The 144179-nt window shown below is 39.5% G+C and overlaps 1 protein-coding gene across 8 annotated transcripts; it reads left to right on the top strand.

The window, feature by feature from the left end:
* Positions 1 to 47060: 47060 nt before the first annotated feature.
* Positions 47061 to 123460, top strand: LNPK (lunapark, ER junction formation factor). Of its 8 annotated transcripts, none has more exons than XM_070731809.1 (13): positions 47061 to 47207; positions 61752 to 61843; positions 65076 to 65120; positions 67191 to 67378; positions 72008 to 72066; positions 81566 to 81606; positions 91645 to 91728; positions 91810 to 91861; positions 94700 to 94915; positions 101240 to 101345; positions 102940 to 103010; positions 109989 to 110159; positions 122533 to 123460. In XM_070731809.1, exons 2-13 carry the CDS (start codon positions 61817 to 61819, stop codon positions 122730 to 122732), a joined length of 1260 nt encoding a protein of 419 aa, XP_070587910.1. In that variant the 5' UTR covers positions 47061 to 47207; positions 61752 to 61816; the 3' UTR covers positions 122733 to 123460. The 8 variants fall into 8 exon arrangements, with proteins under 8 accessions (XP_070587910.1, XP_070587908.1, XP_070587907.1 ...); XM_070731807.1 differs by having other exon boundaries at positions 47066 to 47207; positions 65079 to 65120; XM_070731806.1 differs by having other exon boundaries at positions 47142 to 47421.
* Positions 123461 to 144179: the final 20719 nt, after the last annotated feature.

The raw sequence follows: 144179 nt of genomic DNA, 5'->3' as shown, positions 1-144179 counted from the left end.
TAAAGATATTGGTCCCACTCGATGGGAAAGATTTTAAAAAAAATCTACGCCCTTCAGTTTCTCTTGAGATGCTCTTACCCAGGCAGAGAAGCCAGCGATTCAAAACGCATAAACCAACCATCTCCAAAATCTCGAATGGAGAGGGGGGAAGGGAGGGTGAGGGTGTGTCCTGCCAGAAGGAAAACCACAAAACCTTAATTCCAAGCTCTGGTTCCAAACCAACTCCAGAGCCAAGGGTGGAAATATTCCTTCTTCTTCTTCTTCTTCTTCTTCTTCTTCTTCTTCTTCTTCTTCTTCTTCTTCTTCTTCTTCTTCTTCTTTTCTTCTTCCTTTTTCCTTCTTCTTCCTTTTTCCTTCTTCTTCTTCTTCTTCTTCTTTTCTTCTTCCTTCTTCCTTCTTCTTCTTCCTTTTTCCTTCTTCTTCTTCTTCTTCTTTTCTTCTTCCTTTTTTCTTCTTCTTCTTCTTCTTCTTCTTCTTCTTTTCTTCTTCCCTTTTCCTTCTTCTTCTCCTCCTCCTCCTCCTCCTCCTCCTCCTCCCCCTTTTTTCCTGCCAGATCTCCTTGAGAAATAGGAAGAGGAGATTTAAGGCTACCCAAAGAAATCCCTTATTTTAAAAGAACCCTGTTTTCCAAATCACCAGAAGGCAAGACAAGAAACAAGGGTTGGAAACTAACATCTTTTGAGTTCAAAGAAACCCAAAAAACCCCAAGGAAAACATATAGACTTTGTTCCTCTGCGAAGTAAATTTTTTGGTCTTGGTTAAATCAGTTGCCACCAAGGGAGCAGTGCTTTCTCTCTCTCTCTCTCTCTCTCTCTCTCTCTCTCTCTCTCTCTCTCTCTCTCTCTCCCTCTCTCTCTCTGGTTCTCTGTGAATTCTTTTTGAATCCACCTTTGCAAGTGATTCTGGATCACAACAATCCAGAGCACTGGTCCATAGGGATTCCCATCCTGTTTGGATTCTGAAAACTACCCTAAGCCGCCTTCCTTACCACTTGTGTGGATTTTGCTGGGAAAACCTAGGAAGAGTTGCTAAAACGTTTTTTTAAAAATCAAAGACGTCCCCCCACTTATTGTTTCATGGATGCTCTCTGTGTTAGCTAGAAGCTGAACTTGTTTTGAAAGAAAACTGCTGCTTTGTAGGTAGTTGCTAAAGCAGTGAGACTTCACCTCTGCTAAAGCACTTTCAAATGGATGTGGTGGGGGCCTATACCAGTGATGGTGAACTTTGGTGTGCATGTTGCCTCCCACCACCAGGCCTTCTGGAGGCCTGAAAAAGCCCATTTCCCAACTTCTGATGATCCGCTAGGCCCATTTTTTGCTCTCCTTAGGCTCCCTAAGTCAAAAATGCTCTCCTCCATACCCCTGGAGACTATTCAGAAGCTGAAAACGCCCTCCCAGAGCCTCCTGGACAGCCAAAAATCAGCTGGCTGGCATGCACATGCAAATTGGAGCTGAGCTAGGTAATGGTCTGAATGCCAGCAGATATGGTTCCGTGAGCCCCCTGTGGCACTCGTGCCATTGGTTCGCCATCATTGGCCTATAACCCTACCTCCAAATTCTGAACTGCAGTTGGAATTGTTCCCAAGAGACTTTGTATGATGTGGCTTCAGCTCCAATACTGATGGAATGGTTGAGAACCTTTGTCTTAAAAGCAGCTGTTTTGTTTAAAAAAGAATTCCTCACTTTTTATATGTGTAGGGAGCTCAGAAGTGACAGCACTCAAGGCCTCTAGAACGGGGCTTTCCAACCTCAGCAGCAGTGGCCTGGGGAATTATGGGAGTTGAAGTCCACACGTCGAAGGTCCCTGCTCTAGATCTGTTCCGGGTCTTCGGAGAGGGGCGCCATACAAGTCTAATAAATAATAATAAAAAATAGAAGGCCTGCCCTGTTCTCTCTGTCCTTCATAGGGTCACTTGACTTTTGCTTCTCATCTGCATTAGGCAGAGTGGAGAAAAAGTCCTACTTGTGTGAATGAAATCGGGAAGGAGAATTGCTATGCCAAGAGAAAGATGACTTGTGGGGATGAATACAATGTGGGACTGTCTTGAGGATTTCGGAAAAACATTTGGCTCCTGGGTTGGGTGACCTTTCTCAAGGTGGTGTCCCGTGTTTCTAAGAACACTGTTGTTCTCATTTATTAGGCTTGTAGCCCAAAGGCAGCAGCTGTTCCTATAGTCTGACTCTGTCAGTCTCTTCCCACTAAAGGTTGATTGGCCATCAGTCAGGGTTTAAAGGTAATCCTGAGCTAAAATTTTGAAAGAGCAACTTTTCATGATATGGAAGTGAACTCTGATTAGTTACTACATGCAAGTCAGAAATGCTGTGAATGAACTACTTCTGTGGGACTCCAGTTTGAAGAAACAATTTGAACTGGAAGTCTTGTTGAATTATTTGCTGCCTAAATTATGGTTTGGCAAATGGGTGTCCAGTATCCCAGTTTACTGTTCCAGTTTACTGCTGGGGATTCCTATCCTCACCACCACCCTCCTTCAGAATGTTATCTTGGCACTGCATAACCATTCGTTGGCTGCATTTCACCCAATGTAAGCCTTGGTTGGCTTAACAAGGATTCCACTGAAAAAACAAGACATTTAACAAACTTAGCCATAAACTACAGTTTGCAAATCTCAGTAGCTGGACATATCAGTATACTTTTGATGATTCTGAGACAGTTGATGTAACAAGGTATGGTTTATACTTACAAACTCTGGTTTTTTTTCTTGAAAGTTTTATTTTAACATTTCTGTCCTCTGACTTTCATTCAGTTAGTGGGAACCAGAATAGAAATAGAATAGAATAGAATAGAATAGAATAGGAGAAGAGCCTTCTCTGTGGTGGCCCCGACCCTCTGGAACCAGCTCCCCCCAGATATCAGAGTTGCCCCCACCCTCTTTGCCTTTCGCAAGCTCCTTAAAACCCACCTCTGTCGTCAGGCATGGGGGAATTGAAATTTTTCCCTCCCCCCTAGGCTTATAGAATTTATACATGGTATGCTTGTATGTATGATTGGTTCTTTAAGCGGGGTTTTTAAAGATTATTTTTAATATTAGATTTGTTTACATTGTCTTTTTTATTGTTGTTAGCCACCCCGAGTCTTCGGAGAGGGGCGGCATACAAATAAATAAATAAATAAACAAACAAATAAACAAACAAACAAACAAACAAACAAATAGAATTCTTTATTGGCCAAGTGTGATTGGACACACAAGGGATTTGTCTTTGGTGCATATGCTCTTAGTGTACATAAAAGAAAAGATACATTTGTCAAGAACGATGTGGTACAACACTTAATGATTGTCATAGGGTACAAATAATCAATCAGGAAACAATCAATATTAATATAAATTGTAATGATACAAGTGACAAGTTACAGTCATACAGTCATAAGTGAAAGGAGATGTGTGATAGGAACATGAGAAGAGTAATAGTAATAGTGATGCTAGCAGTGTATAGTAACAGTAAATTAGACCTCAGAATGTAGTGAATCACATGCATTTGTGATTAAAATCATGATTACGCTGCCGTAAGAAACCCCACCCCACCCCAACCTTGGATTAAAGAACAAACCATGCTTGAATTAACTATGGGAAAGCCCATAGCTTCTCTGATCCCAATCGCTTTGTGTCTGAACACAAGAATACTTTCTCCATGTGAAAACAAATCTGCATGGGGAGTCAGATAGATACTGAAGGAGAAACCCAGGACATTTGATGGACTTTTAAGCCAACCTGAGTCACCTTTAGAGGAAATGAGTGGCATTAAAAAGCAAATAAGTGAGTGAATGAATGAATGAATGAATTAGGAACGGGGGAGTTACTGGAACAATGCAGGTGGCCAATGAGGATCCCTGAAATAGTTTCAAGGATCTCACCAATTGGTTAGGTGGCTATTTTTTTTTTATTTCACTACTGTAGAAAAATATTGAGTTTATGGAAGAAAATAGAGATCCAGGAAAAACAGGGGGGCTGTTTTCTATATTGATATGTGTACAGTAATACAGAGCCAGAAAAATAAAGATCCAGGGGAAAAAAGGCAGTTTTCTTTACTGACATATGTGCCTGCTTCAATCACACAGGGAACAATTATTTTTATATGGTGTTTGTCCTATTTTTTTTCCTAAGATTGTAAACTGATTTTTAAAATGTATTATAGTGCAATCTTATCCCTGTCTTCCCCTTCCTCTTGCTATTCCCACTATCCATTGGGGCTTGTTCCTAGGTAAGTGGTTTGGGTCTTCCTCACCGTAGCCTTCTCTAAGTGAGTGAACGTGTACAACACTTTTCAGAGGCGGCTACATAGAAGGAAATCTTTTTTAAAAAAATGTAACGAATTCTCTTCATCCCCATCCAGTTGTTTCCCCCTTTAGTAGGTTCTCTGACTTGTGGAGAACCACTAAACCTGTCCTTCCATCCTTCCGAGGTGGGTAAAATGAGGACCCAGATTGTTGGGGGCAATAGGCTGATTCCGTAAACCGCTTAGAGAGGGCTGTAAAAGCACTGTGAAGCGGTATATAAGTGTAAGTGCTATTGCACTGAACTCAATGGGACTTCTGAGCAGTCTTTAATTCGGCCTTTCAAAACGAATACAAAAAACAGTACCATATTTCATATTGTTGTCTTGCTCAATAAAAGGTGCTGATGACATTGATGAGATTTTTTAAAAAAACAACAACAAAAACTCCGCTTTCTTTCATATTAATATGAAGGCAGAGAGGGAGACGGCAGATAGCAGAAGATTAAGTCTTTTGGTGGTAGATGGGTGGGTGGGAGGACATTCCCGGAGAACGGAAGACCTGGCAAAGAACGCACCTAACCAGGCAGGGGCTGTTCGTAGGATGTGACCGGTTCGAAACTCAGCGCTATTTTTGCCCCCACCCCCACCCCCACCCCCCCAAATTGGTGGAAATTCCGGGACGTTTTTGTTTGCCGGCGCTAAGCAGCTCAATTTCGCCCGAATCCGTAGCGCCTCGTCGCCGCTTCTCTGCTCTCGGCGCTTTTGCACTCTTGCAACTTCGGGCTCCACCCTCCGTATCCAACTGCAACTGCACGCTCCCGGACCGCTCGGTTGGAACAGGGATGGGTGACCCCCTCGGGGAGGGAAGGCGGAGGCCCTTTTCCTTATGCAACCCTTTGCCCGCCGAACTGTGCCCGTGCCACACGGCTGCTTCCCTCCCTCCCTTCCTCCCGGCTGCTGGCCACCAGATGGGCTGGGTTACAAATCCCATCAGGCCACGCACGCTCTGGGGTCCGAGGGTGGACACCGCAGTCCAGATTATCAGGAAAGCTGTCATGCGGGTCAGGGAAAGGTCCCAGCGGAGGGCCTCGGGGTGGGTGGGTGGGGAGTGTTACCTGACGCCTCAACTCCGGACTCAGAGACATAGGAGACAATGCGGAGAAGCAACCGCTCAGCCGATGGGCAAAGCTCCGGATGAGAGTCTACCACGACTCCACTCTGGTGCTTTTTTTGCCCCACGTACTCCTCTTCTTCTTTGGTCCGCTACTTTTCTCTAAACGCCCCCAACCCCCCTTACTCCGTCGCATAAACCAGCGCTTCAGGATGCCGCTCGCCAGGGTTTTCTGCTCTGAGATTTTGCAGCTCGGCGACCTAAAATGCGGAATCACAATTCGGGAAGAAGAAATAACCTCAGTTCACTCTGCTTTCCTCAAGGGCGATTTTGACAGGCCGGGCAAGACTCGCCCTTGGGAAGGAAGGAAGGAAGGAAGGAGGGAGGGAGGGAGGGAAGAAAGGGAAGAAAGAAAGAAAGAAAGAAAAAAGAAAGAAGGAAGGAAAGAAAGAAAGAAAAGGAAAAAAGGAAAGAAAGGGAAAGAAAGAGAAAGAAAGAAGGAAGGAAAGAAAGAAAGGGAAAAAAGAGAAAGAAGGAAGGAAGGAAGAAAGGAAGGAAAGAAAGAAAGAGAAAGAAAGAAAGAAAGAAAGAAAGAAAGAAAGAAAGAAAAAAACACAAACACACCACCTCCCGAATTGTTACCTGTAAAAATAGTGTAGCCGAACTGGCCGGTCTGTGCATGTCTTACCTTGGGAGGGAACAGTTAAGCGCCGCGTAGTTCGGCTTCCTATCAAATAGATACGTTGCAGAAGCGAGATTCAGGGTAGAAAACAAATACACACAAACAAGGATCCAATTTTTGTTACTACCGGTTCTATGGGCGTGGCTTGGCGGGCGTGGCGTGGTGTGGTGGGTGTAGCAGGGCAAGGCTACTGTAAAATTTCCATTCCACTCCCGATCAGCTGGGACTCTGGAGGCAGAGATTAGATGGGGCGGGGCCTGTCAGAGACGATATTTACCAGTTCTATTAATTACTCAAACTTTCGGCTACCGGTTCCCCAGAACTGCTGAATCCCACCTCTGACATCCACACAACACCCACCCACCTCCAGAGTGAGTAGGAATTTTCTGGCAGCGTTGTGGGCGCCAAGATTGGAGTTTCGTAGGAGAGACGCAACCGAGGGCTGTCAGCTCCACAAACTCATTGGCCGCTCAAAAGTCACATTTTGTAGTGTTGGCCTAGTAGGGTGATTCAGTCTAACATTTTGAGCGTTTTTGCGGTTCATTGAACCACAGACTCTTAAGCTAGGATAAAAATGTGTCTGACTGCTAAGAGGTCCAGTGTTCCGTGTGAGCACAGCTTCCTTTTTTTGGGAAAGCTGCTATTTTCTTAACCCTGTCCTCAGTGCAGTGGACGGTGAACAGACTAGTTTTGGATAGCCTGAATAGATTTTTAGAATGGTCCAACATTACCGCCGCCCCTTATCAATAGCAATAGCATTTAGACTTATATACAGCTTCGCAGTGCTTTACAGCCCTCTCAAAGCGGTCTACAGAGAGTAAGCATATTGCCCACAACAATCTGGGTCCTCATTTTACCGACATTGGAAGGATGGAAGGCTGAGTCAACTTTGAGCCTGGTGAGATTCGATCTGCCAAACTGCTGGCAGCCGGTGACCAACAGAAGTACCCTGCAAGTACTGCTCTCTAACCACTGCACCACCCGAGACTCTCCTTACTTAAACTTTGGGCCCGCGGGTGGGGAGAAGTATTTATAACGTCCATTGGGGTGGGGGGATTCGTTCATAGATTCATTCAATATGGGGGGGGGGTGTTATCGGTCTGTGTCCAAGAGCCTTCCATCCTTTTGAGGTGGGTAAAATGAGGACCCGGATTGTTGGGGGCAATAGGCTGACTCTGTAAACCGCTTAGAGAGGGCTCTCCCTCCCTCCCAAGCAACTCTGCTGAGACTAACTCCCCTTTTACCACCCTGCTATCCTTTAATTCGGGGTAGAATCGGGGCGATTGGATCGGGAGTGAAACCTAAAACTAGACCGAGAAGTACAGCATTTAAAACAACAACAACAACAACAACCAGTGGGAGCGGTACAATTAAAAGCCCAGAAATTCACCAGACCTTGGGTTCGTGTCTTAACGTTTTCCAACTTGATTGTCTATTTCCAGCGCTTAATGACTGAATTGATTGGGTCAGACTTCCTTCTAATGGTCTGGGGGGGGGGGGATATTGGCTTCCGCAAACTACCTTTACTTGCTGCAGCTTTTTTTGGGGGGGGGGGACGTGCCTGTTAACTTTGTTTCCACCTTTGTCGCTTTTTGCCCTTCTCCCCTCTCTCCCTCCCCCCCTCTCTCTCAACAGCAGAACTCAATTATAAGAGCTTTGATTACCACGATATATCTTTACGGGCCCTCCAAACGCGCAGATGTCAAGGGTAATCTCTTGAAAGAGGAAGCCAGGCAGAGCCATTCGCGAACGAGAGGCCTGACAGCTCTTTGATGGGGAAAATGATGCTCCCGCTAACTTGCCTGCCAAAGCTGGGACGGCACAGGAAAAAGGGGGGGGGGGGGGGGCAGAAGGACACCGCAGGACGATGACGTCATTCCTGCCTGGAGAAAGGCTGCGAGTGGGAAGAAGGGAGGGGGTCACAAGGTAGAGCTTGAAGCCCCTTTAGCAATAACAATAGCATATAATAATAATAATAATAATAATAATAATAATAATAATAATAATAATAATAATAATAATAATATTTGTATGCCGCCCCTCTCTGAAGATTCGGAGCGGCTCACAACATAATACACAATGTACAAATCCAATATTAAAAAACAGAATAAAACCCTTGTCATAAAAAATTAATCACACAATCCAAGCAAACCATACATAGATCATAGTAGCTAAGGGGCATATCAACTTCCCCATGCTTGGTGACATAGGTGGGTTTTTAGGAGATTGCAAAAGTCAAGGAAGGTGGGGGCAGTTCTAATCTCCGGGAGGGGGAGTTGATTCCAGAGGGCTGGGGCCACCACAGAGAAGGCTCTTCCCCTTGGTCCCGCCAGACGGCTGTCAAGCTGCCAGTCAGAATTTAGACAAATAAAACTCAGAGTCCTTTTTGTAAAAGTTCAAAAGTGAATTTATCAAAATCAGAACTAGAAGCATCGAAAGAAAAGAAAAGTCTGAGAAAATGGCGCGATACAAGCATATATCAAACCCCCCTTGGGACAATGCCCAATCCCCATTGTCCATAACCATCAGGTGGGATACATCTTGGCCCTCACGTCACTCTTCTGGAATTTTCCTCTAACAGTCTCCTCCTGGTACCTAGCAAAATGAAACCTAACTCTCCTCCTGTGCTCTTCCCTCCCACACCCTTATCTCTAACCCACCCCGTAACTATTAACAACCAAGCGAAAGAATGCGGCAGCATAAGCGAAGGCCAACTCTGTGGGACCTAATCGGTCACTGGGATTCGACCGATTTACACTTATATACCGCTTTACAGTTCTTTAGAGCAGTATTTTTCAACCAGTGTGCCGTGGCACACTAGTGTGCCGCGAGACATGGTCAGGTGTGCCGTGAAGCTCAGCAAGAGAGAGAAAGAGAGAGAGAGAAAGAAAGCAAGAGAGAGAGAAAAAGAAAGAAAGCAAGAGAGAGAGAAAGAGAAAGAAAGAGAGAGAGAGAAAGAAAGCAAGAGAGAAAGAGAGACAGGGAAGGAGGGAGAGATAGAAAGAGCAAAAAAGAGAGATGAAGGAAGACAGAAAGAGGGATGGAGAGAGAGAGAGGAAGGAAGGAAGGAAGAGAAAGAGGGAGAGTAATAAAGCGAAAGGAAGAGAGAGAAATTTTTTTGTCTAAACTTTGTTTAGCCCCCCCACTCCCTCTCCCGCTCAAGGTACCCCATTATTTTGTATATGTAAAAAATGTGCCACAGCTCAAAAAAGGTTGAAAATCACTGCTTTAGAGCCCACTCTAAGTGGTTTACAGAGAAAACCAAGGCTTTAGGATTCCCTTTCCCGACCCCCCCCACCCCCCCCAAGAGAGCCAGTTTGGTCAAGTGATGAAGGTAGCAGGTAGAAACTGGGAGACTGGAGTTCAAACTGGCTGGGTGACTGCACTGATGGTTGGTCTCAAGCCCAGCTCATTATACAGGGTGGCTATTGGGAGGAAATAAGGAGGAGGGAGTGGTGTTAGATATGGTTACCTCCTTGAGTGGTTTATAAAAACAAGAAAGGTGGGCTATAAATTAATTAAAGGCACAGAGATGGCGGTGGTGGCGAAGAGCAAAATCTGATCACAGAAGTGATTTTTAAGGTCTGGCCTAGCCTTTGCTCTTGCTATGCTTATCACTTAAAATAGGAAGAGCCAGCTCAGCTGGCTCTGGCCAGTTTCTAGTGGGTCATTGCCCTTTAAAACCTGTGTTCCAAAGTCTTTCCTGAGTATCCCCTTCTAATTTTCCCCCTGGTGGAAGTAAGCCTACTGAGATTTATTATGCCTGATGGATCGGGATTGGTGTCCCCATAGTCACAGGGCCCATCTAATTGAGTAGGGCTCATTTGGGATAATGAAGGCAGCCAAAGCATGGGCTTGAGTTGGTTTTCAGCTCCCTGATTCCAAACACCAAGCTTCCCACTTTTCAATTCACTGAGAAAGTTTGAATCAGTAGTTCTCAACCTGGGGGTTGTGACTCCTTTGGGGGGTTGAATGATCTTTTCACAGGGTTCGGCTAAGACCATGGGAGAAGACAAATTCCCCATGGTGTTAGGAACTAAAGCTTCTATTTTGGTGCCTTGGAACGTAATTTTTACAATCTGACCAATCAGGCGTTTACAGTGGGGGTGTCCCTCTGACCTTCCTGCCAATCAGCTTAAAGCTCTGTTGGGAGAATTGGGGCTAGACTTATGGTTGGGGGTCACCACAATATGAGGAATTGTATTAAAGGCATTGGAAAGGTTGAGAACCACCTGTATCTTGCTAAAAATGGTCTAAGGGGTGGGGGTGGGGGAGATCAGCCTATGTTTTCCTACAAAAACATGGTAAGGCCAGGCAGCCAAACTATTTTTTTTTCTGGAAATGCTGGAATGCAGATTCTATTCCTTAAAGCAGTGTTTCCCAACCTTGGCAACTTGAAGATATCTGGACTTCAACTCCCAGAATTCCCCAGCCAGCATTTGTTGGCTGGGGAATTCTGGGAGTTGAAGTCCAAATATCTCCAAGTTGCCAAGGTTGGGAATCACTGCCTTAAAGCACTCTGACCTTCCTCAAGTCTCCTGTGTGGGTTGGGCTTGCAAGCCTTATTATCAGAGCCAGCAGCAGGGACAAGGGCAGATGACACTGAGACACTTAGGATCTTTGTTCAGTGTCCGTGGACAGCAACTGCTGGGTGGAAATTGAATTGCCATGCAGGAACGTCATAATAATTGTCTCTCTCTCTCTCTCATGTGACATCCTTTCGATTCAACTGCTCACCTCCCTCACATAAATAATAATAGAGTTGTTTCTATTGTCTCAGCAGCTGAGATTCAGTTGTCTTGCTGAAGGAGGGCTATGGTACACAGACATCTGGGGTTGCTGATTTGGGGAAACCACAGGAAAATGGTACAATTGGTCTGGGCCACAGACTCATTTTAAATGACCAAATTAGACAAGCACATGCTTGTGATACCATTTCCACTGACTCTTGCACACCATCAAGAAGAACACAGGTGGTTTCCCCTCCACCTTCCAACTCTACACATTTTATTGTTTCTTTTCTACCTTCAAGTGAGAGGAAGCCTCAATGATATCCGAAGCAAAATACAATCCAGGATACTAGTAGCAATTCTGTTGCAGCTGCTCTCCCAGTCAACTGCAGGATGTTGTAAGGCAAGCTCTACCCCTTTAATGCCATAGAGTATGTTCAAAAGTGGCAGCACTTGCACTGGGATAATGTGATGTTGCTTTCATCATGAGCCACAAGGGGGCAGTGGTTAGAGTGCAGTATTGCAGGCTACCTTCTGCCGGCTGCCTGCAATTTGGCAGTTCGAATCTCACCAGGTTAATGGTTGACTCAAACTTTCATTCTTCCGAGGTAGGTAAAATGAGGACCCAGATTGTTGAAGGCTGACTCTGTAAAACTGCTTAAAGAAGGCTGTAAAAGCACTGTGAAGCAGTATATAAGTTTAAGTGCTATTGCTTTTTGGCATCATTTCCCTGTTTGACACTCCCTCCTGCCCGTATAAACTGTTTCCCTGAAATTTCTGTGTAACGTATTTCGACTTTGTCTAAAAAATGTTATCTCCTAGGAAGAGGAGCAGAGGTTGCCATTTTTTCTCATGCTTCTAGAAAAAACTGTGCCACAAAGTTATGGTGTCACCGAAAAGTAACTGAGCTGGAACACAAGAAAAAAGAGGATCGTGTCTCCTTTGAGTCTTCTTCCCTTTGCACATAACCTTGGGACGAAACTTGTTTTCTGGTATGTTGTATCCCCACGATGTTGATTTTTTATCAACCCTAGCTCGTACATGAGGCAGCCTGAACTTTTGTACTGGTCTTATTGTAATATTTTCTCCACTTTCCAACACATTCCAAGCATAACTTCAAGGGGTAGGAAATCTTACTGGGTATCGTCACCGAATATCCTGGAGAGAAATCAAATGATTGGCAGGGAGTTGGAATAGAAAGCAGAGAGGGCTTGGTACTGGGGACAAGCAATTCAATTGCAACACTTTTTCTTGGAAAAAAGTGACTAGTGTGTCAATTTAGTAGAGGAGGAAGGATTGAAATTCCTTGGCTTTGCTGAGAATCACTAGGCCTCCTTTGAAAACCTTGGAAGGCCCAGCCAGTTCTCAGAAAAAGCTATAATCTTCCAGGTCAAGGGAGCGAAAGCATTTTTTTTTCAAACTAAGAATGAAGTAGGCATATGTTAATTATTTTATTTGTATTTATTTATCAAATGTAGGCAACACCCATCTTCACTATTTATCAAAATTAGGCACCGCCCCTCACTATCACTGTGACAAAGGGTGGTTTATAGATAAAAAGGTTATGAAATCATAAAAAGACACAGTTAAAACAGAATTAAAACTAAATGACAAACAGATACAAGCAAGGATAAAAGGAACACAGTCAGGTCACCAACCACCCTTAAGGTTGCATGCCATTGTTTAATAACCGGGCAAGTTGGCAGAGTCAGATTTTCACACCTTTTCACACTGTACAATAAGTTTAATGTAATGATTGCAGTGCAATAAGTTTAATGAGTGATGTTTTAAAAATATTTCTTAAAGTAGTCTCCCCCAACTGATCTACTAATGTTATTTTACGTTTCACTAGTTTGGATTCAGGTAATGGAGGTGCCTTTTTAAATATAAAATGTCTAGCAGAATATTATGGAGATAAGAATGAGGATGGTGATAAATCAATGGTCACGTTCTATATTTATTAACATACCACTGGTTTCACAAGAACCATCTCAACTGCATTGTAGATGCACCAACACTCCGCAGTCTGCATTGGTTGCCGATCAATTTCCGGTCACATTTTAAAGTGTTGGTTGGTTATGACCTATAAAGCTCTTCATTGCATCGGACCAGAATATCTCCGAGACTGCCTTCTGCTGCCAGAATCCCAGCGACCTTCTCCGGGTCCCGTCAACAAAACAATGTCGGTTGGCGGGCCCCAGGGTAAGAGCCTTCTCTGTGGCAGCCCCGACTCTCTGGAACCAGCTTCCCCCAGAGATTAGAACTGCCCCTACCCTCCTTGCCTTTTGTAAACTCCTCAAAACCCACCTTTGTCGTCAGGCATGGGGGAATTTAGACATCTCCCCCGAGCCTCTACAATTTATGTATGGTATTTTTGTATGTATGTCTGCTTAATAATGGGGTTTTTAAAAATATTTTAAATTGTAAATTATTAGATTTGTTATGAATTGTTTTACTGTGTTGTGAGCCGCCCCGAGTCTACGGAGAGGGGCGGCATACAAATCTAATAAATAATAATAATAATAATAATAATAATAATAATAATAATAATAATAATAATAATAATAAAAGTCGACTAGTAGTAAATGCATAGTAGACAACTCGGCCCTTCAAAATCTGGAATTTTCTGCCTAGTGACACAGAGTTTCTTCTAGATTACAATATCATTGCTGTGTTTCCTTATAGCAGGAATGAAGACCAGCTTGATACAAATTCAGTGATGACTGGGTGATGTTCTCAAAAAGTTCTAAGTCACCAGGGTGAAATTGGCTTATGATGGCCATTATCCAGAATTAGATAAAACCCTTCTCTGTTCTGAACCTGGTCCACAACAGATTTTCAAATCACTTTGATTGACAAGCAACAAACATGTCCTTCAGTTCTGGTAAAAAATACTCAAGAGCTAGGCCTTCAGTGAGACATATTTTGTGAATATTATTTCGTTTGAAATCCAATACTGATTTGACTGTTTGCTTTATGCGTTTGTATTATTGCTTGCTTCTTTTATATTTATACTGTAGACACTTTACTGCATTTTATGGATGCGTGTAAATTGATGAGGGCTTTTTTCTTATTTTAAGGGTAAATAAGGGGAAGGTATGCTTACATAGTGCATATTTGACAGATGTGCCCCTTATTTTACAAATGTCCTTTGAAGTTGAATTTAAAAGGGAGAACAATTAGTGCTTAAATATTGCGTATGATTTGGAAAATGAAGACAAACTTTGTTTTCCAGGCCAGATGTTTAAAATCCCTCTCTAGAACTAAATTCTAAAAGACAGCCAAGAGGAAAGGTCAGATATTACATCCCAAAGCTAAATAAATGATATAGGAGTCATTTCATTAATGTAACTTGCTCAATCAAGTTGACCTTGACTCCAGTAACTTTGTGCAATATATTCATGCAGTTTTCTTGGTAGCAACACCTGTAGAAGTGGGCTCGTGCCTTTTCCAGGTGCTTCTTTGAGTAGTCTGTTTAACTCCAATTAAACTGCTGGGGTTTGAAGTAGAAGCCCTCTGGGATTTATTATAATTATCAGTCAGTTTGTCAGTCAGTTTGTATTTGCTTGAAATAAGCTGCATTGACTCTAAATGTATATGTACAAATTACCTCCTGGCGCAGTTATTTGCAGAGGGATTTATTATCCTCCAGGGAAAATACATTCTCTACCCAGCACCCAGTTCCTACTAGCATTGGAATCAATTGCTATCTTTACTTACAAATAGAAGAGGAGAAAGTGGTAAGAAAATGGAAGATTACTAGAATTCTCCCAATTAAATAGTGTCTAGCATTGTTCTTGTTGTAAAAATACGAGTGGCAAAAAAAGTTGTACCTTTGAAGACATTTTTATGGAAGGAGGCAGGCAGTGACCTTTTATCCTTTAAAATCTGTTATTTACAAGAGAGGTTGTTGACTCTCTAATTGCAATTTAGAAACCAGCATACAGTCTCATTTAATCTCTGACTATTTGCTACATTTCAGTTTCCGAACACATTTTCGTTTCCATAGGGATGTCTATACTTGCTGGAAGTTAATCCCAAGGTAGATTATATATGCAAAATTGAGGGAATTGGAGGGTCTAAATGCAAAAAGATTCCAAATATTGAAAAAAAATGGATGGATTAGCTAAAACAACCTTTCATTGCTTTATAATGCTAAATTGAACAGGATGGACCCAACAGGAGTGAAGAAAGAAAAATGATTAAAACTAGAATGCTCAGAGAGCCTGGCCAAGTTAGAAATAATGAAGCTGTGCTAGTTTGTCTGTTTAGAATAGAATAGAATAGAATAGAATTCTTTATTGGCCAAGTGTGATTAGACACACAAGGAATTTGTCTCTGGTGCATATGCTGTCAGTGTACATAAAAGAAAAGATACGTTTGTTAAGAATCATAAGATATAACCCTTAATGATTGTCGTAGGGTTCAAATAAGCAATCAGGAAACAATATTAATATAAATCATAAGGATACAAGCAACGAGTAACACGTTTATGTGTGTGTAAATGCACCCAAAGAGAATTCAAGAGAATTAGTTATGAGTGATACCACAGTTAAATGCACAGATATTTACTTCTAAATATAACTATATAGGTATGTGTCAAAATCATGCTGAAGTCAGTGTTTATGTAATTGTTAGATTATCAATGGGCTGTTTTTACTGTCAAGTGGGGTGGTCTGCTTAAAAGCCCACCCTGACAAAGAGAATAGAGTGAAAAGAAGGCAGGACTATGGGTCTGAGCCCTCTCACCCCTCTATTCACACATTAAAAACCACAGGAGTTGTAACTTAAAGGATGTTACCAATCCCTCCTTCATTCCTAATGATGCTTCTGTTTGTTGGTGGACCAGACTGTCAGCGGGGATGATCAAAAGCAAATTAATGAAGTAGAAGATGAAATGAAAGCTATTGAGCATCAAATAATCTCTACCTATTGTACGACTGTTTAACTTGTTAACCTCATACCAGGCAATCAATATTCTGAATTATTTCCCTGTTGGCAGCTTTAAAGAGAACATCCTGAAAAATTGATTAGTGTCAAAATTACAGCAGCTCTTTCCAAACCACACCAAAGCCTTTTATTTCTTTTACCAACAATCCAAATGGTCATTTCGTCCTCCACATACAATATTATCAACTTAGCTCTCAATGCAAAGTCTGGAATTTCTAGATACCCGGCTCAAAATCTTTTTCTCTGTACTTGCATATACAATACATATTGTCATCAATATAAATTCAATACTTCGATTTGCCTTATAGTGATCAAATTAGAATCTTCAGGGCCAACCAACTTTAAATATATATACAGTATATATATTGCATTGCTTCTAAACTACAATAGCCATGCCCAGCTATGAATCCAAAGGACATGTTTCGTTTCTTTGCATTTTGCCTTCTTCCTCCATACTTTTGCTTGAGGATAAATCTTCTTGAGATGGATGGACATTTGGTTGGAGGTTTGTAAGCATGCGTAGGTTACATACCTACGTAGGAGAGGTAGGTATCAACCCCACAGTGGTCTGCTTAGCAAGATGATGCTTTCCCCACTTCCACTGCAGAAAAAAACAATTACCGCCACCTCCATTGAGAACCTGTACACCATATGAGTCAAAAAGAGGGCCATGAAAATATTTAGTTTCCTCTTGCATCCTGGACATAAATTGTTTCAACTTCTACCCTCAAAACGATGCTATAGAGTGCTGCACACTAAGACAACTATACACAAGAACAGTTTTTCTCCAAACGCCATCATTCTGCTAAACAAATAATTCCCTCACCACTGTCAAACTATTCACTAAAGCTGCATTACTATTGCTATGAGTCTTCTCATAGTTCCTATCACCCAACTTCTCCCACTTATGATTGTATCACTTAACTTGTTGCTTGTATACTTATGATTTATATTAATATTGATTGTTTGCTGATTGTTTATTTGTACCCTATGACAATCATTAAGTGCTGTACCCTATGATTCTTGACAAATGAATCTTGTTTCTTTATATACACTGAGAGCATATGCACCAAAGACAAATTCCTTGTGTGTCCAATCATACTTTGCCAATAAAGAATTCTATTTTATTCTATTGTATTCATAGGATAATTATTACTAATTGTCCAGTATGAAGAGTCTTAGATAATTCTTCCTTGTTTCCAAATATTATGTATCCTATTTATATTTATTACATATCTTATTTGCATTTATGAGGGTACATATTGTATTTGCCTTTGTTATATATTGTATTTTTATTTACAACAGCTTATATTTTTAAGCTACTTTTAAATAATTGCTATCTTGAAAGACAATATATTAATAACTGAAATAAATAAACAGTTGGTAATAATAAGCATTATTCATTGAATAAGAAATAAGAAATGAAAGAATTCTTGTAATTAGAATCACATTAGAAAGGAGGAGAATAAGCAAGATTAGCACAAGGGTGATATGCATGTTATTTTAGAAGGAATTATAATATTTAAGAAAACCACTTTGGTGTGTAGTGCTTAGACTTACAGGGGCCCATGGTGGCCCGTGAACTGGTGGCCCATGAACTGGTTGCCCATGAACTGGATGCATCACATGCAGGCCATATCCACCCCAGCTCTCTAAAGGCAAAAAACATAGCGATACATCACATGATGCTACATGATGAGATTGAGTTTGACACCTGTGGTTAGAGCATCTGGCTAAAAACTGGGAGATGGTGAGTTCTAGTACCAGCTTAGTCACAAAGCCAGATGCCTGACCTTGGGCCCTCTTGCAGCTGTACGAAAGAGACAATAGCAAATCTCTTCTGAAAAACCTTCCAAGAAAACCTCAGAGACTTGTCCAGGTAATCTCCAAGAATTGGAAACAATTGAATGGAAGAAAAAAAACAAGTATTTAAATAAAAATACTATAATTTAAATATCAAGGCAATATCTCTAATGAGGAAGATTGTAACAAGGTGGCTTAAGTTGGATCTGCAGGGCAGATGCTTAATGTAAACGGGCAACTTCTAGGATTCTGTTCTCCAGCTTCATGACATTTCAAAATGTATGGGATACGATCGGGGTCTGTTGAGAGCTGTTTTATGACATATTTGGAGGGCATCAGTCTGTTTACCTGTGAAATAAAGAGCTGCTCTCTCTCAATTTTTATAATTGGTGTATAAGTAAAACATATGGTCATCCTTTCATTTTTACTTCATTTCAGTTTCTCATTGCTAAGCAACTTTTCCCCAACAATAGATTTTCTACAAAATAAACCAAAGCATTACAGAGCCATATTGATCACATAGAATGTTACATAAGCAGGGTGCTTCACACTCTGGTGTTAAAGTTAAACTGGCAAATAGGTGGCTCTCCAAATATTGCTGAATTATAGTTGTTAGCAATTAGCAATTAATTCAATTTTATTAATTGATTTAGATGCTGTTAGCTTCAGAGTGGCTGTAGGTAGCTCACTATATGACAAAGAGGGGGGAAATGTAATACAAAGAGACAAGGCCAACAAAAACAAATAGGATAAGAACAAAATAAAGAACAAGATGGCAAATCCAATGAACACCCCCACATTAGCAAAACTCAAAAGAAGTTCCAACCAGCTTAGCCCAGGAAGTACATGATCAACAGGAGCAACAACTACGAGGCTCCCTATCTAGGCACTGAGAATACTTGCATTCTCTATCCAAGAAGATAATTTCCTTACAAGGTTGTATATATTTTCTCATTGGATAATAAAAAGTAGGTAGCAGTTCATTGAAACAAATCTCAGAACACCTAATTTGCCTGTGTTGTTGTTCTTCAGAGAACTGGAGGAGGGGTCTTTCAAAAATGGAAGGTTTACTAAATATTAGTGTCAACCAATGTCAACATAATTTGGGGTCGGAGTTCTAACTAGAGCCCATTATATGGTCACCATTTGTTTAGCTTGCTTTAGTGCCTCTGCTGTTGTTTATGTTTTACACCGTTTTTAGGTATTCATTGGTTTTTATTTATTCCATTTATTTATTCAATTTATATATCTGCCTACCACAAATTCGTGACTCTGGGTGGCTAACAACAGTAAAAGAAATGATTAAAACATAACTGTACTGAATTCATGGAAGAAAACAGTGCAAGTGTTGCTTCTCACTGCCTAGAGTTGCTATTGGGCTACAAAAATCAAATCAGCATGCAAATAAACAAGAAAATAAGCTACAAAGCACATTCTGTTGGACCCATCAGATTTGTTGAACATGTTTTCACCTACTATAGTAGTCATTTCATTTAGTTGGAAAGTAATTAGGATTAGCAACAACAACATTTTAAATATTAGATTTGTTATATGCTGTTTTTATTATTGTTGTTAGCCGTCCCGAGTCTACGGAGAGGGGTGGCATACAAATCTAATAAATAAATAAATAAATAAATAAATAAATAAATAAATAAATAAATAAATAAATAAATAAATAAATAAATAAATAAATAAATAAATAAATAAATAAATAAATAAATAAATAAATAAATAAATAAATAAATAAATAAATAAATAAATAAATAAATAAATAAATAAACAAACAAACAAACAAACAAACAAACAAACAAACAAACAAACATACACACCAATAGCAATATAAAGGTTTTAGTCAAGAAACACATATATCAGCTGCTTTGGGATCTTTCAAGTTTGTAAATCCTGAAAAAGCATTAAATAACAGGAAGAGGGACAAAAACAGTTCAGTGACGATTAATACTCCTCCATGCTGCTGGAAGCCTTGCCAAATGCCACTCTATTGTATTACTATCGGTTTCCAGATTTGGAGAAGAAGAGGTGAAGGGATAGAAAGACCTCCAGGATCACCAATCAGTGACCTATGCACACATCTTCACTTCCAGGACAAAGAAAGGAAAAACATTGCTTAACATATGTGAAGAGCAACAAAACTGTCCCTGTAATTTGTCTAAAGGAAGGGTTGATAAGATGCTATGGCATGTTGACTTCAGCAAGAAAGAGGAGATTCCAAGAGCAGGCACACTCAATGACAGCACTTGTCCAACCCTCAGCTTTAGAAGAAATATTACAAAACTGCCTTGCAGGATTTCCTCTAGAGAAGGAGTTGAGCGTATGGGGTATAGGCAGAGATGGGCTGCTAAAGTGGAACGGTGATGTATGCTCGCCCTTGTGGCTCTGAATGCTAGTGGAGTCCAGCGCAATTCTGCTACTGCACCTGTGCAGGTAGCAGAATCACGTGAGGAGACGCAGGTGTGCCCGTGTTTCAGTGTGGTTTTTTGCTTCCACGCACCACTGTTCCACCTTAGCAGCCCACCTCTGGGTATAGGGATCTACAGATTCAAAGCCAGAAGGTATTTGGGGAATATCTGGGTACATGTATTGTATAGCCAATCTGCAATTGCTTAAATCGAAAGCACTTTTTCCCAGGGTTGTGCTGCAAGGGGTAGAGAAGGGAGATAAGTGTGTTTGTAGGTCCAAGAAGAAGAATGATTGTTGCAGTGGAAGATGTTAGTGGAATTTAATTCAATCTGCAATCTAAAAGAAATCTAAAAATTATTACGAACATGACTCATATGCATAAAAATAGAAATAAGCATAACAACACACTGATTAATATTTATATTTGTCAAGTTAAGCAGAAATATTTACAGGGAAACAAGCCTTCTTGTTTCTTCTATTATTCTAAATATGTGTTGGGATTACTGACTAGTTGAATCAATCTTAAATTTGAATAATACACTGTGTAAATTGAAGAAAGTATTATTGAGAGATCTTGAAGTAGAATAAATATAAAAAGAAGAAGGAAGAATACACCATTTCAAGAGTGAACAGGTTAAGAACAGCTGTAAACTATAAAACGACAAAACTTTTGATTCTATGATAATTGAACTTAAGGAATTTCATTGAAAGAAAGCTTCCTGTTTCCTACACCTTCCTGAGTTCCCTAAAATATGCCCCAGGACTGTCAGGATCCCTCCCAAACACTATAAAATGGACAGTAGACAGCTGCTGGGAGAGTAAAAAAATCCTTAACTGATTTGGCATTAATACCTTGGTTATGTGGCAACCCCCATTATCTTTTCTGATCTACTATAAACACTTGTTAACTTTCAAATCAGTACTAAGTGGAAATCTAAATCATTAGGGAATATTGTTTTTTTTCCAAGAAAACATTTTCTAATCTGAAAGAAATTAGATAAAAATAATCTGGCCATAAAATGGTGCAGAATGGAGTTTAAGATCCAGCCAGCTTATCATCTTCCAATATTCTCTCTTTCCCTCTAATAGCCATTCTTCAGAGAGAGGCAGCATACAAATCTAATTAACAACAACAACAACAACAACAACAACAACAACAACAATAATTCTGTAGTCATGGAAGAAGAACATTTTGTCCTTATCAATCAGTTCTAGAACTTTCGATCTTCTCTTTGCACACATGGAGACCTAAGTCCACTGATGTCTCTGGTCATTCTTTCTGCAGGATTTAAAACTGTTTGAGAAAACTCTCAACTGATCAAAATTGCTTGCCATAGAAAGTAGGTGGCCCTGCATCATATAGCCTTGTATGAAAAAAGAATAAATTGTCAAACACTAAAGGAGCATAGCATTATTGCCCCTTTATTTTCTATCACAAAAATAGCTCCTATATTTAAAATAAAAGGTATATTCTGCGTCACTAATCAAGAAGAAGCCCAAAGCCCCTCTACTCAGTTGGCTTAACGCTTAGTATCTTTCATCTTTTTTCTTATGGAGAAAATGGCTGTTAAATGATACAAGTTGTTTTAACATTTACATTTGTTTTTGATTAGCCTTTGTAACACTTTGATGCTCTCATGTATGGCTGATGTTTGTCCAAGAACTGCAAGTAAAATGACACTCTGAGTCATTCATGAAGAATTTATGGGAAAGATCATGATAAAAATAGTATCCCTGTTGAGTGGGCAGCTACTATAGATTTTATTGGTTTGCCAGAAATACATAGTTAAATTTATCTATAAAACCTGACTTTGATCTTGTTCTTCTGTTCCCCAGCCTTGAGCAAATAGACTGTTCCTGTATTCTACCTTCAGAAGTACTTGGTAAGGGGCTTGGGGGGTTTTCTTTGATGATGACTTCAACTAGACTTCATCAATCTGGCACCTTTCAGATATGTTGGGGGTGCAACTATCAGAAGTACCAACCAATGTGTCCAGCTAAAGACAATGGTGGTTAACAGATTTGGGAACCACAGGCCCAGTGTAGCTGGAGGGAACCATGTTGGAGAAGGCTAATACAAGCAATAGTTCTTCATTAGCATATATAATTAATTTTGCAATTGAGCCCGCTGCAGTAATTTGACATGATGTTATACGTTAATTTGACAGTTCATCTTTTCATATGGTTGGTGAATGGAAACCATTGTTCTACTTTTTTTTTTTTTAATTAGAATTTCTGTAAAAAAGAAACCTCCGCGTTTACACCATTCTACCATTGGTATACTTAACTCTTTCTCAAAATTGAAAACCCTAATTCCTTCTGTGGGGGAGGCTGGTGGTTTGAAAATGTGGTGGTTGTAGTAATAGTAGTAGTAGTAGTAGTAGTTGTTATTATTATTATTATTATTATTATTGTTGTTGTTGTTATTATTATTGTTATTAATAATAGTAACAATAACAACAAACAACAACAACCACAACAACCACCACCACCACCACAACAACAACAATAACAACAATAACAACAACAACAATAACAATAACAATGCTCCATGAATTCTGACTATACTATAATCGTGACTTTTAAAAAATTAACTTTTTCTTATGGTCATTCACTCTGGACAGTCAGAAGACTCTGATCCTGTTGGCCTGAAAGGCTTTTAAGACCTGGCTTTAGAATAGAAGGGAACAGAACAGAACAGAATTTTATTGGCCAAGTGTGATTGAACACACAAGGAATTTGTCTTGGTACATATGCTTTCAATGTACATTAAAAAATTATTCCTATGTTAGTCACTGAGAATCAGATTATTATTCAAGCATCTATATAAATAAAATAAAATAATAAAATAAATAAAATAAAAAAATCCAGTCTGTCCTCCCACATCATAGCACTGAATGTATACTTACAACTGCATTATTCATTTATTTCTCATCTTAATTTATATGGCTGTAAAATTACATATAAATAAGTTAAAAAAATAGAACAAGAATACATATAATTCATAGCCAAGATAAAAACAAAATCAACTTTGACAAATGAATACATGGGCTCTGCCATGCATCTGGATCCTAGGCCCAGTGAGAAAACTTTATTTTTTATATATAATTATATAAAAAAATTAATCATGCAGTTTTAGTAAGGGTAACAGATCTTTCGAGAACAATGTAGGGAAGATTTGGGGAGAGAAAAAAGCTATAATCAGAATGAAAAGGGACAACAATATCGATCCAAGTGCAGGCTAAATCTTCTTAGCATGAAATGCTATGTCATCAGCATTTTTACTTAAGCATTTCAAATCAACTGGATAATTGGGTTAGTTATTTTCCCCTTCCACTGTAGCTGGTGTCTTGCCTTTTAAATCAAGGCCTCCTTTATTATCTGAACTGACTCTGAATGGTTGAAATGGAGTGCACAGCTTCAGTAACAAAAATGTTCTTGCTGTTTTATGATTAGGGCTGTATGCTTTAATCAGTAGATTAATCAACTATAGCATTAGTTAATTAATCACTGGGGGGCAAATCTGAGTCGGTGTGGAAAAATGTTCATTGCTGAAGTCAAAGCTGTTGGGCAATCCGAGGACTTAAAAAAAGAGAGAAAATAATAGCTATCATTGATCTGTTGTGGTTCATTCCTTAAAAAATCTACACACATACGTACCCTCATTTATGTATGCGTTTCATATGTTTATGTGTATGTAGCTGAATCTATATCTATATATTATCTATCTAGTTACACACAAATCCATATTACAATGTCTCTTCGGCGCCTAAAACACGATTTGAGTATTGCCCATAAGATCATATGCTGCAATATCCTACCGGTCAATGACTACTTCAGCTTCAACCGCAATAACACAAGAGCACGAAACAGATTCAAACTTAATACGAACTGCTCCAAACTTGACTGTAAAAAATATGATTTCAACAATTGAGTTATCGAAGCGTGGAACACATTACCGGATTCAATTGTATCAACCCCTAACCCCCAACACTTCTCCCTTAGATTCTCCACGATTGACCTCTCCAGGTTCCTAAGAGGCCAGTAAGGGGCGTACATAAGTGCACTGGTGTGCCTTTCGTTCCCTGTACAATTGTCTTTCCTTTCTTTTACCTATCTTATATATTCTCTTCCTTTCATATATCCTCTCCTCCAAACTCACTTTCACCCTCTTTTATATTATCACATGTCTATTTTCTTCCTATGTATTTGTGTATTGGACAAATGAATGAATGAATGAATGAATAAATAAATAAATAAATAAATAAATAAATAAATAATGAATACATTTAACTGTTCATTATTTTAGAAAGCTGTACTGTGATTTTAGTAATATGAATTGTGTTTAATTCTTTATCTTACCCCACCATTTAAAAAGGAAGATCATAAATAACTACATTTTACTTATTCATTTATTGTAAGTAAATTTGTTGATTTTGTGTGTATGCAGAGAAAAGGGGGTTGGAGGGAGAACAAAAGTATATAGGGCCTTATGAAACATTTACAATTTCTATCCAAACCTGCTATTTGAAGCAACAAGCCCAGTCCAAAGCTTGATGAACCTGCCTTGAGAGCCTTCCTATGTTCCTCATTGCAGCATACTCATGTAGATGCAGAAGAGATTTCTGCTGGGATTTGCTGGAAACTCAGCTGAAATTTCAGTGCAAGTATCTTCAATTGATCTAGTGAAGTTCCCATGTAGGCCTTAGTGCTTCAAGCAGCTTCACAAAATGGCCTTGTGAATGCTTTGCAGAATCCTAAGAGTTCAGCAAAAATCAGTTAAAAATTCATTAGATATTTGCATATTTGAAACATCTATTTAAAGTTTTCCAAAAATCTGTACATATGAACCAGGCGTGGGTTCTGGATCCTTTTGCTGTGGTTCGCTCAACATCGTGCCATGTCCGTGCATGCGTTTTGCGCGCACACGCAGCAATTTTTTAAAAATAGCATGCACAGAAGCAAAATTCAAAATGGCGGCGCCCATGGAGACACCAACAGAACCGGCTCTGTGATGTCATCACTGAATTACTAGCGGTTCTAAAGAATCAGTTAGAACCTGCAGGAACCCAACTCTGATGTGAACAATCCATTATGTCCACCATATTAACTGCACATGCAATTATAACTACACTAATATGTCCAGAGATGTGAGCAAGATTAGATTGCACTTCCGCCTCATGCATAACTTTCTGCGATGTGACAATAGACAGAGTACTGATAATGTTATAATAATAAATATTTATGTAAAGATACATCTTTAAGTAGAAGAAATGGGGAGTGTTTTATAAATAAGAATCTAGAGCAATCCATGATCGTGGGCTGCATGCAGCCCCAGTCCACTAGTAATGCGCCCCACAAGATTGTGAAGTTTTAACATTACTATGATTTATATACATTAACTATATTATACGATATATATTATATGAGGATGGAGACAATTTCTCTTTACTCAGCGTGAGCCAGGAAAGTCAAAAGGATGGACATCTATGATTAGAGCAGTGAGTTATCTAAGTGTAATATTGAGTGTGCTAAGTATGGTACCAATCATCATAATCCCAGTAATAATCTTTTTAAAGAAATTATTTTAATTAACAGGAAGTAGAGTAAAATGAGTCACCAAGGATAAAACTGAATGAAACGCAAAAACAAACAACCCAGAGCACAAGGAAAGCCAAGCAAAAAACCAGAAAGTAAAAAATGTTATGTGACAGAAGAAATTCAATGAGCCCCAAGTTTTAAAACTGACCACGTGGAAACCTATTGATCAGATATTCCCCAACATTAATAAAAGTTCAATTTGTATTGTAGAAAGTGCATATATATTCAGGATTTTCAAAGCAGATACACAAAAGTAAATCAATTTCCTTGGCTGTACCTCACAACCAATAAATTTAAATTTATTGTCTACGGAGAGGGGCGGCATTTAGTTATTTAGTTATTTATTTATTTATTTATAAATAAGACATACAAATCTAAATAATAATAATAATAATAATAATAATAATAATAATAAATGTATTATTCTTCAATAGGTTCTAAATTTTCAAGATGTAATTTGATATCACACTTACATTTTTAATCTTATTTTTTTCTCCACTAGTCTCTTTTACAACTTGCCCCAAACACATTTTATTTATTAGTGTCCATTCAAACATACAGAGTTCAAAACCCAGCTATTGTTGCACATATTATTGAAACATTCAAAATATTTTATGAGTCTGTAGTTTTTAATGAAGGAAATCATCAGATGCATGACCAAAAGAAATATTAAATCCTTGTCAAGATACTAAGAGGAAGAGACAAAGCTTTCTACTGTAGTTGTATCCATAATCCTTTTTGAAATAACTCATTCAAATTCCACAATGCAATAGAATTACGAATAGAATCAAAATGGAAAAATCCCCCCTCTGTATAAAGTCATAATTTAGGTTTTAAAAGTAGAGATCTGACTAATCCTTTAAAATGTATACTTTCACAGCACTCTCTGTTTTAACGTATTTGAGAGCATTTCTCTTTTCCTTTTACAAAATCTTTCAAAACGTGGAGGCTTTAGGATTAGTATTTAATGCCAGAACATGGCCCTGCTGAGAATATAGAAATGTGGTACTTTGCTGGCAGGACCAATAATGGCTGGAGGTGCTGATCTTGCTGAAGCCCTGACACTAGCTAAGCTGATAACATTGAAAGTGATTAATGAATGATTGAAAATTCAATCACTGCAGCTCCAGGAAGAATCTCTTATTTAGAGGCTGTGGCAGAAAACTAGGCAGCTTGTAAATGAGCCTCTGATCATTGTATTGATAGGTACGCTACCGTTTTCCAAGGCTAGACAGAGAAGGAAAAAGTATAGGCCAAGCTTCAGTAAGTAGCAACCAAGCTAAGAAATATCTTTCTTACTGCGAACAGAATGCCTGTCACTGTTCACCTCTTCGTTTCTCAGGTCCAGCTTTTGCTAAGAATGTTATTGTCTTAATACCGACATTCTTCATCAGCCTGAAGTTACGGCCGAGAATCCTTCATAGGTTTTATGTGAAAGGTAAAATGGAGAGAGAAAGCTATGCTTTTATATGATGCCACATGAGAAATGTGGAAGGGATTGCAAATAAAGGTTAAACCAACTTACCATGGTCGGATCTCAAATAGCATTTAATTATTCGTACGTGCAAATTCATTTTCAGTATTGTATACCACCTGTAAATACATTTCCTTTCTTTCCTTCTAGAAAACAGGGACCGTAACGATTTTTTAAGCAAACAGTTCATTTGGCCCATAATTTTATTTTCAATTCCAATGACTTAGATAATTTTGGGGATGTTTTGGCCTCTGCAGGTAATGCTAAGTCCATCTATTGCAAATAAATGTTATAGATCTAATGAAGATAATTTCCAAGAAAATATATTTTGTAAGCAAATACATTTTGTTGGAAATTACCTTCACTGGATAACCTTCATCTTGATTTTAGAATCCTAAACCTAAAAATAATTATTTATCGGACATAAATAATTTTGTCAATAAAACTTAATACGAATATAAACTATTTTGATTTCAATACATTTAGCACCTCTTTCCTAGCCATGTCAGAATTGAAATATGCAAACCCTCATCCCACCATACTGTTTTCTTTCCAGTAATATTCATATTGCTATTTTATTTTTATCATTGTACTATTCAAAAAGTATGCTGAGAAGCAGGCAGGGAAGCATAATTTTCCCTGGTAATAAAAATTAACATATTAGGAACAAAGTTATTTCTCTTGCTGATGAATTAGTTTACCTCACAAAAGGTATGTATTTCTCAGATGTATAGTTAGAGTGGTTACAAATCAAGATTCTATCAATTTAATAGAACTAAGGAGATTGCATAAGCACACCATTGTGCCTACCGTCCCTGTCTTACTATCCTTTTGTACAAATTTACTTGCACCTACTTTGCTGTTGTTTATATTCATACCAATATCTGCTATCTTGTTTTTGTGGGTATTTTTCAATATACCTTCTGTTTCCAATACAATAAAGTTGCAAAATTTTGTTAGTAACAAACAAACGAATAAAATAAACCCAGGTTTGCATGCCAGATAAAGCAATGCAGTCCGTGCTCAACTTCTAACAGTCCCCTATGATAAAACATTCCAATAAAAAGAATGCTTATACATATAGAGAAAGAAACCTATCCCATCCCACCCCACCCCACCCCACCCTACCCTACCCTATTCTATTCTAAAGTTATTGTCAATAGATTCTTTTGTTTAGTTTTTATAATCTTCACTGATAATATTTATTACTGGGAAAACTGAAAACTTACACTATTTCCCCAAAGGATCCAGACAGATACAGTGATACCTCGTCTTACAAACGCCTCGTCATACAAACTTTTCGAGATACAAACCCGGGGTTTAAGACTTTTTTTGCCTCTTCTTACAAACTAAATTTTCACCTTACAAATCCACCGCCGCCGCTGGGATGCCCCCCCTCCAGACTTCTGTTGCCAGCAAAACACCCGTTTTTGTGCTGCTGGGATTTCCCTGAGGCTCCCCTCCATGGGAAACCCCACCTCCGGACTTCTGTGTTTTTGTGATGCTGCAGGGGAATCCCAGCAGCACAAAAACGGGCACTTCGGCTGGCAAAAGGGGTGACTTTTGGGCTTGCATGCATTAATCGCTTTTCCATTGATTCCTATGGGAAACATTATTTCGTCTTACAAACTTTTCACCTTAAGAACCTCATCCCGGAACCAATTAAGTTTGTAAGACAAGATATCACTGTATTTTGATACATGGGTGCATCAACTAAGTTCATTATATTTATGGTGTTTTGAAACAACATGGCTGCAGTAGAGGATTTAAATACATGACTGCCTGGCATGCTTGGATTAGCTCTGCTTGTTTGGAATCACTTCCTTCCCATGGCATAATTCTCATCTAATTCATTGTGAGTACTGTTCCATTAAGATAGAGGCAGACAATTATTTGGGGCCAGAGATTAAATTTTTTTCTTTTTAAAAAAATGTCTTTGGCTTCCAATGGTTGCAGCAATCATGGCAGACAATCTGTTTCTGACACTACAGGTACTCCTTATTTTATAACCACAACTGGGACAGGAATTTCAGTTGCTGAGTGATGCGGTTGTTAAGAGAAGCATCACACATGATCTGATTTTACAGCCATTTTATGCAAGCATTAAGCAGATTATGTGGTTGTTAAGTGAATCACACAGTTATTAAGCAAATTTGACTTTCCCTTGCTGGAAACCAGCTGGGAAAGTTGCAAAACATGATCATATAACCACAAGATGCTGCCACCATCATAAATGTGAGCCCACATGGCAATCACATGACCAAGAGGTGGTATAACCATTATAAATTTGAGGATAAGTCATAAGTAACTTTTTACGAGGCTGTCATAATTTTGATCTGTTGTTAAACGAATAGTTGTAAGTGAAGAATTACTTATAGAATGGGCTGGGAGGAAAGTTCAATCATCCATAATGCTTTTCAAACTGAATATAAGGGGTGTAATAGATACAATGAGCCTTTTCAAAAATTCTGGGTTTTTTCAAAAAATTTGAACTCCCTCCTTTTATTTTTTCCAAAAGAATCAGTTCTGATTTTTGGTTCTTTATTAGAAAATCACAAAAGATATCCTACAGTCTACTCACCATTGTCACCATAAACTAAAAAAATATTCTGTTTTCACTTTTTACCAAAAATAATCACAAGTACAGTAATCTTCAAGCTTCATAACATTAAGATCTGTACTTATCTTTCATAAATACTGTACATGGGAGAAAAATCAACAAGCATATTAGGTAATCACAGCCCTGCGTCGTTTAGATAACCATGCGTGTCACTATGGTGGGGGACAAGATATAGAGCTCTTGAACATAATGGTGGAACATCACTTTAGAAAAAAGAGGAAATCTGTTGTCTGCTTTAAACCATATCCGATCCTCTCTTGTTCTACTCACATGGAACCGCTTTAGTGATTCACAAGGTACCCTTATCTCCCGATCACGAAAAACCTGGACTTTTGTGGCAAACATATATTCTTCTCTTGTGAACTATAAATCCTATTTTTAAAATAAAGTCATGAGGAGAAAATAAACTAAATTTGATTTAAAAGAAACCTTAATGGAAGGGAGAGACTGATCAGCTATTTAAAAATAAGCTACATAATACATGGAAAAATTGTAGCAAGGGGAAAAGTAGAAACAAAGAAGAGGCAAAGCTATCTCTATCCTTTGAAAAATGTGATCCTGTTATAATATTTATATCTAGTTATTATAAATACAACATGGTTGCATTGTATGCAGCTACTTTTATATCCATTCTTAACCTTTCTTTACCAAATTTTACCAACATGGTTGTTATTGTTTCTAGATAGAAAGTAGGTGGATTTTCTTTATTTTTTTATTTTGAGAAGAACAGTCTTTTGATTTATCTGAATGTAGATATATTAAAAGGGGCATTCCCAAACAAAAAAGGTGTCCTTTATTAAGATTTCACTGGGAAACAGTTATACTAACCCCAAACTATAATTATAATAATTATAATCAAACATAAAATTCTGATGGGGTTGTTTCCTTGTTAAACTTCTAACATTTTACACTCCTCTAATTGCCTGAAAGTTCTCCATTAGAGAATTTAGACTGGTTGCCAACATACCTGATGGCAAATGTTACTACACTGGTGCAGAATAGCCCTTATAAAAGAACTAAACAATATTTCCTGTGTTTTCCTCTATTTTTTTTGAGGGGGGGGGGTTTGGAAGTGAATGGATTATTCCATGAATTAAACTTTCTTAACATTTTATGATAATAGGATTTTTTTAAGTGCAACAATTTGATTTCCACTCTTTTACTATTCTGTTGACCCTTAGTTGGCACGTACAAATATAAAAATATAAAATGGTTTTCAATGAGTTTATATAAAGAACAGTTTCCCTTCTCTTGTCTCAAAGAGCTCAGACAGAGTGAGGTATCCTGTGTTATCCTGATAACAGATACTCTGCGTGTGAGGCCTTTCTCAGAGTCCAGGGCTGTCTTTTATCATGGACTTTCTCCTCGGTTATTTCTTTCATTTAAAGGAGGAACTGTTTCTCCCAAGCCATAAACACCTATTAAATATTCCCCACCCTTTCATACTGGGGCTGAGGGTCTTAACAGTCTGCAGCTGGGTGGATCATTTTATCTTCATTTCAAAGGCAAAGCGCTCCAACATGTAAGCCAGCTTATTACCAATTCCCCTTAATGGACATTATCTTCAATAAAAAAGCATGTGATTATGTCTGCGAAGAGAGAAAGGTTCCTGTCCTGTAATCTATATTCACAAATGGGAAAATCAAGTCCTGGCGTTCTGGGGTCCAGGAGAAGTCTGAGTGCAATCAAAGTGGACCAGCTGGGAAATAGAATCGGTGTCCTGCTAAGTGAACCTCTTGGGTGGCTAACTTTTCACTGGGAATTTGCAGAAGGGGAAGGTCTGCTGGATCGGGGTGGGCTCAAAGGTGCTGACAGGGCTCCCATCTCGTCATCTGGTGGGAAAAAAGTCCTGTTTCATTATTTCACCAAGGGTATGTATATATGGCTGTGTATATGTGAATGGGATGGATGGATGTAAATTTAGGGGATGGCTTTAAGATTGGTTGACTGTTTATAAAATAATGCTTTTTCTTTCTTCATAAACTGTTCAATTGGCATATTCATTTGTAGGGTCAGGCAAGTGGGCATATTTTATTGCAGTGAAAGCCCCATGTTTCTTGAAAATGAACTACAAAGTACCTAAAAGCTTCAAGGAACAGCAAAAATATAGTAAAACTCTTGCCATGACTCAAATAATAAAAATGGAATGGAGGTTTATGTTAAGTAAAGTCCAGTCGGGTTATATGGAACTGCTTCTCTAGTTTTATCTTCGAACAAATGATAAAAGTTCAGCCTATGCATACTGTGGAAAAGCCTGCCTTATTTGGGGGGGATCACAATTACAGTATTTAGAATGACATTAAGTTATAAGCAAACAAATCATATTTAGGGTTAGTGTGATGGCTGAATCAATGAAATAACCAGAGTTACCTGGGAATAAGTAGTGCTGAAGAAACTGTTGAGAAAATTCTTGTCCATATCCATGTTATCTTGATTTCTTGAGAAGATAGAACAGAACTTTGTGCGTTAGGAATAAGATTTATATATTACCAGATATGTTGATATCTTGGAAAGGAGAACTAAGGCTTTAGAAATTGTTGGATACATTATCTCTATCCACCAAATTGCCTTTTTAATGGTGCAGAATATATCAATTCTTGTTGATTCTCTGCCTCCCATTTTCTATTTCTCCATCTGCTGGTCTTTTACCCCACTTTGCCAGTTAACTGTTTTGGTAATTGCTGATGGTTAATATATAAATATAACACTATATTTTTGCTAGCTGAATTGAGTTCTCTGATTTTGTTATAAACTAAACTGAAAATTACTCACAATAATTATTGAACAAAGATTTTATGGGCCTAGTATGGAGCAAAACTAAACTCTGATCACACCAGTAATAAAAATATCCCAATTTTTTTTCCAGGCACTTGATATAGCACACAGCTGAACAATGCTTAGAGGTCATAGGCTGTTGATTTTTATTAGGGCTTAAAATCCTTATTGAGGAACATTTTTCTATCATTACAAATATAATAAGAGTTTTTTTTAAATGGCTGTGAATAATGACCAGGAAATCTCATCTTTGAAAATGGGAAAGAATATGACATCTGGAACATCAAATGGAATTTGAAAAGCTGGACCTCTCAGAAGGTATCAGGCAACGTTGATGAACAAGGGTGGATTGCTGAAATCTGAAATAATTCTGATGTTGAACTTAACAAACTGTAAGTAGATTGTGAAACTCTACTTTAGGAAAGAGAATAAAACAGATTAAAAATGTTTTTACTAAAAAAACATTTCCAAGAGCATATGCATCGTTTTGATAAATGATACATCACTTTTAAATCTTTTAATAACATATATTGATCAGAATGATTACTATGGTTTGACTAAAATGAAATATTTGAGAGACTATAATCTTTCTGGATTGAAATATTTTAATAGTAATTTTGATAAAGATTAGATTGAGTGACAAATAGATGATAAATTACCATGGCTTTTCTGGTATCAATTTAAATCTCTTTTGGGAATAGAAATATCAGAAATTCAGTAACATGAATCTACACCAATTTTGAGAATTTAATACTTCATTAAATAAAACCACCAAAAGGAACACTTTCAAAAATGTATATTATTGCAAACATAAAAAGGGGAGCCACCATATGGCTTAAGAGAAGCTTTGGGAAAGTGATCTTGTAATTTTATGGTAGAAGTTGTGGAAACTGGGCAGATTCCCTTCAATTTTTATTCAGAAAATGTAGTAGATTATACATCACTAGTATTTGACTCCTGTTACGCTGGCATATATCAATCAAAATATACTTCCCAATATTGGAGAGGATGAAAAAAAAAGTTAAATCTCCCCTCCCCAATTCTTCATCCTATAATAAAGTTATAGCCTTTTGGTATAACAATTTTGACAAGCACTATTACTAATAAAATGATTGAATGGTCCACACATCAAGGCTTGCTACATTTACTTACATCAGTGATTTTCAACCTTTTTTGAGCCGTGGCACATTTTTTACATTTACAAAACCCTGGGGCACATTGAGTGGGGCAGGGGGGGGGGCTAAAAAAAGTTTGGAAAAAAAATATCTCTCTCTCTTCCTCCCTTTCGCTCTATTTCACTCTTTCTCTCCCTTCCTTCCGCTTTCTTTCTCTCTCTCCATCCCTCTTTCTTTCTCTTCCTTCCTCTCTTTTTTGCTCTCTTTCTCTCTCCCTCCCTCCCTCCCTCTATGTCTTTCTCTCTCTCTCCTTCCCTCCCTCCCTCTCTTTCTCTTTCTCTCTTGCTTTCTTTCTCTTGTTCTCTTTCTCTCTCTCTTGTTCTTTCTCTCTTGCTCGCTCTTTCCGTTTTGCTTTCTCTCTCTCTTGTTTTCTTTCTCTTTCTTTCTCTCTCTCTTCCTTTTTCTCTCTCTCTGAGCTTTGCGGCACACCTGACCATGTCTCACGGCACACTAGTGTGCCACGGCACACTGGTTGAAAAACACTGACTTACATAACCAAATCATAGGCTTAAAAATAAAGAACTCATAATTTATTTAATCCTAGCAGCCAAATTAATAATTGTGCAACATTGCAAAACTCTTGACAATATAACAATTGAGTTGTGAGTTATTAAGACCTTTTCAATTGCTACATTAGAAAAAATTACAAAGTTAAATTAATAAGACATCAGAGGCAGGAACTAACAAACTTGGATTACTTTTAATTTATTAGCTATAGATTACAATCTGGTATCACACACACACATACACACACACACACACACACTAACTCTCTCTCTCTCACACACACAGAGCATAATTTTATATGTAAGGTACTTGTTCCTTTAGTCACTTTACAGTAGATCTCTTTGGCATTTTAAACATTTTTTTCTTTTTGGTTTTTTCCCCTCTGTATTATCTTGAATTTACGTAAATGTAGTACCTGATTTTTTGGGGGCAAAACTAATACAGATAATTCTAAAAAAGAAATGGACATGGTTAGTTAAACAGACAGGCATGTTCAGAAATGAACAATCATACTTTCATGCAGAAAACTCATAAATCTTAAATTACTGGGGAATTTAATGGGACATGAACCAAAATATCTTTCTATTCCGGAGACACTAAAAATAATGTGAACATTTCTAGTGATTTAATCAAGAAAGTGTTATTAAAATCATGACCAGAATATTATATATACAGTATGTATTAGAGTTAATCAAACTTCATGATGAAATTTCTCTTGAGAAAGTAATTGCAAAACTGGAGGCAGAGAGCGTAGTTTGAATAGTTTGCAACTGTACAGAATTCCTTAACAACATAAAAGAAAGAAATGGAACATGTCATTATTCTAATAAAAGATGACCTATTAAAGGAAAATGGAAATTTTACAGAACTAAGACTCCTATAAAAGACATATAATGAGATAAAATATCCTAAAAGAAAAGTCAAGCCTGTCTAAGGATTGCAAAACAAAATGTAGACAAATAGAGTATTTATGTTCACATACTTGAAATTGGCTATGATTCTGAATTCAAAAAGATAACACAGATTTTTGTTGGATAGTGGAACATCAACAATTTGTTTGTAACAAATATATTTTTATGAATATTGTCAAATTTTACTGTGGAAAATTTAATTGAGTAAATGGAATGTTTATAGAAGTACTGTATGTGGAAAAGGCAAGCATTAAACTGCAGTGCCGGATAAATCATAATGAAAGGAGAAATGCTTTAAGAAGCATATTATTCACCTGAATTGGATGCAAATGATGTACATCTATGTAACATGGTTGCAAAATAATGCTTAAAAATAGATTTTGTACTGTTACAAAGGACTGTGAAATAATGTTGGTGGGAAAGGAAATTGAAGTTAATTTGCTAGAACCATGCAACCTAAAGCAAACAGTTCCAAGAATAATGCATAATAATTAAAATGGCATAGAATATTTAATCATAGAGATGAGTCTGGTTTGTAGAGAATAAATAATGCAGACTATTGGAGAACAAATTCAAGAGTTTCTTAGCCTTCTATTTCTTTCCACCCAAGTGATGAGGTTCAAATCTGTTCCTTTTATTCAATCAGGATACAATTTGTAAAGTCTCCAGTACCTTTATTAAGAGTGCAGAGTTTGGTCAAGTACATAAAGAATATGTTTGACAGTGCCTTCTTGGGCAAGACCACAAGCACACATACCGTATCAGCAAGATTTTATAACCATTTTCACCCAAAGAGTTAAAGATGGTACAATTCCATTGGCCAATACGTAAATTATTCCACATGTTATCATTCTCTAACTAATTTGGAAGTTCCCTGCTTATAGATATCTAGACTAGAGCAGTGTTTCCCAACCTTGGCAACTTAAAGATATTTGGACTTCAACTCCCAGAATTCCCCAGGTAGCAAACGCTGCCTGTGGAATTCTGGGAGTTGAAGTCCAAATATCTTCAAGTTGCCAAGGTTGGGAAACACTGCTCTAGAGCATGCATAACTATCAGTAATGCCCTGACAATATACAGTGGATAACAATGGAAATTTTTAGATTCTGTGTTGATAACACCAGTGCTTTTCTATGACTGTCACCTTTTTGTGGAACACGGGAGCTTGTGCATGCTATTATATATGATTTTTTAAAGGTATTCCGTTCCTTTCTGGTCATCCTACTTTTGTATTTTAGAACAATTACTTTAACCATCAGTGTCAGCACAGTACTAAAACATTATGGCAGCTGTCTTGCCCTTTTATTCCATACATCCTTTATAGGACTGGACTCTATATTTGTCCTTACAAGAAATAAAAAGCATCATAATGTGATTGCTGCTTAAAAGCAAAGGGAAAAAGAACAAAGTGAATTCAAAGGATTGGACCTAAGTTTTTGGGATGATTGTCAAAATCAAAATTAAGGGCAGTTAACAACTGCTTTGTTAACTTGTTCATGCGCCGTCAACAAGATATTTTGGGAAAAATATTGCAGAAAGTTATAGTCTTGAACAAAGCAGAGCTTCAGAAATAAAAATAAAAAATTGCTAAGGACAAAGAGATGTCAATTCAAGGTTACTAAACAATTTTGAGAGAAAGCAACATAGTTACTTAACATTAAACCACTTATGAACAAAACAACCAGATAAAATCCAACATGAAATGGAATTATGGAATAGGAATCATTTTAGTTATTGCATGGAAACAAACCCTACCACTCATACCTCAACGTATTTGTGTGCCAAGCTCATACATCTATCCCTAAAGAGAAAATGAACCAACTAAATTGTCTAACTCCGTTATGAATAATGCTGGAATAGCAAATAGGAACAAGAAGCTACAGAATTTATTTTTAACAATTAGAAAACAGAGTTATTTGGGTGAAAAAAATGATAATTGCATTATTTTCATATTAGAGCAAACCAGTCTAGTTTTTCCAGTCTATAGCACTTGAATTTATTCATGAAAGTTATAAAGGGAAGCAAATAACAACATTGCATAGTTGGAAGAAGTTACAGAAAATTAGTCTGAAGATCCTGAAATAGCAACAAATTCAGAAGGGACTGCTGACACACAGTATGACTCAGGTCCAGAATCCCTATCTTTAATTCAACCTAAGCATAGTACATAAAATTATCTGCTACAATGTCCTACATGCCAATGAATACTTCAGTTTCAACCACAACAATACACAAGTACATAATAGATTCAAACTTATGGTAAACGGCGCCAAATTTAACTGGAGAAAATGCAACTCAGTAACAGAGTTGTTAATGTCTGGAATACTCTACCTGGCTCTGTGGTTTCTTCCTCAAAGCCCCAAAACTTTACCCTTAGACTGTCTACTGCCATTCCTAAGAGGTCTTTAAGGGGTGTGCATAAGTGCACCAGCATGCCTACCCTAATGTTCCTTTTATTCATATCCATTTCATGTATTCATAATTATGTTTTTAGATCTGTTATCTAATACGTGCTTGATGAAACAAACAAACAAACAAACAAACAAACAAACAAACAAACAGAATTAGATTAAGAAAATAAAAAGACCTAATAAAGGAATCCTTCCTAGGCAAATGCATAGATAGCACAAGGGAGATGTCAGATCCCAGTTAATGGAAAGTTGTACAGAAATTGCCAGCAGCCAAGGAAATGGAAGAAAGCTGCAGGGGAAGAAATAAAAACCTTGTCTATTTCACAAGTTGAGAGAAACAATGTATGCTGGTACAATCCATTATGGTGCACAGTTCAATGCTCAAAGCTGTCAAGGATGACAATGTTGTATAATCATCCCTGTTCATCAAATTGTTTCTTTTTTTAAATGTGTTTTTATTTATTTTTCACATTTTATATATAACATTTCTTTGAGATCTACAACCTTTTATATATGTTATTATTTTTATACAATTTATACATCATTTTACAATACTTTCTAATCCTATATCTTCATCGCACATTTTATCTTTGATTTTTTATCCTTGATCCATTTATACCACTTTCCTCATGTTTTGTAATAGTCTGAGTCCTTTTGCCCTCTAGGTTCTATGGTTAAATTGTTCATTTCTGAGCAATCACATATCTTCTTGATGATCAAGCTTTCAATGGGTGCATTACGGTTCCTCCAGCATTGCATGTATGCAATCCTAGCAGCTGTTGTGATGTGCAAAATCAAATCCTTGGTACTTTTATTGTATTGCCTTTTAAATATAACTACTAAAAGAAGTTCTGGGGTAAATTCCTAGTCCCAGGAGAAGGGTGGCATAGAAATCAGACGAACAAATGAATGAATTCTACTGTTGTTCCTATTATTTCTTGGAACCAATTGTGTATCTTTGTCCAATATTGCTTCGCTTTAGGACACAACCATCACATGTGAAAGAAGGTGCCTTGCTCTTCTTTGCATTTCCAACACATCGAGTTTACATTTGGATATATTTTAGCTAATCATGCAGGGGCCAAATGCCAGCAATAGAAATTTTATATTTATGCTGATTTTGTAATTTTATAGTTTCTATTCCTGATTTGTTGCCAGTCAATCAAGTGTACATTGCGTCCCACATTTTTTCGCCCATGCAATCATCGACCTTTTTACTATGTCTTTGGCCTTATCAAATTTTAACATATAATTATATATTTCGGAAATAATTTTATCTTCTGAGCCTGTCAAGAGTTTATCTAATTGTTGGATTTACATTTCAATTCCAATTCCTACACTATCTTTTTTGTATCTTCCTTGGAGTTTCTTTAATGGCGCTGAACAGAAGAAGGACCATCTGGTTTCCATCTCTATTCTAAAGGCACTTTCTTTGGGACTATTTATGCTAATTACCCATTGTGTTCTTTCTTATAGCTGTGATATAATTAATGCACCATAAATCCATGCTTGTTCTTTGTGTCTCTTTCTCACCAGTTCTTCCTTCTTTCCTTTTGACTTTGCCAATTAATTATTTTTAATGTTTGCTGATAAACATCAAAACATTTTTTTCCAGGTGACTGGTGTGTGTGTTTGCTTTGATCTAGATAAAGAAACTGACATGAGGTGTGTTGGTTACAAACTAAACTACAAATTACCCACAGAAATGAAGATCTACAGTATAAAGTAGATGTACTCATAGTATAACAATACGTATACAAAATAGTATTTGGCATGATAAACCTACTACTCAGGAAACAGCTTATCGTAGAAAAGCATTGATTATGCCATAGAAGACAATATATACTGTATGTTTCATAGTGTTTTACCAGAAGAAGCATTTCCTTTAAGTTAGTTGGAACAAGTAAAATTATCAGCTGCTGCAAGATATTTTATTTTTCCTCCCTTCCTACTGTTTCATTTATTTATTCCAAACATTAGTATTATTAATATCTAAGGTTATTAGTCCCCATTATTTTTCATGTTTCTCCATCCTTAAAAGGATTTATTTTCCTCAATAATATTTTGGGTAGAACAGAACTTCTGATATAACCACAAGATGCATGACTGTTTTAAATCTTAAGAATTCTGTCCACAGAAAATGAGTTTTTTTTTTAAAAGAACATGATCTTTTTTCATGTTCTAAAATAGCCTTTTTTAAGAACTGAGCAAAATACACACTAGCATTAAATACTATAACTTGCAATCTTACTGATACAGACATTTTCATTTACTGCATAAATTATGTTAGAGGCATTAAACAATTATACTGATTTGCTTTTTTAAAGAATATATCAACACAATACAAAATCAAAATTAAATCAATATACTATTAGGGATTGTCTTTGTCAGGGGGGTGGTTATTAATAGCTCAGGATGGCAATGGATTCTTGTTTGTGTCCTGGTACTAAAAAATCTGATATGTTTGATGTTGACTAATATTATGGTACTCTAACTCTTCCTGATGGCTTCAGCCTTGCAGATACCTGTTCAATATTAAGCGTCAAACATTTTGGAGACATAAAGAAACAACAAGGGTGTAATTCATTGAAAACAAAGAAGTCTACTTTTCACTACATTTTCTTGGACACACATCATCTGGCTATTGTCACATTTGCTTTGGTACTCTCAGAACTGATTCATTTAATCTGATCTGGTATTTCAGTGGTCCCAGAATAATGCAGACGCTGACTAACAAACTGAATATGAATGGGTTAAGGTAAAACGTAAATTTAACACAAATATTATTTGTCACAAAAGCGACTGCCTGTGAAGGCCCCAGAATTGCGGCTGAAAGGTGAAAATGGAAGCAGTATGCTCCATCCCATAATTGGGTAGGCCAGGTTGTCCTGATAGACCAGTTTCACCAAAGAAAAAAACAATGAATATGAATATATCACCTGGCCAACATGACTATATGCCAAGGTGCGCAGAAGGTAGTTACATTCCTACTAAAGTATTTATCCACTCAAATTTGCATGCTTTTGACTGGTAAGTGGGTGGGAGCTGGGGCAGATAGTGGGAGGTCACCCTGTCACGTGGCACTTGGGCAGGTCTTGAACCCAGGCTGTCAGCTTTCCAGTTGACAAGCTCAGCATTTTTAACCACTGAGCCATTTTGTCCTCCAATCTTTTTTAAATTTTGTTTTGTTTTCAACACATATCCATACAAATGCCAATGCCATATACCTTACATACATATTACAAATACAGTAGTCCCTCGCTATATCGCGCTTCACCTATTGCGACTTCACTTCATCGCGGGTTTTCAAGAAATATTAATGAGAAAAATCATTCGCAGATCTTCGCTGGTTCGCGGGTTTCTGAGGAAGTTGATCGGCAGATTTATACAGCCCGCGGAACTCGATCGGCAGGTTTTTCAAAAAATATATATCTAAAATTGTAAATACTGTATTTAAATACTGTATCTAAAATAAATACTGTGTGGGAAGGGTTTATAAACACTTAAAACAATGAAAACTTACCAAACAATTATAATATAAATACTTAAATAAGTACTATCAGTCGATAAATTCCCCATCGCGGATTTCACCTATCGCGGCCGGGTCTGGAACGTAACACCAGCGATAGGTGAGGTCTTACTGTAGTACATTAGTCCATATTTCCCATTTCTACATTCTTATTTTCACCTTTTTAAAGCAATAGTCTACTTCAAAATTCATTTCCTCACTCCCCTCTTGCACTCTCCATCTCTCCCACCTACCTTCCTTCCCCTCTCTCAAACCTTCCTTCTTTCTCTCACCTCTCTTCTTTTAATCTTCACCGGAAAACTACTTCCCCCTCTTCTTCTTAATCCTTTCTTGAGTGATTTCTCCTTCCCGGGGAGGGAGGGGGCTTTTCATTTGGGAGACTATCAACATAATATTTTTAACCTATTACCTTATTAATTTTCTTATTTTTAAATTATCTTAAGCACATCTGTTATTATTATTCTTTATTTTGGCATATTTATTTATTAAATTTATTTATTAAATTTGTATGCCGCCCTTCTCCGTAGACTTGGGGCGGCTGGTATATATTTTGATACTGGTATTACAGTGACCCCTCACCACTTCGCGGTTCATGGTTTCAGTGCATCGCAGGTTGCTGAAAGACCCAGAACTGAGCATGGGTGGCAGCGGTTTTGCCTGAGTTGGACCTTCTCTCCTAACCTGAGCAGTAACGAATGGAGGAAAGGCTGCTTTAAAGGCTTGCAGCTGAGTTAGGTGGTGTTGGCGGCGGCTGGGGGGGGCTGGGGCTAACTCAGCGGCATGCCTGCCTTGTCCCTGCCAAAGTGATGCTGTGCTGCTGGGTGTGGAGCGGAGCCTCCAGGAGCCACGAGAGAGGATTCCCAGAGAGAGAGAGAGAGACAGAGAGAGAGACAGAGACAGAGAGACGAGAGGTAAAGAGAGGGGGGGATGAGAGAGAGAAAATACTACTTTGGGGATTTTTGTTTATCGCTGGTGGTCCTGGAATGTAACCCCTGCGATAAACAAGGGATCACTGTAATTAAAAACCTTATAAATCTAATTTCATCATCCGGGTTAGTTTATTTCTTTATTGCCCTTTAATCTTTTATCTAAACACAAATTTTCTTCAAAACTGACCAGAATGAATTGGACTTGAAATGGAGAGGGAGCATCTTGTCAAGGAAAATAAGTCCTTTTAGGATCGTAAAACATTTTATGCAGTTTTGTAAATCCAGGACAATATATTTAGCATTCGGAATGTTAAAAGACCAATCAAAATTCAATATGGTGTGTGTGTGTTCTGTATTTTGTGAATCCTGTAAGTATATATGTATCTTTCTGTGCATATGTTTGTACACATTCTCACACATAGAATAAGAATGGTAAACTCAAAGATATGGCAGAAAGTAGAATATCATCTATAAAAAGATGTTACTGTTATGGGAATTCAGAGGTAGCCATTTTTTCTTTAAATTTTAAGTTGACTATAAACGACGAGACACTTTCTGAATGAATATACTTTTTTAAATAAGGAAAAGTATGTGGTACTGGTTAAGCATTCTGTAAAAAATCATAAAAACACCAAGAAACTAATGAAAGTATTTGGGGACTTCTGCTCTGGTATAAATAGTAAGGGGGAAATACATAAAACCAAAATCCATAATTTTTCCCCATGCAATTTGATTAAAGGTTATTGGCCTTAAAACAGAGTTTTTAATTTTATGGACTTACTGAAGCTACAATTGAAGTTCATATGCAAAGTATATACGATTCTGTTTGATATTTGCATTGTCCCCTCCCAAGATATATTTGCATTTTGTTTAACTGAAAGATGAAGCAAGTTAAACTCCTCTGCATGCCACAGTCCTTTATGTGAAGCATGCTTACATTATCAAGATATTTAAATGGAAAAATATTCTTGAGTAGCTAGTAGATACTTTAGTACATACAGTATATAGGCTTTGTGTTTTGAACCAATTTATTATCAGTCTAGTAATAAAAAGTATGACAAATACCATTTTAGATTGGAAGAGTTCAGTGCAGGGCCGAATGTGTTTTCTCTAATAATTATCAAGTCTTACTTCTAAAAAGCTTTTCCCAGTTTGTAAGAAATTAATAATTTACAACAAAAAGATGAATAGATTATGACAACAATTTTATTGTCTCAGAATTCTTATGGTCTTATATCAGTGATATTTAGGTTTTAAAGATACAATGAATAATGTATGTGGTGTAACAAATAATACAATGGAAATTAGTATTCTTTTTTTTGGTATCATATGATAATGTAATTCCAAAAAAATTAATCCTAGTGGTGAATTGTGTTAAACTTTAATCTAAATTTTTGGTGTTATATACAGCATATTTTCCAATTCCTCATTTTTTTAAAGTAGTGTGAATATTTGAACAATTCTAAAAATTTGCTGCAGGAGAAAATATGTAATTCCTGTAAAATATTAATGAGTTTTACCTGGATTATCTGGATTTTTTTAAAAGCACAGAATACAATTGAATAGATAGAATGGGGTTCATTGCATGGACACAGGTAGGGGAATTAAAACACAAGTTCAGTTTTTTACTAAGGGAATCAATAGACTTAAGATGTGTGTGTGTGTGTGTGTGAGACAGAGAGAGGGAGAGAGAGAAAGAAAGAGAGAGAGAGAGAGAGGGAGATGTTCTTACCATAAATCTATCAGCTATGTCAAGATCTACCATGGTGGATCAAGAGGATCAGTAATCCATAAATTACATTAAAAGTGCTAAGAATAGACAACCAGACAACCAACCAACCAACCAACCAGTAAGTAAATAAGTTTATTATTATAACAATTGGTCATTACTGCCTCCCAAATACAGCATATTGGAAACCAGGGGTGGGTTCCTTTCACTTTTTCCTGCCAGTGCACATAACAATGTTTCGCACATCTCTGCGCATGCTCAGAGGAACGATTTTACTTCTGTGCCTGCTCAGAGAGCTAAAAAAAATCACCAAAAATTACACCAAAAATATGGTGGTGCACATGGACCGGCATAGACAGCACCAGAGCTACTGTGCCAAAATTGCATCATTGGCGGACCACTACTGAAGCGCCCGCACCTGTAAGAACCCACTGCTATTGGAAACTCTATACCATATTGGAAGCTAGAAGTTAGCGTTTGTTGCCTATGTAAAGGAAGACATTGACAACTAAAGTACAAGCTCCTTCTATGAGATAAGATATGAAGATGAGGACCTAGAGATGAAGGACAGAGACATAGCCAGATTTCTTTCTTTTTAAAAAAAATTTCTTAAAGGTTTTTTTCCCCTGCCTTTATTATTTTTATATGTAACCCGAGGCCGTAATCACATTTAACATTCCTTTCTCCTCCTTTTTTTTTGGTGGTTTTTCCTACCACAATAGTTCTGTGAGATGATTGGGCTTAGAGAAAGCTGCTTGCCCAAATCCTCCCATGTAACTTTCATGTTTCAGGCTGAACTAGAACTCACAGTCTCCTGGTTTCTGGCTTGGTGCCTCAATCATTGCTCCTTTTCTGCTATAGGATATACTTCTTTCGCCAGCTGTGGCAGGTAGAAGGATGATAGCAAAGCCAGAAGAATCAACCAATTGTTTTTATCATACATTCCAGACAAAATCAGGATAACACAATTTGCGATCATCCAACATCATAGAATGAGATATTTTATTTATTTATTTATTTATTTTGTCCATTACAAATTGAAAGTTAAGGAGAATAAAAACGTGTAGTAATAAATATCAGGGAAAGGATAGAAGAAGAGATATGAGAATGGAATACATCAATGAAGAGTAGAGGAAGGATATATGGATGGGAGAAAGGATATTTAAAATATGGGAGAAACAATTGGACATATAAAATATAGGAGAGACAATATTATCAGTATGCAGATGATATTCAGCTATAAAACTCCATTCCTGGTGATCCAAGCGATGCTAAGGCTGCCCTTTTGCGGTGCCTGGAGGTTATAGAGTCTGAATGGGGGGACAACAAACTTCAACTGAACCCCAACAAGACAAACCTGCTGTGGATTCAAAGGACCTCAGGATCTAGATATTTATTATTTGTAGTTCTGGATGGGGCTATATTTTCCTGGACAAACCTGGTGTGGTGAACTGGGGGTTCTCTTAGACTCATAACTCCTGCTTGAAGAACAGGAAGTTGTGACTATGATAATCTTTGTACAAATTTTATGTTATGCATCAGTTGCATCATTTATTTATAATTATTAATTGGATTTATATGCCGCCCCTCTCCAAAGACTTATCTGAATCACAAAGCTTTGTGTAGAGTCACTCCTCCCTGGTCATCTCTTGATTGGATTACTGCAAAGCATTCTACAGGGGACTACCCTTGAGGATTATTTGGAAGCTATAGCTAGTACAGAATGCAGTGGTACAGAGTTCTGGGGGGCCCTAGGGTGGCAAATATAACACCACTGTTGTGTGAGCTGCATTGGTTACCAGTTTGCTTTTGAGTCCAATCCATGATTATTACTTGTAAATCCTTATATGGCATTGGTCCAGAGCATCTAAAGAGCCATCTCATTCCAATTCTGCTCCACCTTTGTAAGCAATCTATTAAGGAATTTTGGTAGGTAGAGCCAGAATCTTTTCTATTGTGGCCCCTGTCCATGTGGAATACTCTACCACTGGAGGTAAGAACAGCTCCCACCCTTGTAGCTTTCTGGAAGGGTATCAAACCTTGGGTATTCGGGTTGAGTCTGGCGCCCTGAGGAAGCCATTCACCGCTGGAAGTGATTGATGAGGTGAGAAGATCTCATCCCTGTGTTGCTTGTTATTTCCTTTTCATTATTTGTTTTGATTATGGATTGCAAGCTGTGTGTGCCACGAACACTGGTTCCTGGTAAAATGTCGTAATAGTTCTGTCCTCGTAATAATGGTGAAAGCAGAACCTAAGAGTTTATGTTTTGTCTCTGTAAGCTAAATTGGGATGAAATTCAATGTGATGAGAAATGCTGGTTTTAATTTTTCTTAGAACGTGAGAATGTATTGCAATCTTGAGAGGCTGTTACAATTAAGAAACATAGCTGAAGAATGTTTGAATAATGTCTCCTTTTGAACACAATTCCTGTTTCTTTAAACTCAGCAAAATTCATAGCGTTAGATAAAAATGTAACACTATAGAATAGTGTTTCCCAACCGTGGCAACTTGAAGATATCTGAACTTCAACTCCCAGAATTCCCCAGCCAGCATTCGCTGGCTGGGGAATTCTGGTAGTTGAAGTCCAAATATCTTCAAGTTGCCAAGGTTGGGAAACACTGCTATAGAATGTAGTTTGTAACCCATTTCGTCAGAATAGCTGAGGAAGGAAAGGGAGGGCATTTTGTAATTAGGTTACTATGCTAACTAGCATCTGGCTTTTGTAGGGTGCCATTCCTTGCGAGAGTCACCGTGCTTTTGGCCAAAAACAGTTTAAATACATAAAGAGAATACAACTTTTCTGTTCTCTTTGCCCGAACATTTCGTCTGGATTATTTTGTAAAAATTCAGCACACAGCGGGGGACGATTTTTTCGCCACCTCCGCCCCCGCAAAAGCACATTTCCGTCCGTGCAAAGGCCGTGTATATGCTGGATAGGTTTTTCAAACGTCCCCTTGCATATTCAATGTTTCGGCAGACCAAAACACGGGGCTGCAAAGCCAGGCTCTACCACTCGTTGGGCCTCCTCTTCCCGCCCTGCCTATAAGGCACCGCCAGTTCTCTGCCTGTCACTTTTCGCGCTTTGTTCTCCCCGCCTAGGATTCTTTTCAAGCCCCGGGAATTTAAGAGTTAATTATTATCTGGGTTCCTACGCCCGTCCGTTCCGAAAGTCGAGCCTTCAGAGGTAGAACTTCCTTCCCCAATTCAGTACTACAGTATATCACTCTGAGTTTCTAAGGCAGGGCGGTATGCTTTTTAAAACTCCAGTATACTGTACTACGTCGACTCCCAGAGAGGCAATCAAGAAGCCACCGCTTCTTACAAGTTGGACTTGAAAAGCCCGCCTTAAGCGGCAGAGCGGACGAATCACCTACGGCGCGACAACGTCACCTACGCCGCAACCTCTCCAAGATGGTCGCGCTGCGCACGGCGCCCATCTTGCGTCATCATAACCGCCTCTCCGGCGTCCCTTGCCCTTTTCCAGAATGGCCGCGCCGCGAGCGTCGCCAGCCTTCACGGACTGAAGAGAGGCGCGAAGGAAGTTCGACGGGAGGGGGAGGGAAGTGAAGCCTTCTTTTCCTCGTCCCGCGTCGAAAGGAAGTTGCGGTGTGGCCGGGAAGGTGCGTTTCCGCCTTGAGGGGGCGGGGGAGAAGGGCTTGCAGGGGAGAGAGGGGTGTGATCCTGTTGGCAGGCGACTAAAAGAAGGGGGGGGGGAGAGAAACTTTAATATAGATAAGGAGCGACGAGACAGGGAGGCTTTGCGGCTTAGCCGCGCCCGGAGGAGGGACACTTGCAGGGGCTCTTTAAAGTTTAACGCGAGGGAGAAGCGAGGAGGTGAGTGGCTTTGCGGAGTCGGAGCAGGTTGCTTTGCTTTGCCCGCCCTTGGCCCCTTATGACATAGCCGTCCCCCGTTCCTCGAGGTCCTTTGTGAGAGGCTGCTGTGGGTCGGTTGGGAGCGCCGGGCAAGAAGCTGTCGGTGCCCTGCGTGGGATGCCAAGCTTTGACGGGTGGCACGGAAGCTTCCCCTGCGGAGGCTGCCGCAGTAACCACTGAAGGATGGGCGGAGGGTGTGGAGGTGATAATGGGCTCCTTAGGCGCCCAACTTGGGGGCATGTGGTTGTGCAAACTAGTCTGATGGTATACATTAGGAATACATTAGGCCTCAGAGCCTGAGTAACTCTGGCATTTTTAATCTGAAACTAGCACTTTGCAGTCTTATCCCCCACCCCCATATTATATTAGAGTAATCCCCATCCTTTGTTTAAAAAAATGACTCAGGTTGAGAATCAGTGGTCCTGTATGTTGTATTCAGGTATGTCTGCATAAAGCCTGAGTGGAATGGAATGGAATTCTTTATTGGCCAACTGTGATTGGACACACAAGGAATTTGTCTTTGGTACATATGTTCTCAGTGTAGATAAAAGAAAAGATATATTTGTCAAGAATCATGTGGTACAACACTTAATGGGGTCAAATAAGCAATGAAGAAACAATATTAATAAAAATCTTAAGGATACAGGCAACAAGTTACAGTCATAAGTGGGAGGAGATGTGTGATAGGAATGATGAGAAAAAACTAGTAGTACAGTAATAGTATAAAAGTTAAACCTGTAAATTTTTGAGTAGTGCCACAGATACAGTTGTTAAGAAAAGGAGGGGAGATGTCAAATAGTTCTCATTGTGGGAAAGTGTACAGGGTGAGCGGCCCCTTGTCTTCCTTGTTTGTGAAATTCCATCTAGTTTTGTTGAAATCAAATAGGAATAAAGTAACTGGGATTTTATTTTTAGGGTTTCAAATTAGGATTTGAAGCTCATCATGTTACTGTCAACCTTCTGCAAGAGTCTGAAAATGTGGATTAGAGCAGCCCTGAATCTAGTTTTTCCACTTAAAGTGGGAGGTGCATGATAGAGGAACCAGTTGCATGTTACAGCTGAGAAAGGGAAGTGTTGATTTCTACCTAGCAACATGTAAATATTCTGGTTTTTTCCTTTAACATCATGTATTGCAGATCTGTTCTCAAAATTTCATTTTTGGTCACACTACAGAAATTAAGGTTTCACTTAAACATGCAGGATCTCATTGCTTGTCAGTATTTGGAAATATTTGGCAATCCAATCCAGACACTATGTTTCTTCTCTGGAGTTTTAACATTTCAGAATTAAACTATTCTGGCTATAACCCTCCAGCTCCTGAGAGGGCAAGGCACCCTCTGCCATAGAATGAAACTAAGCTCTTCAAGCTAAAGGTCTGCAGCTGTTGTTTCTCTGTGAAGAGGGTAAAAAGGAATGTGTGGGGCCTATGACAGGGAAGCTGGAAACAAAGTTCTTCTATTTTCCTATCACTCCTATCCCAAAGTAGGAAATAAAATCCTTGAGCTCAGAAGATTATATATTCAATCTTCTGACCCATTTGGAAAATGAGGCAATAGGAAGAGAGGAAACTAAATTTAAAAAAAAATCCATCCTACCTTTCAGCTTTCTAGTGAAGTTAGTAATTTGTTTCCCCTGCCCTTTTTGGATTGCTCATTTAAAGGCATATTCATATGTCAATTGCTTCTTTGCATTAGTTGTTTGCCTAGTTAATTTATTATCTAGTCAAACTATTGGGAGGAGTTGCGGTTTGATAATGATTTAACTGCTAAAATATTTTCCCAGTATCTCGAGAGTTGTTCCTTGATTAGGTAATATACAGTGGTACTCTACTTAAGAATTTAATTCGTTCTGTGACCTGGTTCTTAAGTAGAAACATTTGTAAGTAGAAGCCATTTTTCCCATAGGAATCAATGTAAAAGCAAATAATGCATGTAAACCCATTAGGAAAGAAATAAAAGCTCGGAATTTAGGTGGGAGGAGGAGGTGGAGGAAGAGGAGGAGGACAGTCGCTGCCAAAGGAAGGAGGTGAGGTGAATAAAAAAAAATCCAAAACTTTATGGCTTAAAAAAAAAAAGGGTCCCTGAGGCAGCGAGGAAGAGCACACGCCTCCCATACACTGTGCCAGAGAGAGAAACGCAGGTGGGCGAGAGGGGGGAACCTCCTGCTCCTTTGACCTAAAGGCTGCTGCTGCTGCTACCTGCTTCCTCTTCCCATGCTGAAGGGCTCACCTCTCCTCTCACTCGCTTTGTAGCCGGCACCTTTCCTTCACTGCCGTGACTCCTTGGTTTGGCTAAAATCGAGTTGATCCGGCCAGGGCGAAACGCCCCATTTTGCCTTTCCGTGCCCAGACGCTCTGGGAGGCAACCTCACACTGGGTGTATAGGAGGTAGCGCGAGGCAGTCACCACAATGAAATGGTTTATTCCCTCTCCAAGCGCCCACAGAAAGGAAAATGCTCCGTTCGCTCTGGGCTGCCAAAGCTTCCTTAAGCGCCACCAAAAGGCTCCTCTGGCAGCCCAGAAAAGCCTGACATGGCCAGGATTAAAGGGGGCTGGGCCTTCGTGCCGCTCTCAAATTTCCTGGGAAATTTTTCTGGGTTCGGGTTCTTAAGTAGAAAATGGTCCTTAAGAAGAGGCAAAAAAATCTTGAACACCCGGTTCTTATCTAGAAAAGTTCTTAAGTAGAGGCGTTCTTAAGTAGAGGTGCCATTGTAGTTGTTTCTTGAGTTGTTGCTGAAATTGAGTTATTTCTTGAGTAGGTAAAAACTGAATGGGGTGTTACGTGAACACAGTGATACATTTTTTGTGATGTTAAAACAATTAACTCCATTCTCTGGCAATAGCTTTTAATTTCAAAGTACTGTAGAAAATATTTTTCTTTGCATGATAAGATATGACAAGCAATGGATATTTAGTAGAACCACCATCCATTTTTTTGGTATTCTGCTTTGCTGAATTTATATTAGATAAACCATGTTTTAATTAACATTGTGTAGAGTTAAGCTTAATAGATATTAGCAATTTTCTCTTAATTTAGTATTTCTCAATGAGGCAACTTTATGATGTGCAGAGTTCCAGAATTCCCCAGCCAGCATAGGAATGGAACTCCACACGTCTTAAAGCTGCTCAGGTGGAGAAATGTTACATTAGTTCTTAAAGATATACACTGCTCAGCCTAAATGACTTTAGATGCATAGTTCTCTCAGGGAGACTGAACATGTGATTAGCATGTTGCAATTACAGAATAGGGCTAAAAGTTTGTTCCCAATTTAAGTCATTTTGTATTCTAGACAGTATGCTTTTTGGCATAGATTCTGATGGTTATCTTATTTTTGGAGTGGGTGGAAGGTTACCCTGATATTATCCCTCCCCCCCCCCCCAATTGTGCACTCTTTCTAAATAGAACTTGAAGTTGTAGATTTCTTTCTTCGATATATCTTCTTGCATTAATAATGGTTCTTCATAGAATGATTTTTCCTCTTATCCAGCAACTGGGGAAACACTTGGATGGAAAAGGAAGAGCTGATCAAAAGTACTTGGTAATAACCATTCTAGTGGACATAGCTCATGTTTTGCATGCCAGAGGCATCTGGATCAAACTGGAACATTCAGGTCTTTTATCATTTGCTTGAGATCTTGATTTAGTAGATTTGAACCCACTTGTGCACTAGTGTATATATTTGGATTTCATTCGAAATACTGTATAGTGTCAGAAGCATATTGTAATTGAAATATGTTGCTTTAAAAATAATCTTAATACACATTTTAAAAAAGATAAGGTAAAAATTAAATTTAAAAAGATGAAAAGTAATACCAAATAATATGAAAGAAAAAAGAGCCAGTTTGATCTATTGATTAGGGCAGGGCCCCCCAATCTTTAGGACGTGTTCCACTACTGGGCTGTGGCCTATTCGGAACTGGCCCATGTGTATGGCTAGTCAGAGTGCGCAGGCACAGTTCAACTTGCATGAACAGTGAGCTGGTGGCTACCTATACACGTGTTGTGTGTACCTGCTACTCACACAAGTCAAGCTCACCTGTGGCCCAATTCCAAATAGGCCCCCCACCCCAGCTGCACCACCAAACCGCAAAGATTGGGGATCTCTGGGTTAAGGTACTAGGCTAGAAATAAGAAAACTATGGGTTAGTTTATTTATAAAATTTATTGGCCAGCCATCTTACCATAGTTATCTTTGGGCGGCTTCTAGTCCTGCTTTACACATGAAAGCCATCTGCTTGATTTTGGTTCAACCAGATGGCTTTCATGTGTATAAATCAGATGGATAGAGGAAATGGAGCACCTCCCTTATGATACCAGGTTGCAACACCTTGGTCTCTTCAGCCTTGAAAGACGGCGTGACTTGATCGAAGTGTATAAAATCATGCATGGGATAGAAAAGGTGGATAGAGAAAAATTATTTTCTCTATCGCACAATACTAAAACAAGGGGGCATTCCCTAAAGTTCAAAGGTAAGAAACTGAGGACAAATCAAGGGAATATTTCATTACCCAGAGGGTCCTTGGTTTATGGAATTAACTTCCAGAAGAGGTTGTGACAGCTGTCAGCCTTGATAGCTTCAAGGCAGGATTAGACAGATTCATGGATGCCAAGTGTATCGGTGGTTATTGAAACGGATGTCCATGTGCCGCCTCTATGTTGGTTGAGGCAAGCAGGATTCCCTTGAGCACCATTTGTTGGGTCAGGGGAAAGGAAGGGTCTTGCCTTCTCTTTCTGCTTTGTCCCCATGGACAATTGGTGGGCCACTGTGTGACACAGAATGCTGGCTTTGGCCTGATTTAGCATGGCTCTTCTTATGTTCTAATCCAGTGATGGGCAACCTTTTGAGCTTGGTGTGTCAAAATTCGCCAAAAAACTGAGCATAACTCAGGTGGTGTGTCACCTTGAGAAAAAAACATAATTTTGTGATATTTATAGTTTAAATAACAAATATGCATAATTATCTTTCTCTCTCTTTCCTGTCATTCTCTGCCTCAATCATTTTCTCATTTCTCTTTTTTTTCTCCCCTTTATTCTATCATTTCTCTCCCTCTCTCTTCCTATCTTCTCTCTCACACACACTCTCTCTCTCTCCCTTCCTTTCTTTCCTTCTCCCTTCCTTCCACTTTTTTCTCTTTCTCTCTCTCTTTTCCTTCCTTCCCCTCTTCCCCTCCCTCTCTTTCTCCCTCTCTCCCTTTATATTTATCTCTTCCTTCCTTCCTCTCTTCCTCCCTTTCTCTCTCCCTCTCGTTCACTTTTCTCTCTTCCTCCCTTTCTCTCTCCCTCTTGTTCACTTTTCTCTCTTTGGCGAACCCCCAAACTGTTCAGATTCAAGAAAAAGCTTATCAAGGGGGGTGGGGGGTTGTAAAAATCTAGTTATGAGCCACCAAAGGAGGAAGCAAATGGCGTGACGTCCACGCAGGTTTTTTTTTTCAGACTCTCTTTTTTGCGAGCCCGGCATGATTTTTTTTGTTACAAATTAATAACCCGGAAAGGGTTTACCTTAGCACCGTCTCCTGTAACACCGTTCTGGTAGGCGAGCAGGGAGCAGAGGGGCGAGGGCAGTGTTCCCTCTAATTTTTTTTCGGGGTGGGCGGAAAAGTACAGTGTCCGAGCGGCAGTCCCTTTGGGACTGGGGGGCATATAAGTATAAATAAATAAATAAATAAATAAATAAATAAATAAATAAATAAAGTAAGTGTGGGCGTGCGCTATCACACATGAGTGAGTTCTTGCATCCATAATTCTATCCTTTCTATGTCTCCCTCCCTCTTTCCTTTCTATCTCTCCCTCCCTTTCCTCCCTCCCTCTTTCCTTTCTATCTCTCCCTCCCTCTTTCCTTTCTACCTTTCTCTCCCCCTGCCTTTCTCCAAGCCCTTCCTTTTCCCTCTCCCTCTCCTACTACCCCTCACCTCCTTTCTATCTCTCCCTCCCTTTCCTCCCTCCCTCTTTCCTTTCTATCTTTCTCTCCCCCTGCCTTTCTCCAAGCCCTTCCTTTTCCCTCTCTCTATCCTACTTCCCCCTCTCCCTCCTGTCTATCTCATCCTCCCTCTTCCCTTTCCCCCATACTCTCCCTCTTCCTTTCTATCTTTCTCTCCCTCTTTCCTTTCTATCTTTCTGTCCCTGCCTTTCTCCCTCTTTCCCTTCATCTCTCCCTCTCTCTTTATCTCAATTCCCTCTTTCTCCCTGGGCTGCTGTGCCTGCCCTGCAGCCCTACCACGGACGGACTGCCTTAGCATCGCCCCCCCCACACGCTGCAGCTGCCGGACCATCAGCGGCACCCCCCCCCCCACATGCTGCGTTTCTCCCTCTTTTCCTTCATTTCTCCACGCACACGCTGGCAGCACACGCGCACACACCCCACACACTCTGCGTTTCTCCCTGCGTTTCTCCCTCTTTCCCTTCATCTCTCCACGCACACGCTGCAGCTCCCGGACCATCAGCGGCACACACACACGCGCACCCCCCCCACACACGCTGCATTTCTCCCTCTTTTCCTTCATAGAAACATAGAAACATAGAAGTCTGACGGCAGAAAAAGACCTCATGGTCCATCTAGTCTGCCCTTATACTATTTTCTGTATTTTATCTTAGGATGGATATATGTTTATCCCAGGCATATTTAAATTCAGTTACTGTGGATTTATCTAGCACGTCTGCTGGAAGTTTGTTCCAGGGATCTACTACTCGTTCAGTAAAATAATATTTTCTCATGTTGCTTTTGATCTTTCCCCCAACTAACTTCACATTGTGTCCCCTTGTTCTTGTGTTCACTTTCCTATTAAAAACACTTCCCTCCTGGACCTTATTTAACCCTTTAATATATTTAAATGTTTCGATCATGTCCCCCCTTTTCCTTCTGTCCTTCATTTCTCCACGCACACGCTGGCAGCACACGCGCACACACCCCACACACTCTGCGTTTCTCCCTCTTTCCCTTCATCTCTCCACGCACACGCTGCAGCTCCCGGACCATCAGCGGCACACACACACGCGCACCCCCCCACACACGCTGCATTTCTCCCTGCCTTTCTCACTCTTTTCCTCTTTCTTTCTTGCTCTCTCTCACTCTCTCTTCCTTCCTATATTCTCTCTCTCTCCCTTTCTTTCCTTCTCTCTTCCACTTTTTTCTCTTTTCCTTCCTTCCCCTATTTCCCTCCCTCTCCCTCTTTATATTTATCTCTTCCTCCCTTTCTCTCTCCCTCTCATTCACTTTTCTCTCCCTTCCTTCCCTCCCTCCCTCCTTCTGTCCTCTCCTCTTTCCCTCCCTCTCTTTCCCTTCTTTCTCTCCACATCTCCGGCGTGCAGCTGGCTTTGCTGACCGGCACAAGTCTCAAGCCAGCTGCCCCGGAAAGCCAGGAAGGTCCTCCTGCCCCCCCCACCGAACGGGGGGAGGGAGCGGCGGGAAAGCCCTGTGCCGGCCAGGAAAGCTGGCTTTCCGAGAAAGCAGCGCGCTTTTCAAATGCACTGCTTTCTTACAACTCTTTCCTGGGCAGGGGGGAGGGAGGAGGCCTGAAATAGGCCTGCAACCCCTCCCCTCGCTCCCAGCGGCCCCTGCGAGCCAACCACCATTCGTGGTGGGCTCCGACGCTTGGCACCACGCCAATCAGCTGGGAGGCGGCGCCCCGCCCCCCCAGCTGAAACTGATGTTGGGCCGGGGCGATTCTTCCCCGGCCGGACAGGCATGCTTGTGCTGCCAAAGGCAGCGTGTGGGCCAGCGTGTGGGCAAGCCTGCGCTCTGCGCAGGCGCACCCAGCTGGGAGGCAATTGCACTCCCTAAAGCTCCGTTTCTCCGGCGGCCGCGTGTCACCAAAAATGTCTACGCGTGTCAGTGCTGACACGCGTGTCATAGGTTCGCCATCACTGTTCTAATCATTCTTTCAGCCCAACCCACTTTACAGGATGTTGTAAAGAAAGTAGGAGTAGGGAGGAGTATTAGATATGTTTACCACTTTGAATTATTTATAAAAATAATAAAGGTAGTATGTAAATAAAGAAAATAAATAAATAAAAAGAAACAAAAGAGAAAGCTAAAAGTCAAGAAAGGAATAAAACTAAAAATAGAAAAAGAAAAAAGATACAAAGAAAAATATAAATTGAACTTTTTCAAAGCAGTTGTAAATAGACAGGCCTGCTCAGAGTCAGTTTGGTAAATAGTGGTTAAGGCAATAGGCTAGAAACCAGGAAACACTGAGTTCTAATCATGCCTTAGACACAGAACCAGCTGGATGGGACTTTGGGCCACTTAATCTGTCTCAATTTTAGGAAGTAGGCAGTGGTAAACAATTTCTGAAAAATAAAAACTTGCCATGAAAACTGCAGAGACTTGTCCAGGTAGCTTCCGAAAATTGGATACGAAATGTTCTGTTCTTACTTGGAGAAAAGCTATTAACTAAATAAGATGCTGAACATACATTCTTTCATTTTTTTATAATATACCATTTTACCATTTGCTTTTTTTTTTTTACTAATACATGTTGCCATGTATTAGGATATTATGAAATAGTTCATTCTTTCTGCCCTGAGAAAAATCTTTTTCTCATGATACCGCAAGACCTACTTAAACTTCAAGAATTAGGAGTCTTAGAATCAATCATTTGTAGCTGTGTTCTAAAAAGCTCATAATCCTTTCTGTGGAAAGTACTTCTGGCTCCAGCCTGGTTTTCTCAGTTGCATTGTACCTTATTGTGGTAAAATTATGGACATGTAAATTGAAAAGGGTGGGTAACTCTTGGCCATCTGTACATTACTACAGGTTGGTTGTGTTTCAGCAGCAAATGAAATGCTCAGGAACCTCTGGTGCATGTTGGTAAAATATAGAAGGTCCTGTTCCAGTTTAGCAGAAGCATAGGGAAGTTTTTAATGATTAGTACTCAATTAAGACACTCCCAAGAGCTTCTGCAAATATTCTCTTTCTTCTGGTTAGCTCCCTTAATACTTCCCATCATCTGATTAACTTGTAAAATTGCAGACGTTGCTGGAGGGGAAAAAGTAATCACCAAGTAATATGCTAATTTGAGCTTTCATATTTAAGCCAAAAGGGAAGAGAATAAGCATGGGTTGTGCGTTTTATGTGTGTATGTGTACGCATGCATCCATGCATAGAGTTCTCTTTAGTAAGTTTTATTGTGGTAAGAAATTCCCAAAATTCGAGAAACTGAATTCTTTTCCATTTATAACCAATACACTGGGCTGAAGACTTTTTCGTTTTTTTATAACAGCTCCCCTATAATCTAGTGCAGTGATGGCTAACCTTTTCGGCACCGAGTGTTGAAACTGGAGTGCGTGTGTGCATGCGTGTGCCAGAGCCTTGGAACCTGGAAGAGAGCAGTTGGGAACCCAGAAGAGCAGCTGGCGATGACACTCATGCCCACAGAGAGGGCTCTTTGTGCTATCTCTGGCACCTTTGCCATAGGTTCGCCATCACGGATCTGGTGGGAAGAATCATTGGGAGTTTGGCAGCATAGAACTATAGTAAAGTATTACTAATGTCTCTGATCACAGGGAAACAGCAGCTGGATATTTCTATATAAATATTCTGAACCCTAATCAGATTGGGCCTTGGGTATTGCACACACACATGAGCATATCGTACACACAGATAGCTCTTTTTTATTTTGAATATCAATAAGGCAGCCTAAATCATGAGGCACTGGAATAATCTGTAATTTCAGTATTCAATCCTGTCCTACTGTATTGCTAAATTCTGTATCTTTAATAAAGTCCTTTCTTAGGAAAATAGTGGCCAATATCATATTTATCACCAGTAGTTATCTGAAAAGAATCTTCTTTTCCCAGGAAATAGGAGAAAATATTTACAGTGGTACCTCTACCTAAGAACGCCTCTACTTACAAACTTTTCTAGATAAGAACTGGGTGTTCAAGATTTTTTTGCTTCTTCTGCAGAACCATTTTCCACTTACAAACTCGAGCTTCTGAAACTGTAACTGGAAAAGGCAGGGAGAAGCCTCCGTGGGGCCTCTCTAGGAATCTCGTGGGAGGAAACAGGGCTGGAAAATGTGGGGAGAAGCCTCTGTGGGACCTCTCTAGGAATCTGTGAAAAAATAGGGCCTCTAACCTCCCTGTGGTTTCCCCAATCGCACGCATTATTTGCTTTTACATCGATTCCTATGGGAAAAATTGCTTTTTCTTACAAACTTTTCTACTTAAGAACCTAGTCACGGAACGAATTAAGTTCGTAAGTAAAGGTACCACTATATTTTCATCTGGTGGCTAATAATAATTCCCCATATCCTGAAGTGAGAATTTGATTTTGGTTTCTTTTAATTTACTAAATTCACTCAAGAAAAGAATAAACCACTCAATAAACCAAAAGAAAAAAATACAGCTTTCTCCTTTGTGGGGAAATTCTCCTTTTTCATGTCCCTTTATATAAAAGAAACTACGGTAAGCTATTTCTGTCACACCAAGCCAGCAAATGAAAGCCCAGTATTGCATAGGAAGATTACTTTTTAAAAAACTTTCTCCGTTTTATTTTCTCAAGAAAGCAACTTCTCTATTACTTTTTTGTTCTCTTTTTAAGTCAAGCTTTTCATGATTCTGTGTCTTTTAACAGGTGAATGTATGTATCAATGCTATATTTCTAAACTTATTGATTCATTATTGTCACAAGAAATTTTAATGGTGCAAGTTATTTTAATTTTCCACTTTTTTCTTCTATTCCTCTGTATGCCATTAAAGGGAATCATTTCCTTAAATCCTCCAGTTCTTCCTTGATCTTGTTCTTTGATTTCTTTAATTGTTTTACTGAGTGTATTAATTTTTTCTTAGATGGTTAACTAAAACTAACTGAATTGTAACTGGTGAACATAATGTGCTTATTTGATATCCAGCAGTCCCAAGTTTTGTTCAATAAATTGAATTGGTTACACTTCCATTTTTTTGGATTTTCAAAGCTATTTATTAAAATTTATTAATCTTACAATATTCAGAGGATACATAATTAATACTGGAGGAAGCCCAAGTTTGAAGTAATAGAATTAGTAGAAATATTGGTTTACATTTTAGCCTATATACATTTTTAGTTCCTGCTAGATGAAAAAAGAAATAGAGGTTTTAAATGTTTATGAGGTAAATGAGGGATTTGAGATGCTTTCCTGTCTACTTAAATTAAGTACCATTGAGTAAACTGACTGTGTCAGGGATGACAATTTTCCCAAAGGGCCATATGAGAACTGGGACCGTTTTAAAACCAATAGGCTTCCTGTTGCTCTTTGGCGGAGATTTTATTGGTCCCTGTTGTGTTTGGAGTTGAACTTCTTGGCAACTTTGATGGCTGGCGCTGACATGTTCAGGGAGGAAGGAGCCTCGCCTCACCTCACCTAATTTTAGACCAGCCAGGCCCAGCCGCCATTTTTCTGCTGTGGCCGCCATGCTCCTTGTTCACTTGCTAGCTCTTGGCTGTGCTAGGCCTGCTTGCCTACAAGGACACACTTTGACTGAGGTGTTGGTGGTGGATGGCCAAGCCTAGGTCCCCTCATGTGATGATCCCGATCACTGCTTCCTCAGGCTGCTCTAGGTGAGGGGTGAGCGCTCTGAAGGTACAGAGAAGCCCTTTCTCCACTCACCTTCCTGTGTTCCTCAGCCGATTGAAGAGGTGCACAGTGATTGCGTAGAACTGGACCCAGTCTTGTGGTGTTCTTATTTACATTTCATTTCCAATTTCTGACTGACCTTATGCGGGCTGGACAAGGACAGTCAAAGGGTTTGGAGGTGCCTTGGGACTTTAAAATTCTCAGATCTTACACATACGTTTGCTGTTCAGCTTTTATTTTTTTATCTTTTTATTTGTCCAATACACAATGAGGGTTTTATACACATAGGATAATACATGATAAAGGTTATAGAGGAGATACTCATAGTGAAATATATCTAAGAAAGAATAGAAGATACATTATAGGAATAGAACATATCAATAAAAGAATAGAAGAAGAGATATAGGAATAGAAGAAAGGTATAGGAGATATAGGAGAGCAATAGGACAGGGGACGGAAGGCACTCTAGTGCACTTGTAGTCGCCCCTTACTGACCTCTTAGGAATCTGGATAGGTCAACCATAGATAATCTAAGGGTAAAGTGTTGGGGGTTTGGGGATGACACGCATAATGAGTTCCATGCTTCGACAACTCGGTTACTGAAGTCATATTTTTTACAGTCAAGTTTGGAGCAGTTAATATTAAGTTTAAATCTGTTGTGTGCTCTTGTGTTGTTGTGGTTGAAGCTGAAGTAGTCGCCGACAGGCAGAACGTTGCAGCATATGATCTTGTGGGCAATACTTAGATCTTGTTTAAGGCGTCTTAGTTCTAAACTTTCTAGGCCCAGGATTGAAAGTCTAGTCTCATAGGGTATTCTATTTCGAGTGGAGGAGTGAAGGGCTCTTCTGGTGAAGTATCTTTGGACATTTTCAAGGGTGTTAATGTCTGAGATGCGATATGGGTTCCAAACAGATGAGCTGTATTCGAGGATGGGTCTGGCAAAAGTTTTGTAAGCTCTGGTAAGTAGTGTGAGATTGCCAGAGCAGAAGCTACGTAGGATTAGGTTTACAACTCTTGGAGCCTTCTTGGTTCTGTTGTTGCAGTAAATCTTTTGTTGTTAGTATACCGAGGTCTTTAACCGAGTGGGGGTTATTTGATTATTCAGTTTGTATTTGGAGTTCAGATTCTTTTTCCCAATGTGTAGGACAGAGCATTTGCTAGTTGAGATTTGGAGTTGCCATGTATTGGACCACTCAGAAACAGAGTTCAGGTCTTTTTGGAGAGTAGTTGTGTTATCGGTGGTGTTGAAGAGTTTTACATCGTCGGCGAAGAGGACACATTTGCTTGCAGTAATTTTGCTCAGTTCATAAGATCTATTCCACAACTTGCATTATGGATATACTTGATTTTTTTCTGTTGTTGAAGGCATCTGTCAGCAGGAGAGAAAAATGGAATTTTCAGTGATTTCCCCGCAGACTCTCCCCTGGCCCCTCTCGCATATCTCTACAAGAATCTGAATCTTTGGAACAGATGAGAATGTAGGGGATTGCAGTGAGGGAGGGAGAAATTGCTGAAAACTGTGTGCCTCCCTCTTGACAGAAAAAGCAAACTTGCTTTTGTTTCTGCCCCAGATATTCTTGATTATTATGCCAAGCAACTGTAACGCCATTAATATATTGGGAAGGGGGGGGGGATGTAACCAGGTTAATTTGAATTGTTGTATCTTATGCCATATTTGCACGGATGGAGGTCTTTAAATTTCAATAATGCCTTTCTGGGATTTGCATGAAGTTCATAATATTCACATTGAAATTCTATTGAAATATTAATCAGCTCTCGCACTCTCCATTCTAAAACTGCAGTTGATAATGATAGTCATCTAATTGGTAGTAAATGTTTAATTTTTATTTATCTAGTACTATTAATTAAAGAAAGGATGGAACTTGATCTAGTTTCCATGGCTATTTGAAATTCTCCAGTGTGCTGAGCAGAGAATCCAAAGAATGAGCTAACTCCGCCTTCCTTCCCAGAGGCTGAGTCCTTTTAAACTTTGTAGCTACATCTCTCTTGATTGTCTCCCAGTTTTGAATCAGTCTTAGCCCAAGATAGACACGTTTAAGGGGAGCTCCTCAGAGCAAAAAGGCACAGTTAAATTCTTTGGATTCTCGGCAGTTTTTCGGCAGCCTAATTTAAAATTCACAGACAAATGTATGCTCTAGCACAGTGATGACAAACCTTTTTTTTGCTTGGGTGCCGAAAGCATGCATGCACACACTATTGCACACCCTTCATTGCCCACACCCATAATTCTATGCTGGCCCACCCCCCATGCATATGTGCACAATTCCCCATTTCCCCGTTTTCTAAATTTGGATGGGCTTGGTAAGGTCTGTTTTCGCTCTCCCAGGCTCCAGAGGCTTCCCTATAGCTTGGGGAGGGGGAACCCCACTCTCTTGCCCCTCCCAGAGGACCCCCAGAGGCCAAAACCACCCTCCCAGAGGCTCCACATGAGCCAAAAATCAGCTGGGCAACACAGCTGCATGTTGGAACTGAGCGAGAGCAATGTCTCAGGTGTCAGCAGATATGGCTCTGTGTGCCACCTGTAGCACGCATGCCATAGGTTCGTCATCACTGCTCTAGCACGAAACAAATTATATATATATGTATAGTGAAAATGTGGAAGTGTATTTGAAAACTATCCTATGTGGGCTACTGATGATATAGTTTGAAATATCTTAATACTTTTAGAGTTACACTGTGGGTACATTTTTAATTAAGAACACAAATGCTTTACTTCTAGCTGTGAATTCCATTTACAAGATTGGTTGTAAGTTGCCAAAGCAACTCGTCTCCACAAACAAAGCAATGGGTGGAATCATTTCCAGATGGCGGGTAAGTAAATCTTCTCAATTGGAGGTATATATTTTTGTACGGCAGGAAAGGAGAGTCTGTCAGATGAATTTTCAAGTCGTTCTTGAATGTAGAACGACTTGGGGAGTTTAGTTACAGGAGCATAATATTTTTCGGTGTTTTGGTTGCTCTTATTTCTATTTGTATGATGAATCTTCCAATGAAGATAAGCAGTTGGAATGTTTGGGCTGTAGAATGTAATCCATCTCTTAAAATCAGAATGCTATGCCTACCTTTTATGCAGTATTAAATTGTGTCTATTTATTGTGGAATGAGATGCGCCAGGTCAATGGTCCCCAACCTGTCTGGCAGCAGGGACCTATTTCAGAAAAAACTTCTCTTCCATTGACTGGGGTCATATGGAATGGTTTCATGTGCATCCTAGAACCTGCGCATGTGCAAATGAAGCTTTGCTCACTTGCCTGCTGCTTGTGTGGCTCAGTTCCTAACAGGCCACAAACCAATAGCTGTCTATGACTTCTACCTAGGTGATGTAAAAAAAATATGTCTAATAACTAAGGAGCTGATGGGTGAAGTAAAATCTGTTATGTTTTAGCAATTTGCAATGTGAGTTTTGTTTAAGGAGAGACCACATGTAACAGGCAAAGCAATTTATGGAGTTTTTCCCTTTTTCGGAATCATTAACAAGAATAGCGTTTACTGTATATGCTGCTTCCTTGAATCTGGAGTGCATCTCATGGAAAACTTCGATAAGAATACACAGATCGTATCAATGAATTTCCAAGTTGCAGATGGTAGTAAAAAATAAGAATAGTAGATTGAGTTTGAAGATATTTATGATTTATAATGAAATCTGCCTGCTAAAATGTATAAATCACATATAGGCAATCATATTTATACTTTAAACATAATTTAATAATCTTATTAGTCCTGTTTTAAAAAATGGATGTCATTAGGTTGTATTTATGTATAAGGAATATGTTTAGTTTTAAATGCAAGCAAATGTTATTTTTCAGATCTGTATAATCTAAGAAAGGCCCTTCTATTTAAATAGTTTCTTTGTACATATAAAAAAAGGATTTCCCCCTATTTATGTGCAAATGAATATGGCTGTTAATTGCTGAAGATAATACAATAGGATGTAGCTGCACTTTTTTTTTTGCTGTGTATACATCACATTGATATCCCACCCTTCTTTTTAAAAGCTCTCAGAGCAGCATTTATAGTATTAATGTAATGTATTTGCACATTAATCCTGGGAAGTAGGTTTGGGATGACAGATACTGAGTCACTGAAGGCCACCTGCAAATTTCATGACAGAATTGAGATTTTGAACTCAAGTCTCTCTGGTATACTACACCGCCAGTTTATTGCACTGATTGCACTGTTGAAGGAAGAACTTACATTTACTGCAGTTTGATCTACTACATTGCAACTGCTGAGACTGGAAATTTCTGTGACTGAAATTTGTCCTCAACCTGATGGAAATGCACAGAAATCTATCACTAAATAAGTATCCCTAAATACCCTGCTTCCCCCAAAATAAGACATCCCCTGATAATAAGCCAAATTGGGCTTTCGAGTGCATGGCAGTAAGGCCAAGCGTTTATTTCAGGGTTCAAAAAAATATAAGACAGGGTCTTATTTTCGGGGAAACACAGTACTAGTATTGCAAACAGCTTTCTGTAATTTCCCCCTCTCTTTTTCTTTCTTTCTCTTTCCCTCTCTCCAGAGCCTTCAGACAAGGTTCTTTTCGTTGGCTTGTAAGATCAGAGTTAAGAGGCATAGATCGAAATATCTATAAGACTTTATAGATATTAATTATGTAGATATTTAGTGATTATATCTCTAAATACATAGTTATCTAATAGATATCTTTAGCTATTCCTCAATCCAATTTCCTCTTCCTTTTAACAATTAGAATGCTGAAGAAAAATATTTGGATTCACATATATATGTAGGAATACATGTGTAGAGATGCAATGAACATAAATGTTCATTTGCATTCCCATCATTCTGAAACATATCCTTTCCATTGTAAATTTATCTTTGTGAATGAGAGAGAAAAGGAGGGGGAGAACTTCCAGCATTTATATGACTTATGTGGTGCATACAATATTGGTTTTTCTTGCTGTTTGAGCATCCTGTTGTCTTCTTTTCTGTTTTCTCGCTATTGGAAGGCTGGTGTTAGTGGTTGGATCCTAGGGCTGCAGGGCCTCTTTCAAAACCGTCTTGGCATGACCCTTTTTGTTTCAGCTTCATTGGAGCACTGATAACAAGTGAAGCAGTGACAGTTTTCTTCAGACTTTTGGTTATATTCTATAGTTTCCAGGCTTGCAAGATCGTCTTGCTTCTAGTGTGTCCTTGCAGAGATACAGATAAAAAGGACAGATTTTATCTTTAAATACATTTATTTAATTCTGCATGATTAGACAAACTGTTCAAGATTCAATAGGACTTTTTATCACAATCCTTATAGCCAAGTGGAATCTTCTGTTTGTATTATGGAAAATATAGAAAGTTAATTAATGTGACATTTACTAAAATTTTCAACTTGATTAATTAAAATTTTCCATGTATTTATTTTTTTAACCTTTTAAAAAATCTTCCATAAACGTATTAGTTTTTTTCACTTAAAATTCCTATCAATCTTTTAACATATCCTAATCAACATATCTCTCTGTGTCCCCACCTCCAAAGCATTCCCCAATATTTTAGATCACCTAGAAGTCAAAATTACTTCTCTACAGACCTGGGAAACTGCTTCATTTGGGATGGTCTCAGTCAATTGATATTTGTTACTTTAATGATCTATTATTTTACATTGTAATATTGATTTTGAGGATATGTGCTGCTCAGAACAGACAGTGCCAAGCAACCTGTTATGCAATTTGCTCTTTTAGAAATTAGCCCCCCTTTCTGCAAATTGCAATTTCTGCTTCCTTACTATATTGCATTTCTTTCTCGTATGATTTGTGGAGGCAGTTAAAGTTATGGAAAAAGTTAGAGTGCATGTGCTACAAATCCTTTTTCATATGTGCACTTTTGGTCAGTACTCATATACCACCTTAGCATGAGGTGACTGGGGAAGTAAGTTATATAAGCAGAGAAAAAATTTGCAAGGGAGTTTGCTATTACCAAAATTATTACAACTCTCCCCTTCTCCAAATTTCTAATTTTTTCTTTGTTTGATAGTATTTATTATCTAGTCTTTCAGGGTAATATTTCACATCTTTTTCCTTTCATTTATAAGCAGGCAAAACCTTCCACTGTAGAAGTGTTGGAAAAACTTGATAAGGTAGGATTTTCTTTTACTGCTGTTTTTATGAGCTGAGAGGCTTTAATTATCTTTTTAGATGTTGTGTTACATGTTCTTTAAGTTGGAGAATATATAAAAAATGTAGGGGATTAGTTAGAGTGTCTTATCTATGTGACAAACATAAACCTCCTAGGTAGAAGCAGGCTATCTGAGAATAAATAAAAATGGAAATTTATAAAATGCTGAATTTTAGAGGAAAGTGCTTTAGGAAGGGGAAATAAAAGAGACTATACATTCTTCACTGTTGCCAAAGACTCCCTTTTTCCTTGAGTGGGACAAATTATTAACAAATTAATTCGCCTATTAAAATTAGTAAAATTACTTCCATATATGTAATACAGTGGTACCTCTACTTACGAACTTAATTCATTCCGTGACCAGGTTCTTAAGTAGAAAAGTTTGTAAGAAGAAGCAATTTTTCTCATAGGAATCAATGTAAAAGCAAATAACACGTGCGATTGGGGAAACCACAGGGAGGATGGAGGCCCTGTTTCCTCCCAGAAGATTCCTAGAGAGGCCCCGTCGAGGCTTCTCCCTGCCTTTTCCGGCCCTGTTTCCTCCCAGGAGATTCCTAGAGAGGCCCCATGGAAGCTTCTCCCTGCCTTTTCCGGCCCTATTTCCTCCCAGGAGATTCCTAGAGAGGCCCCATGGAGGCTTCTCCCCGCCTTTTCCGGCCCTGTTTCCTCCCAGGAGATTCCTAGAGAGGCCCCATGGAGGCTTCTCCCTGCCTTTTCCGGTTACAGTTTTGGAGGCTCGGGTTTGTAACTGGAAAATGGTTCTTGAGAAGAGGCAAAAAAAATCTTGAACACCCGGTTCTTATCTAGAAAAGTTCATAAGTAGAGGCGTTCTTAGGTAGAGGTACCACTGTACTTATGAGAGTCAGTTTGGTGCAGTGACTAAAGTATCAGACAAGACAGTAGGAGACCATGAGCTCTAATTCCATCTTGAGCCCAAATCAGAGGTAAAATGTTCCCAGTTCGCTTGTGCCTGTCAGTCGTCGGAAAACCAGTCACAAAGGGAGTGTGAGGGTCTGCCCACCTGCCCAGACACCGCCATTTGGGTTCTTTTACCCTCTGCACATGTGCAAAGCATTCTATGCATGCACAGAAGATAAAAGAACACAAATGGCAGCATCCGGGCGGTGGGCGGAGCCTTGCACTCACATCGCAACCAGCTCTCTTGACTACTGACAGGCACAAACAAACCAGGAGCATTTCACCCCTGGCCCAAATCCATCTTGGGCCAGTCATAATCTCTCTGTGCCTTATGGAGGAGGCAATGGCAAACTATTTCTGAAATCTTGCTAAGAAAACTGAATGGTCCAGTTAATCACCAGATATAAACATTGACTTGGGACCACAATGTAATAAAAAATAATAATTAAAGTATTAGATTAAGGTATGTTAGTGCTTATTCAGAATTACAGTTGGTTCTTGTTTAAGAACCTCAGTTGGTTCCAATGACACGGTCGCTAAATGAACCAAATGACTGAGAGACCGAAATGCTGTGAAGCTTTTTAAGCTTAGATAAAATTATCCCCACACTAATGTATGCTTTTGTGAGGTGCAAAAATTTAGGCGTAAATCTGGGCATTTGTCAGAAAATGATTTTTTAATAAACATTTATTACCATCATATTTGCAAACAGTTGTTATCTGAGGCAGCTGCTAAACAAGGACAACCCAGTCAAATGCATTTATTTATTTTTATTTAATAAACTATGTTTAAAAATAAAAGTACACTTTGAGCTTTCTGGTTTCTGCAGTTTCTACAGGCATGTTGGATATTCTTGAAGATAATTCTTCTTTATAACATTCCCTTTTAACATAGGAGAATGTAAAATGTATCTCATTATTTTCTTCATCTTCTTATACAGATGTTTCTCCATGCTGCCCCACTCCTTAATGTACGAAGTGAGGGTGTACGCAAACCGTCAACATGCATAGAATGTTATTCAGTACATTATCTCATTCTTAATTCTTCAGATGAAAGTTTTAGAAAGTTAAGATGCTGCCAAGATACTCAAATATAAATATTTTTATATTTACAGGATATCCAGTCACTGGAAGAGTTCAGAGAGAAAAATCAGAGGCAGCAGAAGCTATGGGTTGGAAGATTTATCCTCTATTCATCTGTCCTCTATCTTCTTAGCTGCTTAATTATTTATTTGTGGTACCTTCCTGATGAATGGACTGCTCGGTTTATTATGACTCTTCCACTTTTTGCATTTCCTCTGATGTAAGTTAAATATCCCTGTTTCATAGCCTTCCCATTATATTTACAGACGTTATGTAGAAAGTGTTGACAAGAATGCTATGGGTTCTTCTTGAAATAGAGCAGGGTTGTCAAAACTCTCAGTGTCACAGCATGTATCAGGACTTTCCCTTCTTTGCTGAACTTGGTGTGGGCATGACCAGGGCGTGACGCATCCAGCTCGTGGGCCACAAGTTTGATAGCTCTGAAATAGAGAGGTCTGCAACTATCCAGAACTTGTAAACAAGGAGTCAAGAAACAGTTTTTTTGTATAGGCTAAGCAGGACCTCTGAGAAATTCATAATGAATATGGAAACCCAGTAGCTTTCTGTTGTTATTTCTGAACAAGACATGTGCTAATAGAAACATAGAAACATAGAAGTCTGACGGCAGAAAAAGACCTCATGGTCCATCTAGTCTGCCCTTATACTATTTTCTGTATTTTATCTTAGGATGGATATTTGTTTATCCCAGGCATATTTAAATTCAGTTACTGTGGATTTATCTACCACGTCTGCTGGAAGTTTGTTCCAAGGATTTACTACTATTTCAGTAAAATAATATTTTCTCATGTTGTTTTTAATCTTTCCCCCCAACTAACTTCACATTGTGTCCCCTTGTTCTTGTGTTCACTTTCCTATTAAAAACACTTCCCTCCTGGACCTTATTTAACCCTTTAACATATTTAAATGTTTCGATCATGTCCCCCCTTTTCCTTCTGTCCTCCACACTATACAGATTGAGTTCATTAAGTCTTTCCTGATACGTTTTATGCTTAAAACCTTCCACCATTCTTGTAGCCTGTCTTTGGACCCGTTCAATTTTGTCAATATCTTTTTGTAGGTGAGGTCTCCAGAACTGAACACAGTGTTCCAAATGTGGTCTCACCAGCACTCTATATAGCGGGATCATAATCTCCCTCTTCCTGCTTGTTATACCTCTAGCTATGCAGCCAAGCATCCTACTTGCTTTCCCTACCACCTGACTGCACTGTTCACCCATTTTGAGACTGTCAGAAATCACTACCCCTAAATCCTAAAACTATAATATATAGTTTTTGCCCCAAGATAGGTGGCAAATAAATTTAACAAATGAATAATGATAATTTTGTATTCCATTGATTTGTGTATTCGCCATCTGAAATGCTATCCATCCATGTGTTACAGCAATGAGCACGTCCCATGGGAAGAAGTACTTTCCTTTGCCTGTCCTGAATTGCCCATGTTACAACTTATTAGATGATCCCAATTTCCAATGCTTGCTTGCTTGCTTGCTTGCTTGCTTGCTTGCTTGCTTGCTTGCTTGCTTAAATAAATAAATAAATAAATAAATAAATAAATAAATAAATAAATAAATAATGTTGTTATGTTATTGTTATTGTCTCCCACCTAAATTAAACAATTCTAAAGTTGCAGCTTTTTCTACATGGTGCTGCTCTAGACCTCTTTTTGATTTACAGTAGCCATTCTAAGGTACAAAATCCATGCTCTGCCTACTTTTCACAAGATATTCACACCATAGATTTGGAAATATTTTTTGGAAGGAAGTATTTTCTTCAGGCTTAAAAAAAGTGGGAATAAAGTTACATGAGACTAAGAAAATAACCTTCCACACAGAATGGGCAACTATTTGGCCAGAGCATGCATATGACCCTAGACAAGTCGTGCCCACCCTGGGGCTGCATGCAACCCTGGAAAGCTAGCAACATAGCTCTATAACATTAAATTTTAACATATTACATGATTTATATAGATTAACTATGTTACACATTGTATATGCAGCCTAAGACAATTCCTGTTCATTCAGTGCAGCCCAAGCAAGCCAAATGTTTTGTCACTTAAGTCTTAGAGACTTAGACTCCTGAAACACTCTGGAGTCTTTGACACAAAAATATACTAATTGTATTTATGGTAATCACAACTGTGTATTACTACACGAGAAACTTTGAGGAATACATGAGGTCAGTGAAATCATAGAGGACTGATGGATTATAGGAACTCTTGGAATAATTAGACCAAGACCCAGGGACACTGACTCAATCAACAGCCCTGGCCAGGTTGGTCACCGACTTCTTAGAACTCCATTTTCTCTTATCTTCTAAACTATTTTCTCACCTGCCTATTCTTAATAGAAGAAGATTCTTAATCTTCTTGTAGCATTAGCAGTAATTTGATAGAATATAAATTAGTTTTCTCACAATGGTTTATGAGAAGAATATATATATATACAGTGTTCCCTCGATTTCCGCGGGGGATGCGTTCCGAGATCACCCGCGAAAGTCTAATTTCCGCGAAGTAGAGATGCGGAAGTAAATACACCATTTTTGGCTATGGACTGTATCACAAGCCATCCTTTAACCATTTCCCATTCCCTTAACAACCATTTACTCACCATTATTACTGGTACTCACCATTGAATAAGACACTTAGTGATCCTGATATTTATAAACATAATTATTTATTAACAAGAATTATTTTTTTTGTTATTTATTTGCAAAAATTATTAGTTTGGCGATGACATATGACGTCATTGGGTGGGAAAAACCGTGGTATAGGAAAAAAACCGCGAAGTATTTTTTAATTAATATTTTTTGAAAAACCGTGGTATAGGCTATTTGTGAAGTTCGAACCCGCGAAAATCGAGGGAACACTGTGTATTTTAAAAAGCCTCTGGAAAGGGAAAGAAAACCCCCAAATGCTATTTCTTTGCTTCTTGTTTCTGTAGTGGAAAGTTATCTACTTTGCAAGATCAGATAGAATTATCCTCAGTTGTTTTCCCCCTGCTTGGAATAGCTAGCTGTTGACAACTTGTTTTTTTTCCTTTCAGTCAAAATATGAACCTATGTGGAATATGTAGTTTGATCTGGTGCTAATTCTGGAGTCTTAAGCAAAGTAAATAGTGCCTGCCTATCTTGGCCTGCAGTTCCTAGAAAAATGCTGCCTTGGGCTACTCTCCAAAGGTCTGATAGCATTACCAATGCTGGCAAAGTTTGCTGGCTTTCAGGAATATGTTTGCTGCCTACCTTAATGCATGCATTCAAATTAATTTTGAAAGTAAGATAATGAAGGCCTTTTCAGTGATTTTGCTATTTATATCTAAAATGTTTAGCTTAGCTTATTTTAAATTTGAAACACAGAATTGCTAACATAAATGAAAAAAATTATATAGAGCTATCAGAAGTATTTATTGTCCAAATAAACTAATATATAAAGCTCTTTATGTATTGCAAACAGGCAAAAAAGGGCTCACAAATTATAGAGAAAAATTAGGGCTACTCGAAGATTGGGGTCTGATCAACCTTCAGAAAAGTTTGACAGTATCAAAATTATGTTATCTTTCAAAGTATTTTTATTAAACATTTTAGAATTATTTATTATGTCAAAAATGCTAAAAAACATTTTAAAACATTTTAGAAAAGGTATATTATGATTGTTTTCTTTAGCATTGAATACCATTTCCTACCTTCAAATAAAAACATTTTTCTCTCTCTTCAGAACCTTATAGTTACTTTGATGGTATTGTTTAAGCCTCATATACAGGCTTACAGATTTAACTCTTTTCACTTTAGATAATGTAGCCCACCATTATGGACTCTGGATACTGAGATGATTATGCTCACTAGAAGTATACCTATTTATGTAGAACTAAAACTCTAGAACATTTTCTGTTGCTTCATTTTCTGGAAATTGCACACTTCTGAAAACACAATATCTGAGCTGAAACGTTCAGATGGCTGCAAGATTGCAGAAAGTCTAATTAATATCTATATTTATGCCATCCACAGATAGGCAACTGAAATGATTTGGAAAAGTATTGATTCTAAAAAAGCTTAGTATAGTTTTTCTGTTTCCTGTTAATCTGTCTGCATTGTGAGATGGCTAAAATGAAGCATCACATTTGCTGCCAATGTATTGAAAGCTGTTCAACATTGCCACGATGTTCATAAGCTTCAAATACTGCACAAGGGGGGACCAGTTTTACTCATACTAAAGAGCTTGCTATTTGGTTCTCTGTGAATAAAAGTTTGTAACTTCATGTTTGTGTAAATGTTTCTGTAAAAAAGAGGAAGAAATAAATAGTGGTTTTATTTTACATATAATGATGGATTTCTAATAAAGCCAAGTATAAATGCAACAGAGTCCCAAAGTCTGAGGCAGGATAATAATAATAATAATAATAATAATAATAATAATAATAATAATAATAATAATTTATTGGATTTGTATGCCGCCCCTCTCCGTATTTTCCTTCCACACAGCACTTTATTTGGATGCAATTTTATTAAGATAGGTGATGGATCAGTAGTTAGTTTTTGCCTTCCAGTTCACGGTCTGTAGTCATCTTTGCCTCTAATAACAAATATTGCTGTCTTAATGTCCTTGCTTGAATCAAGTCCATTCAGTGAACTTATAACATGAGACAAGATGGTTACCTAAGCACATGGCTTCCTTGACATTAGTTTTTTGTTTAAATTAAAATTGGATTAGTTACAATGCATTACAGATGATAGTTAAATTCTTACAAACAGTGACAATGTTCAGTTTGCTCTTTTCTAGATTTTAATGCTCAATGTTCTTTCTCTCTTTTACCCTCTAACTTTTCTCTTCTCTCTAGTGTTTGGTCTATAAGAACACTCCTCATCTTCTTTTTTTCAAAAAGAACAGAAAGAAATCGTGAGTATCTTATTTTTATTTTTCTCTTTTTTAGATCATGTAAGAATAAACAGTATTAATAGAGTGAAATTGTATACAAGTAGTCCATACTTAATGATCCCAATGGAGATCAACCAATCTGCTCCTAATGGTTGCGAAGTGGAAAATCATGTGACTATGATTGTGCTTTCTGGCTGGAAAGAGACAAGACTACTTAAATCCCTTCAGCTTTTGTTTGTCCACATCAAAAGCAATGCAGTTATGCCACTTGTCTGGGGCTAGAAGTCATGGGCATGTTACGCAAGCAGCTTATTCTCTTGAAATATCTTCTCTCCCATCTCTTTGCTCTTGGGAGTTGGGGGAAGGAAAAAAACCAAGCAATTTCTGTATATATTTCTGTCTGATCCTTTCTCACTGCTATTGTGAACTCAATTGCTTTTGATGTGTGGAAGAGCAAATTACTCTCTTGAAAATCCCTTTCTTTCCAGTATCTCTGCTCCACTGTAAAGTTAAATAATGGAAGAATATACAGCCTTGTTTCACTCCTTTGCCAACCTGATGTTTTCCGTATTGTAGACTATGGTTTCCTGACCCACGTATAGATTTTGCGTGAAGACAAATGAAATGTTCTAGGATTTCCATTTTTGTAAGCAAAGTCCATAACTTGACGCAATTGACACAATCAAAGATGTTTCTATAATCAATGAAGCATATCCATGTTGATCTCTTCTGAGCATTTTTCCGCTTTGTCAATTATCCAGCATGAATCAACAATAATGTCTCATGCTCCTCAACATTCTCAAAAACCAGTTTGATTATCTGGTATCTCTCTTCCCTTGTTAAACTCTAGTATGCTTTGAATAATCCTATTCATTATTTTGCTAGAATCTGACATTAAAGATATTATATGACAATTTTTCTCTCTTTAATATTGGATTAGATTAGATTAGATTTATTGGATTTATATGCCGCCCCTCTCCGAAAACTCGGGGCGGCTCACAGCAAGACAAAAAACAATATATAATGACAATCCAATACCCACCAATCCAATTTCAGTTTTAAGCTAAAAATTCACAAAAACAACCCCAAGTATTAAAACAAATAAACAAAACACACATACAATCAATCTAATACCAAAACAACATGGGCAAGGGGGAGATGTTTCAGTTCCCCCATGCCTGACGGCAGAGGTGGGTTTTAAGAAGTTTGCGAAAGGCAAGGAGGGTGGGGGCAATCCTAATCTCAGGGGGGAGTTGGTTCCAGAGGGTTGGAGCCGCCACAGAGAAGGCTCTTCCCCTGGGTCCCGCCAGACGACATTGTTTAGTCGACGGGACCCGGAGAAGGCCAACTCTGTGGGACCGAACCGGTCGCTGGGATTCGTGCGGCAGAAGGCGGTCCCGAAGGTATTCTGGTCCAGTGCCATGAAGGGCTTTATAGGTCATAACCAACACTTTGAATTGTGACCGGAAACTGATCGGCAACCAATGCAGGCTGCGGAGTGTTGGAGTGATATGGGCATACTTAGAGAAGCCCATAATTGCTCTCGCAGCTGCATTCTGCACGATCTGAAGTTTCCGAACACTTTTCAAAGGTAGCCCCATGTAGAGAGCGTTACAGTAGTCGAACCTCGAGGTGATTAGGGCATGAGTGACTGTGAGCAATGACTCCCGGTCCAAGTAGGGCCGCAACTGGCGCACCAGGCGAACCTGGGCAAACGCCCCCCTCGCCACAGCTGAAAGATGTTTCTCTAGTGTGAGCTGTGGATCGAGGAGGACGCCCAAGTTGCGGACCCTCTCTGAAGGGGTCAATAATTCCCCCCCCAGGGTAATGGATGGACAGATCGAGTTGTCCTTGGGAGGCAAGACCCACAGCCACTCCGTCTTGTCTGGATTGAGTTTGAGTTTGTTGACACCCATCCAGGCCCCAACAGCCTCCAGGCACCGGCACATCACTTCCACTGCTTCGTTGACTGGGCATGGGGTGGAGATGTACAGCTGGGTATCATCGGCATATTGATGATACCTCACCCCATGTCCTTGGATGATCTCGCCCAGCGGTTTCATGTAGATATTAAATAGCAGGGGGGAGAGGACCGACCCCTGAGGCACCCCACAAGGGAGAGACCTCGAGGTCGACCTCTGACCCCCCACTAACACCGACTGCGACCGACCAGAGAGGTAGGAGGAGAACCACTGGAGAACAGTGCCTCCCACTCCCAACCCCTCCAGCCGGCGCAGAAGGATACCATGGTCGATGGTATCGAAAGCCGCTGAGAGGTCAAGGAGCACCAGGACAGAGGACAAGCCCCTGTCCCGGGCCCGCCAGAGATCATCCATCAACGCGACCAAAGCAGTTTCCGTGCTGTAGCCGGGCCTGAATCCAGACTGCCGAGGACCTAGATAATCGGCTTCTTCCAAGGACCGCTGGAGTTGAAGTGCCACCACCTTCTCGACAACCTTCCCCATAAAGGGAAGGTTGGAGACTGGACGGTAGTTATTAAGCACGGCTGGGTCCAGGGAAGGCTTCTTGAGGAGGGGGCGCACAAGTGCCTCCTTATAAAGGGCCGGGAAGGACCCCCTCCCCAAGGAGGCGTTGACAATCTCCTGGACCCAGCTCCGTGTCACCTCCCGACTGGCCGAAACCAGCCAAGAGGGACACGGATCCAGTAAACAGGTGGCGGAACTCACAGCTCCAATGGCCTTGTCCACTTCATCAGGTGACACCAAGTCAAACTCCGCCCAGACAGGTGGACAAAGACGTTTAGCCCCAGTCGCCTCAACTGACTCGTTGTCAGTCGACTCTGTTTTACAATTGGAGTCGAGGTCCGCCCGGATCCGAGCGATTTTATCAGCGAAAAACGTGTTAAAGTCCTCAGCACTGCTCTGCAAGGGCTCCCCAACTCCCCCCTGATTAAGAAGGGAGCGGGTCACCCTGAACAGAGCGGCTGGGCGGGATTCCGCTGATGCAATCAAGGCGGCATGGTACGCGCATCTTGCCGCCTTGAGCGCCACTTTGTAAGTCTTAATATGAGCTCTTACAAGTGTTCGATCGGATTCAGACTTACTCTTCCTCCATCGCTTCTCCAGACGTCTCTTCTGGCGCTTCAACTCCCGGAGCTCCTCGTTGTACCATGGGGCTCTACGGGGTCTAGTGCCGCGGAGAGGTCGCAACGGCGCAATCCGGTCAAGAGCCCCTACTGCAGCCTTGTTCCAGGCCTCAGCAAGGGTCTCTGCCGAACTGTGAACGAGTGTATCTGGAATGACCCCAAGCGCCCTCTGAAAACCTTCTGGATCCATCAGGCGTCTGGGGCGGAACAACTTAATTGGTTCCGCCTCCCTGCGGGGAAGGATTGGAGCCAGGAAGTTAAGCCGCAGTAGGAAATGGTCTGACCATGACAAAGGCAACACTTCTAAGCCCCTTAGTCTCAGACCATTACTCAATTGCTCAGAGAGGAATATCATATCGGGTGCGTGCCCACCCTCGTGGGTTGGACCCTGAACTACTTGAGTCAGGTCCATGGCTGTCATGGTGGCCATGAACTCCTGTGCCAGTCCAGAGGAACCGCCGAGTGACGGCAGATTGAAGTCCCCCAGGACAATAAGTCCGGGGAACTCCACCGCCAACCCGGCCACCTCCTCGAGCAGCACAGGCAGGGCTGTTGACACGCAGCTGGGAGGCAGGTACGTGAGTAACAAGCCCACCTGAACCCCTAAGTCCAACTTCACCAGAAGGGACTCGCAACCCGCAACCTCTGGAGCAATGAGCCTACGCAGGCAAAGACTCTCCCTGGCTATAATAGCCACTCCTCCCCCCCTTCCCTGGGGTCGAGGTTGATGCCACACCCGAAACCCAGCTGGACAGATTTCCGAGAGAGGAACTCCTCCCTCTGGGCCCAGCCAGGTTTCGGTCACACAAGCCAGGTCGGCCTCCTCATCCAGGATCAAATCCCGGATGAGGAGAGCTTTATTTACCACCGACCTGGCATTGAGCAGCAGCAGCCCAGGAACATAGATTGACCTCATCCAATTGGTTCGCCACTGTATTTTTCTCCAGATTTGTTGTCATCATTTGGTTACAACCGTTATTGATTCTTCTGTTGTTTGTCATATTTCTATAGATGTTACCTCAATTCTTTTAACCTTCCAATTTGGTAATGACTGGAAGACTGATTTGGTTTTGTGGACAGATGTCTTTGATTTTGAAATTTCCATTGTGGACAATTTCAGCATTCCCCATCCATCCATTGTTAAAATTTAGAGAATTTTTGGAAAACTTTTTCATGTTTTTCCATGTCTCTTTTCCATCTTTACTGCCTATACAGATATTATTGTAATACTGCTTCTTGTCTCTTCTAACAGTTTTTTGAAATTCTTTGTTAAGTTTCTTCCTGAAATCTTTGGCTTCTCTTTTTCTTGGCAATTTCCACTGTTTGTTCTGATATCCAGTGTGCTTTCTTTTTCTTTCTTTCTTTTTTTATCTTTGGCAATCTCTTTTCACATTCATTTTTAATGACTTCTCCAAATTCATTCCAGAGTTTCTCTGGTTCCTGATGAATGAGGATCAAATTTCAAAGTGATTGTTGATGTTCTCCTTGAAAATGTTGGGTATATGCTCAAGATCATATCATGGGAAATGGTTGGCTTTCTTCTTTTGCTTTAGCTTAACTTGGAAATTGCCCATGAATATTTTGTGATCTGTTTCATAGTCCGTTCCTGGCCATGTTTTTGCTGTTATAACAAAGTAGTTCTACCTCCCCCTACCATATATACACAATCAATTTAATTTCTTTTAACTCCATCTGGTGATCTCCATGTTTTGGCATTGTTTTGGTTGTTTGAAAACTCTGTTAGCAATGAAAAATCATCAGACTGGCGAAAATAGTTAAGTCATTCTCCTACTTCATTTTGGGTTTTTTAGACAATGAAGTTCAAATTTTTGTATAGTATATGCATGTGTATGTGTGTATATTTAAATATGATGTAAGACAGCCTATTGAACTTGGGGAAAAAGTACAAACAACTGTAGAATATGCTATTTTCATATTCTTGCATGGTACATGCTATTATTTTGTTCTGTAAAATGAATAAAATGTATATAGTGCTAAGCATCTTAAATAGCAAATTTCACAATAAACTTAAATTAGGATTAATGAGCAATCAGTGTAGAGTATGAATGTAACAAAGCAACTTGCTTATTAAACATTCAGTCATAAAACTGAATTATATTATACTAATTCAAACATTTAAGAGCAAAATTAAATCCTACAATTATTTTTTCAAGGTAATTTGGGTTTTAGTTTTATATTAAAAACAAAAAATAGTGTTATTAAAATAGAAGAATCCTGCTTTATTTGTGTTATCCTATATATCCAAAAGGAAAACTGTAAATTTGTTTGGTACCACAGTATATGTGCGCATTGGTGCACACCAGCCTGCAATCCTGGTGTTTTTCATGGAAGTATCCTAGCATGGAATACTTGCTTATCTTTTGGAATATGGGAGAGGATTTACCAATCTGTTTTCAATCTAATCAAACTTATTATTCACTAGTACATTGCCCATTTGTTGAGGGACATGAAATATAAGCAATCAAATGTACATTATTTTTATTGTCCTGCACAATAGTTTCTAAAATCTGTTTGTGACCTTGCAAGGCTTACAATTAAAACATAAACAATATCAAAAACCACAGAATAAAACAATTGTGCAAATGATACAAAACATTAAAACTATTTGAACCATGCAGTTCAGTCATCAGGAAAGCACAGTAGTTCATAAACAGGACAATCATTTTCATTCTGATGCTTATTTGTATATCCTCGTATAAGTGTCTCCTTGTATATGAGTCAAAACTGCAGATTTTAAGTAAATTGAAAGTGATTTGCAATATTTCAGTTTGCTTTCAAAGTTCAGTGGGAGACCAAATAAGCTCCATAGCAAACCAGCATATTATCAGATAGTACAAAGAAAAAAAGATCTGTCTCCTTGAAATTAACAGCACTTATTATTTTTTGACTGCAATTAGCAGACTGTGGAGAAGAAAGGGGATTGGTCAGAGTTAACATAATGTGAAGGGACTAACCTCTTGACAAGCCATAATGTAAACTTCAAACACAGGAATGGCTGCACTTTTATTTTACTAGCCCTTCAGATCTGATTGCCAAAAATGCTTTGGAGAAAGCAGAAACAGATATGTAGCACATATTTGTAGCATCTTAAAATAACTATGCCTTTTCCCAGGATCCGCAGGAAAAGCAGTTTCTATGTGAAGCATCTTTTGAAGGTTAAATTTTATGCGCTACACAGCTGTTTTTACTATTGCGTTATTTTTACTATTAATTACTATTATTGGTAGAAACTAGCACAGGGAGCAGGGCATGGATGTCATGACTTTTCCCCTAGTGTTGTTTTTAACGTGGTTTGGTATCTCAAACAGTTTAACGTATAATAAACGCTGAATGTATATACATATTTCCTCTTATGGCTCCAAGGTTTGAGAGCTGCATGTACCCTATAGGCTGTTGCCAACATATTATCTGCTCTTAGAAAAACTTAAAACTACATTAAAAATGTACAGCAAGCTGAAATAAAATGCTAGATATTTAAAGGATACTTAAAAGGAATTTTAGAAGCTTGTTATTAAAAACTATTCAAATGAATTGTTTATAGAACAGTCAGACTTTACTTGTAATGATTCTTAGGCTATATTTGGGCATACCCACGATTTTTTCGGTTTCTTGTTGAAGGCAGCATTCTTTTCAGTGTGGCATTGTATAAGTTAGAGACCCAGTGTGGTTTGTTCTTAACATATACAGCTAGAAAGTGGAACACTATGAATTCTAGTCCAGTCTTGCTCACAAATCCAGTTCTTTTCTAGCCCTAATAAATAGGAAATGGCAAAATCTGAAAATTCTGAAATCTGGCCAAGGAAACTGCAGAGGCTTGTCCAAGCAGTTGCCACAATTTGAAACCATACGTGTAATAAATGTTACTCTTGAACATGATTTGTTTTTCCAAAGAAGATTTTTGAATCCTTTGTTTTCATGTCAGTATACATTTTTGAGTTATTTAGATCTAATCCAGGGGATGCTTAAACATTTCCAGTTGATGTACATACATACAGGCTCAAACTCAACCCTGACAAGACGGAGTGGCTGTGGATTCTGCCTCCCAAGGACAATTCTATCTGTCCATCCATTACCCTGGGGGGGATCACTGACCCCCTTAGAGAGAGTTTGCAACTTGGGCATCCTTCTTGATCCACAGCTTACATTGGAACAACATCTTTCGGCTGTGGCGGGGAGGGCATTTGCACAGGTTCACCTGGTGCACCAGTTGTGACCCTATTTGGACAGGGAGTCATTGCTCACAGTCACTCATGCCCTCATCACCTCGAGGTTCAACTACTGTAACGCTCTCTACATGGGGCTACCTTTGAAGAGTGTTTGGAAACTTCAGATCGTGCAGAATGCGGCTGCCAGAGCTATCGTGGATTTGCCCACATTTCGTCAACACTCCGCGGCCTGCACTGGCTGCCTATCAGTTTCCGGTCACAATTCAAAGTGTTGGTAATGACTTATAAAGCCCTACATGGCATCAGACCAGAATACCTTCAGAACCACCTTCTGCTGCACGAATCCCAGGGACTGATAAGGTCCCACAGAGTTGGCCTTCTCCAGGTCCCGTCAACTAAGCAATGTCGTCTGGCGGGCCCCAGGGGAAGAGCTATCTCTGTGGCGGCCGCGGGCCTCTGGAATCAACTTCCCCCGGAGATTAGAATGGCCGCCACCCACCTTGCCTTTTGCAAGTTACTCAAGACCCACGTTTGTTGCCAGGCATGGGGTAACTGATATACCCCTGAGCACATATAGCTTTTATGAATGGCATGATTGTATTGTATGGTTCTTAATGATGGGTTTTTAAATGTTTTTGTTTTCTTTTTAAATATTGGATTTGTATATTGTTGTGATTGTTGTGAACCGCTCCGAGTCTCCGGAGAGGGGCGGCATACAAATCTAATAAATTAAATTAAATTAAATTAAATATTAAGCAATATATGCAACAATCTCTTCAAGTCAAACTAGGTGAGGATAAGGAATATAAAAAATATACTCCAAAACAGGAGTTTTATCATAGCACCAAAAATATTCTTTTAAGCATAATTTGAAATTGTTTCCACTGAGAAATGAGTCTGAGGCCTGGGTTTCAAATTGGTGTGTATATTTTTTTTTTCTCATTTAAAGGGAGTGGAATTATTGTTAGCTGAATTTTCTGCAGGCAAATATTTTAAGACATTGGCAAGAGTAATCTTATTATAGAAATGAGTTTAATCTGAAAGGAATTCAGCATATTTAAGTTCTTACAATGTGTTCCTAATTCCGGTGGTTTAAAAGTAAAACTAAAATCTGTTTTGCTTTTGGGAAAAGGGAAGCTGTGTATTTTTATAGTTCAGCTAATCAATATCTTTAGGTGTAGAACAACCCTTCAGAGGAGCCCAAAGTATGCAGGAGAATATATACATGTTTAAAGTGCTTTTGTGAGCTTATTATTGTAAGATTTAGTTTCTCCCATTTCTTGAATTTCTTGTTTAACTGGTGATATGAAACCTTTCCAACTTTATTTAACATGTAATAATTAAGTAATAGTAGCATTCTTTCTTAATAATCAATCCACTGCAATTGCATAGATTTTTAATGGCTGTTTATTCCAGAATTTGAAATTATGTGGGTGCCCTTGTCATAAACCTTGCATGCATTAAGCCTCTCCGTTCAGTTCTATTTATCTTGACATTAGCAGTGATGTTCTTGGGCCATCTTTATTAGAACTCTCTTATTATACTTCAATATTTTTTTTCAATTGCTTTGAGTTAAACATTTATGTTGCAGGGATATCACAAAAATACTTCAGACATTTAAAGTTATTTTTTCTTATTTTCCAGAAGGTTTAAAATATTACATTATTATGCTGCTTCTCTTCCATTATTTCTTAAACAAAATAAGCATATTAATTTGGTATGGCATTGAGTATCTGCTTAATTCTGGGATTACTTTTTAATATTTTAAAACTATATTTTTATATACACTTAAACTTATGTTCTTTTCCCAGTCTATAGTGTTTCTATGATGGTAGCTTCATATCTGCTTGAAGTTATTGCCTTGGTTAGGAAGATATTACGACATGTGAAAACAATATTACTTGATACAGCATTGGATAAAAAGTCAAAAGTTACCATATCCTTGTTGTGAACTGTCCTGAGTCTGCAGAGAAGGGTGGCATAGAATAAAATAAACAAATAAATAAATATTCACTTGCAGCAAAATTGATAAGCTGCTGGTTATGAATAATGATGTGTCTTATTAAATATTCCATCAGTTAGCCAGAAGAGAATAGATAATACATTAGAACTTTAACCTCATCAGGGTGTGAAGAAAATACCTTTTGTATCTAATATTTTTTAATTGTGAGTGTGGATATGCTTGTTCTATTAGTATTAAAATATTATTGTAAATATTATTTTCTAGATGAAGCCTTAGAAGATTTAAAATCCCAGAAGAAAAAAATAGTAAGTCTCTATATAAATACGTATCTTGAAATCTTATCTCTGTGTTTTATATAACATTCACTTGGTTGCAGATATTCTTAAGGGATATGTGAAATGCAGTTAATAGGTTCAACTGATCGAGTTGTTATTGTCAACTGTACACAGAGGAACAAAAATATCTTCTAATCCACAATATATTTTGATCACATTCATCAATAGGATTGGAATGGTGGGGTAGAGATTGTACCATTTATGGATTTGTGATTATTCAATGTTTATTGCAATCAATATAATTTTAATAAGATTTCTTTATCTGATTATTTGTTCATTTTTGGCACATCTCCATTGAAAGTTGTGTTAGTGACAACTCAATTGTCAAGCACCATGGAAATCAGGAGATCCAGGCAGTATAAAGATTTAATGTAAGGCCTACATAAATCTACATTAATCCTGAACTACTAAGGATCAAGGAAAACTAGCAGGAGTTAAGAATAGAAAAGGATTCAAGGTGGGCTAGACTTCAATATCTTATGGGCATGAATGACTGACACATTTGACTTCTTCCTGAGTCTCAGCCTGGTTATCGTCTACATCAATTATGTCATATTTCTGTCAATATAAAGTCTTGATCTGGAGCTGTTTGTTCTTTATTCTTTAATGTTTATTTAAATTAATAATCAGTTATAGATATCTACCAGCATTTTTCTAATTTATTCAGCAAATTATTTTTGTATTAGTAGCTTAGCAAGGTTTTGCCTGCAAAAAGTGGTTAATGTTGATTAAAGTCAAGGACATGTGATAAAAAATAGAATAATAAACTCTTACGTTTCATAAGTTGTTATAAATCCACAAGACAAAGACTAAATTACATATGTCACTGTCAATTAGATCATTATCATCCAGGATTTAAGATAAAAATACCAGCCTATTGTGTCATGGGTCTGTCAGAGAGAAAGAATAGGGAGTTCTTCTCTTCCAGGTCTGTGTTCTATGTGCAATAGAGTAGGTTTGGTGGATAGGGAGGAGAATGGCAACTGTTCTGTTGTTCCATTTAATGGAGAATTTGAGCAGAGTGAACCAGAAGGAACAACAGCTTGAGTGTAAATAGCGGCAAATTCAGAATGAATTGCATTGAATATGAAATAAAACACATTTGGAGCAACATCCCATAGAATGGCTACAGCTAAGAATGCATACTTCATAGATTTCACTGTATACTTTGTGGACTAAGTTTGCATTGTTTTTTCATACTGAAGCACCTATTCTATGAGGATGTGAGAAAGGAGATGACAGGGGAGTTAATGAATTGGTATGAGCAATCTGTAGCATTCCTTGCGGATAAAATAACTTGGATCAGCCATTATCTCCACCTTAACTTGAATTGCAGTGTTAAAGTAAGGTGGGAGAATATAGCAATAGTCAGTGCTTAGCCTATTGTTTTGTATTATTTCTATGTAATCGACTCAAAGTTGTAGACAAGTGTCTGAAAAAATGAGGGCTGCAACTTTCTTGGATAACTCTTGCACTTCCTGATTCCATTGCTTCCTGGAGAGAAAGGGTTTATCCATCCCTATCTTAATGAGACAGTATTCCATTGACAGATTTTACCTTGTTGTTGCCATCAATGGAGGCCATGCTCATCTCAGTTTCAAGAGTCATTGAGTCAGCGCTGTCTGAAGATGTTTGTGCTGTCATGTGGCCAGCATGACGTCACAGAGTGCTGTTACCTTTCTGTTGAAGTGATTATATTTATTTACTTGTGTTTGCATGTTTTTGAACTTTTAGATTGGCAAATGCTAGACAGTGTTCCCTCTAATTTTTTTTCGGTGTGGGCGGAAAAATATAGTGTCTGAGCGGCAGTCCCTTCAGTACTGGACGGCATAGAGCTAGAAAGAAAGAAAGAAAGAAAGAAAGAAAGAAAGAAAGAAAGAAAGAAAGAAAGAAAGAAAGAAAGAAAGAGTAGGCATGCGCTATCATGCGTGCACGAGTTCTGACATCCATAATTCACTCCCCCTCCTTTCTCTCTCTTTCTCTCTCCTTCCTCATCTCTCCCTCCCTTTTCCTTTCTCTCCCTCCTTTCTCTCTATCATTTCTATCACTCACTCTTTCTTTCTCTCCCTCCTTCATTCTCTCTTTCTCTCCCTCCCTTTCTCTCTCTTGGGGCTGCCTGTGCCTGCACTGCACCCCCCACTGCGTACGAAAAGCATTCGGCATTGGCGCCTCCCCACGGATGGCAAGAAGCTTGGTGGCGGGCCATGCCTTTTGGCATTGGTGCCCCCCCCCACGGATGGACATCGGGCTGGCGAGGCTGGGGGGGCCGGCGGATCCGCCCCCCCAGCCCCCACCCCCGTGGACAGGCATCGGGCTGGCGGGGCCAGTGCCCCCCCCCCCAGCCGCCCGGTGCCTGGATAACCAGCTCCCTCCCCCCTCCGTGGTCCCGGTGCAGGAAAGCTTTGCTGGCAGGCGTGCCCTCCCCTTGGCTCTGCCTCCCGCCACCACCGCTCAGCTTACCTCATCAGTGGTCACCATGGCCCCATTGCTGTTGTGGCAGCTGCCCTTCGCCGGCCAGCAATGCCGGTTCCCCAGGAAAGTGGTGCGTTTGAAAAGTGTGCCGCTTCCGGGGCAGCTGGCGCAGGGCTTGACATCAGCGGATGTCGGCTGTCCTGACAGCAACCTCCGGACAGCCATGCTCGCCTGGTGCCGTGGGGGGGGGAGGCGGGCTGCCTGACGAGAAAGGGCTGCATGACAAGAAAGAGGTGGAGTGAAAGGCAGCGACGGGACCCGCAGCTTGGTGGGCGTCTCCTCGCGGGACAGAACCCTCTCTCTCTTTCTTGTGGTGCCGCCCTATCCTGTGGCTGCTCCCACCATTGGCCATGGCTGCACGGTCCCGGCGCCCTTGGCTGAGTGTTGTCCTGTAGCTGGTCTTGGGCTTCACGGTTGCTTCCTGGTTCCCTCTCCTCCCGCTGCCTGTGTCTACCATCGGCCCCTCCTTTTCCAGGCCGGAGCTGCCGCTTCCCTCTGGGCAGCCCAGACATACAGCCATAGAAAGCGTAGAGGTTATTGCCGCCGCCTCCACTCAGGGAGCCACCGTGGTTGAGCTGAGCGAGAGGAAAAGGCGTGGTGACCACGGTGGCTCCCTGAGTGGAGGCAGAAGCGGCGGCAATAATCTCTGTGCTTTCTAAGGCAGCATGGCTGGGCTGGCCGGAGGGAAGCAGCAGCTCTGGCCCGGGGAAGGAGGCGCCGGCGGTAGACACAGGGTGGGAGGAGAGGGAATCAGGAAGCGACTGTGAAGCCCAAGACCAGCCACAGGACGACACTTAGCCAGGGGTGCCGGGACACAGGCAATGGGACAAGGAGCGGGAGCCGCGCAAGACCTGCTCAGCCAAGAAGCACAGCAGGACGGCGGCCAGAGGAGGAGGAGGAATAGGAGAAGCTGCAGCCACCGCCGCGGTAGGAGCCAAGCAGGGGTCCAATGTTTGCAAAAAGTTTTGTGCGTCCTCTGTGGCCGTGAGGCTTGGCAGGGAAGGAGGCCATGTTCTGCCTTCTTCTGAGGTTGCAGGGGAGGTGGGCACGCGCGACGGCAGCCTACCAGAGCCGGAGGTGTCTCCCCCGCCCACAGCTTGGGAGGAGCGGATCAGCTGTCAGGCAAGGAGAAACGGCGCAGGCTCCTGTGCGCTGGCTTGAAAAAGGGTGTGCCGTCCTTGGAATTTGCCCGTGCCCCAGCGCACTGCGCAGCTTAGGGGGAACACTGATGCTAGGCTGCTGCTCACCCTGTTACATATTGTTCGGGTCTTGAACCTGGGCTGTCGCCTTTCCAGACAACAAGCCCAGGTGTTAACTGCTGTGGCATTGCATCATCTTAGGTACTATTACCAAATCCCAAATATATATCAGAGATGCTTGCAAAGAATTTATGGCAAAACCCTGAATATTTTTAAATAAATGTGTTAGATTGATATTAGCTTGAAGGATGAATATACTGCAGTACCCAATAACATATTCTTGTGAAATTCCTCACTTGACATAGCCAGATGCATATCTTTTAATTAGCAGATATAAAACTCAAGTCACAAATAAGTTAATAATTAGTATCTTTAACAGTAGCCAGAATGATTTTCTTCATTTATAATTTGTTGTGTACGTTCTGTTTTTACATCCTCTTTCTTCTTCATGCCCAGCAAATAAGCATCCTGTGTAAACTCTAATTTCACTTTTTCCTCTACCTTGTGCTGTTTCCTATGCTTTGCCACATCTTGACTGTTAATTTGTTATCTATTACTTTTCTTTTTTAAATTATATATCATTTTTATTTAAAAAAAGTAATTTCAGTAATATAATCAGAGAATTTCACGAATTAAGGCAAATAGATGTGTCCAAGGATATTGTTGCAGGATCCAATCTGAGTCTAGAATGAGAGATGTTCACCAGGATTAGAGGTTTAATCTTCCTGGCTTGTGCTGGAGCCCATCCTTGGTTTAACATTTCCCATTCCAAAATGGATGCCATAGGCTGTTCTATGCATAATATTTATGTGGAGCCTTGTAAGTGGCTTTTAGTTGTTAATTATGGGGATTGTTGGCTAGCTATTAAGTTGTTGATTGTTATTTCCTTATGCTGCCCTGCCCTCAATTCCTAAGTACCTGGCAAACTGATGTAAATCAGCATTACTGTTGACTGGCAAGGGTTTCTCCAACTTCAATCATCAAGAGGCATGTTTCTCCTCAGAGGTTTCTCCTGTCCCATCATCAAAAGAATGTAAAATAAAAGAATAAGAAGTGTAAACTTCATCCCCACCCAAAGTTGCAGATAATTTCTTCTTCCCATAATGCATCTCTTTAAGCAAATCCATAAGACATCAATTTTTCAGTCCTAGTGTTAGCAAAAAGTCTGTAAAGAAGTTACCAGAATTTCATTAAATAGTTTATTTTAACTTTGAAAATCAACTTTATATTCTTTGACTTCCAAAAACATGAATCTTCAGTTCATTTAAGTATTGTCATAGGAATTGATCTCTCTTCAATTCTTTTTTGTCCAGTTGCCATAGGCTTCTTTCTCACTATTAAGCCTCATTTGTAAATCCAATGAAAAGACACAGATCTTTCTACTGGTTTATCATTTGCACTTCCCCTTTAATTGTTAAAGCCATTTCTTTTGTATATTCAGTAAAGAAGTTTTGAACCTACCACTTTAAATGCCTTTGTAATCCTTCCTTCGCAATAGTTAAACTTAGTGTATCCATGAAAGCCAACATTAATATTGTTGTTTTTTGCTAATTTCGGTTTCTATACTTGGGAAGACTTTAATATAGTAGTTCAGATGTTATAGTGTTTTGTATCATTTTATAAATCTCAATATGAATCCAAATCAAATACATTTTTTCTTTACTCATTTCTGGTGTCCATTTTAAATAATTAAGCCTCTAATCTGTGTTATGGTGTACAGTAGACAAAATAATTCTGCTTTCCTCTAAAAGCTATTTATTTTATATAGTTTTACAATAAATGTTATGGTTTTAATATTCCAAATTTGTCTGGATCTTTAAATCATATACCTGTATAACATTCTTGGTTCAAAAGCTAAATAAGAATATTTAGCTTTACTTTACTTTACTTTTGAACCAAGAATGTTATATAGGTATATGATTTAAAGATCCAGACAAATTTGGAATATTGAAACCATAAGATTTATTGTAAAACTATATAAAATAAATAACTTTTAGAGGGAAGCAGAATTATTTTGTCTACTGCCATTTATTTCAAATTCTTCAAATTCTTTCTTAAACTTATAATTATTTTTTCTTTTGCTCAGAGATGAACATAGACTCGCCAGGTAGCTGTTTAATTGTATTGTTCTGAAGATCTCTGGTAGCTTCAGAGTCATTAAATACGCAATTTCTGAAAATGTTTAGAATTATATCCCCTATAGATCTGGATGACACCCACTCTGATGATTGCGAGGAAGCTATTAAAGTTCTGGCTCTTCTCCTTAATCTTTGGGCAGAGGGAAGGTTATAGCCCCTGTTAAATTTTGATGGGATTCCTTATTTACATTTTTGTGTTTGAGCCATTTTTGATGTCTTTTTGGTTTTTTGGGTACTTTTTCTTTATAGTAATTGTAAACCACTGAGAGTCATTAGGAGTTGATAGCCTCTAAATTATATAAATAAACATGTATGCTTTATGTCTTCTCTGTAGTACCAGGAGAAACCATGTGTCTATCATGTTGCATCTTTAGATGCCAAAACCCAGAGTATGACACAAAATAAATAATAAAATGAGCTTTGTAAACTTAGATTTTCAAGATTAAAATCTTAAAACATTTGCACTTGTAGAATCTATATCATTGTTGGCTTCAAGAAATTACTACAAACATATCTGCTAGTACATGTAGTCCTTGACTTAGACCACAATTGAACCCAAAATTTATGTGCTAAGCAAGACAGTTGTTAAATGAGTTTTGTCCCATTTTACAACCATTTTTGCCACAGATGTTACTTGAGGATATCCAAGGCCTTATGTAAGGATGTGCAAATCTTTTCCACATGCATTTTTTAAATTGGGGACAATAAAGTGATTGCAAAAGACACTAAAATACATTTTGGGGAGTATAAATACTGAAAAGACACTAAAAATACATTTGGCAGAATAAAATAAAACAAAACAAAAAATGGTTAAATAAGCTTCTGCCCAGATTATCTGTTTCCATAATACCTGTCAAATATTTTGAGAAACCTTAAGAAATTTGATGGTTAGATAAATATAGGTGTCACTTTCTATTTGTGACTTCTGATTGTATGGCCTTTTAAGAGGATTAGAGAAACAGTTAGTATAGCCTTTGATAAGGGGTTTTGAAAGGGCAAAAATGTTTTGTGGAAACATTCTCAGTAACTTATAAGAATAAAACCTATGTTAAAAGGTCAAGGAAAATAACAGTATGTGAGCCAATGAATTTTATATGACCTTTCTTATGTACTGTAGGATTTGACTTCCAAGAAACACTTGCACATACTGGCTAACTTAAGCAATATGTTCCTTTCTGTAAATAAATGTTACACTCTGGCATTGGCCAAGAGCTCCAGACCTCCACTGGGTTGCATGCAATAGCTGTCCAGTGTGTATCTTGAGGTATGCCTAGAATCCTTTTCTGCTTTCTCCTGCCCCATATATGCTTTGATGCCATCAGAGCTAATAAGCCCAGCTATATATTTGGCAATACTTGTTCAACATAATGCCAGATTTTTAAAAATGGGTCCATATAGGTAGTTGTATTTTTTTTCAGAAGAAAAAAACTCCATTCTTGCACTCAGTATAATTGCACTTGAATTGAAAGAAAAGGAAAAGAAAAGGTTAAAAATGTGATTCAGGGATTTATAGGAAAAAGAGAAATTGACAGAACTCTATCTAGTGAAGAGCCTCATTCTTTTCTGTGAATAGAAATAGCACTTCTGTTGGTGAACATTCAAGATCCAACCTACTGTTAGTTGATTATAATCTAGAGTTTGTTCTAATTTTGAGGTGCTCAGTGGGGTATTGGGAAATATAGCTGTATCTAATTCTTGACCAGACCTTTAAGCAATGAATACTACTACACTACTACTACTACTACTACTTGAATGGTTTTGTTTATATTTGACTTTGTATTATTTAAACTAATATCATTTTTATGAACTTCCAGTCTACAGTTTGTTTTCTGAATTTTAATTATGCTTTCTGAATTTTAATTATATGTTGAGAATCACTTTGAGATTTGGAAAATTCAGAAACAATATAGAAGTGCATTTAGTAGTAATAACTGAAGAAGAGATGCTTGAGGAATGGTTTAATCGGGGAAAAAGATAAAACAGCTTAAGTATGAGAAAGAAGAAGAATTTTTGTCCAAAACTTAACTGCAACTCATCCGTATCCATTAAACTGACATTATTCCAAAATAAACTTCCCAAACTCCAGATGGTTTGTACAGTAATTCCCATTATTCACATTTACATTTGGGAGCCATATTAGCTGAGTTGGTTTCTTGGTTGTTTAGGTAACCGGGTATGTTAATTTAAAATATTTTCAATATCTAAAAATCTGGAGTTCTTACTCTGAAGCTTTCTTTAACAAATTTACGATCCTAGCAAATAGAGGCTCTATAAACTCATTTCAAAATGTTTTGAGCACAATATTTTATGAAATGCCCTAATTTTGAGTGCAAAATGGGCTGTCAGGAAGCCGTAAATATTTTATAATGCTCAAAACTGCCCCCATTTTTGGTTGCAAATTTATAAGCTTAAAATGAAATATTGCATGCTAATAATTTTCGCTTTATTTTTTAAATTTCTAATCATGTCAGAATTCACTGACTACCATATATTGAAGCAAGAACTAGTCAAAGGATAATTAGATAATCAGTTATGTTACCTAGATGTAGAAATTTGCCTTATTACAGAATTTTAGATACTGGAAGGATCTAAATCAAGCTTTTAGTTTTAAATTACTGTTTGGAGTATTCTGGCATCTTCAATCATCTTCTGTAAATTGGTTGGCCTTAATAATGCAGATAATTTTTTCTTCTTTCAAAGTTAGCAGCATATATTATTTGCTAAATGAATCCTCGATTCCTCCTTTGGAATACTATCCATACATACTATTTACATTTAAATAATATAATAAGGTATTATAAGGCAACCTTTCCCGGTCTAGTACCTTCCAGAAAAGTTGCTAAAATTGCTTTAAAGCATACTGTTTGGAAATCTTAGGCCAACACATCTGGAAAGTGCTTGTTTTTACAGGAGAATTGACAAAGGGTATCCAATACAGTGTCATCTTTTTCAATCTGCATCTTTCCGGTCACCCTTCTACACCCCATAACAAAATAGTTTGATCAATATTTACATAGAGTAATTTTGGGACAGCAATGAACATGAAATAATAGCTCATTTGAGTCTGAGAGGAAAAACTATTAAATATAAAGGGGAAGTAAATTTTAACAGTAAGAAGAACCTGAGAAGAGGGGAGCCATCAAAATGCACTGTAAAATGTTTCACATTCCTTGTGTATATTAGTCATCTGTCATAATTTTAGAACACAAATATTCATAGTTAAACTTCTTCTGATGCTGGCTATTAACTGCTAAAATGATATTTTACTAGTGATTACTTTTTTAATTAAGCCCATGTATTAGCCATAAAGCTGCTTGAGTGCATTGTAAATAAAATGCTGTAATAATGAAGTGCTTTAATTACATTCCCTAAAGTATGCACAGTACTCTGTAAATTTTTTATTTAAATTTTTAACATGTTCTATTTCTTTTCCTGAAAGGCAGCTTGAATCTAACTGTAAAGGCTGAAGCTTTAGCCTTTAAAGTCATTTGAGCAAATTCCATGGCTGTTCTCCCAGTTAGTGAGTTTTGATGGCATTTGCAGCAAGCTAATTGCTTCTGCTAATAAATAATCTAAAATCAATGCTGACAGCAGTTAATTGGCAGAGAGACTTTATTCTGTAAAGCACTTGGCTAACGACCTCTTTTAAATTAATAGCATTAAGTGCTATGAGGAAATAAATCTGAGGAATTGCCTGTCATTTGCTTGTCATGTCTAATAACTTCCAATAATGATAGCTGATAGATTTTTGCACATTCTATTATTGAAGTTGGTGCATGTAATTATTCTCCTCATTATATGTAAACAATTAGCAATATTTGGTGTTTCCTTGCAATAAAGCTGTTGAATACAACCAGGGGTTAGAAATTCTTTTTAAAGCTAGATTTTGTTTCAGCTGAGTGCAGACATGTATATGTCTGTAACTGCATATAGTCCAGGATTTCTCTGGGCCAAATATGTGACTGGAACTGCAGGACTTCTCCCTGCTCTCCTGCCCCCCCCCCCCGGCATTTATCTTGATGCTCTCTCTCACCTATTCTGAGGGATTCCCCAAATTTTATGGATGATATTTTGGAGGAGGGAGAAGCAGGACAGCCTATTCCGCTAACAGATGTTATTTTACGCACTAAAAGAAATGCAATGAAATGCAAAATCTAAAGAGGCCTATCTTGACTAATAGAAGGAAATTTTATTTTTAGCTTGAAGAAGTGATGGAAAAAGAAACGTATAAGGCTGCTAAATTAATCCTTGAACGATTTGATCCAGAAGCCAAGAAGGCAAAGGTAGGGTCTGATCTCTCTACTAATTTTCTAAAAAATGCACCATAGAGAAAAAACACTTTATAATATTATTATAATTGACAGGATGTTGAGCCGCCATCTGCTGGAGCATCTGCAGTTCCAAGACCTGGCCAAGGTAATAGCTCTACGAAACTGCTGCTTCTCATAAGGAAAATTGTATTTATACAATGTAATGTTTACTCCAAGAGGTTTTGAATAATTTGAAACATTGCTCCATCATGAATAGGATCTGTTCCTAAGCAAGAATTAGAGTAGGAGTGGTTCTTTGTGGATGAGTAAAGGGAGCATTGTTAAAAGAAGCACTCTCTCTGATAGGCATGGAGATCCTGTGAAGTTGGTGGACACAAATATCCAAGAATGTATATAGGTTTTTCTGCCTGCCTTAACCCGAGATCCCAGAGGGACACAGACTCCAGGAACTGCAAACCCTTTCGGCTGCAAATAAAATGACTTAAACGTTTATTTTCTATTAGCCATTTTTTCCTCTCGGAAGTCCATAGACTTGACAAAATTTGGAAGAGAAATTGTTATACATAAATACAAAGACCCTTCCTGTCTTTTCAGCAGTAAAATAATATTTTGAAAATTATTAATATACATCTGGCAAAGAAATAGGACAAAATTGTATTTTGAAGCTAAATTTTCAAAGAGCTCTAAATAGGATGCAGAAATTTGAAAATAAGTTGTCCTGAAGTAGAATAGTTCAAGGCAGAATTTCAATTGTGTCTCAAATGATACAGAAATCACATAAATTCCTGGACCTTTGGGTGCTGTTCTTATGTGCACTAGGAACATTTTGTTCGGAAGATGGTTCCTGTCATAAATAATGATACTGAATTCAGAGCTACTTATTGCAGCTTTGCTGGAAGGGCAATTCTAGTTCAACTTGTATATTCCCATGGTTGTAATTCTGTATGACTTAATACTTTATCAGTAACAAATGTGCACGCTGTATTCAAGTTGGAGTCTGCTGAACTATAATTTTGGTCTGGTTTTGATTCAATTGGCTGACTCCTATCTGATCCTTAGTCACACCAACAAAATGACAAGGTCAGAGCAGAGCAACATGTTGACAGTATTTCAACACCTATTTCCGGAACCCATTATCTATGGCAAATTCCTGCAGAAGCCAAAGGCAATTTTATGTATTAAGGATGATTTAACAAGCCTCCCCTTGCCTTTGAATGAGAGGTATTATGATAATGAACAACTCATTACTAACTAGGTATCTGATCTTTTTTTGCATGGCCTTGAAGTTGCTGTTCAGCCCTCCCCAACAGAAATGTAACTACAGCATCTCACTGTTCCATTATCTACTCAGAAAAATAACCAAATATTGCCAAAAAGTGGAGCAACTTCTTTATTTCTGCACTGATCAGGTGTGATAACCACAGGAGAATTTCACTGAGTTTGGTAGATTTTGAATAGAGGGGTGATAATGTTTGAATAATTATCTAGTGGTCCAAAGATCATTTGATTTATACAGTAGAACCTCGACATACGAGCTGCTCTATATACGAGCATTTCGAGATGCGAGCTAGGAGGGGAGAGATATTTCTGTTCTACTTACGAGCCCAAATTTGGGATACGAGCGCTCACCGCCTGTCCCTGTCAGCGGCCCAGCCACCTTCACCCGCCCGGACAACCGCCAGAGGGGCTCCTCCAGAGGGGCGCACGGGGAAGGACTTGAGCCGCCGCCTTCTCCTTTCCCAGTGGGAGCGCCGCACCTCTTGTCTGCCCAGCCTGAGAGGCACGAAACCGGTGCTCATGCCGGGCGGCCCGCCTGGAACGCCAGCAATGCCGTCGGGCCGATTGCCGAGCGGGGGCGGGGCGCGGGAGGAGGCGAAGGCGGCGCCACACTGGCCCCCTCAGGCTGCTCCGCCCGGGATGGGGCTCCTCTGGAGCCCCCGTGCGTCCCTCTGGAGGAGCCCCATCCCGGACGGAGCGGCCTAAGGGGGCCGGTGCGGCGCCGCCTCCGCCTACTTCCGCGCCCCGCCCCCACTCGGCAATCGGCCCGACGGCATTGCTGGCGTTCCAGGCGGGCCGCCCGGCATGAGCACCGGTTTCGTGCCTCTCAGGCCGGGCAGACAAGAGGTGTGGCGCTCCCACGGGGAAAGGAGAAGGCGGCGACTCAAGCCCTTCCCCGTGTGCCCCTCCGGAAGAGCCCCTCCGGAGGAGCCCCTCTGGCGGTTGTCCGGGCGGGTGAAGGTGGCTGGGCCGCTGACAGGGACAGGTGGTGAGTGCTCGGAGGGGGCACAGCCCGGAGCGAGACTTGGCCTCCGCTGCGGCTGCTGCCCGTCTGCTTCTCTCTCCCTCCTTCCCTGCGGTGCTTGGCGAACGGAGAGGCGGTCGCCTCGCCTGCCGCCCCGCTCTGCTTCCCTCCCTCCCTCCGCAGCCTTTGTGTTTTTGGCTGGGGGGGGGAGCAGGATGACCTTCCTGACTGCATGGCATCCTGCATGCAGGATGACATGCATGGCAAAGGGACGGGGAGGATCGGGAGGCTCAAGCCTCCTTCGGTGGTGGCGGCCGGTTTCTTATTTTTGGGCTTGCACGCATTAATCGCTTTTCCATTGATTCCTATGGGAAACAATGTTTCGTCATACGAGCTTTTCGACTTACCAGCCTCCTTCCCGCACCAATTAAATTCGTAAGTCGAGGTACTACTGTACTTGAATCTAAGAGATTTACATTTAAATGTAGGTTACGTCATCTGTACACTTATTCAAAACCGGCAAGAGATACATCATCGCTTCATTGTAGTTCAGACGAGACCCTCTTGTACAGTAGTAGGAGTAAGTGCAAGAATAGATTGATTTGCTAACTCTAGTTCACTCTTCTGCTACTTTTGGAGCGCAACTTACTTTCTTCTGTTTTGGCTAATACAAATATGTTGCCTGTTCTGGAATCACTCTGAATGCTGTTCTCTAAATTAAGTATGTGAATGTTCTGTCAGAACTTCGCCATCGGACCCCAGTGCGAGAAAACGTGCCTCCACCTGGCCCACAGGGATCTCCAAAAGCTATGGGTCTAGTGTCTCCACCACCTTCTGGCTTGCCAAGAGACATTTCAGCACCCGGAGGACCTCCAGAGAGAACTCTGTCATCAGGCTCACCGCCAAATATGTTACTGCGACATCCTGGGTCCCGTACTTCCTCAATGCCTGGAATGGGTAAACAGAGCACTTAATGTTGTTTACAGTTTATATTGTTTCCTCTAGTTACCAATAAAACAGGCCGTTTTCAGACAGTATGGAAATAGCATTTTGTTGGGAAATAGAAGAGCAGTTATCTGATTAAGCAGGAGTTCCATATTCAATTAGCCATAACTCTTTACAGCTGGCACCTTATGATAGCGAAGCCTATTGCCTGAGCTCATTTAACTGTTATGGCTTCTTTGTTTAAATGGCAATAAAACTTTGCAGGATTCTGTAGTCAACAATATAGCATACCTTTTTATGTTCTTGCTTTAGGCAAGCTCCAGGCTTATATAAATCAGGCACATAAGAAAACACTTTCAGAATACATTGTTTCATACAAAGCTCTGGACATATTTTTAATGCATGTTTTGACATTTATTTAAATTTTTCTTCTAAGCAAAAAATACAGTGCTGTAAAGATTAAAGCGTGAAATACTCAGGAACTGAAGAGGTTTTCCCATTAGCAGAACTTTCTAAAATAACAAGCTGATAACTAGGAGTTAACATCACTTAGCATCTTATTTGAAACATTTGAGTCTTTGGAGAGGGGTGGCATACATATCTAATAAATTATTATTATTTATTATTATTTGACCTCTCAATTTGTTTTAACTGAACTCGGAATTTCTGTTTGTAGATGCATAATTTTTTAGATGTGCATATAATATTTTGCAATGAGTACTTCTCATTTAATCAACAGCATTTATAGGCTACCTCAAACTGTGTGGAAGTAGATAGCAAAAAACAATTAAGTTTATAATAAAATTAAACATTACAGTATTTTTAAATTAATTCATTATTACCCAAACCATACTAAATACCAAAAATACCAATTTTTCTTGTGTTCAGAAAGCAAGGAAGTTTGCAGTTGTCCATAATTCAGGTATTCCATGGAGTTGGGCTGCTGCTTAATCTTGTCATCTGATTCCTAGTGTATATGCTTCCTGCATTTAATGCTAGTTAATTCTCAGGGTGCCTTTGTCCATCTTTTCCTGCTTCTGAGCAAAGTCCAAGTATTAAAGGAAGTTATTTCCCAAGATGGATGGATGGATGGTTCTCAACATACTCTGTAACTTGTATTATTATTTTTTGCCTGTCTTGCTTTAAATTATGACCAACTTTGAGTCCTCTGTTCAAGCTGTGTTTATGTAACATAGCTACCTCCAGTTTACAGTATGCTTGATTTTTCACATGATTATCCTGGAGACAAAGTTATTAACTTTATTATACAGTAGGTGACATTATCTAAGCCTGTCTTCCAGTACATCGCTCCATGTTTATGTTGTCAAGCTAAGTGGTAGCTGACAGTATCCAAAGAAGCTAAGTTAAATAGGTGTTCTTGTTTCTTTATATAGTATGCTAGAATGTGATACTATTATGGAAGAAATAAACTGAAAGCACTTCTTGAAAGAACATTTCTCGAGGAATGAGAAGATCTGAATTCCAAGTTCTTGCCATCAAGAACAAGCAAAATATAGCCAAGTCTTATTTTATTTTGGAGTTCCAAACAGCAAGCCAGATTCTGTTGATGAACAGATCATACCTGTTGCAGAACCCTGTTTTTCAGAGAATAGTTTCTTCACCTTTTTGGCCTTCGGGCACATTGAAATTTGGAAAGTGTGTTGCGATTGCACTGAAAGCCCATTTGCAAAATGACCATTGTAGTGACAGGACTGATCACAAAATAAAAATTCAAGTGCATTGTGAAATTGAGAGGTTGTCAAGAGCAAGATTCATTGGCACTCTGCTGCTTGTTGACATTGTTAAAGCTTCTGGGTGTTAATATAAATTATCTTCTGAATTGTATGTTTTTAAAAGGTGAGTTTGAACTTTCTTTCCCAAGCCACACAGTGCCTTCCAGGACATTGACAGTCTTGCTTCTTATTTCTCAGTGACTTCTCCCTCGCCCCCAGCATTCAATACTAATTTTGTTCTCTCTCTCTCTCTCTCTCTCTCTCTCTCTCTCTCTCTCTCTCTCTCTCTCTCTCTCTCTCTCTGTGTGTGTGTGTGTGTGTGTGTGTGTGTTTATATATATATATATATATATATATATATATATATATATATTTGTGTGTGTGTGTGCCTGCATGCATGTGTGCAATACAATTGCTTCCCTAATAAAATAATTTATTTGATTTGAAATTAAAAAATCAAGCTCTACCATAAGCAAAAGTGATAGAATAGTGATGGCGAACTTTTTTGCCATCATGTACTAAAAGGAGGAAGTATGGGGGGGGGGTCGCCTGTGTATGTGCACCTAGCCCATAATTCCGTGCATCCCCACTCCCAGCACTCAATGGCACACCCATTTTTTTGCTCTCGCCAGGCTTCAGAATCTTTCTAGGAGCTTGGGGAGGGTGAAAATGGCATTCTTGATAACCTCCCCCCCCAAGGAGAATGGAAATGGCTTCCGGTTGAACTAGAAGGCCCGTATTTTTGCTCTCCCCAGGCTTCAGAGCCTTTCTCGAGCCTGGGGAGGGCGAGAACAGCTTTCCCTATTCCCCTGCAGGTTCTCCAGAGGCAGGAAACAACCCATTTGCTGAATTCTGGTTGTTGGCAACCGGGCCATTTCTGGCCTCCGGGGTGGGGGGAGGCCATTTTTGCCCTCCCCAGGCTCCTAGGAAGCCTCAAGCTTGGGGAGAGCAAAAAACAGGCCTTCCACATCTACTCCAGAAGCTTGGAAACAGCTTGTTTCCTGACTCCCAGTGGGCTCAGAAAGTCAGAAAACCAGCTGGTTGGTGCATACATGCATGTTGGACCTGAGCTGGCGTGCCCACCAATATGGCTCTACATGCCACATGTGGGCACATGTGTCATAGGTTCACCATCACTGTGATAGATTTCCCTATTTCTCTGCTTTGACGTACTGATCCTGTGATGGATCTAATGTTTGTCTGTGACAGACAGAGGCTAAACTATGCTTCACTTTGGAGGCATCCAGCAACTGCTGCGTTTCAGGATTCCTTACGTGTTGGACATTCTAATGGGTGTAGCTTATCATCAATGGATAGGGTGGGGGAAATACCTTAAATGGAAGGGAATTGTTGATAATTTTGCTGTGTGGAATCTTTTTGTCTTTAGTAGGGTGGGACTATGTCTACTATGTCCTACTAAATTTCTGAATACCTTGTATGGCTAGCTTCAGGTGCCTCTGGCAGACAGACTTAAAACAATGGAGGGAAGAAAAATTAATGCCCTCTTCCATTTTTTTAAAATGACCCATATCCATTAATAGTAATCATTGTTAATGATAATTGTTAAATGTGATCAATTTTAAGTATATCTTTTGGCAATTAGGAAATGTGCACCCATAGTTAATTCAGTTTTGTACCATATACAATGACAGCCCTGGTGATGGTATTGGTACAGGAATTTCATTGATCATTAACACTGTATGTAATATTTAACTTATAATGTATCCTAAGCAGCATAGAAATAATCAAGTTTCTTGAGCTACAATTTCCCATCTTATGAGAAATAGCAGTCAAAGACCATATGACTGCATTTAATTAGCTTTAAACTAGAAAAGATCATTCATTTTTTCATTACATTATACTTTGTGGAAGAGAATCAATTTAACATGTATTATTACAGAGCTTCCATATGTCTAAAAATTAATAACCAGCAGGTAGTTGAGAGTTTGCCAAGCTTTGCAGAAATAGCCAGCCTGCCCACAATTATTGCTTTTGATGTTCATATTAATTACCGTTGTCCATATCAGCATGAAGAATAAGAAGTGTACTTAGATGGTTTGTTACTGTGCCAAGTAACTGCAGAGATTCTTGGGGCACATGAGCTCTTGTTTTAGGCTTCCTAATTATAGTTAGGCTTTACTCTGCAATAGGCAGTTCCATTTGAGATTGAATTCAAAATGTGAATAATAATAATAATAATAATAATAATAATAATAATAATAATAATGATAACAACAACAAAACAACAACAACAATAATAATATAATAGCAGCAGCTAATTTGTTTTTGTTTGTTTGTTTTTGTTCTCTGCTCCTAAAATCATTTGTTTGGAAAAAAAATATTCCCTTTTGTTGGCAATTGAACATCGTTGGACTCTTATTAATCTGTGTAAAATAGAGTCTTATTCAATTTGTCTAATAATTACAATAGAAATTAACATTTGCAGTTTATATCTTAATTTGTTTTTTCCCCCTATTTGTGGTAGTAAAGTCTGGCAGAGTTTGGGCCTTAAGAATTTTGTCTTCAAGGGAGCAAATACTTCAAGCTACTTCCTAATCTAAGGTTTTCTAAATATGTTATATTACAACTTCCACAATTCTCAAGTAATTCCAAAATATATTGTAGTCTAATAGTGTCCACGAATTGACACTGTTGCTAGGCCAACTTGCAAAGGAGTGTGCCTTCATAGAATTGAGTGGAAAACATCACGAGGAACCTACTATTATTACTTTGCTTGTCTGATAAGAAATAACCATGTAATTTAAAAATAAATTCTTAAACATTTATTTCCATGATATTTGATCCCTAACTTGTTTCTTCGCAAGAAGTTTATTCACGACAAATTTCCATGTATGTTTCATTCAGTATCCATTAAGAAACATTCATATACAGTTCCACTAAATAGTTTAATTTTTCTGAATAAATGTATTATTTGGTTGGCTGGTCAGTCTCCAGTCCATCCATCTGTCTATCCATCCATCCAGTTTATATTGTAGCCACCCACTTGTCAAATGACTGTGGTGAACTAAGGTTGAAAACACCAGCTGCGAAGGAAAATTGTAAAAATAATAGGACATAAAAAACTAAAAGATACTACATTGGGAATCGATCAGCTTACTCATAATTGCCACAGGCTTGTGCACCATCCTGGCTCAGTCTTTAGTTTGAAAACTATTAGGCTTCCATTTAAAAATGTGTTTGTTGTATGTGTTAGGCTAGAGCTGGCGGTCCTTTGGGACAAGTAGTAAAGCAGATCATACCCAAAACAGCAGTCCTTTAGATAACAGCACCTCCTCCTACAAGACATGGATAATAGCCATCCTTCACCTCTAAATAAGATGCTTGAGAACAGGCTTGATGACATTACAATTTGATTAATAATTATCAGAGCACAGCATGTTTTGCCAATCCTCAACAGCTGAGCCATTCTGTGGAGCATAATGGTAACAATTGGACATTAAGCCTCTTCCCTTCTGAATTAACATATTACACATTTTTGATGCTTAATTGCCACTTGAATTCTTTTTTTTGAAAGTAGGTACTAGAAAAGGCAGCTTTGATCTGATCTAATATCCTGAAGTACATTCTTGCTTAAAAAAAAGGAAGAGGTCACCCATACTTTAAATATTAACGTATTAATTAATGAAACATTAGTCAGTGAACTAGGCTTTCTGATTTAAAACATATTCCCAAGATTAAAATCATCACTGCATTAGAGTGTGACATTGAAATGGAAGTTGAAAGCAGGGATTTATGAATATGCTAAAGTTGTTTGTTAATATTAAAAATAACTTAAGTTTTATTTGACCCAATAAGCCAAGTTCTTCAGGCTGACTTGAAGACGGGCTGCATTTTAAAACGACTAAAACAGTAGAACACAATAATAAATACTCTTAGACAGGGAAATAAGAATATATAAAAGCTACTAGTCTAATATGGGTAGTTAAAATCAAAGTTATTTACAAAATATATAGGGGAAGAAAACTATTTTAGTTTGTCATTAAGATTTGCCTTGGAATAGGGGGGATGGTATCCTCAAACAGCATCTTTCTGGATAGGAGAGTGGTGTTTTTGCAGCCTTATGGAGATCTTGCCAATGATTGCTGATGTACCTCCTATTGGGGGGGCAACTGTTACCTGGCAGTGATTCGGATGCACTGTTTAGACAGGAATAGATGCCAAAGTAAAAGCATTCACCTGAGGCATGGTCAAAGGAGGCTGTAGTTCTCAGGTGTAATCCAATGCCTGGAGTGAGGTCTTTTTTGTTTCTACTCTGAATTCTGTTTTGCTCACAGAACAAAAGCTGACTCCTTTCTATGTAGCTTCTTTCTGTTCAGGGGCTGTTCCCCATAATAAATGATAAGGAAGATGACCATGGGTCCACCTAGTCCAATATTGTTGGCATGGATTGTCAGCTGCTCTTTCAGATCTTAAATTGGAATGTTGTCAATTATTCTTGGAAAGGCCAGTAGAGTGGGATACAATGTAATTTATGGAATAAGTTTGAGCCATTTTTCTACAGTGTGTCTCATATAGGCTGAAACATTTTTTTAAAAATTTCTACTGAAGTTATATTAGATTGAAAGCTACTTTTGTCTTCCAGGCCTTCATCCTCCAGGACCCCCGCTGGCAAGACCTATTCTTCCTCGAGAAAGGGGAGCATTAGATAGAATTGTTGAATATTTAGTTGGGGATGGTCCACAGAACAGGTAAAATATTGCTCATTCCAACAAATGAATTTTATAGCCATGGCATGAAATAGTATAAATTTCTTACCTTACTTTGTAGATAACATCAGAAATCTCTCTCTGCCTATTCCATCTGAGATGTCCCTGAGACAGCTTCAATTATTCAGTCTTCAATTCTTCATTTACTTGAATTCCCTTACCGCCATGCCCATTATTGAGAATTCTGGGGATTGAGACCCAGATTTGCAGAGAGCATCTAGATTGGTGCTGGACTAGACTGCAATCTACCAAATGACAGATGTTCTTGATGTGGTTTTTCTCCTTGGTTTTCTTCTCTCTTGCATAAATTAGGGAAAGTAAAGAAAGCCACATGGAATCAGGCTCCTTATAGTGTCAACCTAGATACTGTACAGATGGTTCTCATTTAACAAACAGTGGTTTAGCAATTGTTTGAATTTGCAATGGTGCAGAATGAGTGGCAATTACAGTTGGACCTGGTATTTGGGTCACTTTCATTGTCTCAATGACCGTGTATATGTAATCCAGGCGCCTGGCTTATAATTAAAATGTCCCAGCATTTCATGGTTCTACGATCATATTTTGCAAACTTTCTGGCTGGTTTCTGACAAGTAAAGTCAATGGTGAAATTGGCAGAAGGCCTCACATGGCAACCACATGACACCCTGGCTTAATGACTCAGTGATTTGCATAATAATGGCAACTGGAATTTCCATCACAAAGCAGTGTGGTTATATAATGTGCTTATATAATGTGTGGTTATATAATCCACTTCCAGTTATCTTAGTTAAGTGATTATCTGTATACCTAGTCAGAAGTCAGTGGTACTGAGTTCAATTAACTTTAATGTGATTGCAACCATTTAGTATATTTCTAATAATATATGTAAATAGTTTCACAGCAGTTTTTTTAATCTGACATGACTGGCCATAAATTGTAATAATATGTAACTGATGAGGCCAGATACGTCAACTATTGCTTAACATAAGCCTTTACAAAAATTACCATGGTGGCATGAGTATGTGAGTTCAAAATAATGATACTTAAGAAACAAATTGAATTGAAATATCTTCCCCAGGCCTATATAATTTATGTATGGTGTGTTGTGTGCATGTTTTTTAAATTATGGGTTTTTAACTTTGTATTATTAGATTTGTATTGTACATTGTTTCTATCACTGCTGTGAGCCGCCCCGAGTCTGCTGAGAGGGGCGGCATACAAATTAATTAATTAATTAATTAATTAATTAAACAAACAAACAAACAAACAAACAGCAAGCAGATCCTACACTAAAAATATTTAGATAGTGCCTGGAATTTGCAATTATTATATGTTTATATACAAAACCCCAATCTATTCATCACTCTATTTTGTCATCTGCACACATGAATTAAAGGCAGGTAATGATGAGCGAATGAGCACTTGAGGTTCCTTCAGATAGTATACTAAATATGCAGATATGGTAGAGTGGAGTCCAGAGATCAGGTGCAAGTTAGAGGAAACATGGGGATAAGCATATTTCTGAATTTTAATGCTGTCTGATATGATACTACTTGAATTGTTAAACTGATAATTTTGGCTCTGATCCTTTCTTTAGATACGCCCTGATATGCCAGCAGTGTTTCTCACATAATGGGATGGCTTTGAAGGAAGAATTTGAATATATTGGTAAGAACATCAGTCCATTATTTCAGTTCTAATCAAGGTGCACTTACAGTAGGTTTATATTTATATACCATGCTGTTTTTTTCCTTTAGAATAAAAGCTTCATTCTGTGCCCTAAAAATTCTTGAAATTGTTATTTATTTTTTAAAAAGCTTAAACAAAACTAATTATTTACCATGCACATAAATATTTACTACACTGTTTGAGGGAGTAAGAGTCAAATCTATCTATCTGGAGGAGGCAATTTTCTGGGACCTGCAAGTATACAAGCTGATTGTAGACATGTAGTTTTTTGTTCGTACTCTTAAGACTATTTTGGTATAAATAATTTCTGAAATGCTTTAAAGTTTTAGGCCCTTATTTTGCCAGAATTTAAACAAACAACAGAAAACACTAGAAATGAAGCAGGCTCCATGGTTAATTTTATGTTGGTAATTTAAAGTAAACACAGCCTTCGCTGAATGGAGGTGTTACTTTTGCTTCTTATCAGCAAACACAAATCAGCATGCAAGTAATGCAGATAACAGGGTCTTTTGTCTTTCATGTGGATGTATCCTCCCATGTGCTCTTAGCTTTGTGAATATTTTCAAGACAATACAGTGATCCCCCGTTTATTGCGTCCCCAACCATTGCGAACAGGGTGCTTCGCGATTTTTCAACCCGGAAGTCAAAATACCATCTACGCATGCGTGCGTTTTTTCTATGGGCACGCATGCGTAGATGGCAACCGGGAGATCAGCTGCTGGGTGGCTTTCCTGGGTCTTCCCCCTCTTGCTGGCGTCAGCGAGGAGTTTCCCCACCGCCCACGCAAACTCCTCGCTGCCGCCCGCCCTTCGCCCGCCCACGCCGTTCATTATCGCCGCTTTCGAGCTGAGTCCTGAAGCGAGTTCGCTCCCGGACTCAGCACGAAAGCGCCGAGAGACAGCGCCAAGGAACGGGCCTGTCCACGCTGTCTCTCGGCGCTTTCGAGCTGAGTCCGGGAGCGAGTTCGCTCCCGGACTCAGCACGAAAGCACCGAGAGACAGCGCCAAGGAACGGGCCTGTCCACGCTGTCTCTCGGCGCTTTCGAGCTGAGTCCGGGAGCGAGTTCGCTCCCGGACTCAGCACGAAAGCGCCGAGAGACAGCGCCAAGGAACGGGGCTGTCCACGCTGTCTCTCGGCGCTTTCGAGCTGAGTCCGGGAGCGAGTTCGCTCCCGGACTCAGCACGAAAGCGCCGAGAGACAGCGCCAAGGAACGGGCCTGTCCACGCTGTCTCTCGGCGCTTTCGAGCTGAGTCCGGGAGCGAGTTCGCTCCCGGACTCAGCACGAAAGCGCCGAGAGACAGCGCCAAGGAACGGGCCTGTCCACGCTGTCTCTCGGCGCTTTCGAGCTGAGTCCGGGAGCGAGTTCGCTCCCGGACTCAGCTCGAAAGCGCCGAGAGACAGCGCCAAGGAACGGGCCTGTCCACGCTGTCTCTCGGCGCTTTCGAGCTGAGTCCGGGAGCGAGTTCGCTCCCGGACTCAGCTCGAAAGCGCCGAGAGACAGCGCCCCCCAGACCCCCAACCCGGGTTTGGGGGGCTGCTAGGAAGCCCCCCATGCCGGGTTTGGGGGGCTGCTAGGAAGCCCCCCATGCCGGCGGCAAACAGCCGCGCCGCCCCCAATCTTCGGCTCCTCGCTAGCGCTGTGGGAGTAAAAACACCATCTGCACATGCGCAGATGGTGTTTTTACTTCCGCATCGCTACTTCGCGAAAACCCGCTCGTTGCGGGGGCTCCTGGAACGGAACCCTCGCAACGAGCGGGGGATCACTGTAATCAGTACATTTATGATGTTTCTGTGCTATCAAGGTACCAGAATATTTTGTTGAAATACACTCTCTTTCTCTGTGCATGCCACAGCCAAAATATTGACTGTTCCAACAGATTTCTTTTTCAGCTATATTGATGTAGGCTTATTAGTTTGTATCAGTTATATTCTGCATATAAATGACATATTAAATTTTATAGGCTGACATTTGTCTGCTTGCTGTAACTCTTTGGTTTGGGATAAGCTGTATTTTTCCAGGAAAATATATGTAGTATTTTCCCAACTTTATCTAAAACTCGTCTTTAATTCATGAAATATTAACAGCAATGTTTGGATACTAATATTTAACATTTTATAAATATTCAGAATCCATATGCATAGTAAAAGATTTGTGAGTCAACTTACTGTTGAGTCCATGTCAAATTCAGTTTTTCTCACTTTAAAAGAAAATGAGGTTTATTAATTTATTTTAATAAATTAAAATTTTTTATTAAATACTACTACTTGTACGATTGAATTGATAATTTGTCCTAAAAGCATGTTGATAATCTGTAATCTGTACTCTAAAAAAATAATGTATTTTTTAAAACTATTTGAAAGTTATTAAATGTTCTTATCCACTAAAATGGATATTTTCATGTCATGTAAATATTACATCTATTCTATAAAATATTCTATTTTCCCAAATATGTAGCTTTTGACCATTATTTTTAGCTTGGAAATATTTTTAGATATTTCGATATCCATTTTTAGATGGATACTTTCAGATTCCATTTAGGTTCTGGATTTTTGCAGAAAAGAAATCTGTTACTGAACATTCCCACACACTTAGAATAAATAACCCCACAAACCCCCAGATTTGGATCTAAACTTCCTATAAAACTGTAGAATGTGAATACATTACCTGTTGTTTTCAAGATCTGAATTTGCTCTTCTTTAGTCAAGAAGACAAAACAGATTAGTTTCTTCTTAAGAAGACAACATTTCAAGCCATTAAAAAACTCAGATCCTTTGTTGACTGAGCTTTTATGTGAGCAATATAAATATAGCAGTAGACCTCAGTTGATGAAGAATGTTGACTTAATAATTAAGTCATCTTAAAATAACTGCATATAAAATGATCTTTGAGCCTCATGTCATGCACTAAGGGCCTTGGATTAAAGCTGCTGCTGTTTAATGCCAGGTCTATTGTTAACAAGTCTCCCCTCATTCAAGACTTAATCTGGACTTGACCTGACATGTATAACTGAGACCTGGTTGGGCCAAGACCCCAGGGAAGGGGTGGAGGATGGGCAATTATTGCCTGCAAGAGTCTTCTTCCCTGTCATGGAGATTCTTGAAGGGGCTTATTGCTGATGTATTTGCCTCCCAATGCCTTACAATGGCCCTGCCTGAACTGTTAGAGGTGGTAACCGGATTGGGGTAGAGTTCCCCAGGCTTATGGTACTGGGGAACTTTAATTTGCCGTCACTTGGTGAATCCTCGGATGTAACTCAGGAATTCATGGCTTCCATGACAACCATAGACCTGACCCAAGTAGTTCAGGGTCCAACTCATGGGGGGTGATGACACATACATTTGACCTGATGTTCATCTCAAGGCAGTGGAGATATGATTTGGAATTAAGGGGTATAGTTGTGTCTCTCGTCATGGTCAGATCATTTCCTGCTGAGGTTAGACTTTACGGCACTACTCCCCCACCGCAGGGAGGTGGAACCGATTAAGTGATTCCGCCCCAGATGCCTAATGGACCCTGAAGGATTCCAGAGGGAGCTTGGGGAGATACCTGACTCCCTTGTCCAAAAGCCAACTGAGTTCTTAGTGGCTGCCTCGAATAGGGTAGCTTCTCGGGCACTGGATCGGATTGTGCCTTTGCGACCTCTCTGTGGCGTCCTACAAAGTATCTTTTCCTGTTTAAGTCTTAAAATTTGCAAGCTGTGGGGAAAATATATGGCTTATTAACATGATGGCCTTCAGACAGGGTCTAGGACTTTTAGGCTTCTCCATTTGTCCAAGGCTGTTCCGTTCCCAGCCTTCTGTCCCCCAGCTATTCATTGCTGCCTTTTCTCCCTGGCTCTTTTACGGAACGGGTTCAAAAGCACTTTCGCCCCGGCCTTTTGGATGCAGGGGAGAATTTGTTACTTTTCATTCCCTTCCACTCTCTGTGTGTGTCTGGAAGCAGCCTTTTTAGGAGAAGGAGCGGGAGTTTTATATTTTAATTTGTGTGTGCATGTGTTTATTATTTCCTTATCAAGAGACATTATTCTAGAAGCTCTTTTTTCTCAGCTTTAAAGTTTTGACAGTCTTAAATTAGCTTTATTGTGGTTTTTTCCCCCACTTGGCTTGCCTTCGGGAAATTATCTCAGCTGTTTCTCTATTTCATTCCGATTGGAGTTGTCTTCCCCTCCTCCTCCTTGCTTGTTTCCAGGGTTCCCACTCCCACCCCACTCTGATCAACCCCCCACCTCTTCTCCCTCTTTTTGTGCTTTAGGTGTCCACTACCTTCTGTTTTTCTCCACCCCACTCTGATCAGTCCCCAACACCTTCCCCCTCTTTTTTGTGCTCTGTGTATCCACTACTTCCAGTTTTTCTATGAAACTATGAAAGCATTCGCCCTTAGCAAAACCCTCTACTCACTAACTTCTTTTTCTGAATGTCCTACATTCAAAGCTCTGCAAGAATGTCCTGTTTTAACTGTCCCCAAAAACATGTTAGTGAGGGTGCCGCTAGGATTGCTGTTCCAGACAGCTGCATACAAAAATAGAGGCATCCTTCCACAAACTATATTACATCAAATCCTGATAAGAATAGAAGCTGACTGTGGTATGATGTTAAACACAGCAACTGTCTGTAAATTTGAATACACATAATAACTATATATATATTTTGCAATTGTTTACATATTTAAAATAAGAAAATAGTAAAAATATTAATTGTGAAAGTTTCACTATTGTTGCAATGGATTCAGTTTTAATTAATGAATTATACTGCACAATTAAAAGGTAATTGAGTTGTTAGGCATACAGTTGGCTAGGTGAACCATTTTCATAGATGAACAAATACTTGACCCTTCTAATCTCTCCAATCTGCTAATTTGATTGTTAATTTTGTGGAATGACTATTTCTTTTGAGCAGCTGTCTGAAGTTTTGAAAAAAAAATGCTCTTAAGAAGCTTGAGGATATGGCTATTTAAACAAATCTAGCTAGAAATGTCAGTTGTGAGAAAAACTGCTAAGAAAATAAAATTACATGGAACTGCTGAAGTCAAGGCAAGTTCACTTATAATTGCCTGAAAATGGATCAGAACATAATCTGCAGATCGCTGCAGATGTCCTGTTGAAAAATGCAGCTAATGCTTAAATCATTGTCCATAGGTCCATTGCTTATGCAAAAGTGATCAGCATGGCAGAGGTGTCAGAAAACCTTTCCTCTGACCACATCACAGAAATAATTGTCTGAACTATGGAGGAGGAACCCTTGAGAGGTCTGAAATATTTGGGAACAAAGGTCTTCAGACTGATGAAACAGAAATTGATGCATTTTTCTGAATCACATACGATACATTTGAAAACAAAAAATGAAGTACAGTACAGTGTTCCCTTGATTTTCGCAGGGGATGCGTTCTGAGACCGCCTGCGAAAGTCGAATTTCCGCGAAGTAGAGATGCGGAAGTAAATACACCATTTTTGGCTATGGGCAGTATCACAAGCCTTCCCTTAACACTTTAAACCCCTAAATTACCATCTCCCATTCCCTTAACAACCATTTACTCACGTTTATTACTGGTACTCACCATTGAATAAGACACTTAGTGATTCTGATATTTATAAACATAATTATTTATTAACAATAATTATTTTTTTTGTTATTTATTTGCAGAAATTATTAGTTTGGCGATGATGCATGACATCATCGGGTGGGAAAAACCGTGGTATAGAAAAAACCCGCAAAGTATTTTTGAAGTAATATTTTTTTGAAAAACCTTGGTATAGGCTATTCGCGAAGTTCGAACCCGTGAAAATCGAGGGAACACTGTATTTGAAGAAAATGTTCAGCATGGCTCTATTATGCTTTGGGGTGTATATGTTGCACAGAACACTTATGCAGATGGAAGGAAGTATAAATTGCACCAAATATCAACATATCATAGAAGCTAATATAATATCTCACAATTAGTGAATAAATTCAAAATGAAAAAAGTTTCAGCAAGATAGTAATCTATAACCATACCTCTAAATCAAGCATGAAATGCTTACCAAAATTAAAGATACTAAACTCACCTTCACAGTACCAGAGGTTTGAATCTATACGAATATCTCAAAGCAAGAAGACCTAAGAATATTTCCAAGCTAGAAAACTTCTGCAAGGCAGAATGGGAGAAAATTCCAAAAGCAAGAATAAGCATTTGGAAGAAACCTGTGATAACTGTCAATAAGGTATTACAAAGTATTGATTGGAGAGGTGTCCAAAGTGCTACTCCTATCATGTCTGCCATAATCATTCTTTTCTTATGTTGAATTTGTAAATAATAGTGCATAAGTTGTAAATATGTATTCAAACTTACATAAAGATGTACACAGTGTAAATGTTTTGTCTTAGGGGTTACTGGAAACATACCATTTGGCCAGGACTGTCTAAATGTTTGGGTGCAATGTGCAATGTTGGAGCATGCCCAGAAAAGCACTGAGCTCTGACATCCCCTTCTACTAATCTCACTTGGATGAAGCATTTTCAGCATCCCTATTCAGGTTGAACAAGGCATGACAAGTTGATTTACCTGAAATGGGAGGAGCTGCAGATATCCTGTTCTGAAACTATAAAGGTTTTACATTCTAAAGCCGGTTCTCTGAATTGTACTTGGAAGCTGAATGGTAAATAATGCAGTGCCTGCAAAATCATTCGTATGTGGTATTGGCGATGCCCATTGACCTAGCCAGTAGGTGCTGCAATCTGCACTTTCTGGGTAGTCTTCAAAAATAGCGAAGTGCATTGCAGTCATCAGTTGGAAAGATAACTGAAGCCATAGTTGACCGATGTAGGGCAAGATGCTCCAGGAAGGGTTTTAACTAGTGCAGTAACCAAAATTGGTGTTCTCAAGAATAACATCAAGTAATAAAAATAAATAATAACAAGTGTAAACAAGAGCTCTGATATTCTGTGGGCTCATTGGATGTGCCTGTATAATCTTTTGTGCAGCCTTTCGGTGCGCCTACTGTTTTTTCCTGAATCCTGCAAGAAAAACCAGACCTCAAGCTCCACGGTTTCCAGATTTCAATATTGAAAATAAGCCAGCTGCTTCAATGGAGAGCAGCACTGAAGCTCTGCAGTCGGAGGAGGAAAACTTACAACAGCCTGAAACGGAAGAAGGTATGTAGATAAGAAGCCCCAGTAATTCAATGAAAATAGAATCAACATAGTTTGGTCAAATGATTTGAGGGTTTTGCATTTTACTTGCGAAGGTAATGAAAGATTGTCTATATGTATGATACCATATATATATATACATATATGTGTGTGTGTATATGTGTGTGTCACGTTTTTGCTGAATTTTAAAATTAAGGGAGACTAGGATAGTACTATAGTACTATCCGACAGAAATATATGTATGTATGTATGTATGTAGGTACGTACGTACGTATGTACATACATACATACACACACACACACAGCGAGAACAAGTGGACACTGCAGAGAAATCTTATATATTGATTTTTAAAAGAATGCTATATAATTCATGTAAGTCTTCTTTATCTCTTACAATTGAGAATTCTTGGGTGGGGTGATATTGGGAGGCAAATTGCAGCTACAAGAACATCCCAAGCCTTTTCAATTTTTTTCAGAAATAGTTTGCTATCTGGTATTTTATTCTTAAATTAGTTTTTTTTTAAAATAAATCTTGGGTTCTTCTGTTAATTATCAATATTAAGAATTATATTCACTTATTAAGGGGTTTGGATCATCATGTGGTTACATCTCATACTTTTGGGCACATCATCAGGTTGTTCTAAATGAAAAAGTTGAAATGTTAATTTTGATGTTTCCCCAAAGGATATAAAATCTAGTAAAACAGACTTACTTAAAAATGGGGAATTCAAAGAGAGCACGTCAAATTTAATTTACCGAAGTTCCTTTACAGAAGTTTTATAAATTTGAAATGCGGTAGACATCTTGCATTCAGCTAACAGGAAAAAGAAGCATTGTAAAAATATAATTTGTGATGTTAACTGTTTATTTCTTCTTTGAAGAGCATATCCTGTGATGAAGGGAATGTAATATGTAGAACACTTCTGTGAGTCTTTAGGCAGAAAACTCTGTTCAGAATATACTGGAAAGCATAACTAGTGTGGATTGGTGGAAATAACGAAGATGGCCAAAAATACTTTTGTAACCTTTTACAATGCTGGTTGATATTTTTCCATATGGCACAAACAAGCATTTTTTTCAAGTCTGTAAGATAACTTACAAGGACGTAAAGATCCCTTTTAGATGAAATTGAAGGGGTATCTGACACACGAACAAGGCATAAAGGAAACACTCTTTCTTGATGGGTTTTTTTTTTTTAAAAAAACCATGTTATATTTGCAGCTTTCACATCATACATATTTTGCGGACAGTGTATTACACGAACAATAATAATACAAATAAGTAATTCTAATCTTCCAATTTCAACAATATACTATTGCCTCTTTATAATTCTTTATCATTTCCCCATCAATTCATTTAAGTATATATAACATTTCTTTGCACCATGTATTTGTTATCCCCTACTAAATTACTAATATTTAATATTTTTAAAATTACTCATTATTCCACTATAATTTAAATATTCCAAATGTGTAGGATTATTAATAAAGCCAAATATTAACAATATTTAATCAATCCTGGGAGTATAGCCACAATTTCTAATTCTTAATATTTTAAATATACCATATTTTTCGGACTATAAGACGCACCAAGATTTCGAAGATGTAAACAGGGGAAAAAAGGAGCACACTGCAAGCTCCCAAAGCCTCTGGCTCCCCATTTTCGCAGAAAACAAGCTTGTTTTTTTGGTAAAAATAGGATGTGTGGGGCGGGGTTTCGGAAGTCCAAAAATTGTTGTTTTCGGTTGCACCAACATTTCCACCTCTTTTAGGGTGGAAGAGCATGTTATATTCTGAAAAATACGGTACCTTAACACAATGTTGATAATACAATTAGATTGCTTAATCACAAATTTCCATTTACTAAGTTGAATTTATTTTTAGTTTTAATAAGTTGTATTATCTGCTAATATATATACTATTTTCCCTATTTGTATTTTCCATTTTATTAATATATTAATAAAAACATCCATCATCTCTTAACCTTTTTGAAATTCCATCATTTATTGACTTTTTAGTAAGCCTTTTATTTCTCTCTTTTGGAATCTTGTTTGCTCCTACTGAACATTCCTTTTTGGATGCCCTTTGTCTCTTTCTGCTGTATTTTTGAACACCCATCCACAAGACTTCCTTTTTTTTTTTAAAGAGATTTTTCTTTTTCCCCTCTAACACTTTTTTTAAAAAGAGATTTTTCTTTTTTCTCTGTGTTCTATTATAAACTTAAGGAGCTATCCAATTGAGTCTTACTTATTAATTCTTTCTCCTCTTTATTTTTATTTTTAGCTTCTTGCACCTCATTTTGATTTTTCCTTTCCAGTTCTTCTAATTTCTCATCTATTTCCTGAATATTATGTTGCTTCTATCTTCATTTCTGTATCATTATTGTTCTTTACAGTTTCACACACACTTTTTAACATCAAAAATATTTCTTCATATGCCTTTCTCCTGTAAATCCATTTCATAACAATTTAATAAAAATTACTCAGTATATTTCTATAGTTCCAATGTCTAAATATTTAAAAACTCCTGCTTAATAAGATTCTACCAATCCCATAATTATACCCCTAAAACTCCTAAATTTATATTTAAAATTATTTAGTAATTTAGAACTTTATAGCTTTCCAGTTATATATCTTCCCAATTGTCCAAATTTTAAAATCTTATTTAACTTTCCTTTTTTTCTCTTTTCTTCTATCACCTTACTTTTTTTTATCTCGTAGAATGTTTTATTAAATAACATTAATAGTCCAAATCCAAACTAATCCACTAGATTCCTCCACCTTTCAAATCCATAACATCTCTCAGCTGTGGCGAGGGGGGCGTTTGCCCAGGTTTGCCTGGTGCACCAGTTGCGGCCCTATCTGGACCGGGACTCATTGCTCACAGTCACTCATGCCCTCATCACCTCGAGGTTCGACTACTGTAATGCTCTCTACATGGGGCTACCTTTGAAAAGTGTTCGGAAACTTCAGATCGTGCAGAATGCAGCTGCGAGAGCAGTCATGGGCTTACCTAGGTATGCCCATGTTTCACCATCACTCCGCAGTCTGCATTGGCTGCCGATCAGTTTCTGGTCACAATTCAAAGTGTTGGTTATGACCTTTAAAGCCCTTCATGGCATTGGACCAGAATATCTCCGAGACCGCCTCCTGCCGCACGAATCCCAGCGACCGATTAGGTCCCACAGAGTGGGCCTTCTCCGGGTCCCGTCAACTAAACAATGTCGGTTGGTGGGCCCCAGGGGCAGAGCCTTCTCTGTGGCGGCACCGACCCTCTGGAACCAACTCCCCCCGGAGATTAGAACTGCCCCTACTCTTCCTGCCTTCCGTAAACTCCTTAAAACCCACCTTTGCCGTCAGGCATGGGGGAACTGAAACATCTCCCCCTGGGCATGTTTAATTTATACATGGTATGCTTGTGTGCGTGTCTGTTAGCATATGGGTTTTTTTCTAAATCTTTAAATATTTTAAATTTGTCAGATTATTTATGATTTGTTCCATGTGTTGTGAGCCGCCCCGAGTCTTCGGAGAGGGGCGGCATACAAATCCAAATAATAAATAAATAATAAATAAATAAATAATCCAATAGCCAATTTTAATAAAACTTAGTTATTTGCAAGTTAGTTTCTTTTAGAAATCTTCAGAAGGGGAAGAATTAAGTATTCTCAAATTATCCAAGTTATTTTTTAACATAAAGTCAAGGTCTTCCACATGTTGTTACTTCTATTCTATGTATTAGACTTGTGTATATTGGGTTCACTTTCATTGAGTATACTGCGGCTAGAGTGTTGTAGTACTTCTTGACTTTCAGTAGACGGCTCTCTTATCCCCAAATCCAATGTTAATCTGTTATTCAATAAGTCCAAGGGGTTTAGAAATACAAATAAGCAAGACAGTTTCTCCCGAAAATCACCTTTCCAATTTTTTCAGGCTTTCTGTGTTTTAAAGCTTCCCTTGGGGTTATTTTGATTTTCACCCCCCCCCCCCCCCATCCCATGTATTTAATTGCCACTTTCTTAGGCTTGGAAGTTCTCTTTTAAAACTCTTGTACTTGAATCAGGTCTTTAGAGTAAAAGTTGGTGTTATTTCACTCAGTTTCAATGCTCTGTCCACGAACTGCTCCAGCACAAATCTTACAGTCCCAGTTGTCCCAGGTTTGTGACTACCAAAACTGGCCATCATCCCTGCTGCCATTGGGGAGAGCTTGCTTCAGACCCAAGAAGGAGTTCCTCCTGGTCAGTGAAGTGCCTCTCCTTTCTTCATCATCCCTACAAGGTGGCTATGACCCCATAGGGTCTCCCAACAGTGCTTACTAGCTGGATTTTGCAAGGCTCATTGAAGCCCACTATATTCCAGCCGTTCCCACCGGGACGTCAACCGGAAGTCCCCTTGCTATTAATTTTTCAGTTAGTAATGTTCATCAGTAGGTTTAATTTGGCCATAATACAAAGCTATAATATGAAATTTTGATATTTTTTAAAAGCATAGTCTGATAAAGAAACTTAATCCAAACAACACAAAGTGATTTCTTTCAGGGCAAGAAAGCATATTTGCAAATCCTTGTTTATGAATCCTGACTTGCAATAACTCTACTCAAAAGTAATTCTTATTTGTTTTTGTGCTCTTCCCAGAGTAGGGAGTCAGTAGAAGAGATGAAGGAAAAAGAAACCAGGAATTGGCAAAATAATCCAGTGCTTATTCTTCAAGATTGTCTTTGACTTCTTGGGTGAACCATAATTAAAACATTAGCACGATACCTATGAAAGCAGCCATAGACTGCTCCTGAAAATAAAGTTGGTATCTAACTGCAATGACTGATAATCGCCTACATAGTTTTGTTTGGTGACTTTTCCAAGTTCTTTGGGTTCTTCTGTTAATGTTCACTGCAAACACAAACATGTTTTTATGTTAAGTCACTTATCTAGAACATTATTAATGTTCTTTTGTATCTAAAATCTTCTGTGCAAAAAAATATACAGTACTGAAAGATGCCAGTGTAATCCCATTAAAAAAACTGTTCAGAAAAATCGGAGGGCAATTACTTTAGCATTTGTCTCAGAAAAATCAGTGGAAAGTATTACAGCATTATTACAGAGAAGCAAACATTTCATGTGCTTGAGATGAGCCTTGCCGAAAAGCAACTAACACGGCTTCTGCAAGATCTTGTGAAACTTCTGCACTTTTTTTGAAGGAGTCAACAATTAAGTAGACAAAACTTCCCTCGAAGTTTCTATGTATTTCAGTTTTCAAAATTCTTTTAGCAAATTCCTCACTAAAGATTCTTGAACATGCCAAGCTGCCATGGAGAGTGCTCTCATGGATTGGCAGTTGGATTACAAAGAGGAAACAGTGCAGAAATAGACATTCATTCATTCATTCATTCATTCATTATTTTATTTTATTATTTTATTTTATTTTATTTTATTTTATTTTATTTTATTTTATTTTATTTTATTTTATTTTATTTTATTTTATTTTATTTTATTTTATTTTATTTTATTTTATTTTATTTATTCAATTTTTATGCCGCCCTTCTCCTTAGACTCAGGGCGGTTTACAACATGTTAGCAATAGCACTTTTTAACAGAGCCAGCCTATTGCCCCTACAATCTGGGTCCTCATTTTACCCACCTCGGAAATGATGGAAGGCTGAGTCAACCTTGAGCTGGTGATGAGATTTGAACCGCTGACTTTCAGATCTATAGTCAGCTTCAGTGGCTTGCAGTACAGCACTCTACCTGCTGCGCCACCCCGGCTCATAATTCTCACACTGGCAAGTTGAGCAAAGTGGGGTACTCTAGGAAATTTATTTGTACCTTGTTTTCCTGAAAATAAGACCGTCTTTATTATTTATTTTATTTTATTTATTACTTAGATTTGTATGCCGCCCCTCTCCGAAGACTCGGGGCGGCTCACAACATGTAGAAACAAATCATAAGCAATCAGACAAATTTAAAATATTTAAATATTTAAAAACCCCATATGCTAACAGACACACACACAGACATACCATGCATAAATTAAACGTGCCCAGGGGGAGATGTTTCAGTTCCCCATGCCTGACGGCAAAGGTGGGTTTTAAGGAGTTTACGGAAGGCAGGAAGAGTAGGGGCAGTTCTAATCTCCGGGGGGAGTTGGTTCCAGAGGGCCGGTGCCGCCACAGAGAAGGCTCTTCCCCTGGGGTCCGCCAACCGACATTGTTTAGTTGACGGGACCCGGAGAAGGCCAACTCTGTGGGACCTAATCGGTCGCTGGGATTCGTGCGGCAGGAGGCGGTCTCGGAGATATTCTGGTCCGATGCCATGAAGGGCTTTAAAGGTCATAACCAACACTTTGAATTGTGACCGGAAATTGATCGGCAGCCAATGCAGACTGCGGAGTGATGGTGAAACATGGGCATACCTAGGTAGGCCCATGACTGCTCTCGCAGCTGCATTTTGCACGATCTGAAGTTTCCGAACACTTTTCAAAGGTAGCCCCATGTAGAGAGCATTACAGTAGTCGAACCTCGAGGTGATGAGGGCATGAGTGACTGTGAGCAATGAGTCCCGGTCCAGATAGGGCCGCAACTGGTGCACCAGGCGAACCTGGGCAAACGCCCCCTCGCCACAGCTGAAAGATGTTGTTCTAATGTGAGCTGTGGATCGAGGAGGACGCCCAAGTTGCGGACCCTCTCTGAGGGGGTCAATAATTCCCCCCCCAGGGTAATGGACGGACAGATGGAATTGTCCTTGGGAGGCAAAACCCACAGCCACTCCGTCTTATCCGGGTTGAGCTTGAGTCTGTTGACACCCATCCAGGCCCCAACAGCCTCCAGGCACCGGCACATCACTTCCACCGCTTCATTGACTGGGCATGGGGTGGAGATGTAAAGCTGGGTATCATCCGCATATTGATGATACCTCACCCCATGTCCTTGGATGATCTCGCCCAGCGGTTTCATGTAGATGTTAAATAGCAGGGGGGAGAGGTCCGACCCCTGAGGCACCCCACAAGGGAGAGACCTAGGAGTCGACCTCTGTCCCCCCACTAACACCGACTGCGACCGGCCAGAGAGGTAGGAGGAGAACCACTGAAGAACAGTGCCTCCCACCCCCAGCCCCTCCAGCCGGTGCAGAAGGATACCATGGTCGATGGTATCGAAAGCCGCTGAGAGGTCAAGGAGCACCAGGACAGAGGATAAACCCCTGTCCCGGGCCCGCCAGAGATCATCCATCAACGCAACCAAAGCGGTTTCCGTGCTGTAACCGGGCCTGAAACCCGACTGCTGGGGACCTAGATAATCGGCTTCTTCCAAGGACCGCTGGAGCTGGAGTGCCACCACCTTCTCAACAACCTTCCCCATAAAGGGAAGGTTGGAGACTGGACGATAGTTATTAAGCACAGCTGGGTCCAGGGAGGGCTTCTTGAGGAGGGGGCGCACAAGCGCTTCTTTATAGAGTGATGGAAAAACTCCCCTCCCCAAGGAAGCGTTGGTAATCTCCTGGGCCCAGCTCCGTGTCACCTCCCTGCTGGCCGAAACCAACCAGGAGGGACACGGATCCAGTAAACAGGTGGCGGAACTCACAGCTCCAATGGCCTTGTCCACTTCATCAGGTGCCACCAGATCAAACTCTTCCCAGACAGGTGGACAAGTACGTGCCCCAGTCACCTCGACTGACTCGTTGTCAGTCGACTCTGTTTTACAATTGGAGTCGAGGTCGGCCCGAATCCGAGCAACTTTATCAGCGAAAAACGTGTTAAAATCCTCGGCACTACTCTGCAAGGGCTCCCCAACTCCTCCCTGATTAAGAAGGGAGCGGGTCACCCTAAACAGAGCGGCCGGGCGGGATTCCGCTGATGCAATCAAGGCGGCATGGTACGCGCATCTTGCCGCCTTGAGCGCCACTTTGTAAGTCTTAATAAAAGCTCTTACAAGTGTTCGATCGGATTCAGACCTACTCTTCCTCCATCGCTTCTCTAGACGTCTCTTTTGGCGTTTCAACTCCCGGAGCTCCTCGTTGAACCATGGGGCTCTACGGGGTCTAACGCCTCGGAGAGGTCGCAAAGGCGCAATCTGGTCGAGAGCCTCCGCAGCAGCCATGTTCCAGGCCTCCGCAAGAGACTCCGCCGAACTGTGGACGAGTGCCTCTGGGATAACCCCAAGTGCCGTCTGAAAGCCCTCTGGGTCCATCAGGCGTCTGGGGCGGAACATCTTCATTGGTTCCACCTCCCTGCGGGGGAGGATTAGAGCCAGGAAGTCAAGCCGTAGTAGAAAATGGTCTGACCATGATAAAGGCAATGCTTCTAAGCCCCTTAGTCTCAGACCATTACTCAGTTGCTCGGAAAGGAATACCATGTCAGGTGCGTGCCCTCCCTCGTGAGTCGGACCCTGTACTACTTGAGTCAGGTCCACGGCTGTCATGGTGGCCATGAACTCCTGTGCCAACCCAGAGGTTTCGCCGAGTGACGGCAGGTTGAAGTCCCCCAAGACAATGAGTCCGGGGAACTCCACCGCCAACCCGGCTACCTCCTCGAGTAGCACAGGCAGGGCTTTTGACACGCAGCTGGGAGGCAGGTACGTGAGAAATAAGCCCACCTGAACCCCTAAGTCCAACTTCATCAAGAGAGATTCGCAACCCGCAATTTCCGGAGCAATGAGTCTACGCAGGCAAAGGCTCTCCCTGGCTACAATGGCCACTCCTCCCCCCCCTTCCCTGGGGTCGAGGTTGATGCCATATCTGAAACCCGGCTGGGCAAATTTCCGAGAGAGGAACACCTCCCTCTGGGCCCAGCCAGGTTTCAGTAATGCATGCCAGGTCGGCCTCCTCATCCAGGATCAGATCCCGGATGAGGAGAGCTTTATTTACCACCAGAGGACATTGCGCGGACCGGCTGCACATGTGGTTAAATATTTTTGGGACGGGCTTATTTTTGGGACAGGGCTTACTTTCAGGGGAGGGCATATTTTCAGGGAAATGCAGCATATATAAATGATTTGGAGTTTGGACATAGCCTGAAAAATAGCTGTGTGGTGATGATCTGAAGCTGCATGGGATGGATGGTAAAATAAATAAGGGATTGTGAAGAGCTCCAAAAGAAATTTTCCAATTTTTTTCCAAAATGGCAAATATGATTTAGCCTAACTGCATGTAAAACGCTGCATACTGATACAAGAAATTTATGTCACTGAGGTGGGAGTGGGCAGTCACTAATCAAGAAAGGGTGGTGTTTTGAAAGGCAGCTTAATGAAAATGCTTTAAAGTACATTGTAAATTGCATCTGCTGTAAAGAAGACAAATTACACACTGGGTGTCATTAGAGAGGGAATTCTACTGGCTTAATGTACTTGCCCAAATCTGTAGTCAGACCACAATTATAGTATTGTGTACACCTCTGGTCATGGCACCTTTAAAGAAATGATACTTTGGAATTAGAAGAAGTGCAAAAAAACACCAAACAGAATTATTCCTCAAAACATTCTATAGTTTAGAGCAGTGCTCCCCTTTTTGGGTACCGGGGACCGGTTCTATGGAGAGGGTTTTTTTCTGCAGATCGGAGGGGGTATGGTTTCGTGTGCTGCCTGCATCCCGCAGACAGGGCTTCATTTGTTTGCATGGCCTGCTTTCCGGCATGCTGTAGACAGGTGCTGGTCTATGGACTGAGAGTTGGGGACCCCTGCTTTAGAGACTTTAGCTTGGACTGGAATAGGGTAAGAGAAGGCATGGTAGGAGTTCTGTATTCTGCATGTAAAATCCTGCATGGCATGAATAGAATGTGCTTCTCCCTTTTTACAATATTAGAATTTCAAGTTTACCTATAGTAATAACAACCAAAGGCAATACATTTCCATACAAGCACATTATTAAATAGGAATTCACTGCCAATTGTAGAAATTGCTATATTGATGCTTTGAAAAGGAACTGGATGGATTTGTGGACAGGCTGTGACCAGCTACTGCTATTGATGACAGTTGTATCAGAGGCAATATATGCTTGATAATGCTGGTTCCTGGGAAGCAACAGTGAAAGGAGATATTACCCTCCCCTGCATTAGTGATCAGCTTTTAACAACACATCAGTTGGCCCAGGATGGACCTTTTTCCCTCCTGATCTACTGCACACATTATTTTGCCCATCAAAGTAATAAACCTTTCCATTTTCTGAGTCCCTCTTGCTAATTCTTCAGTGACTACAATTTCTAGCCCGTGAAGGAATGTGGCCTGTGTATGTTCAGTGCTGGGAACAGCACCTGCAGAAGAGTATTAATGATTCAGAGAGAATTCCAATACAGTGGAACCTCAGTTTGCTGATACTGCCCTTTGTTGTTTAATCAGCATAATTTATCCAGCTCTGCTCAGCAAGACAATGAAGCTTCACAAAAGGATTAGTTCTGCAGAATACCTTTCTCCTATACTGTATTAGGCAAGGCTGGAGGACTCGAAAGAGAATTAAAGTAATCTATAGGCAGCTAAAAGCAGCAATAGTGTACTCCAGCCAGCTTGGCAGCTGCTTTTCTTTTATTGTCACTACATTTAAGGATGCTAAGAGGGTCTCTGTCCTTTGATTTGAACTGTTCTTTATACCCCCTGCAGTCCCGTCCCCTTCCACCTCAGTTACAGTATCACCAACACAATTATATTGTGGGCTGTAAATTACATTAAAAATCCCCTCTGCTTTGAAAAATAATTTTCAAAGTTTCCTTCCCCAGTTTGATAGTCACATAATTTAGGCTGCTTTGTGTTACATTAAGCTATTATGTTATGACAATGATGATGCCCAATCTATGTTTATAGTGTGACTGTTATTTATGTTTTTCATTTATTTATTTATTAAATTTATATGCCGCCCCTCTCCGAAGACTCGTACATGTAGCACTGTGTACTAGTAGTCCTTGAATTGTGGCAGTAATTGGGACCAGAATTTCCATCACTAAATGATGAAGTCATAAAGCATGATGTCACATGCCCACATCAGTTAGAAATGGCAAGTCCAGCAGTTGTTATTGCCATTGTTAACAGAATGCCATCAATTGATAGGTGAGGACTCATTCTGAACCAAGCCATTCCCAGCTTCACCCTCTCAGCTCCAAGTCTCAGTAATTCCCCCTCTCTTCTCTGCCTTTTTGACTCATTCTGCTGCCTATGTTGGCCTGGAGATTCTGTGTTTGCTGACCTTGCTTCCCCCAGTTGGGCCCTCACTGTGTTCCAGATGGGTGCCTGGCCTGGCTGCTGATGAGTGCCTGCCCTGGACCTATGCGAGGCTGATTCTCTTCCCAGGTTGCTCACACCTGTCATTTTCCAAATAGTGTGTGCCATTCGTGTGGAGCTTTGGAATGCTTCTTAGGCCTTCTAAAGCAGTGTTTCCCAACCTTGGCAACTTAAAGATATTTGGACTTCAACTCCCAGAATTCCCCAGCCAGCGAATGCTGGCTGGGGAATTCTGGGAGTTGAAGTCCAGATATCTTTAAGTTGCCAAGGTTGGGAAACACTGTTCTAAAGCATCATGAGACTGTCCTGTGCGCTTTGGAGAACAGTGGGGTATGGCCTTCTTAAGAGATTTTTGAAGGCCTAAGAAGTCTTCCAAAGTATTGGGATAACAACCTTCAGAAGAAGACCTGGCCAGCCAGAGCAACCTTGCATAGGATCAGGCTGGCCATGCATATTACCAGTGGGAGGAAGACTGTGAAACTCAGCTGGGTGTGGCTGGGCCTGTAAGAGCACGCCTCTATGTGTGTGGTGCTAGGACAGAAGGATAGGCCCTGAGACAGTGATGGCTGGCTGAAAGTGCAGAAGGCCTTGGGCCTTTACCTCAGACCTAGCAAGTACCAGAGCTACTGAAAGGGCAGAAATGTGGGGTTATAGATGCATGGGAGGTAGTTGAAGTGCCCTTGTGTTCTGGTTATAAGTGTGAGAGAACTGCCAAGTGCCCAAATTTTGATCATGTGACTGGGGGAGGGAGGCGCCCTCTGCAATGGCTGCAACTTTAGGGGCCAGGATATGTGCCATTTGCTCAGCACTGCTGTGAATTCAAATGATTGCTGAATGAGTGCTTGGACTGCAGCAGGCTTCCTGTAGTATATTATAGATCAGTGTTTCCCAACCTTGGCAACTTTAAGATATTTGGACTTCAACTCCCAGAATTCCCTAGCCAGCGAATGCTGGCTGGGGAATTCTGGGAGTTGAAGTCCAGATATCTTCAAGTTGCCAAGGTTGGGAAACACTGTTATAGATATTGCACATTATGCTGTAAACTGCTTGGAGTTTTCCTCAGTCTTCGTAGAAGGGCTGCATATAAGTCCAATTAATAAATAGTTGTATGATTAACGTGGCATAGAGAGGCATTTGCAATGCACATATAAATAAATACAATTTGTATAATCAAAATGTGTGTCTCATAGGACCTTCAGAAGAAGCTCCCCCATTGACAGGGACAGAGCAGGAAAGTAACAAGGCTTTAACAGTCAAAGAAGGTGATGACATGGTTGAATCTGTGGAGGAAGAGCAGCCAGCAAAGGAAACAGAAGCGACAGAAACAATGCCTGCAACCTCCCTCCCTCCTCCAGGTGACCAAAGAGAAGAAACGGCTGAGGGAGAATAAGTGCCTCATTGTTTTAGCTATGTGTATTTCTGAGCTTAGACTGCCACTCCAATGAATGTTAAAAACTGTGCAGATTGTAATACAAAAATATGTTTGACAGGTGAGTGGGTGAATTAAAGCATTTTGGTCTGGGCTAGTTAGTTGAAGTCTAACTCAAAAATTGATTTGTATTTTTTTTCCTTTTGCGTACTTACAAAGAAATGTAAACATGCTTAAATGGGTATTTTCCATAAAGTGACCTGAACTATAGTATTATTTGGTCTTTGAGCAAAGAGTGCTGTAAATGACTAAAAAGATGTGTAAGTTTTGCTTTAATAAATTAAGTATTTTTTCCCCCTGAAAATATTTATCTATTAAGCTGAACTAAATCAATTTAAATATCCAGATGTTTACAGGAGAAAGGGTGCTTGGTTAATTACTGTACCAAAAGCAGTACATTTGTGTCATTGAAACTTAAAACTTTGCCACTCTTGATATTTTTCCTTGAAAGAATATGGTTAAAGAGGGCAAACTAGAATACGATGCCCCCTGTTGGGAGGCCCTGGGCACAGCAGATGAGCTGATGATAGCATGTGAAATAGAAAGCCTAGTTTGTGTTTACATGAGGTGTAGGAATTTCAGCACTTGATTGTACTTGAATACTGAGCATTATTTATACTTGTACAATAATGATGATAAGTGAATTTTGTGTATTTTGTTAAGAGCAAATAAAGACTATATAGCATTAAGGTCTTGTTCAACCCGTATTCTCATAATTGATTTAAATCAGGTCTCTTAAATTATTCATTTTATTACACACATTCTTGAATGTAAAACTAGTACATGAAAATGTCAATAGAGCAGCTACTCCAAATTCTTTTATGTACCATTATTATTGGGTAATTATTTACCTAGATTCCTTAAGGTCAAAAGAATTCCAGATTATATCACAATACCATGTTGTTTGCCACCATAGGTTATGCCCTAAAAGCATCCAACTCAGAACGAATAAATATCTGTGAAGAAGCCTATAATTTCATTTGCCATTTGTTCACTTGTTATTTTTTTTAAAAGAGACTAGATAATTCAGAACAGGGTCAGCAAGAAGTAATCTGTTGACAGTGTAAATGCTAAGAAGAATTGCTGCATCACTACCACTCTGAATACTATTTCCACATCTCTATAGACTTCTACCAACATTTAATCACATCTATTTTTGGTTTTCCTCCACTGGCAATTGGAGGTCTTTTCAGTCACTTCATTTCCCTTAGCTCTTCAGTAAATCTTTGGGGTTGGTGCCTGGGAGGAGACCTTGCTGGTACAATTTTAGTTCACCTCCATGTTTCAAAGATAAACCAGGAAGAGGCTAGAACCCCTTGCCAAATTGTCAAAGAGATGCCCAAACACCCTTTGGAAACACAAATCCATTATAGTTCTGGAGAAGATTATTTTAATTAATACTCCGTTACTGCAAAGGTTTGTAGCATCTATGTATCCTAGTTTGATAAGCTCACGATTCAATCAGAAAAGAACTGATAATAATGACTTCCTCCATTGACTTTGCTTGTTGAAAGATGGCTGCAAATATGACCACTTGACCCCAGAATTCTGCAACTGTTGTAAATTACATGCCAGTTTCTAGACACTGAAATTTTTATCCTACGATTATGGGGATCCTGCAGTGGTTGTGCGAAGTCTGGTTGTAAGTATATTTTTTCAATGATGTAGAAATTTCAAACATTCACTAAACAAATGGTTGTAAATCGAAGGTTACCTGTGCTGCTCGCTCTATATCAACAAAACTTAGATGAAGCTGTCGTAAAATTCAGCAGTAAAGTTACACAAACATTCAGAAAAGCTGAAAGGACAAATACATCATAATTTTCTAAAGCCGCATTTAGGAAAACTAATATTTATTTGCCGACTCATTTGATTCTTGGTTCCGTTATGTGGTAGTCTGTATATCTTTGGAGTTTGTTTATTTCATCTTGCCTATTCTATCAGCCATTTATTCCATCAACTTTGGACAACTCACTTGTATTTTGTTCTTCAGTGATAACTAGGGTAAAACCAAACCTGGGTCCATAGTTGTGCCATTAGAAACATCATTTAGAATTGTTCTGCTCAGAACAATCTGCATCAACTTTGTGCTTGATAATTTGCTTTGCATAAAACAGCAGAAGGCACATTAGATGTTTTAAAAGTTTCATGTATTCACTCAAACCCAAACCCATTGAGTTGGTGCAAACCATGGAAAGAAGAGCACAGTGTAATTGGCTTAATAGAAATGACTTTTTAAAATATCCCCATAAAACGAAGCAGAGAAAGTGATTTTCTCAGCTTGTATGATCTCTAAAGAGGGATTGGGTCACTTAAATATTCTGTACATCTGTTCAAGCGAGATATGTACCAGCAATAAGAGAGGGAGTAGTTATGTAAGCAGCAAAAAAAATCTCTGTACGTGGCATGAGGGCCGCATTTCTATTCCTTCAGAAGAGTCAGAGGATTTTTTTTCCTGTATTTTGTTTTTGTCAAATATAATTTAATTAATTATAAATTAATTAAATCCTTTAATCCATAGGACACTTTGCTGTATTTTGTTTCCATCTTTCAAATGAAATGATGCAATATAATAACAATGTAGGTGCCTGGAAAGGACTCAATAAAAATGCCAGATCCAGTCTAAAACATGTGCAATTGCAGGATCCAATCTGGGTTGGTCACCAGGACCAGTATCCTCAGGGAACTTCTCTCGCACCAGAATATGTAGGTTTCTGGGATTCCCATTTTTTCTCAAGTGTATTCTAAGGCTTGAGATGATCAGCACAAGCAACACCTGTTCTCTAATTAGTGAAGCATATATTGAGTTCAATACTATGAATAGTTTACTTCCCAGTCTGAGGAACTACTTTACTGAATCAGGGAAGAGATGATAGGAGCAGCCTCTCCCTCTACTTGTATTGAAAGCTCTTTTTATGACCATTCTAAGCAGACCACTCCAGTACACCACCTTCCTCGATGTGGACAAGAAATACCATCATCCCCATTCTAGATGTGACTTTGTAAAATTGGAGTGATGTTTGCAGTACCTCAAGAAAGGCATCATGCTGCATAGCTAAACAGATGGGAAAGAAATAGAATAGAATAGAATAGAATTCTATTGGCCAAGTGTGATTGGACACACAAGGAATTTGTCTTTAATGGATATGCTCTCTCTGTACATAAAAACACAAGATATATTCGTCAAGAATCATAAGGTACAACACTTAATGACTATCCTAGGGTACAAATAAGCAAAAAACAAGATGCTTACTTCAATAGTATAAATTATATTGATTCTTTTAAAAAAATGAATAGGTATTTTAAGTCATGTCATATTGCAACATAAGTAATATTTTGATAGTGTAAAAGTATTTGCATGTCTATCTCATGATTTTTATGAAGACGATGGACAATATCCAGCCAAAGTTTTAAAAAAATGAATTACATTTCAAAAAAATGTCACATTCCTGCTTCTCCCATTAAAACCCATTTTACTTAAAATTAAATTTTAATTTTAATGGCTTTTTTTAAAAAGTGCAACACCATTATATTTGAAAGCAGACTTCCCTTACTGTTACAGTGCAGAGAAAAAAATATTTTGCTCTTATAAAAACCTTCTAGCAAGCCAAAGTTTCCATGCTGGTTTATTTTTGGACAAGCTGTAGAAGAACACTGAGACGACATTTCACGTTAAAGATCTAATGCTACTTGATCCCCCAGAGCCTGTCTTACTGTCATGCTAACTACCACTTTGATAATGCTTCCATGGGTATTTTCAGTGTACAGAAGGGGGGAGAGGTTCTCCAGTCAATGCAGGAGCAAGGAGAGCCACAGAATACATGAACAAAACAGGCTTAGCATAGTACACGTTCAGTTGACCCAGTAAAGTTTATAAGTGTATCTCCCTACCTTGTAGGGAAAAATTCCCAACCCTCCTTTCCTCCCCATTTCCTTCCCCTATAATCTGCTGTCTTAACTATACTATTAGAATTACATGGTTAAATCTTGTCAAATTTGTGTGTGTGTACCTATTTCTTGGAAGGGCTCCTAGCTGGAACAGAACAGTCTCTGGGTTCATTTCTACTAACATTTAGTTTAGCCTGTGCGATGATTACAATTCTCACATTTCCATGCTGGCTGGGAATTTGGGGAGTTGTAGTGTAAATGTTCCTGAAATATATATATCACACAGGCTAGAATAAATAAATGTGCTGCCATGGTGTATGCGCGTGATGGTTTGTGAACATGAATAGATGAGCTAGTGAATTGGCACGGTTCCCTGCTTTTAATTCAAACAAGCTATCACTTGAAATATATTGGAGTTTATTACACTTGGAATGCTAGCAGGTGCAATATGGCAACTTCTAATGATGGGGGTGGATCAGCCCTCTTCAGGTCCATTATATTGGTAATATGCTCACTCACAAATCAGCTTTACTCTTTCTGCAGCTTTAACTCATTTAGAATCCACAATAATGGATTCCCCACACTCACACAGCCTATCATACAGAGAAATCTTTGTGATTGCCATTGAGTGACTGCCACACCTACAATTACATGGCAAGGTCAAAACTGAATGTGGGATGTAGCCACTTAACTACAAGCAGCATCATGACTGAGTTGCCAGAATTATTCTTTGAAAACTTTGCCTGAGGTTTGGATTTCAATGTAGTAAAAATTACTGGGCTCATCAACCTGAGAAAGTTTTGGAAAATGAGTGGGTTAGGAATTTCTGGAATTTTAAAATCCAAAGAGCCATCTTGCTGATATAAGATTTATTGAAGAAAGTCATCATTGTTGTTGCTGTTCTGAATGATGCTAAGAATTACAAAACAATATTGGGTTCCAGATAGAAGTTGAATGCTTATAGAAAAAGAAATCCACTTTTAAACTAATCTGGATTAGAGCCCGTGGATCAATACCTAAAGGAGTTCTTAAATATCTAGAAATATTGAATTTATCAGACTTGAAAACTTAATTTTACAAAAAAAAAACCCACAAAAAACCCCCAAGAAAAAACTCCCGCCCTGCTTGGAATTTCCTATATTCTAAAGCAATAGTTCAATAAGAATTATTATTAATAAGGTTCACAGACAGGACTACAATTATTAAATTCCCATCAGTTTTACCCTTTGAAAATATCAATTACCCACATAGCAACATCTGGAGTAGCACCTAAACAGAATTAGCATTGGCAAAATAGAACACCCATCAGGCAATTACAAAAGGCAGCTTTCAAAACACCTGCAATGATACTTTCAACACCATCAAACACCTGCCTATTCCAGGTCCTTTGGAAGGAATCAATAGCTGGCTTAAAATGACAAATCCAGTTTAAACATCTTGGTGACTATGTGGCCAGCAATAATAACTCTTTAAATCTTGAAAGTTTCTTTTTCTATCACATTTCTGAATTCTATTGTTTGCTCTTATTTTCTATAATGTCTAGATCAGTGTTTTCCAACCAGTGTGCCGCGGCACACTAGTGTGCTGCGGGACATGGTCAGGTGTGCCGCGAGCCCGGCCTGGCTGGAGCTTCCCTGGCGGTGATGGGAAGTGAGCTTTTGGGGCTCGGTGGGAGGGTGCCGGCCACTGTTGCTTCTAAGCTGCGTGGGCGTGCGCCCGCACAGTCATTAGGACCACCCCCGCAGAAATTTTTGAAGTGGCGCAAAGCCACGCAGTCCTGAATCGCTCCCTTCTCCGGCCAGCAAAGTCGACTGCCCAGGAAAGCGCTGCGTTTGAAAAGTGCGCGTTTAAAAAGCGTGCCGCTTTCACAGGCTGCTGGCTTGCTGGCCGGAGAAGCGAGCAATCCGGGACTGCGTGGCTTTGCGCCGTGATGACAACGGTGCTGTAGTGGCCTCCAAGTGCCGCCCTTCATGGCGCCCCACCACCCGTTTCTGCAGGTAGAAGTCGGGCGGGGTACCGGGAGGCAGAGGCGGTGCGTGGCTGGGTGCTGAGCGCCATAGACACCTGGGAGGGCGAAGGGTTGAATGTGGCTGCTGCCTCTTAGGCGGAGTTGAAGGCAACGGCGGAGTTTGCACTGGGGCCATGCGGGGCTGCTGATCCAGGGGGACGCGGACTGGCAAGCTGCCCTCTACTCTCTCTCCACTCTCTTTCTCTCTATGTTGCCGGTGTGGTGCACGAGAGAGAAAGAGAGAGAAAAAAAGGAGGGTTAGAGAGAAAGCAAGAGAGAAAGAGAGAGAAGGAAAGCAAGAGAGAAATCAAGAGAGAGAGAGAAAGCAAGGGAGAAAGAGAAAGCAAGGGGGAGAGAGAGAGTGTGTGTAAGAGAAAGCAAGAGAGAGAGAAAGCAAAAAAGAGAGGAAGAGAAAGAGAGAAAGAAAGCAAGAGAGAAAGAGAAAGAGAGCAGGAAAGCAAGAGAGAGAGAAAGCAAGGGAGAGAGAAAGAGAGAATAAAAGAGATAGCAAGAGAGACAGAAAGAGAGAGAAAGAATGCAAGAGAGAGAAAGCAAGAAAGAGAGAAAGGGAGGGAAGGAGGGCGAGAGAAAGAGCAAAAAAGAGAGGAAGGAAGGAAGAAAAAAAGAGGGACGGAGAGAGAGGGAAAGAAAGAGGGGGGGAGAAATAGGGCGAAAGGGAGGAAGAGAGGGTTTTTTTGTCCAAACATTTTAGCCCCCCCCCGCTCGCCCCCCCCCCGCTCGCCCCCCCCCCCCCCGCTCAATGTTCCCCAGGATTTTGTAAGTGTGAATAATGTGCCGCGGCTCAAAAAAGGTAGGGAAACACTGGTCTAGATGACAATGATGAGGTAGTTCAACAGTGCAAACCCTTTTCCTTCATATTGGAGAATAGTTGTAATTTTGTTTATAACAATAAAAGGTTTTAGTGCTGAAGTTTTGTACAAGTTTGGTGTGCAGTAAATGCTAACATGGAAGCCTAGAAATTGCAGTCCTAACACAATCTGAAAGCAGCAGATTGGAGAAGGTTGACCTATAATAGTGTGGTCCCTGCAGTTTAAGCCATTTAAAAAACTAATCCATAGTAATGTTTTGTTTTATCATTCCCACTCTTAAAATATAAAGTTACCACATAATCAGCTCAGGGGTTATAATGACCATTAGCCCATTAGCACATTTAGTTTCCAACTGCAGAGTTAATTAAAAGCATGATAGCAATGAAACTTGGATACCCACGATTAATGTGTGCTCATAATGACCCCATCTATCTACAGTTTCTGCCCCAAGATGAATGACCAAGGGTCATGCATACTTTGTCAATTAAAAAAAAGAAACTTCTGTATTTCAGTGTTCTTTTGGCTCAAAAATGATCATCTTTGATTTTTGGTAGATTTATTAAAAGTTGGAGTATATCCAGAGTAATACAAAAATCAAATTTACTCAATGATGTTGCATGTGTGCATTGCTGCAATTCACATGAATAAATGCTGAATTATGACAATGAGTAGTCATTTAGTCTGTTGTAGCACACTTAGCGGTGTCTATTGTTGTCTATTAAAAATTAAGTTTTATTACAGCGTATGATTTTGTCGGACAGAGTCCGTTTCATTAGATGCTTGAAATTTTATTCTCAATTGACATTGCAGAGGGACAGTCAAAGGAAGTCTTTCGTACCAATGTTTGTTTCTTTTTTAATATTCATCTGCATTTCCTCTTTCAGCCAAATTCCTAGTCTAAGAAGGGTAAAGGACAAAAATTCCCTTGAATCAACATTAGGATGTTACATGGAATGGTAATCTGTTCCATGGATTTCACCACTAGGGCAGTGGTGAAATGCTCCTGGTTCGCTCCTGCCTATCTGTCGTCAGAGAGCTGGTCGCGAAGGGAGTGCGAGGCTCCACCCACCCACCCAGACACTGCCATTTGGGTTCTTTTACCCTCTGCACATGCAGAAGGCATTCTGTGCATGCACAGAGGGTAAAAGAACCCTTCGATCCCTTTGTGACCCGCTTTTCAATGACGGATAGGTACAAGTGAACCAGAAGCTGAGGTAGGGATGTGGGTTTCTTTTTTTAGTGAGAAGGGCCTAACAAGTAGCTTGTCTTTTTATAAGAAGCTGTTTCCACTACTTTACCTACATCCTACATCACTGGGATGTCCTAAAGGGCTCTCAACCAAGTAGTAACCAGGCTTATTCAGCTTAGTTTCTAACCAGTTTCCAGGAGTTGTCCCACCCTGCTCTTTAAATTGAGGAAGGGTCGTAGAGTTGCCCAACAATAGCTGTTGCTATGAAATGTGTAGTTGTCCACATATTTCCTATGGGTTTTGCTCACAGCATAAAGTAGAAATCATGGAAGGGAATGATTTGAGGCAGACCCAAGTCACACACATAGTCTTGGTGTAGAACAGGGATGTCAAACTCAAGGCCCGCAGACTGGATTCGGGTGCTTAGATCTGACCTGTGGGACTGCCATGAAAACAGTGAAGGACTGGTCCTCAGTGCTTCTGTCAGCAAAAATGGAGCTCAGGAGGATCCAGGGACCAGAATACCTTCGAGACTGCCTTCTGCTACACAAACCCCAGCGGCCGGTTAGGTCCCACAGAGTTGGCCTTCTCCGGGTCCCGTTGACAAAACAATGCCATCTGGCAGGACCCAGGGGAAGAGCCTTCTCTGTGGCGGCCCCAACCCTCTGGAATCAACTCCCCCTGGAGATTAGGACTGCCCCCACCCTCCTTACCTTTCGCAAACTCCTAAAAACCCACCTTTGCCACCAGGCATGGGGAAATTGATTCCCCTCGGTTGCTCCGTTTTATATATGGTTTGTTTGGGTTGTATGACTGTTTTTAAATCAAGGGTTTTTAACTGTTTTGCTTTATAATCATTGGATTTGTATTTTGTATTGCTGTTGTGAGCCACTCCGAGTCTTTGGAGAGGGGCGGCATACAAATCTAATGAATTACTACTATTATTATTATTATGTCAGTACAACACAGCAAACAAGATCACTATGCTGGATTTCGTATTTCATCACCAGTCGGGCGCTTCCCAAGCACCTAGGACTGCGTGATATAGTGGCGAATTATGTTCGCCGATCCCAGTAAAGCAGCCTTTTACAATTGACAGATGGAGATTTTGTCAATTCTGATGGTTTTCAAATGTCCGCTGAGATCCTTTGGTACTGCATCCAGTGTGCCAAGTGCCACTGGGACCACTTTCACTGGCTTATGCCAGAGTCGTTGCAGCTCGATTTTTAGATCTTCGTATTTCACTAATTTCTCTAGCAGCTTCTCCTCAATTCTGCTGTCCCCTGGAATTGCAATGTCGATGATCCATACTTTCTTTTTCTCCACAATCAGGATGTCTGGTGTGTTATGATTCAGAATTTGGTCAGTCTGAAGTCGGAAGTCCCACAGTAGTTTTGCTTGCTCATTTTCGACCACTTTTTCGGTCTTATGATCCCACCAGGCCTTTGCCACTGGTAGATGGTAGTTCTGGCACAAGTTCCAGTGGATCATCTGTGCCACAGCATCATGTCTATGCTTGTAGTCAGTCTGTGCGATCTTTTAGCAGCAGCTGAGTATGTGATTGATTGTTTTATCTGTTTCTTTACAGAGTCTGCACTTTGGATCGTCTGTTGATTTTTCAATTCTGGCTTTGACAGCATTTGTTCTAATGGCCTGTTCTTGTGCCACCAGTATTAGTCCTTCTGTCTCCTTTTTGAGTGTTCCACTTGTAAGCCATGACCAGGTCTTTTCTTTATCCTGCTGTCTTTATTATGCTGTCTGAGAATTATGGGATATGGTATAATATCTGGAAGACTGCGTTTAGAAAAATGCTAGTAGAAATTAACCCAGAGACTGTTCTGTCCCAGTGATGAGCCCTCCAAGAAATAGGTCTACACACAGATTTGACACAATTTAAGCATGTAATTGTAATAGTTTAGTAGCGGGGAGGTTTAAATGTTAAAATACATAAGCAAAGCAAGAAATAAGTCCTTTTGGTCTCAGCTGTTCATTAGAGTCTCAAGCAGTAAATCAAGCTCCCAAAATATGGTACTTCTCTTTGCTCAACCATCTCACTCTGAGTTGGTAGTGTTCTGCCTGGCTCTCTGGTAGACTCCTCCCGAAAATTCACAGGTACAAATTTCAGACACACACGTTTGAAAATTCAAAACAATGTTCTTTACAACGAAAATAAGCCCTCTTTTGGTATAGCAAAGAGCACTCATCTCCGAACAAACTGGTAATTGGTACAAGTCCCTTATCAGTTCTGAGATACTTAGCTTGCAGCTGTGAGGCAATTCACAGTCCTTCTTCTTTCACAAAGTGAAACACCCTTTGCTCTGCTTTAGTTTCAAAGCGGGGAAAAAGCGACACACCAAGGTCGAAGTCAGCAAGGCAGGCACAAAACACAACGATCAGATAATCCTCCACAATGGCCAAACCCACACGCTGCTCTTTATAGCAGCCTCACTAATTACCACAGTCCCACCCAACCACAGGTGGCCTCATTTTCTTTGATAATAATCTCTCAGTTGTTGTTGCCTATGCATCACTCTCTGCATGTGTGGCTGTATCATTAACTCTTGTTCTGAATCCAAGGAGGAGCTAGATAATTGATCTCCTTCTGAGCTGTCTGCCACACTCCCCTCCTCCCTGTCACTCATGTCTTCTTGGTCAGAGGAGCCTTCATCAGCAGATTCCACCAGGTGCAAAACAGGCCTGCGGCATGTGGATGTCTCCCTCACATTCACAGTCCTTGGGGCAGGAGCTGGGCCAGAGCTAACCACAACAGGTAGGAAGCCCGGAGATAAAGATTCCACTTTCTAAGTTTGTAATTCAACATAAATAGTCCACGAGCCAGATCCGAACATTCATGTGGCACATTAGAAAGTTGACCTGTGCACTGGCTCATCACGAGGCTCACCCTTAAATAACCAAAGGCGTGGCCAAGTGTTCTTAGAGATCTATTCATGCAGAGTCCTCCTCGTGTTCATCCACTCACGCCTTCTGACACTTCTGCATCCACTGGCATCAAGAAGAGTCTCTTCCTCTTTTCCTGAGTCACTCACATGCACCTCTGGAGGTGCAACAGGCCCTGGTTGGCTTTCAGTCTCTGACCCCACATCCTCTCTTAAGTTGCAAATGGGAGGGTAGGTTGTGAGTGAGGATTATTTCATTTTATGTGCACAATTGCATCTTTGGAGAAATGTCCCAAATTGGAAAACTGTACACTTTCAGCCTGAGATAGCTTATCAGTAGAAGATATAAACATTTCAGGTGAGCTATTATTGTCTCTAAATAGTGATTTATGTGCTTATTTCTGCATTATTGTCCACCAGGCAAAGCCCCATGTCATTTTTCAGTTGTTTTTATTTTCATTAGTGTAGCCACTTTAGCTTGTGATCACTCCAATGCATTGTATTAGAGCCCAGCAGTGACACCTAAGCCCTCTGAGTCGACCAGTTGACCCCTCCACTTCCGACACATTTGTTTATCTCTCCCCTACCCTGGCCCGTGACTTAAAATTAGAAAGCCCTCTATTTGTTTCGTGTACAGTACGTTGTGGGCAGTTTAAAGGCTGATCAGAATCAAATATTGCTCTTTCAAATTTGATAACGTATGACTACAAAACAGTGACCTTTGATACTCAGTAATACATCAAGATGACAAGAGCTGTAAGTGCTGCAATTACCTTTGCTACACGTTGAGATTGGGTGTTAGCTCTCATCTTGCAAGCAATTATTCCCAAAAATAGGAGTGTGGGCATGTGTGGGTACGGAGGAATCCTCTCAAGAGAAAAAGAGCCATGAAAATGCAAAGATCGGGCACATCTTCATGGCTACAAAATGTACAGAATCATCCTCCATTCCCCACAAATAATTAAAATACAAGAATTTTATTTGGTTTAAACAACTGCTGTCATAATATCCCTCTGCGAAATTTTGTTTTGCAAAGTTTCCAACACAGCAAGAACATAAATTCTTCAGTGATTTGGTACAGTTTTAATTTCTGCTGGTAAATAGCTGACACCGGGCTTTACATAGGCATTAACTGAGATGGGATGGGATGGGGGGGGGGAAGCCTGTGCTTGCCATTGGGTTAGACCAGTGTTTTTCAACCAGTGTGCCGCGGGACATGGTCAGGTGTGCCGCAAGGCCGGCCCGGCTGGAGCTTCCCTGGTGTGACGGCAAGTGAGCTTTTGGGGCCCGGTGGGAGGGTGTCGGCCACTGTTGCCTCTAAGCTGCCCGCACAGCCATTAGGAACCCCCCCGCAGAAACTTTTGAAGTGGCGCAAAGCCACGCAGTCCCGAATCGCTCCCTTCTCCGACCAGCAAAGCCGACTGCCCAGGAAAGCGCCACGTTTGAAAAGCGTGCATTTAAAAAGCGCGCTGCTTTCCCAGGCAGCCAGCTTGCTGGCCGGAGAAGCGAGCGATCTGGGACTGCGTGGCTTTGCGCCGTGATGACAACAACAGTGCCGTGGCGGCCTTCAAGGGCTGCCCTTCGTGGCGCCCCACCACCTGTTCCTGCAGGTAAAAGTTGGGCACGCTACTGCTCAAAAAAGGTTGGGAAACACTGGGTTAGACAATGCCTGTCTGGAGATTGAGACTTCAATCAAATACCCAAAAGGCTGAGGCTGGCTTCAGCAAAATCTAGGATTTGCAGATATTGAAGATCCTTTAGAATATATTGGTTAATTTTGAGAGTTCATGCCTATATGATATTAGTTGACTGAATCCTTACCCATGGTCAGTGCAGGAATCCAAACAAAAGCATCTTTGGCAGATGACTGTTTGCCCTCTGCTTAAACTCAGCCAGTGATTTTCTGCGTTACTGGAAGTGATGGGCTCCTACGGGTACGGCTAGGTATGCAGAACCTGTAGAATTTTTTTTTTAATTTTTTTCCCTTCTGGGCTCTGGGTATAGTATGTTTTTCTTATCACAGTAAATGAGGTTGAATGTGTATAATTTTAGAAGAGCTGCATGTGGGTGTGTATGTGTGTGTGTACATACACATACAGTTCATATAGTAGACAATGTACATTTTTCTGTGCCTGTGTGTTATATGTATGTACACATATAGAATACAGTGGTACCTCTACTTAAGAACTTAATTCGTTCCGTGACCAGGTTCTTAAGTAGAAATTTTCTTAAGTAGAAGCAATTTTTCCCATAGGAATCAATGTAAAATCAAATAATGCGTGAAAACACATTAGGAAAGAAATAAAAGCTCGGAATTTGGGTGGGAGGAGGAGGAGGAAGAGGAGGAGGAGAGTCGCTGCTGAAGGAAGAAGGTGAGGTGAGGGGAATCAAAAAAATCCAAAACTTTAAAGCTTAAAAAAAAAAGAGGAACTCTGAGCTGAGGTGGTGAGGAGGAGCACATACCTCCCATACACCCGGCGCGAGGCTGCCTCCCATACACTGCGCCAGAGAGAGAAACCCAGGGGGAATGGCAGGAAACTGGCCAGGCCTTCATGCCACTCCCAAATTTCCTGGGAAATTTTTGCAGGCTTGGGTTCTTAAGTAGAAAATGGTTCTTAAGAAGAGGCAAAAAAAATCTTGAACACCTGATTCTTATCTAGAAAAGTTCTTAAGTAGAGGCATTCTTAAATAGAGGTACCACTGTACGTGCATAGAATTAAATAGTATATTTTAGATGTTCAGTAATAGTAAACAGATAGGGTCATTGTATTTTTTTGAGGCTAGGAGAGGCCCAACCCTAACCCAAGTTGTGACGTCAAGTTGGCCACCTTTAAGCCAGCCAAGAGGTAGATAGCACAGGATAGTCTTGCTGTTCAAAAAGATTTCTTGAGCTCAGTGAGATAGTCCACTTAATCACCTTGAAAAGGGCCATTTTATGTTCAACTAAGAAATCAGTGACTTAAAAAATATATATTAATCTTATGCTAAAACCACCAAATTTTTTTAACCAAGTTTTGTGCAAGGCTACCATTGAGCTTTCTGTTGAAGGCTTCCCACAAAGTTCCTCCATAGCTATGGTGCCTCCATAGCTTTCCCAAGCTGTGGGAAAGTGGATGTTTATTTAGTAATTGAACAAATAGCCCATCTTTCCATCTGACCAGCTGTTCTAGAAAGACTTCAAATGTCAAGGTATACTAAATTATTAATGCCAGCTGAAGACTGATCTCCACAAGGCAGAAACCATTGCCAAAGTCTCATCTTTCCTAAGTTGGTGTCCTCCCAAGGTGAAATGATCACAATAACCAGAAAGCAGGCAACAGCATGGCCAGCATCTGTGATTCTGATGACAGAGATCAGGAAGTGCCAGGAAATCACAGCCTGAATCCAACCACACATCTTCAAGAATGTAAAGGAACTCAAACAAATTTTCAGTCCCCAAATTTTCAGCTGCACTTTACAGTAACAGAAAAGCAAAATGGCTGAAACAATCTTTGTGATTTTATGACAGATATTCTTGTCTTGGTGTGATAACACATACTTATATAACATGAAGTTGACCTTGGGAGGTAATCTTTAAAACAGGAGTCATTTTCTGTCCCAGCTCTTTCTGTGTTGTCAGCACATCATTACTACTACCCATCTGTTCCTTGGAGATGGGGGGTGGGAAAAACAAACAAACAAACAGGAGACATTAGGCTGGTAATAGAATACCATCATGGCTCTAAATAAGTGTGCCAATATGAATTCTTGCAATGTTTCAGATTTTGTGATGGTCGAGCAAAAGTTTCATTTAGCCCTTAAATACATACTACCAGTATATATATTCTGTCCCTTGCTTTAAGTACTATTTGTTGTACTTTCATAGAAGAAAGATGACCTTCACTTTGAATAATGTGCAAAAGTGGATCATTGTGGATAACCACTTTGTCTATTACAAAGGAGAAGCAAGATACCGTATCTTAGCACTCTGCTTCCTCAAGTTGCAAATTAGTCATAGACCTATCCGGATTCCTAAGAGGTCAGTAAGGGGCGAGTACAAATGCACTAGAGTGCCTTCCATCCCCTGCCCTATTGCTCTCCTATATCTCCTATACCTTTCTTCTATTCCTATATCTCTTCTTCTATTCCTTCATTGATATGTTCTATTACTATACCTTCTTTTCTATTATTTCTTAGATATATTTTACTATGAATATCTCCTCTATAACCTTCATCATGTATTTTACTATGTGTATATATATACCCACTAAAACCCTCATTGTGTATTGGAATGAATGAATGAATGAATGAATGAATGAATGAATAAATAAATGAATAAATAAATAAATAAATACAGCTCTGTCAACTGTACCTGTGTTAACTATTGCACTGACATGAATCTTAGTTTCAGCTTGTCCAAAATGGAATACCAACTAGAAATTTTGCTGATCCCTGAAGCGATTGCTACTCATCTAAATAATGTGTATATAATGTATACGATGTGGCTGGCCTTTGCATGATTACAAACTCATCCCAGGAAACTACTATAAGGGAAGGCATTCATATCTGTTTTTCCTAGCACTTTTCTACATAGTATTTGTGAATGGTATGTTTGTATGTTTGTTTAGCAAATGGGGTTTTTAAATATTTTAAACTGCAATTTAGATTTGTGATGAATTGTTTTATTTTGCTGTGAGCCGCCCCGAGTCTGCGGAGAGGGGCAGCATACAAATCTAAATAATAAAATAAAAATAAAATAAATAAATTTGCAAACTATTTGCATGCAATTAAATGTTACAAAGTGTGATTGTTGATGTTGCACACTAACTGTGTCCATAGACTATGTGTCCTGGATCAACCTATATAAACTGAGAAATGTATACAATTCATGACCTTCCAAATAAGGCCATCAGCATCAAAATAATGTCTACAACTTTTGTGCACTGCTATTGTTGAATCTTTTCACTTGGGATAGAATTGGAAGTAGTGCAGTTTTGTTAAAATGCCTGGAAACAATTTATCTTCTTTTCATTGAGGCCTCTTGGCTACCTGACTTAAATATATACTGATTGACGATTTATGTTTTGAAAACAGAACTGATAAGAAGCATAAGTGTTCTTGATATGATGTTTTGTCATATCTGGCTAAAAGATTGAAATCCCAAGAAACAATTTTCTGAAGAAATGAAACAATATGCCCTTCTGAACTCTAGTGGGAAAATAGCCTCTCCGTTTGCTCAGAATATGAAATGGTGAAGCAGCGTAAGTAAAATAGACAGCCTTGCCAAGCATGTCACATTTCTATTGGTCCCAGCCGGAACGATGTTTTAAAAAGATTTTCTAGTTATTCTTCATAAATAAATGCTGCAAATAACATCTGCAAACTTAACTCAGCTGAGGGTGGGGTTTTTTCTTCTTTTTGTCAAATTAGATTCAGGTTGTAGTTTTGTTGCTTTTTAGAGAAAGAGGCTCAGCAAACTGCCTTATTAAACTTGCAGAATTTCTAAAGAATAAGTAGATCGAACAGAAATAGATGATTCAGTTCATGGAACACTCTTAATTATAACGCTAAAGAAATAAAGTTGTTGTTACCATAATCCAATTCAGTAGGTTTTCAAAGTATGTTGCATAATTACTTCATGTAAGGGTTCTTAGTGAGCACATGAAATAACCCTCACTAGAATATACTGTCCACTGATCTCCTCCCTACCTGAGGGTGGGATGTATTGGTTGAATTGCTATTTATCCATTGCCAAAAAAGATAAATTGGCATAAAATTCTGCATATGCTAATTTATATGTAATATACAAATACAGAAATGTTACTATAATTTTAATAGAAATATCTCTTCCTCTAATAAGGGAGGAAACAGCCATTTGATCTTTTGGCTAATCCAGCTCTTGTCATGGTCATTTTTATAAGGGGCAAACTTAAATGTCCTTCAAGATATTTCCTTTTTAAAGATTCTTCAATTTTATTGAGTCGGTAGTCTACCAATATGGATTAAAGCAATGCCTTTCAGATATGTGGACTTCAATTCCCAGAATTCCCAGCAACAACTATAGTGGCTGGAGAATTCTGGGTTTGGATGTTTAAATAATTTCCCAATCTTGGTGATTTCCAGGTCAGTTGACATCAGCTCCCAGAATTCTCATTACCTTAAATTAATTGTAGTAACTGGAATTCTGGGATTTTAGGTCCACACATCTAGGATTGGCCCAGATCAGAGAATAATAATCCAGACAGTGCACTGATTGGAAGGGAGATAATTCTAAGTGTTAGGTGTATACTAACTAAATGTGTGGTTGGAAGGCCCAGATGGCTAAGCCAATATTCTGGAAGAATTGGCTGCATTGTTTGCTTTCAATTTGCAGGGCTAACCTGTGGCTTTTAAAGTAGGCAGCACTGGTGGGTGGGGGTTTGGGACAGTGATGTCAATGGGTATAGATGTCAATAGAAAGGGATGTCTGAAGCTCTTTCAAATCCTCCTTGGGGATGAGGGGATCAACAATTTAGGTTCTGCTGGGGGGAGCCACATTATTGGCAATGCCTGTCAGTTGTTGACTGTGGGAAAAAATAAAGAGCAAGACTCTTTCAATTGGATCTGGTGATACATGCATGTACCTTTCATGGTAATAATACAGAAATGATTTTCCACAGCCTTCTGCCTAGATGCTTTGTCTTCACAGAGTCCCTTTGTCAGTCCAAAGAATGTTGCTCAGAGGTATTCCATATGGATGCTTAAGAGTAACATATAAATAACATTTCCCCTCAAATATACTCTTTGGTTTTATACACTAAACCGTATTGTTACTGACTTATTTTTGTTCTGATTTTTTTTGTATTGCAAAACATTTTAAATATGCCAGCAATACAAAGTGATGCTACTTAACAGCTCCAGAATTACTGTGGGTCTCTCTCTCTTTCTCATAAATTGTTAAATTTGCTTTTAGGCAGGGAGGAGGTCTACAGGAGGCATGCCGAATAGTAAAGATGGTGGCCACAATTGTGCATTCTTTTTTAAAAAAATTTATTAGTTTTTTCAAAATAACAAACATAACAAAACAAAACAAAACATACAACATTTAGAGGAGCTACAGTTGCTCCGCTCAAAGTAGAAGTCGTCATCATAATTAAAAAAAAGAGAGAAAGAAAGATTTATCTATAAAATACATATAGTTATGTAAGATAGAAATCTCAAATTTTAATATAATAAATCTAATATATATAAACCATCTTATACAGTTCTAATACTAAATTCAAATATACTAGGTAATATAACAACACACTAATCTCTTTTTCCTTGTTTCCCATCAAGTATAAACTGCCAAATTTCATAAAATTCTGATTCTTCTTGGTTGTTAAACACAATTGTGCATTCTTAAGCACATGCCGTTTTATCTTTGTCATGTGTAAAATGAAACATGGCTTCAACGGTCCAGTTGTAACTGTCAACTTCCCTTTTTTGACCACTCTCGTGTACACTTCTTTGGCTTTAGATCACTAGTAAGCTTCTTTTGACCCCAGACTGTTGGAAACTGCCTGACAGGATGACGATTTTAATTCCTAGTTTTGGGTAATGGTACTTAGCACAATTGTGTAAAAGGGCATTTTCCTTTTTCTTTATTCATTGACTATAGGCCTGATACACTTTCAGTAATAAAATCAGCCCATTGTATTTATAAGAGGCAGTGTTGAGTGGAATGCTATGTTGGTGTATCTATCAACATTATAATAAATGTCTCTCTGATTCTTATAAGACTATTGAATGGAAATAATAGAAGTCTTTGTAAAGGTCAAGAGTGAGAAATCAGGAGGGAAAAATGGTGATTCTCTGCAGAGAATGGTTTGATGCTCATTGAGGCACATTATTTATTGCTGTGAGTTGGACTGAAGATAGATACATGTTGAACTTTCCTCTGCACATTCAGAACCAGCAACATTGCTTTACAAACTCAGAAATATCAGGCTACTGGGGGGGGGGGGAGGCCAAAAAACGTAGTCATATATGAATTAATTTGTATTCTTTGCTTTGCAACTGTTCTGAAAGGATTCTTTTGATGCTTTAAAATGTAATTTTTAACCTCCATTAAAAATAATAATAATCTGAAGCAAAATTCTAACTCAGTTTACATAAAACAAGATCCACAGAAGAGAACACAATTTACTTTGGAATAAATATTAATATGATTCCTTGACTGTTCCTTCCCTTCCACCAAGAAGTCCTGGATAAATAAGGATAAGGCCTCCTTTGAAACAAAGTAGGTTAAAGTATCAAGTTCTCAATAGATTGAGGAAGAATTTAGATACGGATGAGCATCATTTTAAAGGCTGGAGCCTCCATTAAACATTTCTGAAGAGTCGTGGAGCAGCAATGGATGAAAAGATGAATCAAAGAGAGCAGGATTGATTTGCTGAGATGAGCGGGGCAGGCATTTTGGTTAGTGTTGTTTTACTCTGTGTACTTTTTTTTTTTTTTAAAGGAAATCCACTTCTAAAAAGTAGAATACTCTGGTTTTGGTAGATTTCCTACAATAAATGGGCAAGAAACAGTGTTTCAAGTCCTGTACTTTCAAGTATAAGCATGATTTTAGGGCTTAAAAGGGAGGTTTTCTTTCTGATCCTTACAAATCACCGAACCATGCTGATTTGAGCTGGAACAATAATAGCAAACTTTTGCAGTGGCATTTAGGTGAACTAAAAAGAACATAATAAAAGAAGGCAAAGGCAACACACTTCTTAATTATTGCAAAGGAAACTATAAGGATGTATTCATGAAATCATCAAGAGGCTTGACATTTCACGTGTTAACTAAGGTCATGCATAATTCCATGATTAATTGTTTCCATTCTCATTTTATGTTTTCTGTATGCTATCACAGTGCATGTAGGTTAAATAGCATCTATAACTAAAAGTTTTATTTATTTATTTATTTATTTATATTTATTTATTTATTTTGTCAATTACGTATTTGTAATATACATAGATATAACATTGTTTATATACATAAGATGGGTACTAATAAGAGGGAACAATTGGACAGAAATGGTAGGCATGCTGGTGCACTTATGCATGCCCCTTACTGACCTTTTAGGAATCAGGTGAGGTCAAAAGTGGACAGTCCAAGGGTAATGTTTTGGGGGGTTGGTAACAAAACCACGGAGTCAAGTAGTGAGTTCCAGGCATTAACCATTCTGTTGCTAAAGTTGTATTTTCTACAGTCAAGTTTGGGGTGGAAAAATCAGAGATTATGTGTTTGAACATAGGTCCGAGGGAGCAGATAGAAATTAAGAAGGAATCAAGGTTGAAATTGGAACTAAAGAAAATGAAATATTTGGGAGTTTCGTTATTGAGCAATCCAGGGAAAATTGTGGAGGTGAACTATAGACAGATATGGAGAAAAATGCTAAAGCATATGAGGAGTTAGAAAGAGAAACAGTTAAGGAGAATGGCCAAAATAAGAGCATTAAAAATGATGATAGTTCCCAAGATGATGTATCTGTTTCAGGCATTGCCAGATGGTTTATCAGCAGCAAAGTTAAGGGATTGGGACAAAAAATTATATATTGCTCTTAAGTTAAAATGGCATATAGAAAACATGCCCCCACCTTGGTGGAGGAGTATGAATGTTGTTTGGTGGTGGGCACTTTGAGCATTGAGCACATCGTTATGTGTTGTGTGTATTATGTGTATTATTACTATAAAAACCAATAAAAGAAAGATTGGGGCAGTTCACTTTGAGTTGGTTATCTGTTGTGTGCTCATGTTATGTTGTGGTTGAAGCTGAAGTAGTCATTGACAGATAGGATATTGTGGCAGATGATTTTATGAGCTATGCTTAGGTCGTGCTGAAGGCGACATAGTTCTAAAATTTCTAGAAGACCTCCAAGGTTCCTTCCAACTCTGTTGTTGTTGTTGTTGTTGTTGTTATTGTTATTATTGCTGTTATTATTATTATTATGGTTGTTGTTATTATTGTTAGTATTATTATTTTTAGGTTAACAACTGTTGAAGCCTTTTTGCAATGTTGTTGCAATGGGCTTTGGCACTTAGGTCATTTGATATGAGTATTCCAAGACCTTTGACAGAGTGAAGGTCGTCTGCAAGGTCTGGTTTATTCAACTTGAATTTGGTGTTCTGATTCTTTTTGCCAATGTGTAGGGCAGAGCATTTGTTGGTTGAGATTTGGAGTTGCCAGATGTTTGACCATTCTGACACAGAGTCAAGGTCTCTTTGGAGGGTAGCAGTGTTGTCAGTGATTTTGAAGAGTTTTACATCATTGGCAAGGAGAACACAGTTGCTTGTAATGTGATTGCAAAGGTTATTGGTCTCAGTATGCTCCCTATTTTGACCACTTGTTGTCTGTTTGACAGGAATGCAGTTATCCAGTCATGTAGGGGTCCACAGATGCTGTAAGATTTCAGTTTCAAAAGTAGTTTATGAGTCAAAGGCTTTACATAAGTCTATATAAATTTTGTCTATTGTTTTGCCCTGGTCAAGTTTTGAGGTCCATACGTTTTTGCAGTGTAGTAGTAGATTGCAGGATAATTTTTTCCTGAAACCAAACTGCTTGTTCTAAGATTCAAATCAACAATAACCCTCTGGCTCTGATAAAAGT

Source organism: Erythrolamprus reginae, chromosome 1 (assembly GCF_031021105.1).
Source record: "Erythrolamprus reginae isolate rEryReg1 chromosome 1, rEryReg1.hap1, whole genome shotgun sequence".
Lineage (NCBI taxonomy): Eukaryota > Metazoa > Chordata > Lepidosauria > Squamata > Dipsadidae > Erythrolamprus > Erythrolamprus reginae.
Note: the sequence above shows the minus strand (reverse complement) of the source record. Positions and strands in the feature narration are given on the sequence as shown.

Bases quoted from the DNA above. Each gene is read 5' to 3' on its own strand.
- LNPK (XM_070731803.1), top strand. From the start codon at position 47,578: ATGCCAAGCTTTGACGGGTGGCACGGAAGCTTCCCCTGCGGAGGCTGC. The intron at 65,121-67,190 runs GTAGGATTTTCT...TTATATTTACAG, and splicing joins TGTTGGAAAAACTTGATAAG to GATATCCAGTCACTGGAAGA. The intron at 103,011-109,988 runs GTAAGAACATCA...TCTTTTGTGCAG, and splicing joins GGAAGAATTTGAATATATTG to CCTTTCGGTGCGCCTACTGT.